A 121,896-nucleotide genomic window follows, 5' to 3' on the forward strand; every position below is an offset into this window, starting at 1 on the left:
TCGCTGTGTGCAGGATACAGCGTGAAGCTGATTTTATGAAATTGTCAGTATATGCAACTTATATAAAAGATATCTAAGTAACAGGGTACTTAAATTAATTAGCTGTCTTAGTAAATAAAGTACTATTAAATAAAAAATATAGGTATAGCAATTTTCTTATTCAGTAAAATAAAGTCGCATACTTTACGCAAACCCACTGTGCACAAAAATTACACATAAAATTGGTGAACAACCACCAAAGCGTGTAATCCACCATTGTTAAGTCTGTAACAATCAAACGTAATCACCGTCAACACAAGCTGAACAGAACAATAGAACTAATTGGAAAAAGCGCAAACTGGTGTGAACAAATCCTGTCAGCCCATCGATGGAGTGCTTCTATAGATGGGAATATGATCACAATACCCTTAAACGTTAGAATGGACAAATGCACTAACATATAGGAATTGGATGAAAAGCGCTACATTGGGCGTAAAAAGTCCAGACAGTTTTTAGTAAACAACGAATAGACTTTTTCTAGAACTTTCTTTAGACACAGCGCTAAATGTTTATTAAATAATATGTACTGAATGCGATTATTATTATATAAAATACATTGTGGAACTAATTAGCAACGTCATTTGGACAAAAGAAATAGTTAATAAAATATACTTATATATCTATATATTAGGTCAGTCATAATTAAGTAAAAGCTAATAAAATACAAAAGCAAATCTAATTAAAATATACTGATAAAAACATTTTATATTTTTATTTTACATTTTTCGTCCAGTCGTAAAGGCAACAGAAATATATTTTTCTGGTCTCTTTCACGACATTGTAAAGTATGTAGTAGTAGTAGATAAGAAATTGCAGTTAACGCTATATTGCAGAGTTGAAATTTTCAATATCACCATGCTTAGAAACCTATGCTCTGTGCAATATTTTCATTTAGCTTTAAGCTTGATCTGGCATACAGGGCAGGCAGAGAGGACCTAATGTCCATGGGTGTAGGAATAGGACAGGACGAGTGGCCCGTACCCTTCCCAGAAAAGTTTTGTGCCCACCCCACAAAACTTTAATAACAATAAATTTAACCTGAAAATTAAAAATAACTCTATAAGGTAGTAACTTCGTTAGGTTAGACATAACGAAATATCAGGAACAATATTTGATGATATTTCTATAAATACGTAATGATATTTTCATTTATATAAAACAGTTCAATTACAAATATCACATAATAAGAATATAATCATTAATTTCGATAAAAAAAAAGCTGATATAAAAAAATCTAAACGACTATTTAAATACACTCGATTACACGTAAAGGTCACTAGATTCTTCGAGTCGAATTAAAATAATGGCCAAAAGTCATTATATTCGTATTTTTATAATTTACTTAATTAACAACCGAGCGCAACTTGTATACATGATTATATATTATGCAAATACCATAAGTATAGTATGTAGAAAGAACCGACAAGAACTTTATGAATTTTCGGAAGTACTCCCGGACACCTGCGCAGAATGTGCATTTAAGATACCTACTTAGAGACCCGCTGACACCTCAAAGATATAAAGCATTTCGGTAGCGAATACGTTGTTAAATTTAAATCGTTAATCGCTTATGAATTTAAATATAAATATATTCCATTGTCCGAATAAAAACCATGATTAGGTCGTAGGTATGTCACGATAATGTCTATGAAGTTTCTGTCTTCTTCTTGACTTACTTATCTAAACACACGGCAGCGCGTCCAGCCAAGTTAAAATATAATAATAAAATAAAAGAATCGAAACGCACGAATTTCACACGAACCACTTCAAAATATTTTTCACACCCTCACAGCTCGTAAACTATTTTATCTGCTTACACGAAAGGTACTTTTATTTATGACTCAGAGCTTGTAAAGTATATATAATTTAATTAATATGAAAATTTAATTAATAGATATTAGTTTTACGCAATGTTAATGATATTTGACCTTGAGAAAAAACATGGACTATATTATATTCCCAGTCAAGCCAATTCCGATGATCTGACTGGCGAAGCCATACAATTTAAATTTACATTATGTACTACAAAACATTATATGATAAAAAAATGTACAGAAAAACCCACAATAACCATTTTTATTTTACATATTAAAAAAAAGTAAAGAACTATAACAAAAATACAAAACTAAACCATCAAATATTATTACTTTTCTAATTAAGTCCCTTAGAAACGTTTTGGATTTATTATAGATCATAATTCCGTTTAACAACATATAATTTTAGTTATTAATAAAATCGTTAAATAAACAGGTTTAAGAATTGTATATAAATATATAGCTACTGCATACGTATTTGTCAAGCTATGACGGAATTTCTGTATAGCTTATGTTTATTGGCAACATCTCTATAGGCACATTTTTGCATATTTTTTTTAAATATTCGCTACCCAAAGAAAGTTGCTTAAAATTATTATTTGGCAAGAGACAATAGAAGATTATTTATTAAATAAGTACTTTTAACATTCGTGAGGAGTTATTTTAAACTTAGCAAAGCCAAAAGCAAAAAAAAAACACTTTTTTAGAAAATGTATAAAATAATATTTGTCTGAGTGTGCAATCAATAAACAAAATGGATATAAAAAAGATGTCAGTGATTAGACCCGACACAATTTTTTTTTTGTCTTTTAAAGTTTGTTTACGCTAATCTCAGAAATGGCGATTTAATTGCAGTTTTCACTATTGTATTTTAGCTAGTTTCTCTTAACAGATAGTGTTTGTTTTATTTCAATCCTCATATAAATAAAAAAGTTATACCATTTTAAAGAATGTTCTTTGTTCTACAAAATTGCTATAAATAACTGTTTTATTGAATTGACTGAAACATTACTTTTCAATATAGTAATAGATATTGTTTTTAAAATTAAATTATTATTAGAAAACGAAAGTATTTGCGAGCTACAAAATAATACAATTCAAAATTATTATTTTTATTTCAATTTGCAATGTGTATTTTGTTTTATCAAGCACTATTTCTGTTTCTACTGAATACTTTTTTTGGATTTCTATATAGAAAGTATTTATTTATTTAACTTAGTGTAACTACGCGTTGTCAAATTATGGAATCGTAATATGACAAGGAAGTGACCTTCTCACTACAGATTGAGAGGTTCTACGTCAGTGACATATATTTCCACCAATTCCCATTCACTTTTTTGAAGGTTTTTTGAGACAAAATAGTGTTCTTTTATTTCTGACTTTAACAATCACTTTCCACTGTCGTCGTTTGTCATTGGTGCACGTTTGAATATCGTTTATATAGTGTACTTATTGAAAACTGCTGCAATGCTTTTATTTTTTAGGTTCTGTTCATACAAAATATTTTAAAAGACAACTTTTTTTAGGTTGCCTTGTATTTCAATATTGTTCAAGAGTTTAATGTTGACATTTAAGAAAGATAAATATACTTTAAAACATAAGAAAAACATTCAACAAAAACACTTTTCAAAGACCGTTCATGGACGGTAGTCTCTACCCACTAAACTAGTACCTAGGACAATTCCACTCACTCCGACTCACGTATATCCCCAAATATGGGGGTGGGAAGATCTGATAAGTGAGTCGGAGTTTCTATCAAATACGCAGTGGCTTTCTGCAGCGTCAATAGAAGAGCACGAATACAAGCAGAGCCTCAGCAAGTCCGAGCCATCCACGATCCCGTCGTCCACCCTGGGCCCCACTACAGCCACACCGCCGCTCGACTACCAATTTGTGCTGTAGTACAGAGAACTGTAGGACAGAGGTTAGCGCGTTCAACCAAACAAACTCTTCTCCTTTATAATATTAATGTAGTAGAAGTATACAGAGATATAAAAAAAAATATACGGAATATAAAAAAATATATAGAATTATCTATATATTTTTTATAAAAAATATATAGAATTATCTATATATTTTTTATACAAAAAAAAATACATAACTGAGGTATTACTACAAGGTGTCCGACCCTAGTTTGGACAAACAGATAACATGTTTCACAAGACTATCAGGTTCTGTCAGTATACGGCGTGTTGATAACTGATATCGTTGAACGAACGGAATATTATAGGGTTCGCTAAGGCTGATCTATTGGACCAATCGAATTATAGCATATAGCATTTGGCTTATAATACTACTGACTGACTGACTTTTGACTCATATTCTCTTCCCTATTTATATAGGGAATATAAAATCGCACTTTTAAAATTATAGAGACCTTTTAAAAATATCAAGTTTTGGGAAACGTCAAATAAAGATGTGTACAATTACGTTTTTGTACAAAAATTAGGCTTACAACATCAATTTAGATGATACACTAGTAAATGCTTCTTAAATTAATTGTTGATTTATTTATTTATATATCTTTTTTCTTTCTTAAAATTAAGGTTATTTTTGTATCAGGTCACTATAATTCTAAAGGTGCGAAATGTCCACATTCGAAAAAAATCCTCGCTTCTTCACAGTGCCATCGCGGTTACTTTCTGTTGATTTGTTTCATTTCCGTGGTATGAAAATACATTTTCATATAATATAAGAATGGGTTTTTTTGAAAAGAAATACGATGCTATTATGTCTCGTTATACTGCTCTATGAAGGATCCACCTATTTCACACTGATTAATATCACATCGATATTGGGTTCGAATTACTTTGTGTTTCACATGCCACACTAATATATGAAATGAGATATATCTATATATATAAAATCGAAAGGTCACTCACTCATCACGAAATCTCAGAAACTACATGTGCTAGGAATCTCAAATTTTGCATAGGAGTTACTTATAGGACGTAGGTGCTCGCTAAGACGGGAATTTGCAATATTCGACTTCTAAGGGGTTGTTTTTGGGGTTGAAAGTTTGTATGAAACTTCGTTACTACAAATGCTAGGAGTCTCAAATTTTGCATAGACGTCACTAGGTCATGTGTCAGAATGGTCAGGTCTGTCATGGAGACAGAAATTAATAATAACATAGTTCACGCGGGTGAAACCGCAAGCGGGCCGCTAGTTTATAATATTTATGTAATTATTCACGGTCTATTTCTAAGAATAAATTATTTAATAAAGAACGATCTTGAGGCTAGAAATTACAGTATTTTACATCACGCATTCACGATGTATCTCGCATTTAGCAGGGTAGACAGAGAAAAACTTAGTGACAAGACACTCGGCATATTCTAAACATTGCGTGATGAAGACTGGAAATTGACGCGACACATCCTTTTCGTTGAGTGGGTCTAATTTTGACAAGTTTTATAAGTTGCACATCCCGTTGACCTAAACAATCCTGAGAATGATACGGAACCCCTGGGGGTCTAGGTTGACTCGCACTTGACTGGTTTTTTAAATTATAAGCAGAGAACATTTTTTATCGTATGTATCCCGCATATTAGGCAGAGGGAACCTGGGAACGTAATGTTAAGACACTCCACTCCTCCAGCCGCACGCTGGACCTACGCCACGTCTGGCCTTAAATAAAATTATTATTTAACTAAAATTAAAATGATATTTCCGTAACAAATGATGTTTTTGACCCCCTCATTATTACCAATGAAAAATTATACCGAATATGATTCCATATTCGGTATAATTTTTTAACATTAAACATACATAATATAACATTTAACATTTATATTGTATAAAAAAAGGTAAAAAATGTTCTTTTTTATTTCTATTTTGTTTGCAAAATAGCGATCGTCCACATAATATACTATTAATAAATACATTTTTAAAAATGACCTATTATTACACGTTAAATAGTTCACCTGACGCAACCGCAAATCTGGTTGAACAGGGTGCTCAGTCAAACGGCAACCTCTATATAGAATGCGCGTGTCGCTTGCGCAGCTATGTAGGATAGATACGCCTATCTAAAACTAGATTCTAGAAAATATAAAAATTGTTATGTGTTAAAAATATTATTTAGAACATTTAGTTTGGAAAAAATGTCGACAGTGGAAAAAAACGTTCCGTTGGTACGTCGTGCGATCGCGGGAGCCGCTTTAGCCCATACTTCAACGAGTAACGAAGTTGAATCTTCACCTATAAATTCCAGCGAAGGAAGTCAGTGGACCCCTGCAGCTTTAGAAAGGGCTGGCTCCACTCTAAAAGCACTTAATCGTATGGCAAAACGACCCCCCGTTCATATTTTATTTGAAGATGTCGGATTTACTGTCAGCTCAAGTAAGGGTAAGTGAAACAACGGTTTTTTGTATTTAAATATTTATACTTAAAAAATACAGATAATAAATTAAAATATAAATTAAGATTTTTTATTATAATGTGTTTATTTTTATTGGAGTGTATTCAAAAAGTTTTGCTAAAAAATGACATTATTTACTTTGTAATTTTTGTTACATTAGTTAAGAGACTTTACTATTATTTCGTCCTTAAATAATTATCTAAGTCGGTTCTTTTTATATGTTGTTATTTGTTGTATTATTATCTAAACATAATTCCGGCTAAGATGATAAAAATATTTATTTGGAGCAATGACTTGCCAATGTACCTACATCGACACGTTTGCTTCGATAAATATTGTTATAAGAAAATGAGTTTAGTGGGTAGTTGTTTTTAATTATCTGTGGTAGTTTTGACTTGCACTATGATTTTTTTTATATTTAAAATATTTTTAAGGTCGTTATGGCACAGTGGCGTGTTATCTGTTGAACATATACATAAGATGACGGTTGTGGGTTTTATTTATACTCAAGGGAACTAATTATATAATATTTCCATGTCTCTGGTAACAAGACAAAACACTGTGTTGAGTATTTTAAGTTTAAAGAAAATAAAACCCTGTAATAATAAATTGTCATTCGTCTGCTAAGACCACTATTGTAATAATAAATAAACTAAATATTTCCCGTTATTGTGTATTGAATAAATCAGGCACTTATAATGTTCAAGCTTTATTATGCTTAAAAAGTTGTGAGATTTTTTATCTTCAACCTAATGTTATTAGTAAGGACTTAACAAGTCGTGGCCGCCCTGACGTTAGCTGTAGATGGCTGCGCAGATTTGTTTTTAAGATTTTTCTCTTGTTCCCGAGTGAACAATGCGCATACGCAACGGAGGTCCCCGAATGGGAATCGAATCCACAACCGTCGCTCTTAAAGTTTAACGCTGTGAAGCGTAGCGCGACCCGTTTTCTTTTTGTGTCAGATATAAAAAAAAATATCTAGTGATATCAATGTAATTATGATAATATTTCTAGGCCGACGTGCTTATATATTACTAGCGGACGCGCGCAGCTTCACTTGCGTATTTAGGGGGCGAATTCTAATAACCCATGAAACATGTATTCAATGAAATATTTTTAAGACTCTAAATTTCAAATTTTATAAAAATCGGTTGCGATTTAAAGATTTTTCCATACAAACTTTGAACCCCTATTTCACCCCTTTAGGGTTACAATTTTTCAAAATCCCTTCTTAGTGGATGTCCAGATTACGAAAGTAAACATCTGTCCAAATTTCACGTTTCTACCGTTAGCGGTTACGGCTGTGCGTGCGTCTTACCTCAGTCAGTGAGGACAAGTCCTTTTATATATATAGATTACTAGGGGCCCGCTCGCGGTTTCACCCGCGTCAACTATGTTATTATTAATTTCTGTCTCCATGACTACGTCCTAGCGACGTCTATGCAAAATTTGAGACTCCTAGCATTTGTAGTAACGAAGTTTCATACGAACTTTCAACCCCAAAAACAACCCTTTAGAAGTCGAATATTACAAATTCCCGTCTTAACGAGCACCTACGTCCTATAAATAACTCGTATGCAAAATTTGAGATTTCTAGCACATGTAGTTTCTGAGATTTCATGATGAGTGAGTGACCTTTCGATTTTATATATATAGATTATTGATATAATAAATAGAAGCAAAAGACATATTTTAATTACAATTATCACTATTAACAAAAAGGTATCATATCCATTCCTTTAAATTTATTTTATTAGGAAACGAGACATGTAGATTTTAATCATATGCTTTAATTACTATGTGTATAAATAATTTATGGGATTAAAAACGATAACGTCAAAATAGCTAATGAAGTACAATTGTTTCTAATGGTTAATAGGCATTTGTATTTAAATTTTATTTTTAATCCATATATTTTTACTTATTACCATAAAATATCTTAAATATAGACATGTTTATTAAAATATAATCTTCTATTAAAAAATATACATAAAGGATTTATAAAACAAGCACGAGTGTAATAAATTGAATATTGATTATTCTATTCTGTTTTAATGACCTCGACATGTCAAATCACTGATAATATAATGGTCAAGGTGTTCAAAGCTCATGGTGTTCGGCCATGGTTTATTAACAACCAAATGTTCAAAATTTCCATGTCTTAAAAACCAATCAGCTTCACGCTGTATCCTGATCGCACAGCAGGGTAGGCAAAGGGAACCTAGTGTAATGACGGCGTTAAGATCCGCCACTATACACGGTACACACAATCTTTCGAATTGGAAAGGAAGTCTTGACATTAGATTCTCACTTTTAATTTTAAGAAAACTTTTCGAATTGAATCATTTTACTATAAATAATAGCTATGGTATAATGGAACTATCATTGAAGATTCTTAACATTAAAAACAACATACATTTTTAAGCCAAATCTGAGTCTCATTTTGGTATTATACCTACAAGATCAGGTATATTCAAAGACAGCATTCCATTTGGTCTTGCAGGTTTTTTTTTATTATTTATTTATTTTAAGATAAAAGGTACACGTGTTTGTATTTTGTTCTCAAACAGAGAATGACCTAATAGATAAACGTCTTTGTATTTGTAGAAGAAGTTGGCATGACTTCTGCTGCTTGGCTTCTTCTCTCTTCTTCTTTGAGAGAGTTGAATTTCGGAGGCAACACTCTAAGCTTAAGCAGACTCGAAATTATTTTTACCCAGCAAAATAAAGAAAAATAATGGAATTGCCATTAAATGAGGTATCGCTTCTCGATCCAGTGCCATTGACCTTACTTAATTTTGTTTTTATATATTTTTTGTATATTTAGTCATATTTTATCATATACATGATATAGGTGTTTATTTTTAAAAATAATTTTATATCAATATTAAAATTATGTTTATAAAAATATTTTGTAAATAATTGGCGAATATTACGCATTACCTCGTAACGTTCGCCAATATTATATTTCTATTTATATAACCTCCTTTCTATATAATAACAAGCAATCTTCAAAAATAAATAAAAAATATTTAACACCCACCTTAGTTACCATAACTCCATTATAACTTACAAAGAAATATAAAATATAAATTTTTGGTACATAAACAATGCAGTATTAATACTTAACCGGTTTGCTAAGGAAAAACGTCATTCGATAATGATTAATACAAGTTATTCATTATCGAATTTATGTTATTTCCTAATAATTAAAAATAACATTGAACTTCACTATTAAATTCCTTTTCTTTAGTAGATAAGTTAGTAAAAATATGTAAGTACATCAGTATGTACATAATTGTACTTTTTTTATGTGTAGAACATACAATATTATTAAGTGATTCTGTGCGTTAGGGATTATTGGTGGTAAAGTGCTATAAATGGTGGAATTGGGGAAAAAGTGATATAAGTATCACTTTTTAATAAACTAACAAATAAAAAATAAATTATAATGATTATTTGATATAATGTTGAGAAAATCGATAAGGCCCAGTTTTAACAAACTTAAAATCTATATTTTACAGAAGAACCATTGTCCCTATCTGAGATCTTCGAGCCTGATATGTTTCATATTTGATATTCCAATGTCCAAGACCTATTTATTATTTAGAGATATTAATAATTAAACAGTTTCAAGTACATTTTTTATCTATACTTATCTGTGACGAAATCATATTAACTGAACTGAAGAATGTTATTTTTTCTTCATGTCACAGGTAACTATAGATAAAAAATTTACTTTAAACCCTTTAATTATTAATATCGCTAAATAATAAATAGGGTTTTAATATCATAACATTCTTCAGAATGCAATAACATTTTTAAGTTCAGTTTATACGATTTTGTATCAATTGAAGTTACTTAGAACAAAAAAATGTTACAATTTTCCCGGATTTCATTATCGATGGTAGTCAAACAAACAACTTATAACAAAAAAAACTTAAAATGGTCTTAGTTCATTAAGTTCTTAAAATATATTTTAATACTTTGAGAAATTAGCTTAGTCTGAGTATTTTGAAAAGTGCAGTTGAATTATCTTCACCCTATATGTACAATAACGTGTGTTTTAACACATTGTAGGGTAAACAAAGAGAATCTTTGGAATAATAGGTGCATTGGCCATCATGATGCAGAGGAACATGCTCTCAACGTGATGGTAAAAATAAAAACATTATTTTTTAATTCTGGTAAAATCGAGACGTTCCCGTAAAGTCCCGTCACTAAACTCGAAATTGGACGGCAGGCGGACAGTGAAAAGTTAACTGAGGTCACTTCTGCGTACTGCTATATGTAGGATACAGCAAGAAACTAAAAAAAAGATAAATGCTCGGAGAATAAATAGAATGCTTATCCTTGTTAAGTAATAAAATGTCAAATTTTATCACTGGCATTGAACATTAATAAAAGAAATATTAAAATTGAATAATAATCTTCGATCTGGTGTCGAGCACACACAATGCCTACAAATTTTGTCCGAAAGTGGGGAGCGGAGAGTCGAGAGTCTTAACACAAAGCTACCTACCCTGCTACATGCGTGATACAGCGTGAAAATAAAACGAGAAAAAAACCGCTATAAGAGCCAACACTCACTTTTAAACCAAATACTATTTTAAGTTCGCGAAGTGTTATAATTATAAGTTATTAGTACTGCTAGTATTACCCTTTTACAAATGGGCCCACCTTTTCCTTCTAACATAACTAATGAATAAAGTTTTCCTATCCAACCTTACCGTGCGAGCCGTATTGTTTGAGTTGGAACGGCTTAAAAACACATACAACCCGTTATTATTGTTTCTATGTATATATTTGTTTTGATAGCACCCTCTTTAAAGCAAATGATAAGACATGTTATAAACTTTCTAAGAAATCAATGTGTGTTAAATACCTATTTATTAAATTCATGTTTATGGAATTTTAATTATCGTTTTATATTTATATAATATTCTATTTACACTCTAATTATAGCACGGTAATATATCGCTCTGTTGTCTTATTTATGTCCATAGATATAAATAGAACCATATTTGATTTATATGTTATATGTTTTTTAATTAAAAAAAAATTAAAAAAAATTGAAATTCAAAGAAAAAAATGAATAAATGAAAATGAAATTGAAAGACAACGCTTGGCTAGTCTAATACAGCCAAAAATCTCTTACAGTGCTGCATAAACCCTACACTATTTTTTAATTTTATATCTATAGGTAATATAAAAATTTAAGGAATAAATAAAAGATAATAAATAAAATCAGAAAAATATAATATAAAATAAATTATAAAAAAATAAGATTTATTTAAAAATCAAAAAGCAGTACATATACATTTTTAATTGACGCTGTCGTGCATCAACACGTGACCTAATTCGACCTCGTTATTTCTTAATTTATTTTACGTAGATTCTAGTATATACTGTAACCTATAAATAAATCCTTCCAATTAATATTTACGACTATTACAAGAAATATTATGTTTTAATAATAATTATTATTTTTTATACAATTCATAACTATAGCAATGATTATTTTTTAAGTTATCGGTGTTGAGTTCCGCCAGTTAACACGTAATGCCTCCAAAATTCGGAAGAAAATGCGGAACGGAAGTATCTTAATAGGAACGGAGTGTCTTAACACTGAGATCTCTGCTATGCGCAAGATATAACGTCAAAATGTGTGAAAAAAAAAGAACAAAATATTAGAAAAAAATATATTTATATATAATAAATGTTCTCTAAAAGTATACTAAATTATATATAGAGTTCTTCATTTTACATTTAACACATTATCTTGGTAACCTAAACGAAATACATAGGTTAGGTATTATACGCAACGAAATAAAATGTCCACCTCTATCGCTATTTCCACACTCGCTTACCTTAGCTACCAGTTATTTGGAAATAGCGACATTTTTGCACATACCTAAGGTTTATCGCAACAAATTCAAGATTCTTATTTTTTTTTATGAGAATATATTTCATCTTTATGCAAGAATACGTTTCATAGAGTAAAATTTAGTAATACAGCTACTTGTGTCTGTCGGGACATCTCAGTTGAGCTAAAAAGAAATAATTTCGGCTTAAACAAATTATCGATTCTAGATTGTGCTTATTTGCATATTTTTTTAAATTTTTATATGTCATAATGTCAAATTTAAAAAGTAAGATACAGTAAACTCTTGTTGTATTTATAGTTACTTTAGTTTCCGGGTACACAAAGGGAACCTGGGAATTTGGTGACACACCATTCCCATTAAGAAACTTCCGTTGTCCACTTTCCGCCGAATTCCAGTATTGAATTGCAGGATTAAACGCCTTGCTGTTTTTACATAGTACTTACATACAGTCTCCTATAACGTCTTACAAAACTAACGTCATTACATATTTGTATATCATTCATTTGTTGATACTTAAATGATATAAAGTGACACATGCGGTGGCCTGTATTGTTATGATAAAAAAAAATAATCAAAACTAAAGTATGCTATCAATATTATTATAATATTATTTATTTACTGTATTGGTAAAAAATTATCAACAAATTTAATTATGTCACCTTCAAACGTAAAGTTTAGATATATAATCAAAGGTTATCACTGAAAAGGCAAAACAATTTAAAGTATATACTCCTACTATATTATACTTATAACTCTATAAGTGATTGTCTTTTTCCATAAAATAGCTAGACCATAGTGCCGCAGCGAGAGCGGCAGTGACTGACTGTTTACGCGAAGGTTGTGAGTTTGATTCACTCAGGGAGAGGAATTATTTTCATTTTCTTGATCTTCTGGTCACACTTACATTCAGTGAGTGAGTCAGTCACAGAAATGCCGGATTTAGACGTGAATATATCAATAACGTATCTTATTCATGTTATAACATTTCCTATTGCACAATCCAGATGACAATTTGTCCGAAATATGCCAAACATTATATTTAAAAATATATAAAACATTAGAATAAAAATATAATACTACTTAAACTAAAGCACGGTAAATAAAAGCACGATACACCTCTTCCGCATGTACTATCTGAAAATCTTTTTTTTTTTGTTGACATTAATTATACTCTTACAGACATAATTAATAACCTTATGCTTATTTGTCATACTGATATTAAAAATATTAATTTAACATACCTTATTTAGTTAATGTTAACGAAAAAAAGAAAGCATCAACACCTATATTAAAATAAAAAAGATATAGATAATATAATAATTGTCCTCTTGCCTTTTTAAGAAAATATATTTAAGTACCATCCGCATTTATATTGACATTTAAAACGTAGTTATTACATACAATTTCCGTATTTTTACCCGATTACGCGACGCAAAGGAGGGTAATGTATGTATGTATGTAGGTTGTTGTTTCTATGTGGCGTCGTAGAGACTGAACGAATTGACCGATTTTGATGATATTTATGTCAAACGTCAATAACGTAAAAAAAAGTGTGGGGCAAGTTTCTCATCTATTTGTAATATATCAATCATTACATAAAAGTATACAGGTTACTTCTAATATTATATTAATTTTAAAAGAAAACAATATTAATATTACATTAATAATTGAACTAAACATATATATAATTAATAATAAAAAATCGATCTTACCAGAACTTTTTTCTAAATATATCTTCAATTGCTTAATAATATGTTTTAACTGTAAACAATTGATTTAAATGAATGTTCATTCAGTTGGAGTGTAATCAAGTCGACATCGTCCCACAAAACCCATTCTCGAGGCCTGTTTCAGCGAATCCATTTGTACTCTTCAAAGTATTTTGAGATAAAACACGATTGTGCAATACTATTGTCTTGTTTCAAACAGTCTATGTTTCGTTTTATACTGGTTTACTGGTAGAATCACTCCGTACAATCACTACACAATTGAAATGTATGAATACAAACTGATAATTCTTATTTTATTATAATATTTCTTGAACAACCAAGAAATATTAAACCACAAAGAGTTACACAGAGACGATAAGAAGCTCTATAAGTTTCACTGTATTCATAATCAATGTGTCTGTGTATTCGTATATAATGTTCTGAAAATGATATGCTAGAATAATATATGAGTAATTTGATTTATTTGTGAACTTAAAGGTTTTATTGAGTAAGTATATAAATTTATTAAAATTTTACGATATATCTAAGTACGTACTTATCTAAGATGAAAAATATTATTCAGCTCGTGTCTACAAAAATGTTCTTTAACGTGTCCGTTCCCTGGGTGTCTCATATATTATAGAATCAATTTAAATTTAATCAGTAAACTCACAAATATACTAAATACAGGTATATATTAAATTAACATATATATATTAACTTAAAAAATACTGTTATCGTAATCGTAAGTATGGGAGAATCTAATTGGTAGCCTGAAGTAGCTATGTATAACACGCACGCCTTTTACGCAATTGTATGTCGTTTACCTAATATACTTTTTTAGTACATCACTAATGTCTAGTTGCAAATAGAGCATAGCTATTTCAACCTTCGTCAACAACTATTACGTCACTACTAAGTGCTTAACTCGTATAAGAATATTCTGGTTAAAATTAACAAAGGAATAAACATTTTTAAACTATATTTTAATATAATCTGTTATGTGTAGTAATATGTTTAAATGAAATAAAAACAAATATCGTTAATAAAGTAGGTGTGAATGTCATTAATAAATCGATATTAAAATCGTAAAGGGGTCGACGATGAAAGGCTTTCTCGCAGCCCCCGCCGGCCTTTCAAAGGCTGCAACATTCCATCCGATACGTCTACCATACGAGCGCGCACTGATAGGGTACAAATAGCTGCGTGAAATATAAGAGGAGGAATGGAACAGATCTTCTGATCTGACTGAGTCATCCGCGTTGCTTTCTGGGCCGCATAACACATGGTGATCGAGGAAGTCATATTGTAAGTGTGTTATTGTCCTCTGGATTGTGCAGCAGGAGAACATAAGGCGACAAGCTTGGGGCTGGTTTTGATCCTGTTTAAAATAACAAGATTAGAAATTCAAGATAACAAGAGGAAATCTTCCGGATTCGGTATTTCAATATTAGTATTACTAGCAGTAGTTCAATATTATTACCGTAGTGTTTGGCGCTCCGTTCTCTCTGACTACCTCGCTAGACATCATCCATTTTATTGAAATTTGCAAAAAAACTGATTCTTAAATAACACAATTAGGAAAATTAAATTATAAGCTACATGCTTTTTCCTAAACCTATATTTAAAGCACTTCATATGACCAATTGTCAAGACTTTATGTCTCAATTGGCAGAATTCAACGCCGCGCCTCGTGGGCCAGAGCGGGAAAGAGGAAATATTTTACTCATCCCCCCCATTTAGGATAGAATCCATAAATCCATCCATAGGTGGCCCCTTTTTTTTCATATTTGACTAATATATTAGTAGGTACTTGTTGAAAGTTAATAATTCATTAGACTGATATATACTGAAATATTAAATCAGCTTCAAACAATCATTTATTATGAACATCATTCAACATATTAAATTTCAATATTACGAGTTAAAAGTTGGGGGCAAGCAAAAGAAAAGTCATCCACGAAACACCAACTCCGCAAGAAACTAAACTCAAGTGATAATAAATGTTCTCGAATTCGCTCGAAACTAAAATGTTTCCAAGAGACGAGAAAGTTTTATAACGTTAACAATGCTTTCAGTGCGTAGACATTATCTTAATATATTCGCCAACTTTAACATTTATATTCTAAATAGATCTGTAAAAGAGCTTAAGGTTTGTGACATAAATAAAATAAAAGGCCGTTGCGGGTTCGATGCCCACTCGAGGGAATGAATTATTCTATCCTTTTGGCATCAAGGCAAAAGCCTCTCGTTAAGTTTCGGAATTGGGTTTCGTTATATATATTTTAATAAGAAAAATAATAATAAAAATCAAATCAAGTTTAATACCTTGCTATAGAAGTATTATTTAAATTTCCATTACGACCAATGTTTAATGTTCTAATTGTATTTATTTATGTAGGTCTTGTTTAATTATGTAGGTCATTCATTATGTTTACTTTGTTTTTCTCTGCGTCTAATAGTCTAATTACTAGACACTTAATTGTAGCTATAGTGACATAGCCTGACGTGCTATGAGTAAACATAGGTTGTGAGTTCAGTCCCCTTTCCGGTTAATAAATTATTTTCATATCGGAATATTCCTTTTTTACTTAATTTAATTTAATTTACTTAATTTTTTATTTAATTTACACAAGTGAGAATCGAACCCTCAACCTGTCACCGTCACAGTCACACGCTTGTGCCCCTGGGCCACGACTGGTCTCAATTAATTATTTAATATATTAATTTCAAAGAAAGTGGTAAACGTAGTGCCCTAACACTAAGTTCACCCTGCCTGTGAAATAAAAAAAATAAAAAAAACTTGGAGATTATAGTCTTTGTATATTAAAAAATTGAAAATTTTAATTACGAATACAAAAGATTTCACTAGCTACAATGAAAAGAGACGCCACACTCGCACCTCGTTAAATATGGAAAAGGAAAATTAACAGAACCAGTCCATGTACATTTCCAGCTGCGAGTATGCTCTAGGCACGGAGATAGCCAAAAATAAAAATTGGCAGTTTTAACTGCTTAAAAATTTTATTAAAATTTTAACTTACCTTAAAATTATATAAAGAAATTCACTATAAAATTAATTTATTGCTTAAAGACATAGAAGTGTTTAATATTTTTCTGTTCTATTCTATTCTTAATATATAGAGTTCCAAATCAATATTTTACGATTTATATCTATCTTGTATCTAGTAGCAACTTGTGACTTGCTACATGTTCATTATTATTCTGTTTATATTAATCTATTTTAAGACCGTTTTTTTCCTTTAGTAACTTTCAAGGTCATAGCCACAAAATTATCAATTTTTTTAAGTCTATTCTATAAATATGGTTGTTAGTTTAAAACTAAAGATAACCTTATAAGTTATGTACATATATTATACTTTCATCATGAATGGTATTTTTTTAGTTTACGGCGAAAATTTTTATGCTGTACTTGAATAATTTTTGTGCGCTGTTGAAATTCTGCCAGTCGACACTGAATGTCTCGGATTCGGTTGAAATGTGATGAACGGAGTGTCCAGGCACTTTCCATTTATGCTATGCAGTAAGGAAGGTATAATATCATGTATAATAATATTCATTATTTGTTAAATATGGGCATATTTATAACTTACAATATGAGTAAATATGTATGTATGTATGTATATATACTTGAATACTTATAAAATTTAATATTTATTTTGGCACGTCGAACGAATGAGTAAGAAAAAAATGGCAAAAAAGATTTATGATGGAAAAGCGCACCCCCGAAGAGCATGTATGAAGACCGTAGCGTTTGGCGCTCCGTTCTTTTTGACTATCTCCTAGGGATAAAGCATGAAGCTAGAAGTTACCAATTCTCTTACTAGATGGAAATAAAGCTATACAAAAAATCAGTAGATAAATTAATTTGGTTTTCATCCCATTCTGTCTTTTAAGCTATCTTCATTGGTATGCAATTTGGCAGTATCGTTGATGCAAAAGAACACACGATATTTGTGAGAGCTGTGCCAGTTGAAACTCGTGCATCCTATAAATTTTACATTCGGCAACGAGCCTGTGTATTTCGAGAATATTTTATATTCTGAAATCTATACAAAGCATTTTTACAGGTGTAATTTTGTTCGTTCATTTTGATTGTAGTATCCATGAGATAATTAGTACCTAAATGTACAAATATAATACCTTAATTAGGTTTGGTTATTAATAATTCAGTCGTGGGTTCGATCCCCAATCGAGGAAGTGAAATATTAATTTACGTTTATATTTCCATTTCTTCGCTCTGGTGTCGAGGTAAAGCGCGGCGTTGAGTTCTGCCACACGCAATGCCTCCAGCAAGGCCAGAAAGTGGGGAACGGAGTGTCTTAACACTAGGTTCCTTCTGCCTACCCTTACAACCCATGAAACGTGCTGATTTTTATTTACTAAATTAGGAATTATATATTATTATTGCTTAAAACAACCTTGTATGTTCAAAATAATGTTGTTTTTTATAATTTATTACATTTGAGGACTAATAAATATATCCTAATGACATTGTCCACGTCGTCTGTCGTTTATACTACTACGATGACAACGTCAACTCTCAAAATTTACATGTTGTGAAACTTATTTGATTTAATCCTTAAAGAATACAGTCACGGCAAATATAAGTATGAGACCAATTGGTACAGTGGGACTTTTGACTGTAAACGCCATTATTGTGAACTCGTTCATTTTTCAAGACAAACCGCAGCGTAGAGTTCCGCAACTCAACACGCAATGTCTCGAATCTCAAAAAAAAAAGGAAAACTTAGAAATATTTGTTCCACTATTATTATACTCGTACATATGGATAATCTACGTATATACTTTTTAAATGCTTAAAATACTTGACTTTCGACCTTTGTATAATATATTTATAATCAATGTGTAAATAAAAAATATATACATTCGTCATACGTTTGAAGTCAGCTACCTTTACGTCTCTTGCGTAATTTATATCAAAAATCATATGTAATTTTATAACAATAACGAATATAAAACAAGTAAAAAATATTTAAAACCATACAAAGATTTATGTGTGTTTATTTAACAATGAATGAACAAAACATATAAATCACATTATCGATTTTTCTTTATTAATTTCAATAATGTAAATATCATCTCTGCCTAAATAAAAACAAGAAGAACCAAAACCAAAAATAATCTATATATATGAAATCGAAAGGTCACTCACTCATCATGAAATATTAGAAACTACAAGTGCTAGGGGTCTTAAATTTTCCATAGAAGTTTTTTATAGGATGTAGGTGCTCGCTAAGAAGGGAATTTGCAATATTCGGCTCCTAAGGGGATGAAATAAGGGTTGAAAGTTTGTATGGAAATTTATTTAAATCGCCACCGATTTTTATAAGATTTGAAATTTAGACTCTTAAAAATATTTCAATAAACACGTGTTACATGGTTTATTAGGATTCACCATCTAAACTGACAATATTTTCATAAATATATTTTAAAAAAATAATAAATATTCGTATAGTTCAAGCGGGCGAAGCCGCCCAAGTCCACTAGTATAATATAAACATTTCCCTGATTGGGATTTGAACCTACTTCTATAATATAAATCAACAGGCTGACATTAATTATAATTATATTCTAATTATAAATATATTCTAAGTGTAATTAAATTTTTGCAACATTAGCTCATATCAATTACAATATATGGTATATAAATTAATTAACTTTTGAATTTATAATGGACTAGTGTCGTAAACATCTGACCTTCCTGTGCGTAAATATTTTATCTTAAATAATATCAAGCTATTCATCTGAGGTCATATCTAAAGCGAACTGCTCACTAGGCCACGAATATTTACTTAACGACGAATTCTTTACGTCTCACGATATCTATTTCTCAATACTAAATATTTTTTTAGCTTCTTGCGTAACTCAACGCCGCTCAAAACTCATACTAAATGGTCTATACTAAATATTACAGCGCTGAAGAGTTGATTTGGTAGAACGCACTAATCTCAGTAAGTAATGGTTCAAATTGATAATTTATTTTTATATTGAACTAGTGGACCCGAACGCGGCTACGCCCGCTTGAACTATACGAATATTTATTAAATATATTTATGAAATTATTTTCAGTTTTCAATAGAGAGATGCGTTAAGCAAGCTCATTTCGGGTGACGTTTTCTAACAACAAACTTTGCAAATCGTTGCTTATCAACGGTCGCTTAGCGACGGTTGTTATTAACATGGCGGAATAATGTAATATTTTAACATATTGGTATATATCGATAATAATAAAAAAGAAAAGAGACCCTCAAGTATCTCTACATGAGTATTTTATCACAAATAAATTAGCGGTTTGGCCCTGATTGCGTAAGACAGACAGACAGACAGACAGACAGACAGACAGTTACTTTCGAATTTATAATATAGGAATGGATTGAAGTACCTACATTAATTGAGGCCAAGCAGGGGTACAAGGTGTGACTATAATTACGATAGGTTGTGGGTTCGATTCACACTCGAGGAAATATTGAAATATTCAATATTATTAAAAAATATTGAAATATTATATATTTATTTCTTCGCTCTAGTGTCGAGGCAAACCGTGGCGTAAATGACGCCACTCAACACGCAATGCCTTCAGAATTTGGCGGAAATAATTAATCACGATTATTGTTTAGTTGAAATCCACACTACCTGCCATACAGTTCCTATTTATTTCCATTAAACAACGGCGGACGAAGCCGCAGACAAGACTTAATTTATTATATAAATACAGGGTGAGTCATATTGAACTTTCCGATTTCAATAAGGTGTGTATTAAAAACAAAGCGACATGCAGTAAAAATTATTTTATTGTTTGAAAGCACATAACATGCAGTTTTAATTTAGTTGGTTTTAAAAATGATATCCTGTAAATGTCTACCTCCATTGACCACACACTGCTGAAGCCTTTCCCGGAAGTTGTCCATTACTCGTCGAGTCATATTCAGCGGAATAGCATTGATTTCTTCCGTGATTGCAGCCTTCAGTTCATCGATGGTTCGGGGACGATGCGTGTACACCTTTTCCTTCAGGTAACCCCAGAGAAAGAAATCGCAGGGGGTTAAATCAGGTGATCTCGGCGGCCACCCAACGTCACCTCGCAAAGAAATGAGATGACCGGGAAACATTTGTCGCAGGATTTCCATTGAACGCCTGGATGTATGGGCTGTAGCACCATCTTGTTGGAACCAGATGTTATCGTTGTCATGATTCTGCGTTAATTCCTCCAATTTCGGTTTCAGAAAAGTTTCAAGCATGTCGCAATACCGAGCAGAGGTAACTTTGACGACTTGACCATCTTCTTCAAAAAAATAGGGACCCCACACACCAAACTCTGCAATAGCGCACCACACTGTCACTCGAGGGCTGTGAAGTGGTCGTTCGTGTAGGTTTCGTGGGTTATTCTCAGCCCAGTATCGAAAATTCTGTTTGTTGACAGTTCCGGCGAGGTGAAAATGTGCCTCATCACTGAAGATCAAAACAGCAGTGCGGGGGATCTGCTGAATGTCGCGGCATAAATTTGTTCGTGTGTCTAAGTCTCTAACTGTTAATTCTTGCACTACCTGAATCTTGTATGGGTGAAATTTAAGGTCTCTATGCAGTATTCTGCGGACACTACTGAAAGATAATCCTAGTGAAGCGGCATGTTTCCGAACAGAACGCCGAGGGGATTGTTGAATTGAAGCCCGCACTCTATCCACGTTTTCCGCTGACGTTGACGTCCTAATTCGGCCTTGTGGTCTTGTTTTTAATGCTGATGATGTTGCTCTAAAATTTGATACCCAATTTCTGATTGTTGGTCCAGTGGGAATGGGATCACGTCGACCAATAGCAAAATGTAAACGGAACGCACGCTGTGTTGTGATCACGGAGCCGCCATTTTTAATAAACTCTTCAACTACGAACGCACGATGTTGTCCCGACCAAGCCATTGCTCACACTAAAACTGCATGTCATGGCGCGTCTAATGACACCATCCCCACCCTTCTACTCCTTCCCTTCTTCGTGCAACGTCCTTCCAAAACCGGAAAGTTCAATATGACTCACCCTGTACTACCCAATGTACTAGCTCCTTAAGAATTATAATCAATTGTATGCATTCAGAATCCACTTAAACTAAATATTAATTTTAATATAAGTATTTTATTTGTTACGTACGTCGTTTAATATTATAATCACTTAAATCTATATGTATAAGTGAATCTATTTACTCACTAACTTCATACTTTAAATATTAAGGTAAAAAAATATTCTGTCATGCCTTTAAATAAATAATTTTGTCAAACTTAGACAAGATGTTTGTTTTCTTTGTTATATTAGAAAAAAGTATAAAAAAACAATCTTACTATTACCATATGTTATTTACTCCATTGTTTATGGAGACAGAGGTCATAAGTTAGATTCCTGGTCGACGTAAAAATATTTTTGTATTATAAAGTTTTAAATGTGAAAAATTTATTAAGAATTCATTTTATAATTTTAAATTTAAACATCCAATCCATCCATCCAAGTGAAATATATGCTAACTCCGGAAAATGGACATCCCAAGCCGGCAATGCCTAAACCAGCGTGAAAAGTGTGAAATTAAAAATAGAGTCGAATGGAAAATAAATTACTATTGAAGCTAATCTGTGTGCGAATAGACCAAGTCAATAAACTTTGTTTATTGTTTTAGAGTTTTGAAAACACATAAGCTTTTGTAATTTTAACTTACGAGTAATTTATATTATTAATTTACAAGACTGGACTTCAAGAGAATTGTTTAGAAAACATAATTAATTCATATATCTAAATGAAATATGATGTACTAAAAAAAATTAATTAATAGTAATTATTTTTAGCACAATTTTCGAGACATTGCGTGTCAGACAGTGACAGAACTCACTGTTCTAAAATTTTATCAAATATGAAAAAAACTGTATACCAATAAACACTTTGATTAATAAATTTCTCAAGTTACTTTTTATGTAGAACATTAACACTAAGTACTTATTATGACATATTCCAAATGTTTTACTTTAACTACCATTAATTATCTACATATAAATAAATTTTTATTATCTTATCATACCTTTTATGTTTATTAGACATATGTACATACTAGAGACATTCCTTGTTAAATGGCGGCCATCACGTTTACCATCAATCGCTGTATAACCACGCGTCGTTAGCCTGTTTACTTTTTAATAAAATATTATATACTTGCGGAAAAGCCAAAATGAGCGGTTCCTTTGTGTGTGCGACGTGCCTTCAAGCATTGCCTCGCATCACGAATTTAATTTATTAATATGTAATTTTAAAATATTTATTAATGTTTTTTTACTCTTATGAAACATTTTATTTTACCGATTAACGTGATGCACGAGTGGTATAGCCTTTCTCAACAAATGGACTATCTACCACAAAAGATATTTTTCTCCATAAAACGCATTTCGCTGGGCATTATGCCCCTAAGCTACTACGGCCACTACTTTATATTTATATTTTTATACAATAATATGAAAATATCAATTAAAATATTTTTTTGTTAATTATTTAGGATACACAAACATTTGCACTGATTCAATAATTAATATTGTTTATTGTTATTACCAGAGAGAACGGAGTGCCAAATGCTACGGTAATAATATTTATATCTCTAATGTTTCAAATGTTTATTTTGTTTATCCAAAAATGTGGGCATACACATATTACAGAATATGAGGAAAATAACATGAGGAAAACATTAAATTTGTTCATAGATTTGTTAATTGCTTAAAACAACATTATACTCTTATCTAATAAAATGATTAACAAAATCGTTTACTTCCCATTAGGCTCTTATTACATAGAGCAATAAAAAAAATCCTAAGTTTTTAAACATAAGTAATATATCTTAAAAAGTAGGTATATTATAAAAAAAAATAATTTGTCAGTACATATCCGGATGAATATATCAATGCCCATGATATTTAGAATTATTTGAAGAACATCTATAGAATTTTGTACTCCTGAAAGCCAAATCGCTAGGAAAAAGGAGACGTACATACATCATGGAAATGTTTATGAGTTTGCCAAAGTAATACATAATACGGTAGAGTCATGCTACGTAAATGCGAAGGGTGGGGACGAAATCGCAAAAACGTCGAAGAATGGAAATTGCTGTAATTTGTTGTGCCCAGTGCGGATCACCAATTTCCTGTGGACTATTTCTAATATCGATTCAGTTTGCCAACTCTTTTTGGCGAATCGTGTCAAATTTTTACCCAATTACGATTAGTAGTATGAAGGGAATGTTATATCTTTATTAAAAGCTTTTATTTAACTTGCAATGTATGTATGTGGGTTCGGGTGAAATCTTAGAGCTCAATTTTGAAGTAGATATCGTCAACCGATTGAGCTGAAATTTTGTATACACGTTTACTTTGGATGACAATGCACGATAAAATATGTGACGTCACTCTAAATGTAATATGGCGGACCAGGCAAGATGGCGGAATTGTTATTTTTAATGTACTTCTACAATATGGGTATCAAATGAAAGAGCTCGTTGAGAGCAACTTGAAAAATAATGTGATGTCATTCTAAATCCCATAAGGAGGATATCGAAGATAGCCGAGTATCTATTTGGTCTACTTCTACAATATAGATATTAAATGAAATGGGTCGTTGACCGTAACTCTAAAAATAATGTAACGTTATACTAAATCCAATATGGCGGAATATCTAAGATGGCGGAATAGTTATTATTTATGCACTTCTGCAATATGGGTATCAAATGAAAGATCTTGCCGAGAACTATTAGAAAAATAATGTGACATCACTTGAAATCCAATAGAATCGTGCCGATTCAAGTTTTTTGTGCTTTCATATAATGAAAGGTATGTTCGTACGATTGAGCTGAAATTTTGTATACACGATTGGTTTGGATGACAATGCACGATAAGGTTTGTGACTTCATTATAAATACAATATGGCGGACCATCCAGGATGGCGGAATAGTTATATTTCATGAACTTCTATAATATGGGTATCAAATGAAAGGGCTCATTGAGAGCAACTCGAAAAATAATCTAACGTCATTCTAAATCTAATATGGCGGACCATCCAAGATGGCGGAATAGTTATATTTAATGCACTTCTATAATATGGGTATCAAATGAAAGGGCTTCTTGAGAGCAACTTGGAAAATAATGTGACGTCATTCTAAATCCAATATGGGGGACCATCTAAGATGTACGAATAGTTATTATTTTTGCAATTCTGCAATATGGATATCAAATGAAAGGGCTCATTGAGAGCAACTCGAAAAATAAACTAACGTCATTCTAAATCCAATATGGCGGACCATCCAAGATAGCCAAATAGGTAATTTTAGTCTACTTGTACAATATGAATATCTATTGAAAGGGCTCGTTGAGAGTAACTCGAAAAATGTGACATTTTTCTAAATCCAATATGGCGGAACATCTAAGATGGCGGAATAGTTATTATTTATGCACATCTGCAATACGGGTATCAAATGAAAGAGCTTGCCGAGAATAATTAGAAAAATAATATGACATCTAGTGTGAGAAACCAGAAGGTTGAAGGTTGAAATGCCAGGAGGAAGAATCCTCTTGGCATTAATCCCGGCTATTGCCAGGGTCTGCCTTCCTACTCAACCTACTCCACTTTGCGCGGTCTTTAGCGTCCTCAGTGGTTAGACCATTGGCTCTCATATCCGGCATCACGACATCCAACCAGCGCTTCCTTGGGCGTCCAGGAGGTCTCACTCCAGGAACTGATATAGCAAGGCACTTGCATCCGACTTAGTTCTTAGACCGGCGCGTAACGTGGCAATATTATCTCAGGCGGCGCTCTTGGAGCTTATCCGCTACGTCACGGACCCCAAGACTACCTCGAACGAATGTGTTGCGTATGCGGTCAGACCGCGTTACGCCGCACATCCACCTCAGCATCTTCATTTCCGTGACGTGAAGCTCCTGAGTGTGCCGAGATAGTGCTGGCCAACATTCGCTGCCGTATAAAAGAACCGGTCGTATGATGCTCTTGTATATCAGTCCCTTGAGCTTGGCGGTTTTCTTCGGTCACAGACCACACCAGTGACCTCCCGCCATTTGGCCCAGGCAGCATTATCCGGCCATGGACATCGTGATCGATGCCTCCAGACTCGTGCATAACGGATCCAAGGTACCTGGACTTTTCTGACTTAACGGCTGGCTCAGGACCTATAAGGATCGTGCTCGAATCCGGGCTCCCGCAGGCCATGTACTCGGTCTTCGACACATTTAGTTTAAGACCGCGGTTCTCAAGCATACCCTTCCAGAGGTTCACTTTACGCTCCAGCGTCAGTCGGTTCTCGTCAATGAGTGCTATGTCGTCAGCATACATCATCAGCTATGGAGGCTGCACTACATTGAATAAGAACGGACTAAGAGTCGAGCCCTGGTGAACCCCCACTGTAATCAGGAAGGGTCTAGTGTCGCCAACAGCATTCCTAACCATAGAAGAGGAATCGTGGTACATGTCTCTAGTATGAGAAACCTAGCCAGTGGTAACTAAAAAGTAAAAAATAAATTATAAGCAAAAAATCATTTTTAGAAAAAGCTTTTATTTAAACGCTTTAAAAAGGAGAAAATAATTTTTTTCTTTTAAATTTTAACTATCAACTCATAACCTCATTGTACACAATTTATATGATCATAAAAGCTTGTCGCGTTAATCAATATTTAATTAAATTGAAACTTTAAAAATTGAAACTTAGCAGATTTTACATAATTAAATTAGCACTAGTTTAGTTACACAAGTAAATCGCGCGACAAGCTTTTATGATCATATAAATTGTGTACAATGAGGTTATGAGTTGATAGTTAAAATTTAAAAGAAAAAAATTATTTTCTCCTTTTTAAAGCGTTTAAATAAATGCTTTTTCTAAAAATGATTTTTTGCTTATAATTTATTAAACGCTATTTTTACCATTTGAAATGTTAGAAGAAAATAGAAGTAACTACTGCAATTTTGTCACTTGTTTTGGATTCGAACCTGTTGCCCTTACGCGTAAGTTCATATATCACGTTTCCTCTATGAAGATCATCAAATTAAGATAAGAAATACAGTCATGACTTTAACTTTAAAAACCATTTATCCAAGGTTATATATACCTTGAAAATCGTACGTGCATATGTATTTTTTTAAAAGCTTTTATTTAACTTGCAATGTATGTATGTGGGTTCGGGTGAAATCTTAGAGCTCAATTTTGAAGTAGATATCGTCAACCGATTGAGCTGAAATTTTGTATACACGTTTACTTTGGATGACAATGCACGATAAAATATGTGACGTCACTCTAAATGTAATATGGCGGACCAGGCAAGATGGCGGAATTGTTATTTTTAATGTACTTCTACAATATGGGTATCAAATGAAAGAGCTCGTTGAGAGCAACTTGAAAAATAATGTGATGTCATTCTAAATCCCATAAGGAGGATATCGAAGATAGCCGAGTATCTATTTGGTCTACTTCTACAATATAGATATTAAATGAAATGGGTCGTTGACCGTAACTCTAAAAATAATGTAACGTTATACTAAATCCAATATGGCGGAATATCTAAGATGGCGGAATAGTTATTATTTATGCACTTCTGCAATATGGGTATCAAATGAAAGATCTTGCCGAGAACTATTAGAAAAATAATGTGACATCACTTGAAATCCAATAGAATCGTGCCGATTCAAGTTTTTTGTGCTTTCATATAATGAAAGGTATGTTCGTACGATTGAGCTGAAATTTTGTATACACGATTGGTTTGGATGACAATGCACGATAAGGTTTGTGACTTCATTATAAATACAATATGGCGGACCATCCAGGATGGCGGAATAGTTATATTTCATGAACTTCTATAATATGGGTATCAAATGAAAGGGCTCATTGAGAGCAACTCGAAAAATAATCTAACGTCATTCTAAATCTAATATGGCGGACCATCCAAGATGGCGGAATAGTTATATTTAATGCACTTCTATAATATGGATATCAAATGAAAGGGCTTCTTGAGAGCAACTTGGAAAATAATGTGACGTCATTCTAAATCCAACATGGGGGACCATCTAAGATGTACGAATAGTTATTATTTTTGCAATTCTGCAATATGGATATCAAATGAAAGGGCTCATTGAGAGCAACTCGAAAAATAAACTAACGTCATTCTAAATCCAATATGGCGGACCATCCAAGATAGCCAAATAGGTAATTTTAGTCTACTTGTACAATATGAATATCTATTGAAAGGGCTCGTTGAGAGTAACTCGAAAAATGTGACATTTTTCTAAATCCAATATGGCGGAACATCTAAGATGGCGGAATAGTTATTATTTATGCACATCTGCAATACGGGTATCAAATGAAAGAGCTTGCCGAGAATAATTAGAAAAATAATATGACATCTAGTGTGAGAAACCAGAAGGTTGAAGGTTGAAATGCCAGGAGGAAGAATCCTCTTGGCATTAATCCCGGCTATTGCCAGGGTCTGCCTTCCTACTCAACCTACTCCACTTTGCGCGGTCTTTAGCGTCCTCAGTGGTTAGACCATTGGCTCTCATATCCGGCATCACGACATCCAACCAGCGCTTCCTTGGGCGTCCAGGAGGTCTCACTCCAGGAACTGATATAGCAAGGCACTTGCATCCGACTTAGTTCTTAGACCGGCGCGTAACGTGGCAATATTATCTCAGGCGGCGCTCTTGGAGCTTATCCGCTACGTCACGGACCCCAAGACTACCTCGAACGAATGTGTTGCGTATGCGGTCAGACCGCGTTACGCCGCACATCCACCTCAGCATCTTCATTTCCGTGACGTGAAGCTCCTGAGTGTGCCGAGATAGTGCTGGCCAACATTCGCTGCCGTATAAAAGAACCGGTCGTATGATGCTCTTGTATATCAGTTCCTTGAGCTTGGCGGTTTTCTTCGGTCACAGACCACACCAGTGACCTCCCGCCATTTGGCCCAGGCAGCATTATCCGGCCATGGACATCGTGATCGATGCCTCCAGACTCGTGCATAACGGATCCAAGGTACCTGGACTTTTCTGACTTAACGGCTGGCTCAGGACCTATAAGGATCGTGCTCGAATCCGGGCTCCCGCAGGCCATGTACTCGGTCTTCGACACATTTAGTTTAAGACCGCGGTTCTCAAGCATGCCCTTCCAGAGGTTCACTTTACGCTCCAGCGTCAGTCGGTTCTCGTTAATGAGTGCTATGTCGTCAGCATACATCATCAGCTATGGAGGCTGCACTACATTGAATAAGAACGGACTGAGAGTCGAGCCCTGGTGAACCCCCACTGTAATCAGGAAGGGTCTAGTGTCGCCAACAGCATTCCTAACCATAGAAGAGGAATCGTGGTACATGTCTCTAGTATGAGAAACCTAGCCAGTGGTAACTAAAAAGTAAAAAATAAATTATAAGCAAAAAATCATTTTTAGAAAAAGCTTTTATTTAAACGCTTTAAAAAGGAGAAAATAATTTTTTTCTTTTAAATTTTAACTATCAACTCATAACCTCATTGTACACAATTTATATGATCATAAAAGCTTGTCGCGTTAATCAATATTTAATTAAATTGAAACTTTAAAAATTGAAACTTAGCAGATTTTACATAATTAAATTAGCACTAGTTTAGTTACACAAGTAAATCGCGCGACAAGCTTTTATGATCATATAAATTGTGTACAATGAGGTTATGAGTTGATAGTTAAAATTTAAAAGAAAAAAATTATTTTCTCCTTTTTAAAGCGTTTAAATAAAAGCTTTTTCTAAAAATGATTTTTTGCTTATAATTTATTAAACGCTATTTTTACCATTTGAAATGTTAGAAGAAAATAGAAGTAACTACTGCAATTTTGTCACTTGTTTTGGATTCGAACCTGTTGCCCTTACGCGTAAGTTCATATATCACGTTTCCTCTATGAAGATCATCAAATTAAGATAAGAAATACAGTCGTGACTTTAACTTTAAAAACCATTTATCCAAGGTTATATATACCTTGAAAATCGTACGTGCATATGTATTTTTTTAAAAGCTTTTATTTAACTTGCAATGTATGTATGTGGGTTCGGGTGAAATCTTAGAGCTCAATTTTGAAGTAGATATCGTCAACCGATTGAGCTGAAATTTTGTATACACGTTTACTTTGGATGACAATGCACGATAAAATATGTGACGTCACTCTAAATGTAATATGGCGGACCAGGCAAGATGGCGGAATTGTTATTTTTAATGTACTTCTACAATATGGGTATCAAATGAAAGAGCTCGTTGAGAGCAACTTGAAAAATAATGTGATGTCATTCTAAATCCCATAAGGAGGATATCGAAGATAGCCGAGTATCTATTTGGTCTACTTCTACAATATAGATATTAAATGAAATGGGTCGTTGACCGTAACTCTAAAAATAATGTAACGTTATACTAAATCCAATATGGCGGAATATCTAAGATGGCGGAATAGTTATTATTTATGCACTTCTGCAATATGGGTATCAAATGAAAGATCTTGCCGAGAACTATTAGAAAAATAATGTGACATCACTTGAAATCCAATAGAATCGTGCCGATTCAAGTTTTTTGTGCTTTCATATAATGAAAGGTATGTTCGTACGATTGAGCTGAAATTTTGTATACACGATTGGTTTGGATGACAATGCACGATAAGGTTTGTGACTTCATTATAAATACAATATGGCGGACCATCCAGGATGGCGGAATAGTTATATTTCATGAACTTCTATAATATGGGTATCAAATGAAAGGGCTCATTGAGAGCAACTCGAAAAATAATCTAACGTCATTCTAAATCTAATATGGCGGACCATCCAAGATGGCGGAATAGTTATATTTAATGCACTTCTATAATATGGGTATCAAATGAAAGGGCTTCTTGAGAGCAACTTGGAAAATAATGTGACGTCATTCTAAATCCAACATGGGGGACCATCTAAGATGTACGAATAGTTATTATTTTTGCAATTCTGCAATATGGATATCAAATGAAAGGGCTCATTGAGAGCAACTCGAAAAATAAACTAACGTCATTCTAAATCCAATATGGCGGACCATCCAAGATAGCCAAATAGGTAATTTTAGTCTACTTGTACAATATGAATATCTATTGAAAGGGCTCGTTGAGAGTAACTCGAAAAATGTGACATTTTTCTAAATCCAATATGGCGGAACATCTAAGATGGCGGAATAGTTATTATTTATGCACATCTGCAATACGGGTATCAAATGAAAGAGCTTGCCGAGAATAATTAGAAAAATAATATGACATCTAGTGTGAGAAACCAGAAGGTTGAAGGTTGAAATGCCAGGAGGAAGAATCCTCTTGGCATTAATCCCGGCTATTGCCAGGGTCTGCCTTCCTACTCAACCTACTCCACTTTGCGCGGTCTTTAGCGTCCTCAGTGGTTAGACCATTGGCTCTCATATCCGGCATCACGACATCCAACCAGCGCTTCCTTGGGCGTCCAGGAGGTCTCACTCCAGGAACTGATATAGCAAGGCACTTGCATCCGACTTAGTTCTTAGACCGGCGCGTAACGTGGCAATATTATCTCAGGCGGCGCTCTTGGAGCTTATCCGCTACGTCACGGACCCCAAGACTACCTCGAACGAATGTGTTGCGTATGCGGTCAGACCGCGTTACGCCGCACATCCACCTCAGCATCTTCATTTCCGTGACGTGAAGCTCCTGAGTGTGCCGAGATAGTGCTGGCCAACATTCGCTGCCGTATAAAAGAACCGGTCGTATGATGCTCTTGTATATCAGTCCCTTGAGCTTGGCGGTTTTCTTCGGTCACAGACCACACCAGTGACCTCCCGCCATTTGGCCCAGGCAGCATTATCCGGCCATGGACATCGTGATCGATGCCTCCAGACTCGTGCATAACGGATCCAAGGTACCTGGACTTTTCTGACTTAACGGCTGGCTCAGGACCTATAAGGATCGTGCTCGAATCCGGGCTCCCGCAGGCCATGTACTCGGTCTTCGACACATTTAGTTTAAGACCGCGGTTCTCAAGCATACCCTTCCAGAGGTTCACTTTACGCTCCAGCGTCAGTCGGTTCTCGTCAATGAGTGCTATGTCGTCAGCATACATCATCAGCTATGGAGGCTGCACTACATTGAATAAGAACGGACTAAGAGTCGAGCCCTGGTGAACCCCCACTGTAATCAGGAAGGGTCTAGTGTCGCCAACAGCATTCCTAACCATAGAAGAGGAATCGTGGTACATGTCTCTAGTATGAGAAACCTAGCCAGTGGTAACTAAAAAGTAAAAAATAAATTATAAGCAAAAAATCATTTTTAGAAAAAGCTTTTATTTAAACGCTTTAAAAAGGAGAAAATAATTTTTTTCTTTTAAATTTTAACTATCAACTCATAACCTCATTGTACACAATTTATATGATCATAAAAGCTTGTCGCGTTAATCAATATTTAATTAAATTGAAACTTTAAAAATTGAAACTTAGCAGATTTTACATAATTAAATTAGCACTAGTTTAGTTACACAAGTAAATCGCGCGACAAGCTTTTATGATCATATAAATTGTGTACAATGAGGTTATGAGTTGATAGTTAAAATTTAAAAGAAAAAAATTATTTTCTCCTTTTTAAAGCGTTTAAATAAAAGCTTTTTCTAAAAATGATTTTTTGCTTATAATTTATTAAACGCTATTTTTACCATTTGAAATGTTAGAAGAAAATAGAAGTAACTACTGCAATTTTGTCACTTGTTTTGGATTCGAACCTGTTGCCCTTACGCGTAAGTTCATATATCACGTTTCCTCTATGAAGATCATCAAATTAAGATAAGAAATACAGTCGTGACTTTAACTTTAAAAACCATTTATCCAAGGTTATATATACCTTGAAAATCGTACGTGCATATGTATTTTTTTAAAAGCTTTTATTTAACTTGCAATGTATGTATGTGGGTTCGGGTGAAATCTTAGAGCTCAATTTTGAAGTAGATATCGTCAACCGATTGAGCTGAAATTTTGTATACACGTTTACTTTGGATGACAATGCACGATAAAATATGTGACGTCACTCTAAATGTAATATGGCGGACCAGGCAAGATGGCGGAATTGTTATTTTTAATGTACTTCTACAATATGGGTATCAAATGAAAGAGCTCGTTGAGAGCAACTTGAAAAATAATGTGATGTCATTCTAAATCCCATAAGGAGGATATCGAAGATAGCCGAGTATCTATTTGGTCTACTTCTACAATATAGATATTAAATGAAATGGGTCGTTGACCGTAACTCTAAAAATAATGTAACGTTATACTAAATCCAATATGGCGGAATATCTAAGATGGCGGAATAGTTATTATTTATGCACTTCTGCAATATGGGTATCAAATGAAAGATCTTGCCGAGAACTATTAGAAAAATAATGTGACATCACTTGAAATCCAATAGAATCGTGCCGATTCAAGTTTTTTGTGCTTTCATATAATGAAAGGTATGTTCGTACGATTGAGCTGAAATTTTGTATACACGATTGGTTTGGATGACAATGCACGATAAGGTTTGTGACTTCATTATAAATACAATATGGCGGACCATCCAGGATGGCGGAATAGTTATATTTCATGAACTTCTATAATATGGGTATCAAATGAAAGGGCTCATTGAGAGCAACTCGAAAAATAATCTAACGTCATTCTAAATCTAATATGGCGGACCATCCAAGATGGCGGAATAGTTATATTTAATGCACTTCTATAATATGGGTATCAAATGAAAGGGCTTCTTGAGAGCAACTTGGAAAATAATGTGACGTCATTCTAAATCCAACATGGGGGACCATCTAAGATGTACGAATAGTTATTATTTTTGCAATTCTGCAATATGGATATCAAATGAAAGGGCTCATTGAGAGCAACTCGAAAAATAAACTAACGTCATTCTAAATCCAATATGGCGGACCATCCAAGATAGCCAAATAGGTAATTTTAGTCTACTTGTACAATATGAATATCTATTGAAAGGGCTCGTTGAGAGTAACTCGAAAAATGTGACATTTTTCTAAATCCAATATGGCGGAACATCTAAGATGGCGGAATAGTTATTATTTATGCACATCTGCAATACGGGTATCAAATGAAAGAGCTTGCCGAGAATAATTAGAAAAATAATATGACATCTAGTGTGAGAAACCAGAAGGTTGAAGGTTGAAATGCCAGGAGGAAGAATCCTCTTGGCATTAATCCCGGCTATTGCCAGGGTCTGCCTTCCTACTCAACCTACTCCACTTTGCGCGGTCTTTAGCGTCCTCAGTGGTTAGACCATTGGCTCTCATATCCGGCATCACGACATCCAACCAGCGCTTCCTTGGGCGTCCAGGAGGTCTCACTCCAGGAACTGATATAGCAAGGCACTTGCATCCGACTTAGTTCTTAGACCGGCGCGTAACGTGGCAATATTATCTCAGGCGGCGCTCTTGGAGCTTATCCGCTACGTCACGGACCCCAAGACTACCTCGAACGAATGTGTTGCGTATGCGGTCAGACCGCGTTACGCCGCACATCCACCTCAGCATCTTCATTTCCGTGACGTGAAGCTCCTGAGTGTGCCGAGATAGTGCTGGCCAACATTCGCTGCCGTATAAAAGAACCGGTCGTATGATGCTCTTGTATATCAGTCCCTTGAGCTTGGCGGTTTTCTTCGGTCACAGACCACACCAGTGACCTCCCGCCATTTGGCCCAGGCAGCATTATCCGGCCATGGACATCGTGATCGATGCCTCCAGACTCGTGCATAACGGATCCAAGGTACCTGGACTTTTCTGACTTAACGGCTGGCTCAGGACCTATAAGGATCGTGCTCGAATCCGGGCTCCCGCAGGCCATGTACTCGGTCTTCGACACATTTAGTTTAAGACCGCGGTTCTCAAGCATGCCCTTCCAGAGGTTCACTTTACGCTCCAGCGTCAGTCGGTTCTCGTTAATGAGTGCTATGTCGTCAGCATACATCATCAGCTATGGAGGCTGCACTACATTGAATAAGAACGGACTAAGAGTCGAGCCCTGGTGAACCCCCACTGTAATCAGGAAGGGTCTAGTGTCGCCAACAGCATTCCTAACCATAGAAGAGGAATCGTGGTACATGTCTCTAGTATGAGAAACCTAGCCAGTGGTAACTAAAAAGTAAAAAATAAATTATAAGCAAAAAATCATTTTTAGAAAAAGCTTTTATTTAAACGCTTTAAAAAGGAGAAAATAATTTTTTTCTTTTAAATTTTAACTATCAACTCATAACCTCATTGTACACAATTTATATGATCATAAAAGCTTGTCGCGTTAATCAATATTTAATTAAATTGAAACTTTAAAAATTGAAACTTAGCAGATTTTACATAATTAAATTAGCACTAGTTTAGTTACACAAGTAAATCGCGCGACAAGCTTTTATGATCATATAAATTGTGTACAATGAGGTTATGAGTTGATAGTTAAAATTTAAAAGAAAAAAATTATTTTCTCCTTTTTAAAGCGTTTAAATAAAAGCTTTTTCTAAAAATGATTTTTTGCTTATAATTTATTAAACGCTATTTTTACCATTTGAAATGTTAGAAGAAAATAGAAGTAACTACTGCAATTTTGTCACTTGTTTTGGATTCGAACCTGTTGCCCTTACGCGTAAGTTCATATATCACGTTTCCTCTATGAAGATCATCAAATTAAGATAAGAAATACAGTCGTGACTTTAACTTTAAAAACCATTTATCCAAGGTTATATATACCTTGAAAATCGTACGTGCATATGTATTTTTTTAAAAGCTTTTATTTAACTTGCAATGTATGTATGTGGGTTCGGGTGAAATCTTAGAGCTCAATTTTGAAGTAGATATCGTCAACCGATTGAGCTGAAATTTTGTATACACGTTTACTTTGGATGACAATGCACGATAAAATATGTGACGTCACTCTAAATGTAATATGGCGGACCAGGCAAGATGGCGGAATTGTTATTTTTAATGTACTTCTACAATATGGGTATCAAATGAAAGAGCTCGTTGAGAGCAACTTGAAAAATAATGTGATGTCATTCTAAATCCCATAAGGAGGATATCGAAGATAGCCGAGTATCTATTTGGTCTACTTCTACAATATAGATATTAAATGAAATGGGTCGTTGACCGTAACTCTAAAAATAATGTAACGTTATACTAAATCCAATATGGCGGAATATCTAAGATGGCGGAATAGTTATTATTTATGCACTTCTGCAATATGGGTATCAAATGAAAGATCTTGCCGAGAACTATTAGAAAAATAATGTGACATCACTTGAAATCCAATAGAATCGTGCCGATTCAAGTTTTTTGTGCTTTCATATAATGAAAGGTATGTTCGTACGATTGAGCTGAAATTTTGTATACACGATTGGTTTGGATGACAATGCACGATAAGGTTTGTGACTTCATTATAAATACAATATGGCGGACCATCCAGGATGGCGGAATAGTTATATTTCATGAACTTCTATAATATGGGTATCAAATGAAAGGGCTCATTGAGAGCAACTCGAAAAATAATCTAACGTCATTCTAAATCTAATATGGCGGACCATCCAAGATGGCGGAATAGTTATATTTAATGCACTTCTATAATATGGGTATCAAATGAAAGGGCTTCTTGAGAGCAACTTGGAAAATAATGTGACGTCATTCTAAATCCAACATGGGGGACCATCTAAGATGTACGAATAGTTATTATTTTTGCAATTCTGCAATATAGATATCAAATGAAAGGGCTCATTGAGAGCAACTCGAAAAATAAACTAACGTCATTCTAAATCCAATATGGCGGACCATCCAAGATAGCCAAATAGGTAATTTTAGTCTACTTGTACAATATGAATATCTATTGAAAGGGCTCGTTGAGAGTAACTCGAAAAATGTGACATTTTTCTAAATCCAATATGGCGGAACATCTAAGATGGCGGAATAGTTATTATTTATGCACATCTGCAATACGGGTATCAAATGAAAGAGCTTGCCGAGAATAATTAGAAAAATAATATGACATCTAGTGTGAGAAACCAGAAGGTTGAAGGTTGAAATGCCAGGAGGAAGAATCCTCTTGGCATTAATCCCGGCTATTGCCAGGGTCTGCCTTCCTACTCAACCTACTCCACTTTGCGCGGTCTTTAGCGTCCTCAGTGGTTAGACCATTGGCTCTCATATCCGGCATCACGACATCCAACCAGCGCTTCCTTGGGCGTCCAGGAGGTCTCACTCCAGGAACTGATATAGCAAGGCACTTGCATCCGACTTAGTTCTTAGACCGGCGCGTAACGTGGCAATATTATCTCAGGCGGCGCTCTTGGAGCTTATCCGCTACGTCACGGACCCCAAGACTACCTCGAACGAATGTGTTGCGTATGCGGTCAGACCGCGTTACGCCGCACATCCACCTCAGCATCTTCATTTCCGTGACGTGAAGCTCCTGAGTGTGCCGAGATAGTGCTGGCCAACATTCGCTGCCGTATAAAAGAACCGGTCGTATGATGCTCTTGTATATCAGTCCCTTGAGCTTGGCGGTTTTCTTCGGTCACAGACCACACCAGTGACCTCCCGCCATTTGGCCCAGGCAGCATTATCCGGCCATGGACATCGTGATCGATGCCTCCAGACTCGTGCATAACGGATCCAAGGTACCTGGACTTTTCTGACTTAACGGCTGGCTCAGGACCTATAAGGATCGTGCTCGAATCCGGGCTCCCGCAGGCCATGTACTCGGTCTTCGACACATTTAGTTTAAGACCGCGGTTCTCAAGCATACCCTTCCAGAGGTTCACTTTACGCTCCAGCGTCAGTCGGTTCTCGTCAATGAGTGCTATGTCGTCAGCATACATCATCAGCTATGGAGGCTGCACTACATTGAATAAGAACGGACTAAGAGTCGAGCCCTGGTGAACCCCCACTGTAATCAGGAAGGGTCTAGTGTCGCCAACAGCATTCCTAACCATAGAAGAGGAATCGTGGTACATGTCTCTAGTATGAGAAACCTAGCCAGTGGTAACTAAAAAGTAAAAAATAAATTATAAGCAAAAAATCATTTTTAGAAAAAGCTTTTATTTAAACGCTTTAAAAAGGAGAAAATAATTTTTTTCTTTTAAATTTTAACTATCAACTCATAACCTCATTGTACACAATTTATATGATCATAAAAGCTTGTCGCGTTAATCAATATTTAATTAAATTGAAACTTTAAAAATTGAAACTTAGCAGATTTTACATAATTAAATTAGCACTAGTTTAGTTACACAAGTAAATCGCGCGACAAGCTTTTATGATCATATAAATTGTGTACAATGAGGTTATGAGTTGATAGTTAAAATTTAAAAGAAAAAAATTATTTTCTCCTTTTTAAAGCGTTTAAATAAAAGCTTTTTCTAAAAATGATTTTTTGCTTATAATTTATTAAACGCTATTTTTACCATTTGAAATGTTAGAAGAAAATAGAAGTAACTACTGCAATTTTGTCACTTGTTTTGGATTCGAACCTGTTGCCCTTACGCGTAAGTTCATATATCACGTTTCCTCTATGAAGATCATCAAATTAAGATAAGAAATACAGTCGTGACTTTAACTTTAAAAACCATTTATCCAAGGTTATATATACCTTGAAAATCGTACGTGCATATGTATTTTTTTAAAAGCTTTTATTTAACTTGCAATGTATGTATGTGGGTTCGGGTGAAATCTTAGAGCTCAATTTTGAAGTAGATATCGTCAACCGATTGAGCTGAAATTTTGTATACACGTTTACTTTGGATGACAATGCACGATAAAATATGTGACGTCACTCTAAATGTAATATGGCGGACCAGGCAAGATGGCGGAATTGTTATTTTTAATGTACTTCTACAATATGGGTATCAAATGAAAGAGCTCGTTGAGAGCAACTTGAAAAATAATGTGATGTCATTCTAAATCCCATAAGGAGGATATCGAAGATAGCCGAGTATCTATTTGGTCTACTTCTACAATATAGATATTAAATGAAATGGGTCGTTGACCGTAACTCTAAAAATAATGTATTTAATGCACTTCTATAATATGGGTATCAAATGAAAGGGCTTCTTGAGAGCAACTTGGAAAATAATGTGACGTCATTCTAAATCCAACATGGGGGACCATCTAAGATGTACGAATAGTTATTATTTTTGCAATTCTGCAATATAGATATCAAATGAAAGGGCTCATTGAGAGCAACTCGAAAAATAAACTAACGTCATTCTAAATCCAATATGGCGGACCATCCAAGATAGCCAAATAGGTAATTTTAGTCTACTTGTACAATATGAATATCTATTGAAAGGGCTCGTTGAGAGTAACTCGAAAAATGTGACATTTTTCTAAATCCAATATGGCGGAACATCTAAGATGGCGGAATAGTTATTATTTATGCACATCTGCAATACGGGTATCAAATGAAAGAGCTTGCCGAGAATAATTAGAAAAATAATATGACATCTAGTGTGAGAAACCAGAAGGTTGAAGGTTGAAATGCCAGGAGGAAGAATCCTCTTGGCATTAATCCCGGCTATTGCCAGGGTCTGCCTTCCTACTCAACCTACTCCACTTTGCGCGGTCTTTAGCGTCCTCAGTGGTTAGACCATTGGCTCTCATATCCGGCATCACGACATCCAACCAGCGCTTCCTTGGGCGTCCAGGAGGTCTCACTCCAGGAACTGATATAGCAAGGCACTTGCATCCGACTTAGTTCTTAGACCGGCGCGTAACGTGGCAATATTATCTCAGGCGGCGCTCTTGGAGCTTATCCGCTACGTCACGGACCCCAAGACTACCTCGAACGAATGTGTTGCGTATGCGGTCAGACCGCGTTACGCCGCACATCCACCTCAGCATCTTCATTTCCGTGACGTGAAGCTCCTGAGTGTGCCGAGATAGTGCTGGCCAACATTCGCTGCCGTATAAAAGAACCGGTCGTATGATGCTCTTGTATATCAGTCCCTTGAGCTTGGCGGTTTTCTTCGGTCACAGACCACACCAGTGACCTCCCGCCATTTGGCCCAGGCAGCATTATCCGGCCATGGACATCGTGATCGATGCCTCCAGACTCGTGCATAACGGATCCAAGGTACCTGGACTTTTCTGACTTAACGGCTGGCTCAGGACCTATAAGGATCGTGCTCGAATCCGGGCTCCCGCAGGCCATGTACTCGGTCTTCGACACATTTAGTTTAAGACCGCGGTTCTCAAGCATACCCTTCCAGAGGTTCACTTTACGCTCCAGCGTCAGTCGGTTCTCGTCAATGAGTGCTATGTCGTCAGCATACATCATCAGCTATGGAGGCTGCACTACATTGAATAAGAACGGACTAAGAGTCGAGCCCTGGTGAACCCCCACTGTAATCAGGAAGGGTCTAGTGTCGCCAACAGCATTCCTAACCATAGAAGAGGAATCGTGGTACATGTCTCTAGTATGAGAAACCTAGCCAGTGGTAACTAAAAAGTAAAAAATAAATTATAAGCAAAAAATCATTTTTAGAAAAAGCTTTTATTTAAACGCTTTAAAAAGGAGAAAATAATTTTTTTCTTTTAAATTTTAACTATCAACTCATAACCTCATTGTACACAATTTATATGATCATAAAAGCTTGTCGCGTTAATCAATATTTAATTAAATTGAAACTTTAAAAATTGAAACTTAGCAGATTTTACATAATTAAATTAGCACTAGTTTAGTTACACAAGTAAATCGCGCGACAAGCTTTTATGATCATATAAATTGTGTACAATGAGGTTATGAGTTGATAGTTAAAATTTAAAAGAAAAAAATTATTTTCTCCTTTTTAAAGCGTTTAAATAAAAGCTTTTTCTAAAAATGATTTTTTGCTTATAATTTATTAAACGCTATTTTTACCATTTGAAATGTTAGAAGAAAATAGAAGTAACTACTGCAATTTTGTCACTTGTTTTGGATTCGAACCTGTTGCCCTTACGCGTAAGTTCATATATCACGTTTCCTCTATGAAGATCATCAAATTAAGATAAGAAATACAGTCGTGACTTTAACTTTAAAAACCATTTATCCAAGGTTATATATACCTTGAAAATCGTACGTGCATATGTATTTTTTTAAAAGCTTTTATTTAACTTGCAATGTATGTATGTGGGTTCGGGTGAAATCTTAGAGCTCAATTTTGAAGTAGATATCGTCAACCGATTGAGCTGAAATTTTGTATACACGTTTACTTTGGATGACAATGCACGATAAAATATGTGACGTCACTCTAAATGTAATATGGCGGACCAGGCAAGATGGCGGAATTGTTATTTTTAATGTACTTCTACAATATGGGTATCAAATGAAAGAGCTCGTTGAGAGCAACTTGAAAAATAATGTGATGTCATTCTAAATCCCATAAGGAGGATATCGAAGATAGCCGAGTATCTATTTGGTCTACTTCTACAATATAGATATTAAATGAAATGGGTCGTTGACCGTAACTCTAAAAATAATGTAACGTTATACTAAATCCAATATGGCGGAATATCTAAGATGGCGGAATAGTTATTATTTATGCACTTCTGCAATATGGGTATCAAATGAAAGATCTTGCCGAGAACTATTAGAAAAATAATGTGACATCACTTGAAATCCAATAGAATCGTGCCGATTCAAGTTTTTTGTGCTTTCATATAATGAAAGGTATGTTCGTACGATTGAGCTGAAATTTTGTATACACGATTGGTTTGGATGACAATGCACGATAAGGTTTGTGACTTCATTATAAATACAATATGGCGGACCATCCAGGATGGCGGAATAGTTATATTTCATGGCCTTCTATAATATGGGTATCAAATGAAAGGGCTCATTGAGTGCAACTCGAAAAATAATCTAACGTCATTCTAAATCTAATATGGCGGACCATCCAAGATGGCGGAATAGTTATATTTAATGCACTTCTATAATATGGGTATCAAATGAAAGGGCTTCTTGAGAGCAACTTGGAAAATAATGTGACGTCATTCTAAATCCAATATGGGGGACCATCTAAGATGTACGAATAGTTATTATTTTTGCAATTCTGCAATATGGATATCAAATGAAAGGGCTCATTGAGAGCAACTCGAAAAATAAACTAACGTCATTCTAAATCCAATATGGCGGACCATCCAAGATAGCCAAATAGGTAATTTTAGTCTACTTGTACAATATGAATATCTATTGAAAGGGCTCGTTGAGAGTAACTCGAAAAATGTGACATTTTTCTAAATCCAATATGGCGGAACATCTAAGATGGCGGAATAGTTATTATTTATGCACATCTGCAATACGGGTATCAAATGAAAGAGCTTGCCGAGAATAATTAGAAAAATAATATGACATCTAGTGTGAGAAACCAGAAGGTTGAAGGTTGAAATGCCAGGAGGAAGAATCCTCTTGGCATTAATCCCGGCTATTGCCAGGGTCTGCCTTCCTACTCAACCTACTCCACTTTGCGCGGTCTTTAGCGTCCTCAGTGGTTAGACCATTGGCTCTCATATCCGGCATCACGACATCCAACCAGCGCTTCCTTGGGCGTCCAGGAGGTCTCACTCCAGGAACTGATATAGCAAGGCACTTGCATCCGACTTAGTTCTTAGACCGGCGCGTAACGTGGCAATATTATCTCAGGCGGCGCTCTTGGAGCTTATCCGCTACGTCACGGACCCCAAGACTACCTCGAACGAATGTGTTGCGTATGCGGTCAGACCGCGTTACGCCGCACATCCACCTCAGCATCTTCATTTCCGTGACGTGAAGCTCCTGAGTGTGCCGAGATAGTGCTGGCCAACATTCGCTGCCGTATAAAAGAACCGGTCGTATGATGCTCTTGTATATCAGTCCCTTGAGCTTGGCGGTTTTCTTCGGTCACAGACCACACCAGTGACCTCCCGCCATTTGGCCCAGGCAGCATTATCCGGCCATGGACATCGTGATCGATGCCTCCAGACTCGTGCATAACGGATCCAAGGTACCTGGACTTTTCTGACTTAACGGCTGGCTCAGGACCTATAAGGATCGTGCTCGAATCCGGGCTCCCGCAGGCCATGTACTCGGTCTTCGACACATTTAGTTTAAGACCGCGGTTCTCAAGCATACCCTTCCAGAGGTTCACTTTACGCTCCAGCGTCAGTCGGTTCTCGTCAATGAGTGCTATGTCGTCAGCATACATCATCAGCTATGGAGGCTGCACTACATTGAATAAGAACGGACTAAGAGTCGAGCCCTGGTGAACCCCCACTGTAATCAGGAAGGGTCTAGTGTCGCCAACAGCATTCCTAACCATAGAAGAGGAATCGTGGTACATGTCTCTAGTATGAGAAACCTAGCCAGTGGTAACTAAAAAGTAAAAAATAAATTATAAGCAAAAAATCATTTTTAGAAAAAGCTTTTATTTAAACGCTTTAAAAAGGAGAAAATAATTTTTTTCTTTTAAATTTTAACTATCAACTCATAACCTCATTGTACACAATTTATATGATCATAAAAGCTTGTCGCGTTAATCAATATTTAATTAAATTGAAACTTTAAAAATTGAAACTTAGCAGATTTTACATAATTAAATTAGCACTAGTTTAGTTACACAAGTAAATCGCGCGACAAGCTTTTATGATCATATAAATTGTGTACAATGAGGTTATGAGTTGATAGTTAAAATTTAAAAGAAAAAAATTATTTTCTCCTTTTTAAAGCGTTTAAATAAAAGCTTTTTCTAAAAATGATTTTTTGCTTATAATTTATTTTATAATAGGTTTTTTATAATTACTAAGAAAGTCCATAAAAATTGTCTAACAATAACAAGACTTAAAAAATATACACATTAATACAGACATCAACTAAATATTCTCAAACACTTAGAAATATTCATTTTTATACGTGACTAGCGGCCCGCTCGCGGTTTCACCCGCGTGAACTATGTTATTATTAATTTCCGTCTCCATGACTACGTCCTAGTGACGTCTATGCAAAATTTGAGACTCCTAGTATTTGTAGTAACGAAGTTTCATACAAACTTTCAATCCCAAAAACAACCCCTTATAAGTCGAATATTGCAAATTCCCGTCTTAGCGAGCACCTACGTCCTATAAGTAACTCCTATGCAAAATTTGAGATTCCTAGCACATGTTGTTTCTGAGATTTCGTGATGAGTGAGTGACCTTTCGATTTTATATATATAGATATACTAGTGGGCGCGCGCAGCTTCGCCCGCTTATTTGGACCCTTAGGGGTGAATTCTAATAAACCATGAAACACGTGTTCAATGAAATAATTTTAAGAGTCTCAATTTCAAATTTTATAAAAATCGGTGACGATTTAAAGATTTTTCCATACAAACTTTTAACCCCTTATTTGCACCCTTAGGGGGAGAATTCTAGAAAACGATGAAACACGTGTTCAATTAAATACTTTTAAAAATCTAAATTTCAAATTTTATAAAAATCGGTGCCGATTTTAATTTTTCACCCCTTTAGGGTTAAAACTTTTCAAAATCCCTTCTTAGTGGATATCCAGATTACGAAAGTAAACTTTTGTCCAAATTTAACGTTTCTACCATAAGCGATTACGGCTGTGCGTGCATCTTACCTCAGTCAGTGAGGACAAGTCCTTTTATATATATAGATTATTTGTCATAATTATGTTAGTATTAATTATACGTATTAATAGACAATGACAGTGTAGTGTTCATATAAGAGACATAGTAATAAAAGAACAGGATAAAGTGATTTGCCATTGAGTTTCTAGTCTCATATACGAATAATGAAACACATACAAATATATATATATATTTATTTGTATGTATTTAAAATATATATGTTTGTATGTATTTTATTGTTATTTCCCTGTATAAGCTAAATATCCTGATGGTATGAATTAATTATGATAAATATCTTGATAATTCTACGCTTCTCCAAGACACATTTACTAATGTCAACTCCTACATTAATCTTGAAATACAAGTTTTTTTGCGTCATAATTAAATAAAAGAACAATTGTATAATATTATGTACCTATATTTATATAATGGGCGAGGATTACAAGAAATTATTGAGCTATAAGAAATATAAACGCAAATAAGTGAAAAAAACAGTTCGAGGCGACTCGTGGCGGAGGGGCACAAATTGTGACTGAAATGCGACAGGTTGTGAGTTCGATTCCCATTCTAGGGAATGAAATATTTAATATTTTCATTTATTCGGTCACACAATCAACACACTATGAATTCAATGGATAATTGGGAACAGAGTGTCTTAACTCTTAACACTAGATTCTCTCTACCTACCCTGTGTGCGGGATAGAGCGTGAAGCTGAAAAAAAAAGTATTGTATATAAAAATTACGGTAACAAGTTCCAAAGTACACAAATCAATGGAATTGTTTGCGATAACACATCTATCGAGTTCATATAAGTTATGGATACGTATATAGCATTCACGGCAATAGAGGTTCCGCCTCTGGAATATACTGCTCGCATTACCGGCAACGTCTGGGAAGACACATGACCAGCCTACGGGAACCCTCTTTATCTCTTTTACTAGGCTACATACTGACTCCTTTTTTTCATTTTATTGTTAAAAAACATGTCGGTAAGTTGCTCATTCGTTTTATGTTCACTATATTTTAATTTTTAATCCAAATTTGGATTAATATTAAAATTTTAATTAGTAACAGTTATTAGCCCGCTTGAAATACATAATTCTGTCTGTATTTACTAATCTGAATTGCTTTCGTATTCTATTAAAATTATAATTTTGAAAATAGTACTATTATTTTAAAGCAATTTACTAGTATAATATAATTTATATTGTAGTAACTTTTTTATTGAGGCCAGTCGTGGAGCAGGGGCACATGCGTGCTACTGTAAACACGACAGATTGTGGGTTCAATGTAGTGGCGGAACTCAGCCCCGCGCTTTGTCTCGACACCAGAGCGAAGAAATGTAAATATTAAATATTTAATTATTATTTGTTTAAAGTAAAACAATAAAGCAATACACATTATTATCATCGATTCCTTTCAAACCAACCAATTTGGCTGACTTGTTAATAAGCCTGACTAGATACACCGCCTTATCTGTCGAATCTATCCCTAGAGTTCTCCGAAAGTCGAAACTAACCAAGAATTAGACCTCGAGGAGATCTTATAGCAACTTAGTATAATTCTGTAGCGTTGCTCAAGTCATTTTTGTTTATCCCAAGAGATGTTCTATTAGATTAATTTCTTAAATTTTAATAATTTAAAAAAAATATATGTATATTCCTAAAAATAAGTACTACACATTAATTTAAGTAAGAACTTAAAAATTGTATGAATAAATTCTACTATAATTTTTTTTGCAAAAATCTTTTTCTGCTATGTAGAAAACCTTCCGACCAAAATTCTGGATGTTCCAATGCAATTTATTGAAGTCTAAAGTCGTTGGGATTCCGCAGATATTAGCAAAAAAGTTAGGTATTTCGTAAAAGGGAGCCTGTCACAAATTCTCGACGGCCATTCGTGCCGATCCAATTCAAACCATACCCTTCCCTTTCCCAGTGGTCTTATTTAACAGAACTATATATGAAACTGCTGACAATTTACATTTGACGCCCAAAATTATTTTTTTTCTCGTTTATATAGTGGTAGAATGTAACGAATTTAACTTAAATTATAAAATTATTTAAATTAAATTCATTTTCGTTACATTAACTTAAATAAAAAAAAAACTTTTATTGTACTTGTTTAACGTATTTGGAATATAACGTGATAAAATTGTTGATAACGTTCCATCTTTAAAGGAAAGGCAGAAACAAAAGTAATACCAATTAAACTAAAGTCAAAATGGATATAGTTCAAGCTATTAATTATAAAATTACAATATTAAAATACAAAATAAATAAAAAAATATACATTGGCTTTTTACATTCAAAACAGTTAACAAGACAAGGAAGCCTGAACCTGCTCTTACTTCATGAGTTTATATTAATTAATTTATTATATTTTATTTATAATTTATTTATTGGTTTATATTATATTAAGGTTCTTTTAATTGCATTTACACAATTAAATAAAATTGTACCAATTAAAAAAAAATCATTACATTTTCTTTTTATATTATAAATTGTTTCTGTTTATCTAAATCCAGTCGTAGCGTAGCGGCACAAAATGTGACTGTAAAACCGGCTGGTTGTGTTCGATCCCCAATCGAGGAGATGAAATATTTATTTAAATTTATATTTCCATGTCTTCGCTCTGGTGTCGAGGCAATGCCTCCAGAATTCGGCAGAAAGTAGGGAACGGAGTGTTGTAATAGGTTCCCTCTGCCTACCCTGCTGTGTGCAGGATACAGCGTGAAGTTGATTTATTTATTTATTTTATTTATTTCTGTTTGGTATGTTTTAATCATCAGCCTACTTAGCATATAGGAACCAAGTCTTATAGCGAGCAACCGCGCACAGTTGTTACAAATTGTTCTTTTAAACGAGTGTCTCCTATCTCAAAAGTTAGTTAAGAACTTTCTTAGCTTCAATTAATATAAATTATGAATAAGCCTGAACTGTATCCCACAGCTCCTGTACATAAATTGTGCCTAAATTACAAAACATTTAAAATTTGTTTGCGAATATTTCAATTTAAATTTTGGATACAATTGTAAATAATGTTTTTTATACACTTCATTATTATTTCCATTTTATCAAATTCAAATTCAAAATATTTTTTATTCAAGCACTTTTGAATCGTCAAATGAACACAAAGCTACCACCGGCTCGTTCAATCTGGCTTTATTGATAATATATTTATTTTTGTTTAGGTTCTGTAAAATGCAATTCATTTCTATACCATTCAATATGCAATATGTTCAAACGGTACAACACTTAAAAAAAATAGGCAAAGACCTGTCTTATATACTTTAGATATATATCACATGCTGTCAGATACTTAAATGCTTCAAGAATTGAACCATGGTTTGTGAATACAATTAAACTATAAATATAATCATATTAGTATCTAACATGTAATATAATAATTATTATTGTGCTCCTACACTTGTCAAAGAAGGTTAAGCAACAGAAAACAGCCTAAAGCTACTTATCTAGTCGAGATAATAATAATAACTCTAACCCTTAAACCGTCACGTCCGAAAAAACATAAAAGATATTCCTAAAACATTCTTAAGAGTTCGCTATACAAAAAACCTCTAATTGGAGAAAGAAGGTCCGCCATAAATAAAATAAAATGCTTTCTTTTCGTGGGCTTTTAGTAGATTGAGTATTAAGTAAAACCGAAGATCCCTTGTCCCTAAAACTGGTGGTTATCTGAATGCAGAGAATCTGTAGAGAATCCTTGAATCTATATTTTGTTTCTTTTTGTATTTACTTTATCTTTATGCATCGTCTACAAATATCTAAATTAGGGACACGTTAGATATCGTACGTGAAATATTTTCATTTTCCCATTAAGACACTTCCGTTCCTCACTTTCTCGGTAGGCAGAGGGAATCTGGGAACCTAGTGTTACTTCCACTGAGCGCTGAATTCTAGAGGCACTGCGTGTTGAGTGGCGGAATTAAGCGACATTTCCCGCCTCTGCCTCGTTCCGCCAAGTTAAAATACAGGTCTCAAGTTACTATATCATTAGAGGCCAGTCGTAGCGCAGATGTAAGTACAAGTGTATTATAAACGCGTCAGGTTGTGGATTCGATTCTCATTCGAGATAATGAGATATTTAATATTATCAATTATCATTTCCTGGCTCTAGTAACAAAGTAAAGCGTGAGCATTGAGTTGCTCCACCCAACATATATTAACTCTTAACACTAGGTTCCCTCTGCATACCCCGCCGGATACAACGTAAACACATAAACACAAAAAACCAACTGAGAATCTCATTTTTTATTTTTTTTATTTCGTTTAAAAATATTTGCTTGTATCTCATACCTGCATATTTTTTACAATAACATATGTGTTGATTAGCATAACGAGTATGTTAATTAATGTTCGAAACTACTATACGTTTCCTATAAAAATGCATTTATATAAATCTTAATGTGAGAATGTTTATGCGATATCTCAGCAAATATTATTATGTGACAACTTATCTTCTTGCTATATTTGGCTAATTGATGTACAAGGATTTCCTAAATTTAATTATTGCTAAAATGCTATGTGTAGTGTATGTATCTATATAAAAATATCTATACATTAAAATGCGACAAAGAAATACGACACTAATAATTTTAAAATATAATATCTAAAAGTTTTTACTACATAAAAACTGGTAATGTCTGGTTTACGAACGATAATTTTACATAAGAAAATATTGCATGCATATTTTTTTGAACTAAATTGAATAATTATCACTGAATTATTTATTTTGCACAATAAAAAAATGAGTTAATTGTAAATTACAACATTTATTTGCACTCGTTAATACGTTGTGCAGCAGGTGTCATCGACTTATAAGTCGTTGTCACCTCAATAAAACAAGAACGACAATACAGAAAGGATCTCTTAGAATTAAAATAAAATACACAAACAAACTCAAACGTTGCTATAGTATTATATAATTGAATTAAGCAATAACATGAGGCAAGCAGTTAAGCACGAAATTAAAGAAAATTACTGTATATTTCAAAATAAAGAACTTCCTGTAATACATTCTAACAATGGCTTCTAAAGTGTAATCATTTTAATGCTAGGCTAACATTATTTGTCGTTAACATGTCTGTCACAAATGAATACTCGAATGTTTTTTTCAAATTTCGTTAGTCACGCTGACATAAAAACAATAGTCATTTTTATTAAACTTCTGATTGAAATCTATTCAAAACATTGTTCCTATTGAGAGAAAAGCGGTGTGACATTTTCCTGATAAAAGAAAATTATGAAAATAAATAAAACCTACAATTTTGTAAAAATAACTAAGAAAATTATATCGATGGCATCTAAATCAATGATAAATGATATTAATTGTTTTCTCTCCCATTATTATGGACTTAATAATGGTATTTTATTATTCTTATTAGTAAGCCATAGTTAAAGGCGAGAAATATTACCTTGTGACAGAAAAGACGACTGTCTGTTAATTTTCCAATTAACTGTGCATTCAATGATCATAAATCAAAGGTAGTTACTGCAAAATATATATTAAAATTTAAATGCTTAGGTTTCGTTTAGTATATAGAACGCACTTGACCTTCATTTTTGAATATAGACAGTAAACGAAAAAAATTTAAAATTCTTTAAATATATATTTTTTGGTCTGATCTAGAGATCGAAAGCGCGGTATTAGCTAAAACCAAATATGTTAAATACTCTAAAATGAGTAGAAAACTGACCAAGCGATGGCCTTGTTTTTTCTTCGTGTTTTCGTAAAAAGCAATATAATATAAATAAAATATATATAAAGGATTCATTATAAACGTACAAGGCAAAGACCACAAGAAAAATCTTGTATAAGCCTTAGTATAAAGGTTTATAAGGCTTAAATAAAGTCAAAGTCAAGTCAAAGTCAAAATATCTTTATTCCATAAAAATGCTTAACATTCACTTGGACATGTCATAAAAGATAAAAAAAAAATGCAAAACAAAATAACGAAAAAAAAAATGTGCAATTTTGACTTGAAAAAAGCCCGTTCAAATGGCCACTCTTTTTAAATGCCAACATTTGTTATAAATCACAATTAACAATTTTAACTTAGAAATAGAGCAACTCATTTCCAAACATCTTTATCGCGAACATAATCTTTAACAGAGTAATAAGCTTTTTGGCAGAGCCTGTGCTTTACCACTTTTTTAAATTTGTTCAGTGATAAATTAACCACGTCGTTTGGAAGTTTGTTATAAAAGTGTATACTTTGACCTACGAATGAGTGAGACACTTTATGGAGCCTAGAGAAGGGCACAGCAAGCTTATTTTTATTTCTTAAATTATATTGATGGAGGTCACTGTTTTTATTAAATTTATTAATATTCTTATGCACATATACTAAGTTGTCGTAAATATATTGGGAGTGTAGTGTGAGGATGTTAAAGTCTTTGAATTTATTCCTTAGTGACTCCCGTGGACCCATTTTATAGACTGCTCGGACTGCCCGTTTTTGGAGCACAAAAATGGTATCTATGTCAGCGGCACTACCCCAAAGTAATAGGCCGTAAGACATAATGCTATGAAAATAGCTTCTAAACGCGCGGTGTCAACATCGGTCAGTTGACCTCTTACGGACAGCATACGCTGCCGAACTAAGTCTACCAGATAAAGTTTCTATATGCGGACCCCATTGTAACTTAGCATCTAATGTTATACCTAAGAAAACAGTTTCATTAACTACTTTAAGTTCCTTATTGTTCATCAAAACCCTGGTTTCTACTTGTTGAACATTCTTAGTAAAGAACCTGATACATTTAGTTTTACTACTATTTAAAAGCAAGTTATTGGCACTAAACCAGTGTAATATCCTAGAAAGAGCATTGTTTACATCGTCAATTTCCAATTGCCGTCTATTAACCTTAAAAACTAAAGATGTATCATCTGCAAACAACACCATTTCACAGATATCTCTCATAAGACTTACCTCACGTAAGTCATTAATGTACAAAAGGAACAAAAACGGACCCAGAATAGAGCCTTGTGGCACCCCCAAATAACAAATATAACTTAATATCTTGTTTAATGTAAGCATTTTATACCTGATATTTAAAATAAATGTTCTAATACTGATTAATTAAATTAATAGTTACAGAATATATACAAAGATGAATGGATACGCATTCACACGCTCAAGATTTTAGATTAACGTTCAAACTTCCGGTGTTAAACTATGCCAAATAATTTACTTTAAAAATGTTAATTAATCAAAATTTTAATTTAATTAATTAATTAATTAACACCCACTATTTGATAATTAACCATTTGATAAAAATACTTATCTTAATACACAAGTAATGTACTTACGGTTCGCGAGGTACAACTGCTTGGTCCCATATATTTTTCCATTCTTGTACAATGATAGTGACCTCGTGGATTGTATGTGTGAACTTATGGAGAACAGATTTTAACACTACGTAAAAAGAGTCAAGCATTTTTTTAATAAATTAATATTAAAATATTTATTTAAATTTATATTTTCATTTCATTGCTCTAGTGTCAAGGCAAAGCGCGGTTTTCCAGAATTCCAGAACGTAGTGTCCTAACACTAGATTCCTTCTGTGTGCTTCTCTGTGTTCTTACCCTGCTGTGTGCGTGATACAGCGTGAAGCTGATTTTATTAATAAAAAAATATGTACATTTCTTTGGAATTTTAAAAAATAGTGTTGGATATAAATGCGGCATACTTTTTATGCTACGTTGCGGTAAAAAAATTCATTAGCGAACCACAAGGTTCAGAAATGCAAGAGTAATGTAAATCTAGCCTTAATTTCTACTTACATAAACAGTCTTTGAAGTGGTTTGCGGTATACATTTTTAGTCTTCATTTTTGCAGCTTTTATGACTAGCATCTATCTATCTATGGGCTAAAATTTGATTTTTATTTTAAGAAGATATATTAAATTATCATTTGCAAAGCGTTATACATAGATTTGTAATTTTTTTAATTTATAAATGAAATAGTTATAACATTGATTGTGTTGTATTGTATGAATATATGTTGGAAAGTTAAATATAATATTTAATTATTTATTAAAAAACGACTCTTTAAACGACTTTAAAATACAGTAGCTTATTATATAACTTTAGTTAAATTTTCTAACATTTTTTTACTTAAAATATAAATCAAAATTTAATAGACTAAATTTTACGATAAACGCTTAAAAAATAAAAACATGGGGACGATGTTAAAAAATCAATAACCCTCGTTCGGGTATTAACTGAAGTGCCCAATAAAAATAAAATGTAATGCTTTAATTTATTCTAAATTGTAGGTATAGGTATTGACCGATGCCTACCACCGGGCCGGACTGGACGGATCGTAAACATACGGAATATAGATGCATAAATAAATATTAAAATGAAATATTTTTATGCAGTAAAATTTTGTGTTTTTTTCATATATTTTTTTATTTATTTGTTAAGATTTATTATCTTCGTTAGCAGTATTATAAGATCGAAAATTTTGCAATAATATTTCCTTGATCCTAATATCGTGGGGAGTTGAACCCGCTTTTGAAGGTCATTGACAGTAGACTATAGCTGCTTTATACCTACGGAATAAGAGCAGACGAAATACTAAAGTACACCTGAAAAATAGCCAGAATTATTACCGTTATACGAGTATATTCGAAACTGAAACTTGCAATGACAGGAACCCAAGCCAACCATTCAAGGATACTCCAATTGACATAGTTCGAGGATTTTAATACTCATATTTTGACAATAAATATGGCATCCGGTTGTCAATATGGTGTATTTTTATTATTTAATTGTAATTTCTGTAGTGACGACTGCAAGGTCGGATTGGTTGACGTAAGAAACATAAAGTTTTATCAATTCGTTTGGTCTCTACAAAGCCTCATTCAAATAAGCATCTAGAGTGATAAACAGATGACAATCCACGATTATTACATATTTTAAATGAAACTATTTAACGGATAGACTACCCGTGACCACGGCAAAGTGTTCGGAACGTCGGATTTCTATAGTTCTAAAGTTAAGTTTCATTTAAAAAGATTACCCTCTTTTGCATAGCGCAGTCGGGTAAAAAATATTTAATTCGAAAATATTTTATGTAGCGTTTAGGTGGATAATGGAACAAATTAATGATAATTGATGATCATGACACCTATTACAATTCTATTGTATTAAGTAGAATATTAAGAAATATAACGTTGCACATTGATCACAACCATTTTATTTTATTGTTATAGCAGTATTCCACGTGTTTATAAGAGGTTGCACGCATCACACATAAATATAAATTATTTATGATTGTTATTTTATTAAAAAAAGATTATTCTAATAGTTTTTATATTTTATAAATACACTTTTTCCCGCAATCCCGCACACCTAATGTTAACAATTCTGGTAGCTTTGCGAGTATTGAATGGCGGAGAGCGAAGAAATGGAAACATTTCAATTCTCCGAGTGGGGATCGAACCCACAACCAGTGGCGTTGACAGACAGTTATACCTTGCGCCAAGACTGGCCTCGAAAAAATATATTTTAATGGTAAACTCGTCATACTACATACTATAATTTACTGCTTGAAATTATCTGACGTGCAAAACCGCACCTTAGAAACTATTAAGGAACTAAAAGTTATTATTAATAAAATGACTATGAATACGCAATAAAATTATCTACATATAAGTTGTATTCCTCTTAGATATCTAGTATAATTAATGACTTGTTTTGTTTATATGCATTACTAGCGGCCCCCGTGCGGCTTCGCCCGCTTGAGCTATACGAACATTTATTCAAATGTTGAGGCAGTCGTGGCGCAGAGGCACAAAGGTGTGAATGTAACGCGACGGTTGTGGATTCGATCCCCACTCGAGGAAATGAAACATTTATTTATATTTCCATTTCTTCGCTCTGGCAGCGGAAAGTGGTGCAATGCATTTAAAACACAATTAAGCGAATTCATTATTAACAGCTACCCACCCTAAAAAAAAAAAAACAAATCCATTGAATGAGTAAGCAAAAAAAAAATGTGTTACTTTAATTGATTAATGTACGACCGACTACATTTATTTATTATGTTAACCAATGTTTCCATGTAAGTGACCTATGTGTTTTTAATGGAAATAAATATCTTTAACCGTAAAGTGAGGAACGGAGTGTCTTAACTCTAGATTCCCTCTGCCTACCCAGCTGTGTGCGGGATACAGATGAAGCTGACTTATTTGTACACATTAATACTCAAATTTGTCGTCAATACGCTTAATATCGTATATTTTGTCCACAGGTGAACGTCGTATTTTGCACAATGTTTCTGGTGAATTCCGATCGGGCGAACTTACCTGTATCCTCGGACCTTCCGGTGCTGGAAAATCCACACTCCTCAATATACTAGCCGGATATACGTTAGTATGAAATACATGAGTTTTAATTTTAATAAATATATTATTTTCTATACCTATTTTACAAGACACTCCGTTCCCTATTACCTTTTTCCCTGTTTAGTCGCGGAACTCAACGCCGGACTTTGCCTTGGTACTAAAATAATGAAAGAAAGATTTTTATAATTTTAAAGTGTCAAGCTAATGCTACAACAACCAAATTACTTACTTACCTTAATAACAAGCTTATTGTTTGTTTTACTTGGCACCGACTTCAAAATTATAAAATCTTTATATAATTATATTTATTTAACAAAATCAAAGTCTGTTTCACTTTATGTTAAGTAAATTTATTTTTTAATTTATTTTTTATTTTACGATTTTAAGTGATTGGGTAGACCTTAAAAAGATGCTTCTCAAACGAGTAGCTAGTGGTTGTCCTATGTAAAACTTCAGTCTAAACTAGGTATTATTTTTGTCCAAGCTAACATTTTGTCACATTGACAAGACATAAAAAATATTCGGGTGAAATCGCCGTCTGTATTGAAGTCGGTCTGTCTCATTTTCAATGAGAACTCTTTTTTGATGTTGGTTGCAAAGAAATGCAACGATAAGGAATCTTGGTGGTTGATTCAATGGTTTTCCTCGTAACTATTACAGTACAATTTTTTATCAATAAAAACTAACTTGTTCAATTTCAACCGAATCCTATAATCAGAACCTAACCAAAGTATCCTTGAAGAATTATAGGAATCGGTTGGCGTGATATTGAGTTATTCGCCTAGTTGTTGCATTTTCTCACAAATTCTATTGTTAGAAATAGACCAAATTAAAATGGGACCACACGTGAAGCACTAGCTTTCAAAAGTTCTGAGGTGACAAACATTAAGAAAATGTGAATGCGTGGTGAAAAACAATCTCATAATAATTTTTTACGTTCTCCAGCTTCCGTCTATAATAAAAGCTTTATATATCATTTTTATTACAATTTCATTGCCTCAAGGTTATTAAACAAAGCAAAAAATTATAATAACAAGTGAGAATTATAATTCTCACTTGTTATTATAAAAAAAAAACTGAAAAGATTTTTTCTTTTTACATTCTTTTATATTTATTTACTTTACTTTACGTACAACTATTTGTTGCATTTTTTTAAAATGTATTTTTATATTAATAAAACCTAGAACAAAATCGTAAAAATATTTACTGTACTTTTTTTATTAATTATTTTATCAGATTCTCTACAGACATTCGATCCTGGCCCTTTTTCTCATATCATTACTATTATTATTTTATTTCTATAATTTTTTGATCAGCGTTGAGTGCCGTCATTCAACACACAAAAACTCGAAAACCGAGAGAGAAAGGAAACCAGTGGGATTCTTTGAGTCTTTATAGCGTGGAACTGAAAAAATACCTGAAAATAAACATGATTCCAGTCTCTACTTTTTATTGCTTTACATGTGTTTTAGACATACCGATAAAAAATAAAATAATTAAATATTGTTTAGATTTAAATATTTTTATTTGAAATACATGAAAACTCGAGAACACCGAATGGTAATAGAACCCACAATCAACGCGTAAAAGCAACGAAACTTCTGATCTACAAATTTTAATAAAAATAATAAATTTTGATATATTTAATTTTATTTATTAGATCTAACGGAGTTAACGGAAGAATCACAGTCAACGGACAAGCTCGAGATATGCGAGTTTTCAAAAAATTGAGTTGTTATATAATGCAAGATGATTTACTACAACCACGACTCACTGTCAGCGAGTCCATGATGATAGCTGCCGATCTCAAGCTTGGACATGAACTAGGAAAATCTGAAAAAAAACTTATTGTAAGTATTTTCGTAAATTATCAAAGAACCCCTCCTATTATAGCAGTGGACATTATTATACAAAATTATAAGAATTTGTCCATGTATATATTTTTTTCAATTTCACGCTGTATCCCGCAAAGGAAGAGTTTGCCTGCGTTAGTGCACATAATCATGTAATATTCCATTTGAAAGTATCTTGATATGTAAATGACACGTCAATGACATAAAACCTTGAACATAAAAACCACTATTTATGTAATTTTGTACAGCTAATTATACTAATTACATAGAATAACAGAAAATTTGGTTAAGCAACACTGCCTTCTTAATTGTTATTGGAGGTTTTTTTGCAGGTGCAAGTTAAACTTACCACAAGAAAATCTTTTGCATATATCAAGTATATTAATAGTTGCTATTTAAAATTTTATTATAGTGCAAAACCTTGCTTATCACCAACCCAAATATATTATAAAATGTGAAATTTATTTATGTGCAATAATATATGTACACACAGAATATACACAACAATATATGTTATGTATATTAAAGTTATGCATAATAAAGAGAATATAGCGTAAAAAAGAACAGGTTCTTTAAAAAGAGCATATAATTCACTGAAGTTCACAAAATAGAACACTTGCGAAACACCTAGTAAACACGGTATACGAACCAACGTGTAAACAAGTCAGAAGCGCTTGCCGCAAGCTTCCTTTGATTTGTATTCAAAAACCGTCACTGATCAGGATCGGCAACGAGCTCTTGCAAGCTCTCACAAGGCAAGCCAAACAGCCAGTTTACACCCTTGTGTACGTGGAAGCTGGCGGATACTGGCCGATGCTTGCCAAGCGTGTAAATCTATATATATAAAATCGAAAGGTCACTCACTCACTCATCATGAAATCTCAGAAACTACATGTGCTAGGAATCCCAAATTTTGCATGGGAGTTATTTATAGGACGTAGGTACTCATGGAGACAGAAATTAACAATAACGTAGTTCACGCAGGCGAAGCCGCGGGCGGGCCGTTAGTGTACCATAAAATAATATTTTCAAACAACGTTCTACTTACTTTCTGAATAACTCTGAAAGTCATTACTTATACATTTGAAACACATCCATGTATTATTCCATTCAGATAGAGATGTACCACAAGTACTTATAAATCATCTCACAACATCGATAGAAAAGAAGTATAAATAATACATTTTCAAACTCTGAAGTTTATTTAATAACGCAACATTATAGATAGATTTAGATAGATATTTACTTTTCAACTATTTATGGCATTTATTAACATAATAAAACCAAAGACAATGATTGAAAAAAAATGTTTGTCTGTTTGTCTGCGCAAAATGTTTTTGTTCGCGCCAATGTCATATCAGCCTAACCAATTTAATTGCATATCCCATCAAAACTATAAATGTTGAATCAGAGGCAAGTTCAATGGCTTCACGGAATATAATTCAATACCAAAATTTGACTTGGCTACTTTTTACCAAATTAACAATATCAGAAATTGGGATACCTTTATTTAACATTATCTCGTTTTTTCTTACAGGTAGAAGAAATTCTACAAACAATTGGTCTATGGGATCACAGAGACACCATGTCACAAAACCTCTCAGGAGGTCAATCAAAACGCCTTTCAGTAGCCCTGGAGCTGGTGAACAACCCACCTATCATTTTTATGGATGAACCAACAACGTAAGCTTTTTTGTAGCTGTTACTAATAAAATAAATCTGTAGCTATTCACATAATCAATATTAAAACTATTAATTTTATAGTATAAGGTTTTCACCTTTAACACAAAAGATTATAAGTTACACTATTAACTAAAACAAAATTGATAAGAGTTTCATTGAAATATATGTTATGAAACAGTATGCTTTCAAAAATTCCTTAACCAACCTAAAGCAACAGGGAAGAAAATTAATTTGTCGTCCTCAAGAATGTTGATAATTTAAGAAAGAAGCATGAAAATATCGATGATAATAAAAGAAACATGATTGTACGTGATCAATATAGATTGTATATTTATTTACAAAATTTAAAAAAACATTATGGAATTTGCGTAATGTTACCTAAGATATTCATTTTTTCTTATTAGAAATCACGATAAATGCACTGTAACAATAGAACACGGACGAGACAGTTTGTTGAATAAATAATTGTTTTGAAACTGGCGAAGCCTCAGTCGGGTCGCGAGTATCATGTTTTTATTTTATTTCTTTTATAAAAGCTGGAGAGCCGGTTGCTATATATTTAATTATTCATTACAATTTGTATCTATTTATAATGTAAACAAATTCATTCAAATATTATCATAACATTTATTTATTCCCTTAACAAAATGGAAAAAAGCTAATTTTATTTGCAAATCAAATATCTCATAACGAAGTAACATAATCTGTACTATTTTATTATCAAACCCAATGCATATGTTTACGAATACATATTACTGATTTGAATGTATTTGAATTGATATATGATTCGTTAAACCTGGATTAGCATATATGATTGATATAAATAAAATCAAAAATATTTGTATAAAATAAAGACATTTTCAGGACTCCGTACCTCAAAAGGTTAAAACGGATCCCTTGTAGTCTACAAAGGATCCTTTTTAACCTTTTGAGACACTGTTTTGTCCGTCTGTCAAGACCATTTATTTCGAGATCGTATCAAACTGAAATTAATATCAAATATCGAGATCTACGACTCTTTGGTGCACATAAAAAATCAAGGTTATAAGTAAAAAACGAAAAAGTTTTGTACAATAAATTGTTATTATTATTGACATGGAATAGTTGGTATATAAATAGAATGCACTGCATTTAAAGATTGTATATTAAAATTTTAAACTCCACATAAATATATATCAATTTAATGTTAACATTGTAAATATTTAAATTTAAATAAACACGTATTTCTACAAGGTCAGACAGTCAGTGATTTCAATTTAATTATATAAAAATTAACTCGTAAAATACGTTTCTTCGAAAGGATAAAAACTGATTTGACAACTACCATCACCATTTTTTTTACATACTATACTGGTAAAAATATAATTAATGATAAATTATTATTAATATTATTAATATATATACGTACAATTTTAAATGAAACATAGTGAAATAACAAATTATTATTTTTTTATTATAAAACTTATATTAATTATACTTACTCGTAAGTACAAATAGATAAGACCTTTAGTTGTATAAAACATTAATGTCATTATGACACACAATATAATACATATTTAAAGAGAAACAGCGTAAAATTAAACGTGCGGATGAATAGCAATTAAATGTTATAAGTTATTTTCTTGAAATTATAATACTATATGCCATTTATTAAACGTGACTGGCGGTAGAATGTCAAGTGACTATTTTTTTATGAATATGTATGTAATTAACTAACCACAACATCACATAGTAATGACTTCAAATTATAATAATGAGTTCAAATCCCAATCAGAGAACTACCTTCAGTTTCTCTTCAGAGAAAAAATCAAAACTAGGTGAAAGCCAAAAAAAATATTGGCCATGGACCAGTCTTTTGGATTAGAAAGGAGAAAAACACACGACAGGCAGGTGGTGGCGGTAGAGGATTATTCGAGGAATCCTGCAAAGAATCCCATTGTCAGAGTCACGTTAATAATAGCAACGATGAACCAGTTATGAACATCTGACCTGGTAGTGGTACTATATATATGCATATCAGCAGTGCCAAAAACTACTAAACAAGTGAATGTCCGGACTTGCTTGCAATGCTTGCCTTCCAACGATATTCGATCCTGGAGATCCAAAGCTTAGAGATTCAAAGCTGCCGAAGACCTATATAATTACATAAATGTAATTTTAAGTAATGTTTAAAAAAATATAAATAGTAAAAAAATGTATTCAAAATTCATGTGTAACAAATTATAATGTTAAAAAAAAGTTTTTCATGATTTTACAACAGGATATTGAGCTTAGATTTTTTTTTTAAAACACACACATATTACTTCAAAACACATTGAATACAAAAAAAAACACTTTAAATAAATAAGTTCAAACGTACATTGTAGGTATATAATTAATTGTACACGTATTTATCCAAACAAAAGATTTTATGGACAATAAAATTAAAAGGTATTCTTATTACCGATGGTTCTATGTGGGGTTACCTGTATCCGAATACAATAGTGGATACGTTCTTGCATTACATGAAATTACATTACATGTACACAATAAGAAGTAATTGGCTTAATCACTGCGCCCGTCGTTACTTTTTATTGCTCATAAAGCCGAACCGTGTTTGGAAAATTGTAACATGTCAAACTCCCAAGAGTAACAATCCATTTTGTACTACAGAATGTATTTTCATTAGAAGAAAAATATAGGTAACATATATGTGTACATGGGTGTAGGAAGGGAAGAGTTAGTCTGTGCCTATCCCTGAAAAGTCTGGGCCCACCCCTGAAATTTGACTAACAAAAAAATTAGCCGAATAATTAAAATAACAATATTTACACGAACGTATTATGTGTTCAAAGCTAAAGTCCAGGCTCCCCCAGAAAATATTTCTAGATACGCTAATGTATGTGTAGTCTTCAATAAAATTTAATTCAATTATACCTATAGAAAAGAAAAAAGATATTATTTTTATATAATATAACTAGCGGACGCACGCAGCTTCGCTTGCTTATTTGTACCCTTAGGAGTAAATTATAATAAACCATAAAACACGTGTTCAATGAAATATTTTTAAATCTAAATTTCAAATTTTATAAAAATCGGTGGTGATGTAAGGATTTTTCCATACAAACTTTCAAACCCTATTTCACCCCTTTAGGGTTAAAATTTTTCAAAATCCCTTCTTAGTGGATGTCCAGATTACGAAAGTAAACATCTGTCCAAATTTAACGTTTCTACGCACAGCGGTTACGGCTGTGCGTGCGTCTTACCTCAGTCAGTGAGGACAAGTCCTTTTATATATATATAGATAACTATGTGTATTATAACGTCGTTCACATTTATTTTCTTTAATTAATTTAATCAAGTGATCGAAGTCCTTGCAAATATTTTTATTGACGTATTCGTATATAATAAGTGGAGTTTAATAAAATATAATATTTTTATCTTTTCTGATATTGATTACCTGTAACCGTTGAGGTTATTGCTTTTATAAATAGCTATTAGAGTCGGTATTTACAATATTCTTTTTTTTTTAGTTTTATTAATTTAATATTCCTTTTCCAGTCTGTATTTTGCGACTGTTATTAATAAAAGAAAACAGTTTACACACGTCATATCGTTTTACAGATATTCTGACATTTTAAAATCTGATACTTTTTGTATAGTGTAGTTTTAATTGTTTTATTTTATTATAGGGTAGTTTAAGATCTTTAATTTTCGATGATATAGTAAACTAGTTTTTTGTTATGAATTTTAGCGTTATAATGAAATACTTGAGACTGCTGAATATCAAAGCAAACTTGTATCAACAACAAACAAGGGCGTAGGAATAGGAGGGGCTGACAGGTCTGTGCCCACCCCAGAAATTTTACTAACAAAAAATACTCTAAAAATTAAAAAACGAACATATATTTTCAAAGCCAGAAAATATATCTAGATAAGCCCATAGATAGAAACTGTCCCTAAAACTTGTGAAATCTGGCAAATATCGCTGATCTACATTATTTCAATAACGTAATAACGTTACTTTGTTACAAAGTAACGTAATTGACTAATTACGTTTACGATAGTAGATATAAGTAGATAACGTAAATACATTTATTTACACACTATAATGATTATTATTTATCACATATTATATATGTATTATATCACATATATTTATTGGAGAGGCCTATGTCCAGCAGTGGACGAGGACAGGATGATGATGATGATGATGATGATGATGATCACATATTTATTATACACGTACACGTTATCTTAATTACAAGTAAATTTTCAAATTGATTCCCTCATTTCAAATTACTTTTTAAATTGCGAACTGAATTGCCATTACAAAGTTTTACGCGCAAAATTGAAAAAAGTTTGGTGCGCCGAACTTTTATTCCGATTCCAATGTTTTGTTCTCTGTTATTAGCTTCATAAAAGGGTGTCTATTCAGTTGAAGCTGAATGCAGATTTTATATAACTTGTTGGTTAACTTTGTAAGAGCGCAAAATATTTGCAGAGTTTATATTTTTTTATTTAAAATATAAAGCCATACATGTATTGAGGCCAGTCTTGGCTCAGGATGCAAGCGTGTGGCTGTAAAGGCGACAGGTTATGCGTTTGATTCCCACTCGAGGATATGAAATATTTAATATTCTCATTTTCTTCGTTCTGGTGTCGAGATAAAGTGCGGCATTGAGTTTCGCCACTCAACACACAATGAATCCAGAATTCGGCGGAATATAGGAGATAGAACACTAGATTCACTAGGACTATCCTTCTGTAGGTGTGGGATACAGCGTGAAGTTAAAAAAATGTATTTTATCATGATACAGTAAGACGTTGTCTAATTACAAACGTTGGTGGTTGCTGGTTTGATCCCCACCGGCGAGATTTTTTTATTTTACGCTCTGGTAGTCGAAATACCTAGTGAAAGTTCCACTAGGTATTTCGACTACCAGATGGCTACACGGTGGCTTGACTCACAAATTACAAAGAGGTTACCTCACCCGAATCATTTCTTTTAACATCTCCCACATTCAAGAGCCTCTGGTAGAGATCTCTATTAGAGATAAGTTATCGATTGTACACATTTTTTCTATTGTCATAAGTTTTCTGTACTTTCTTTCTTGTGTGGTACATAAATAAATGGAGAAGTAAATGAAGAAGAAGTTATAAATTAAAGGCATTAGACTTGAAAAATAAAGACACATATATTTTGTTTCAGTGGCCTCGATATAGTATCCATTCGTCAGCTTGTAGTTCTACTGCGCTTGCTCTCCCGTCAAGGAAGATCTATCATATGCACCATACATCAGCCGTCAGCATCTCTATTTTCATTGTTTGATCGCGTGTATGTGTTGGCTAGAGGACTCTGTTGTTATCAGGTAAGGAATGTCAGGAACTTTAACTTGTATTAATAAATGTAGATAGGAAATTAATAAACAAATCGGACAAGTGCGAGTCGGACTCGCGCACGAAGGATTCCAATATATATAAAAATGGCAAGAATCATCATCTTTAATTATTTATTTTATGTAAATATTGTTTAGTATTTGTTTGTGAAAATTTCACCTGTCTAACTATTACGGTTCATGAGATACAGCCTGGTGACAGCGGGACAGACGAACGAACAGCGGAGTTTTTTACCTTTTGGGTACGGAACCCTAAAAATGGTAATTGATTAGGTACGTCTTAAAATAAATTAAATGAATATTATAATTAAAGATTATCTTTAGTAGTTATACATTTTCTTTAATTTATCACTTTTTATTAGTTATCGTCCTAATCTCAAGTGTAGGTAAATTAACGTATTTTTTATAACCACCTTCCGAATTCTCGAGATTTACAGAATATCAAAAAGCTAAATAAATTAGGTTTATTAACCGTTAAATGCGAAATGTCATTAAGAACGAACAATTAATTTATCTCTTAAGACATTAAATCCAGTTTATCAAAACACTATCATTTATGGAATAATATTCTGAATTATAAGTTATATTAATATAATTATATATTTATTTATTTTCCTAGCTTCAAGCTAAATAAACGCTCATAGTAGGGTTGGCAGAAGGAACCTGGGCAACTTGTGGTAAAACACTCTGTTCCCATTAAGACACTCCAGCACACACTTTCCGCCGTGTTCTTAAGGCATTGGGTGTTGAATGGCGAAACCTAACGCCGTGCTGCGCTTTTTTCTCGTTAGCAGAGCGAAGAAATTAACATAATAATAATATTACATTTCCTCGAGAGGGAATCGAACCCACACACAACCTGTCGCGTTTACGGTCGACTTGCGTCACGACTGGCATAATTACAAATAATAAATTTGATTTAATTATCGTGACGACTCTTTCTCTTGCTTTCTACTATCTATCATAGGCCTCCCCTAGAAGTTGCCACATAACATGATAAATTAAATAAAGTTTAAACTATTTATATTCCATTCTCTATAACAACATATAATAAATAAACTCATTTAAACTAATACTTATTTTTGGGTTCCATATACCTACATAATATATCAACTAAACAATAATTTGACTCCCTCTAAATGTTAATCTTATAATTTTAATATTATTTCAAGGACTGAATAAATTATTTGATTTGGGTTTAAAGTTTTCGTTTGGCACATTCGGTGCCGACTTCAGTTCAGTTAATTAACCGCCTCGTGCCAGACAATCAAAGTTCTTGACTCCCGAACGTTACACTCTATTAGTATATCTATAGGTTCCTATTGGATGACTTCGCCGAAAGTAAAATTCTTGAGTAAATTTGATCGAGTTTGCAGTTCTAAAAGCGGCCGCGATTGTTGTGATTAGATAAGATTGGAGAGGCGTGTGACGAAAACGATATTAACACGAAAAGATTGATGTTTATTTTGTTATTGGCCGTAATGGCGCAATGGCACAACGTTTGGCTTTAAACGCGATGGTCGTGGGTACTATTATATTAAATAAATGTAATACTTCAATAAATATATTTTTTATTCGATATGTAAGTAGTTCTATTGTTTTCTATTTATAAAGTAGAAAACAATAGAACTATTTACTTATTGAAGTAAGGTTATGGGTATTCACAAGGAAATTTCTTTATAATATTTACATATCCTTTAACAATTGCATAAAATATTTCTAATCAAGGCCCTTTAGCTGTTTTTCTTCTTTTGATATAAGGATAATCTTACTTTTAATGCTAACTTAAGGACAACAATATGAGTTTTATTTCATTACTTGGACAATTTTACGTGTTAGTTTGGAAATGTTTGAATGGGGAAAGGAGTGTATTAACACTAGGTTCCCTCTGCCTACCCTGCTGTATGCGGGATACAGCGTGATGCTGACTTTAGTATTCATAGCTTACAAGCGCGCCTGCCACGCGTAGATTGTACCGTCTAGGTATAGGTAGAAGGTCCTTACCTCCAGAATCTTACCAATGCCAGCCAAAATGTGTAAAAAATAAAAGAAATCACACATATTTATACACTATTCGCTATCATTGAAAACACATTTCATGTCAATGTTAGTATCAGTTACTTAAATTTTTAAATATTAGGAAACTGGGTCAAACTCCCGTCGGCCATGAATATTGTATAGTTCAGATTATTTCCCTTGAGGGGTGGGTAGATGGATAGACAGACAGAACAGATACTTTATTAAGTTCCAAAGTTTTGGGAATGAAGTCCATAATATTTCGATGATAAATCCAATCTCATTTACTAGAACAAATGATTGAGCCGCTAATGTTATACGATTCTAAATAGGTAACAGATATCACAATCATCATATAAATTTACATTTTCAATTTTATTATAATCTTATATTAGGCTAAAATTACTGGAAACACTGTTTGTTTCCCAACCTTGACAGTGCTCCCATATTTAACAGACCATAACACCCACTAAGTAGGGATTTTAAAAAAAAAATATCCTGAAGGGGATTGAAAGTTTGTATGGCAAAATCTTTAAATGGGACCGGATTTTTATAAAAATTCAGAATTCAGACTCTTAAAAATATTTCATTGAACACGTGTTTCATGGTTTATTAGAAGTCACTTCTAAGGGTGCAAATGAGCGGGCGAAGCTGCACGTGTCCGCTAGTATAATAATATTCTTTTTTATTTTAGGCCGAGAACGTGACCGTCACTGACATTATAGTGTAAATCTTTAATCATTGCCAAAAACGAAAAAAAAAATATGAAACAAAATGAATAATTATCATTATTCGTTAATAATTATACGTATTCGCAATTTACTTTAGCAATTTGCTTTGCTTCGTCAATTATGATTTTAAAATATTTATGCAATTATCGTTTAGAAGTTTTTTTTAAATTACACATCTCTGAGAAAAGTTGGTAAAATAAAACTACCGAGTGCCCACGAACTTCTTGCAATTTTCATATTTCTTTTCTCGTCATATATCTTGTTTGTGACTTTTATTATTGGGTCGGCAGTCCCGAAGTGTATAAAGCTTTCAAAACTTTTGTGAAATAGTAATCCGCACTTTCGATTACTTTAATTTTACTTCTATAGTAATAAACTTTAAACCTATGGTTTTTTTAACTCTAGTAACATTTATTTCACAGTTATTTAATAAAAAATGCACTTGTTTGTTTAATATAGACAAGTAACTTGTCTATATTATATTGTTGTGGGAATTATTCTCAATTTCGCGTTCTATAGGCATGGCTCGATTTAGTTCCGCCATTTAGACGCAATATTTCGAAAATAAGGCGACAAATGGGAAACGGAACATCTACGTCACGTACCTACGTTTGAGGTCAGTCGTGGAGCAGCACAGTGTGCTGCAAAATCGTCTGGTTGTGGGTTCGATCACCACTCGCTTGAGTTCCGCCACTAAACACGCAATGCCTCCAGAATTCGGATGAAAGTGGGGAACGGAGTCACTTAATACGAGGTATATACCAGAGCGAGGAAAATGAAAATGTTAAATATTTCATTCCAGAGCTTTTAAGCAAAGAGCTTTTAATTTTCCGTTTATCCATTCCGAAATCCATTTTCTTATGTATAAAAAAAATCGTTACGTGTAAAAATTGTAATCTTAAAACTCTTTAAGTTCACAGAAAGCGCAATTCTAATTCACGAAATTTGGAATATATTTCCAAACCCATTACCTTATCATTTTAGAATAATTAACTTATTTTTTACAGGGTGCAGCTCCTATGTTGGTACCATACTTATCTGAGATCGGCCATATATGTCCAACCACGCACAATCCCGCAGATTTTGTACTAGAAACTCTTCACGGCAACGCAGAAGCGAGTGCCCAAATGTCCGAATTATGTCAAAATGGAAAACTTTGTAGAAAACTTGATCGAATGACCGTAAGGGGCGGGCAGTGAGTTAACTTTTATTGTTATCATTTACAAAGTTCCCAAATAAACGTTTTCGCTCTTGTCCCGAAAACGCTTCGAATTGACCCACTTAAAACTTATTTGCTACGATTTCTTTTTCATTTTAAATAATTGACACAATTTGGTAAAAGTGTGAATCAAAAATGCTATTTATCATTCATTAAAAGTTATTTAGAAAGTCATCTTCTAATTTTCTCTTTGTATTGGAAACTTAGAATTTGTTCAATAATGCTTTATAATAGTTTTGTATATAAGATTGTTTCAATTAATGTCTTAAAAAAATCTATAATTTTTCTTATTGCTACTTTAGGAAACCAGTTCTACATTCAGATGAATCAATACAAAGGATATTCGTCGAACATGTAGCGAGAGAACATTTACAGAAAATGGATTTTCCTACCACATTCCTAACTCAATTTCTTATATTGAGCAATCGAATGTTCCTACAGACTAGAAGAAATTCAGTAAGTTCGTCAAATTTGTATATATTTTATAACCTTAAAAAAAATACATTGTATTTCCATTGTATTTTAATATATTTATATAAAGCAGGGAACCTAGCTAGTGTTTAAAAGATATTGCGTATTAAGTAGCATAACTAATTGCCATACTTTGCCTACTAGAGCGGAAAAATAAAAATAATTTCAATATAATCATTCTCCCGAGTAGAGGTCGAACCACTCCGCCATGACGGCCTCAACAAACAAACATCCATAATTATCCAACATAATAAAACAAATACTTTTGATATTTCAGCTAAATTTATGGATTCAATTACTCCACCATGTCAGTGCTGCCGTACTTCTAGGTGGGATTTTCTTTTTGATCGGCAACGACGGGAACTTGCCCATTGCTAACTTCAAGTTTTGTCTCAGTTGCATTGTGTTCTTTATGTACACTTATGTAATGATTCCTGTTTTAATATGTAAGTTCATTTTCTATTTTTATATTTTCAATTTCTTATAAAGAATATTTATGTAATTGGATGTAATATGTGACAATATTTAACTAATTAACTAACGAAAGTGTATTAATACTAGAGAATACTAGAGAACATCCTCTTTTTTGAAGTTCAAGTCAAGTTCACTTCTGACATCAATTTTAACAATGCTTTTAATACTGGGTTTTGTCAGCTACCCTGTTATATGCGGCATACAGCATGAAGCTGAAAAAAATAAATTAAATTAAATTATACACACAAAATTACAACTCGTTTTTTTTTTTGGGACTAATTTATTGAAACTGAGTACCATGCCATGTAAAACATATGTAAACATACATATATTTTATTTATTAGCACAGTATTTATAAGTCTCAAGTAAAAATATACATAAACAATCTAACATACAGGCCATCAAATTAAACTTTTAATATTACACCCCTAATAGAATCGTAAATTTAGTTCAGATTGCCTTTTTGTCTCTAGAGAAATAAGACTAGTTTTCATAAATACAAATCGGTATAAAATGTCATTAGAATCTTGAAGTGTAAATAGAAATTTAATATAGCTACGTTCCAAAATATTTTTAATATAAAATCACAATGGAATTAATCATCAACAAAATTCCTCCATTTTATTATTATTATAAGTGAGCTAAATTAGAACATTTTTGGCTCTCTTATAAATGATCAAGGAGGCGAAAATTTTATTTACTTAAAAGAATGAGACTTTCATCCTAATCTTTGTATTTAAGTGCTAAAGAATTTAAAGCGTAATTATTTGAAGTAGTAATTTAAATATTTATTAGTAAACTTCTTTTGTCTAGAAAAAGCAATACTTTTAAATAGGTAGATTTATACTCGAAGATGTATGTATTGCTTAGACTTAATTGATTGAAGTGCCTTTTATGTTACTTTCAGGAGAACATATTATAATGCTATAAGCACAAAAATGCACAAGCGTGTAACTGTAAACGTTGTGGGTTTGATTCCCATTCGAGGGAATTAAATATTTGATATTTTCATTTTCTTCGCTTCAACAGAATTAGGTGGAAGAATCTCGTTGCTTTCTCTGTCTACCGTACTTCATGCGGGATACAGCGTAGAGCTGAAAAAAATGTATTTATAGATCGTATTAATAAATTTTACAATCGCCATTGTATCGCGCTACACACATAGTATCTAAAGTTGATTAAAACTCTCTCTGTATTTACACCAAAAAAATATTTTTTCAAATGAAATGAAACCAACCATAGTTAATTATGGTTTTCAAAATATTTTTGGATAAAAAGGATGATGGTAAATTTTATACATTCCTATACAAAGACGCGGAAGTGTATGCCATGGTAAAATATACATGACAAAAACTTTGCGTCTATACATCCCGCCAAGTAATAACTCAGAAGCTTTGAACTCTATTTACATAGGAGGGTCAATAAGAAGCCTTTTATACCAATTTTCACAACTCATGTTATCCTAATGGATATCATTTTAGGAGTTACCCACTTTTATCGATAGATTTTCGTAACATTGAATGGACGGTTATTAGTGTAAAACATGTCGCTAAATATTAAATATAGCAATTTCCTTTAAAATTAGTTCCTAAATACATTCTGACCTGATTCTTTATTCCAAAGTATATTTGTTTATGTATGTATTAAACGAATCCACACTATGATTACAAAACTATATAAAATATCAAACCGTTCAATCAGGAAATTACTGTAGATACTCTGGACTTTTGCGCATAATAAAAAGAAGAAAACTTCTATAATCAAATCTTCGTGTCATTCTACAACCAATTTCAAGACGGTCACGACTAGTCAACCATACTATAAATCAATTTGGGCTTAATAGCACAAAATTGGAATAAGCATAGGGTTGGATAAAACTAAACACGTATACTTAGGTATAATTGCAGACATAAATTGTAAACAAATACCTAGACTATGAAATTTGTGTGTATTTATTTTTATTGTCTTATAAACTTAACGTATTGTTTCAGTTCCTTTGGAACTCCGGATGTTGAGAAGAGAATATTTCAATCATTGGTACAGTTTAAAGGCTTATTACGCAGCTCTCACACTATCCACGATGCCGATTATGGTATGTATAAGTGTATAACAAAGATTTTTTTAAGCTTCCCGCTGTATCCCGCCCATAGCAGGGTAGAGGCATCCTGGTAACCTAGTGTTAAGATAGTCAGTTCCCATTAAGACACTTTCGTTCCCTAGTTTCCGCCAAATTCCTCCACCGCCACCGCCAAATTCCGCGGCGGAAGTCAACGCCGCGCTTTGCCTAAATTAATAAATTTTATTTTAAATGTTTTCCATTTTCTATTGTAGTTGTTGACTTTTTAATAAATTGATTAATTTTATTAAATTATTTATTCAAAATAGTTTCATACAATACCACAAATAACGTTATACAAAATAAATATTACCTTTAAAAAGATCTATTATTAAAAAAACATATGACATAGCCTGCAGCGATACACCTTTATGCAATGCTGCACCGAATTTTTATTTAATATGGAAGTGGATTTTAATTGGACAGCTAGCAGTTACACTTTTTATGCAAATAATATTTAAATGTCGATGATTACAATTTTGGCATTATATTTTGGCAGGCACATAGTTTTGTATACATATTTGCTCATTTACGTGTTCAACTTGTTTGCTGCTAATTTTATTTTATTTTATTTCATGTTTTTCATAAACACTAGTAAAATAACTACACCGTACAGCACGGTCAATAAGTCTTGGCCGCCCTGAAGTTAGTTGTAGAAGGCTGCACATATTTGATTTTAGGTTCTTCTTACTTTTGATTTTTCTTTGGGATATTTCAATGATTGTTATCTGTTATTAATATAAAGATCATTTTTTATTATGGAATACGTTACTACTCGATACACAGAAGAATGGATGAAGCTTATGTTGTCGTCTTCCCTTTTGCAGTACAAAATGAGAAATATGTTTTTGTTGAACTTTCTAATAAATTACTTTTATAATAAGTGACGACCGAGGCGAGTCCCCTAGACATACCCGCTTCGCTATTTCGTACTCGAGGAAATGAAATGTTTAATATTTTCATTTCTTCGCTCTGGTGTCCACAATAAATAGTGTCTTAACTCTAGGTACCCTCTGCCTACCCTACAGTGTATAGGACACCGCCTGACGCTAGAAAAATAAATTTAAAATATCTCCTACGTATATACCTATAGTATCATGTTTATTATCTATATATATAAAAGGACTTGTCCTCACTGACTGAGGTAAGACGCACGCACAGCCGTAACCGCTGTGCGTAGAAACGTTAAATTTGGACAAAAGTTTGCTTTCGTTATCTGGACATCCACTAAGAAGTGATTTTGAAAAATTTTAACCCTAAAGGGGTGAAATAGGGGTTCAAAGTTTGTATGGAAAATAATTTAAATCGGCACCGATTTTTATAAAATTTGAAATTTAGATTTTTAAAAGTATTTAATTGAACACGTGTTTCATCGTTTTCTAGTATTCTCTCCCTAAGGGTGCAAATAAGGGGTTGAAAGTTTGTATAGGTTTTTTTTAAATCGTCACCAATTTTTATAAAATTTGAAATTCAGACTCTTAAACGTATATAATTAAACACATGTTTCATGGTTTTCTAGAATTCACACCCTAAGGGTGCAAATAAGGGGTTGAAAGTTTGTATGGGAAAATTCTTAAATCGCCACCGATTTTTATAAAATTTGATATTTATACTCTTAAAAATATTTAATTAAACATATGTTTCATGGTTTTCTAGAATTCATCCCCTACGGGTGCAAATGAGGGGTTGAAAGTTTGTATGGAAAAATTTTTAAATCGCCACCGATTTTTATAAAATTTGAAATTTAGACTCTTAAAAATATTTCATTGAACACATGTTTCATGGGTTATTAGAATTCACCCTTAAATACGCAAGCGAAGTATGTACATAAAAGTTTATTTTTACCGCTTCACACACTGTATCTCGCAAATAGCAGCGTCAGCTGAGGGAACATAGTGTTAAGACACTCCATTCTCCACTTTCCGCCATCCGTTCACTCACAACCGTCGCGTCTAGTCACACGCTTGTGCCACTGCGCCACGACGACCTCTGTTATGAAAGAAAGTTATAAATATACTTACGTATACGTATGTTTTTTTTTCAGTTTTGTTTGGGAACACTGTTTATAATCATCTGCTATACAATGTCTGGACAACTTCTAGAAATAGACAGATTTATTCTGTTCTCAGTTAGTGGAATTTTAACAGCCATATGTTCAGAAGGGCTTGGATTACTTGTGGGTTGCACATTTAATGTCACTGTAAGTTATTCTATGCATATATGAGTTAATTTATACAAATCTATTTGTCTCGAAGCTCTCAGAGCTTGGGAGAGATTCGTATAAAATATACAAACATAGCATTCGCATTGTAAAACGAATGTATTGTAATTTCATTTTATTCATAGGAAAATATATTATAATATATAAATAATAATAACATTAAATATAAGTTCAGTATTAAATAAAAATGGTACGCTTCTATTAGTATTATATTATATAACTTACTTGTATTAAATTTTTTCATGTTGAATTACAGAACGGATCCATCGTCGGCCCAGCAATAGTAGCGCCATTACTCGCATTATGCTGTTACGGAATGGGTTTTGGCGCCTTCATAGAAAAAATAATGCACTTTTTAATGTCAATATCGTACTTGCGCTACGGTTTAACAGGATTCTGCCTAGCGTTGTACCAAAAGAGACCACTTATGGAATGTAACAGTGACTTCTGTCTATATTCTGATACAAATATACTGTTAAGGGATATAGGAATGGCCAACGACACTTACGGCATTCAAGTCTTAGGTTTAATACTGTTTACAATATTACATAGGGTAGTTGCATACTTTGCTTTAAGATACCGTTTGACAACTGAATTTACTAGCAAATTTATGACTTATATCAGCAAATTCCTTAAATACAGATAAATTACATATATGTTTTTTATATATCAAATAATGAAAAATACATTACATTCAAATAATACCGTTTATTTTGAATATCATTAATTTATAATCTACGGGTACGGTAACATATTATTTTCTTATATTTTTTCCGTTGGCTGGCGTAAATTTAAAATACAAAACGTGAAAAAAAAAATTGTTAGAAAATGTCAGATAAAATAATTAAAAAAATAGCTGGATTTACCAAATTGTTTTATATACAAAATAAAAAGAAAAATATATATTTTTATTTTAGTTTATAGTTTAAAAGAGGTAAATAACGGATAGGTATTGAATAATTGTAATCTGTGATGTCGTTTTAGGTTTGTTTGAAAAAAAATACTTAAGATACACTATGTTATAAAAATGGATTTATATATTTTTTTAATTTACTTTTCTTAATTTTGTACACAGAAGCACCGCTATAGAGTAAATAATACTCGTATAATACAGTGATACCTATATTTTAATAACTTCTTCAAAATAAACTCACTATTGTAAGATACATAGCATTAACAATTTCCAAAAATTAAACAGCTAGAACTATGCTCGGCAATTATATTTTTTATTTTCGCAACTAAATCACTAGTCTTCTGTGCCTTGTATCAATGAAGCAAAGATTGTATTATATTTTTTATTTCTTAATAAAATTCTTTTTTTAATAATTCATAGCATGGGCTCCACAACATTTGATCGATAAATCCAATTTTATTTACTTATTATTAAAATAATTTTTGAATAGAAATAATAAAGGTGTTAGAAATGCAATAAGAGTTTTATTATAGCTTTTCAAAATAAAATATAATGTTGATACCCTATTACCTCATTACATATGGGCGTAGGAATAAGGGGGAGAAGGGGGTTGTTAGACTTTAGCTTTGAAGTAATTATATATAGTCAATTAAAGTATTCGAAATTGTATATAGTCAATTATAGTCATAGTCAATTATTTTTTTAAAAAATTCAGAGAAACAGACTCTGAAGACAGAGTTACCTATTGTTAAAAGTATAGTGGCGTTTTTCCATCAAAAAATATTACTATACACTACTGATTATTTATTTTTTTTTCTATGTCTCTACCTTTTTCTAAGTGTAGGTATTTAGAAAAAAGGTTTATAAATCGGTCTTCTGCGATAACATCTAGCAACGCTGCTACTCAGTGAATGTTACCAAAACACAGAATTTGAAACGTTTCATATTTAAAGATAATAATTACTAGAAATATTAGATTTTCGAAGTTAACTGAATGTTCGTTACACACCGTACTAATAGAAATATCTGGAGCCACGGTGTGGCCCCGCCACGACAACATCTAACGCGGCATTACCTACCTCTTATCCAGTGGCGTAGCTATTTGCTGGTAAGTGATATTTGCTGCCCGGTGCGGCTCGTGGGACTTGATGCCCTTTTCCTGTTGATGAGTTCTAAAAAAAAAAAAGGTAATCATCGACGATGACTTCTAAAAAAAAACAAACTTATCAACTTTGATCCCTCTTTTCTCTTGATGAGTTCTAAAAAAACAAAGTGATCATCAACGTTGACTTCTAAAAAAAAAAAAAACGTAATCGTCGACGTTCAGTTCTAAAAAGACTTTGATGCCCCTTTCCTTTTGATGCCCGGTGCGGCTTAGAGGACTTGATGCCCTTTAAAATGGTATAAGGTCTAAAAAACAAAGAAAAACACACTAATCGTCGACTTTGATGCCCTTTTCCTGTTGATGCCCGGTGCAACCGCCCCGCTCGCACCCCCCTAGCTACGCCACTGCTCTTTCATTCATTTTGAATTTGAATTTGTTTCATAGCTCTTATCAAAAAACTTATTTTACATTTAAAAAACCCCGACTTCGTTATGAGTGATTATTAAAAAAAATCATTCATATTCCAGCAATTTTTTTTAGTTTTTTTTAATTTTTTTTAAAAACTATGAACATTCTTTCATAAAACACTGAAAAAATTACCTTATTATGATTGAAATTGGCAATCTTCATAAAAATTGTACGTAGTTTTAATGTAACAATAGTTTTTATCAACATCAATAATTGCGACAGATTGATAAGTTTTTCCTCAAGTTGCATAATCCATTTGACAAATAATAGTCTCATGTAGATTTTAAAATACTCTTATCATTATTGTTTAGGGATTTTTTATTATAATTTTGTCAATAAATTAGGGATGTCACATACATGGTTTATGAGGCCGCTGTGGATACAGTGTGAAGTGAAAGATTAATATAAATAAACAAGCAATTTAAATAAAAATAGCTTAATAATAAAAACTATTTCTTTATTTTAGTATAAGAAAACAATACATCTGTGATATGATTTCTATTTGATCTATTGTGTTAATAAAGCTCAGTGCAAAATTACAAGTTTTTTTTCTGCATAACAATCAACAATTTATTGCCAGTAATATCAACATAATGTTATATATATCATATCCTATACATTTAATCTTTACAAACATCTAGAGCATCCTGTTTTTCTTCCAATAACTCCTTGCCAGTTACGTCTAATTTCTCTCGGGCAAAGTCTGAAATAGTCAGACCCTGTACAATTTGCCATTTTCCATTGCTAATTTTTACTGGGAATGAGTATACAATGTCTCTAGGTGTTCCGTATGATCCATCTGATACAACACCCATACTGACCCAGCGGTCACCCGAACCCAAGAACCAATCCCTCATATGGTCTGATGCAGCTTTAGCAGCCGACAAGGCGGAGGACATTTTCCTAGCGGCAATGACGGCAGCGCCTCTCTTTTGTACGGTAGACACAAATAATGATTTCAAATATTCATCATCATTAATTGCTGCAGGCACTGGTTTTTCAACTCCACTTATTTTGACTACAGCGTTAGATGCATCTGGAAACTGTGTGGACGAGTGGTTGCCCCAAATAATAACATTTTTTACGTCCTGTACCGGCACTCCGAGCTTTGCTGCTACCTGAGATTGTGCGCGATTTTGATCTAACCTAGTCATAGCTGAGAAGTTTTCTTTAGGAATTGAAGGTGCATATTTGGAGCAAATAAAAGCATTAGTATTAGCGGGATTACCAACAACTAGAACTTTCACATCCTTCCGTGCTACTTTGTCTAGAGCTTGGCCTTGCTCTTTGAATATGCGTACATTAGCAGACAGGAGGTCTTTCCGTTCCATGCCTTCTCTTCTTGGCATAGAACCCACAAGGAAAGCAGCAGCGACATCTTTAAAAGCTTCCTCGGGACTGGCGGTGGGTAAAACTCCAACAAGCAGTGGTAAAGCACAATCTGCCAATTCCATAACAACACCTTCTAATACTCCCATCATAGGAGTTATGTCGAGAAGGTGAAGGTACACTGGCTGCTCAGGTCCAAAAACTGCACCAGATGCAATTTGATACAAAAGTGAGTAAGCAATTTGGCCAGCGGCTCCAGTCACAACAACTTTGATAGGTGCAGCCTAAAATTATAAAATTTAACAAATTAAATATTTATTTTATAAGTGATTTTTTTTTTTCAAAATTTAATAAAGCAATAAAAAAAGGAACTTCTAATGTTGTATTTGCAATCTAGAACATTATTAATTCTACATAAACATTTAACAAATAAATAGTTCTCAATAATAGATAAACACTTAATATTAAATAAGAGAAGCAAACAAGTAAATATAATATCAATCCTCTTGTTAAGACTTTAGTTATTTAATTTTAAACTTTAAAAAAAGTTAATATATTCCAGTTCCAGTTTTTTTATATAAAGGTCAAATGAATGTCAAGAGCAAGTAATAAAATTGTTAAAACTTACCATTTTATGTGTTTTAGATAACTACGTTGATACCGTACTGTGATACTACGTTGGTTATAAGTAACCGGTGATTGTAAATTGGTGGGTCCCTGTCCCGATATATGTGAACCGGTGAACAAATGTGCACAACTGATTAAATATAATGCCTGGACCGGTTCTCCTTATTTTTCGCCCCCTCTTGTAGTCCAAAGTTCTACTTTATAGCCAATAGTGTAAAATTGCGGATCGCTGATACCTCGGCTCGCTGATACTACGTAACAGTAATACATACAAGTACAACACAAGTACCACACTTATTATAATGTTGCCGCTGATCTATAGAGAATATTTAAAGTTCCTTAAAGAAAAATCTACCTTATTAACAGCCTTTAAAGTCACATAATGCCTTGCAGCTTTTGTAAGATACATCAATGATAAAAGTTGCACACGACACAGGTTACGTAAAACGAAGATTTTTTATATGCATATGTCAGAAATAATCGAAATAATAAAACTTATACGGTATAAATATTTTGAAATTAACGTCTAGAAATAAATTTAGAGAAATAAAAAATGATACATAAACAAATATATATATTTATTATTATATACACGAGATATTCATCTTAATAATTGCTTTTTATTTTTTATAAAAATAAAATAAAAATAAGTATTAAAAAAATGCTATTTTTTTTTATTTTTACCTTATGTAAACATTATTTTTTATTTTATACTTTATAATACGAATTATAAACCATAGAGTGTTAAAAAGTCGTTTGTCCGGCACCGCCAGATATCTCGATATCGCTTCGTATAAATGGATTTTGGAATGACATAACAAGATAACCTCAAAAGTGTCTTTTTAAATGTTGTGTGAAAGTGAACTGTGATCAATATTTTAAGATATCAATGCAGTGAATTAACAATTTTAAAATTGAGTAAGGTTAATTCATGTTGTAGAAAAAAATCTGTTAAAAATGTCGTCTCTATTACGATCAACGAAATTTGTTCGATACTTTACTGGTGCGGCGAGAACTTTGATTTTAAATTCGGCCAAAACTACTGAAGCAACATTATTAGTTAATACTAAAGCTTTAACCGCAGCAAATTCGTAAGTAGTAAACATTACTAAATTTGTGATTGTGGTCATATGACTACACATTATATACATTAATACATTTATTGTATACTTCAAAGTTTCCAATTGATATAATTTACACCTCTGTTTCAGTGTACATCTTCGAGATTATGCTACTAAAAAGAGTGAAAACTTGGAACCATTACTACAAAAGTTAGATTCTGAAGTAAGACGATTTGGTAGAATTACAAAGAGGGATATAGATGAAGTATTTGATGAGCTTAGAGCCAAAAATGATATCACAAGTTCACAATCACTATTGGTTATCAGATGCTGTGGTATGTTTTATATATTTAAATCAATTTCTATTGCTTTTACTGCATGTAGGGTAGGACAAGGGAAAATAGTATTAAGACGCTCCATTCCCCATCTGCCCAAATTGCTTGCCTACTATTATTAATAATATAATTAAGTTCTCATAATGGATATTGAACCTACAACCATATTTTTTAATATCAGACTAGCCCAATGTGCATCAACTGCTTTATCACTGTTATTCACTTACATATATTTGTAATTTACTATACAAAGAATTTTGTTAATATTTTAGGGGAACTTGTACCGGAGGAATTACCTGAACAGAGAACTCTGTTGGTCCAAAAGATATGGAATGTATTAACAGAGAGAGGTGTCCCTATGGATGTGTCACATTATAATGCTTTGTTACGTGTTTATATTGAAAATGAACATTCCTTCTCACCGGCTCAGTTCCTTGAGGAAATGGAAAAAAAAGGATTACAACCGAATAGGTAAATATTTAAAGATTTTAAATTAAACTTCACACTGCATTCCACATACAGCTAGATATATTGCATATAATTCAACATCCGACTGTGTGGAAATGTAGAGCACAAGACCATTCTCCATTTAAAACATGTCCTAATTTGCAGCACTTATTGCCACACTTTGCTTTTCACACATTCACAAATTGTTTCTCAAAGCTTGTATTGAACTGACAAATATTCAATATACAATCAAATACTACCACACTGCCATTAGACACTATGGCATACTATTTTATATGTTTAATATTGATAGAATTTAGACATTTGTATAATAAAACATACAGTACTTTAATATTTCTATTATTTTTTAAAGATTCCATTTTTGGTAAATTTCTAGCTTAAGTAACCTTTTTAAACAAAAAAATACTTTCTAGAGTTACTTACCAAAGACTAATGTGGCGCTATTGCCAAGAGGGAGACGTAGACGGAGCTACTAAAGTACTTGAAAAAATGAGGGAACTAAGCATGCCTGTGTCGGAGCCTGTATTAAATGCGCTAATAATGGGCCATGCGTTCCACGGAGACACGGACGGAGCTAAGGCAGTATTAGATACTATGGCAAGTGCAGGTTTGAAACCTTCGAATCGAAGCTACGCTTTGTTAGCATGTGGCCACGCAAAGAAAGGTGATGTTGATAGTATTGAAAATATAATCAATACAGCAAAAGATCAGGACAATTACTTAACTGACAAAGTGAGTATAACATGTAATTCACAATAGTTTACAAAAAACATGTTAAATATTATAGATTTGATAAATAACTAACAAAAAATTTTAAATATAATTTATAGTATGGAAAAAGTGAATCATTCAATTATAAACATTTTTTATTAAATACTGCATAACAGAGCGAGCATACAGGAGCGTACAATGTACTCGTACTAAAAGGCATTATACAATTCGGAGCGCGCCATTGTGACAATGAGAGTAAAGGAATTCATATTTGCTACTGTTGTATCTCACGGGCAAGGAATTTAAATGAACTTTGCCCACCAACAATGACACCGCAGACTTTTATAACCATCTATCTATAGGATAGGAATCTATAGGAAAAATAAAACCTAATATGTTCTAAAGTATATGTTATGTACCTTTATTAATTTTTATATTACAGTTTATGAAAATAATTTTACTTTCGGCCACAATGCCTATTTCTTTTTTTTAATATTTCTTTTTATTTTAATATCTTTTTGTCTTCATTATTACTAATTATTATTTTGTGTATTATTCACATTTTTAACAAGATTTTCAATTGATTGGATTTTGTACAGTGCCACATTGTCCATTCATTTAAACATTTTCTTCTTCCTCATTAAATGCATTACTGAAACTTTAGAACAATTTTTAAAGGTTCCAGGCTTAATTGCTTCTTATGCGGCTTCAATGTGTAGAGTTAAGCACAGTCAAGGGTTATATTTTATCAAGTTAGGGATGTAATAGTTGTTTGTGTATTAAAAATAATGATGATCATATTAACATTAAGAACTGTATGAAAACTTGGGTTCTACTGTAAAGAAAATTTATAAGTTAATATTAAAATTAGAAAAGTTGGGAAGTGTATCTAACTTTTGCCTCTAATGTGTCTGGGACTTTAAAAACATGGTCGTGGATATTTGTAAAAATCTCTCTACAGAGATGCTATCTAGTTCTTTCGACTCCCATCACTAAGAAAGTTATGTTTCTAAAAAAATATTAATTAATAAAATAATTAATAAAACAAATAATTTTCAGGATTTGCTAGACATAATAGAACAATTAGCAGTCGGTGGCCATGGAGACAAAGTAGAACAATTGTTCCCCCATCTGAATAAAACAGCAGGCTACAATCAAGAGGTATGCAATCTCATACTAAGGCTGCTTAACAAAGGCCAAGAAGAAGTTGCCAAGAAAATGATGGCCACAATGCCAAAATCAAGCAATGTAGAGGACACAATGTTCAAAGGAGCTTTTTATATCAAACACTTAATAAAGTTAAACAAATCTGCTGAATCAATCATAAAGTCTTGCAGAGACTTACAAATGGAAGGGCTTATTAAAAATGCTATTTATATAGCAACTGATGCCGCACTAAGCCAAGGGAGGGCTGAATTGGCTGAAAAATTACTTGAAGAACTCAAAAAGGATGGTATGGAACTGCGTCAACACTACTATTGGCCCATTCTGGTCCAAAAAGGTAAAGAAAGGGATGAAGAAGGTCTTTTACAAGTGGTAAAAAATATGCATAGCAACGGGTTACCACCATCGGGTGAAGCTTTAAGGGACTACATCATACCGTACTTGTTGGGGCAAAACACGCCTCAAGATGTTATAGTTAAATTGCAGTTGTCAAATATACCGGCGATACACGCGGCAAGAAATGTTATACTCGAATTATTGGAAAATGGCGACATTCAGAAAGCAGCACAAATAGCTGTTACATATCGGCCGAGAGGTCAATACACGTTGTTTTCTAGACCATTAGTCAATGCGTTGGTCAAAACAAAAGATATTGATTCATTTGTGAAAATTTTACATGTCATCAGTTCCCCACAAGTTATTCAAGAGGACACAAATGAAGATGTACAGGCAGATGATGGGAGCGAGGCCGGTAGAATAGTTAAAATAGCTATCAAAAATATATGGAGAGATAATTTAACTGTGGAACTTTTATCAGCAGTTCTCGCCAAAGGAATTCGTATAAGCACAACATCTGCGCAAGCGATAGAACAACATCTAGGGAACAATATGACAACACAAATATCTGAATTGCTATCGAAATTAATCTCGTCTGACTTGGAAATGGCTCCTTTAGAATTTGTTCGACGCTCACAAGGCGTACGAAACGCAGCGGACATGGAAAACATTTTAAAACAGAACAAAACCCCTGAAAACAACAACCGCCTCAAAAAACAAGTTCTGTTGGCTTACGTAAAAGAAAATAATGTTGACAAAGTGAAAAGTTTGTCAGAAGAATTCAAAAATGATGGATTCGAGTTCAATGTGTCAACTTTAGCGCAGTTATTTGAGTTCTATTGTGAAAATGATAATATTGAACTGGCCAATGATATACAAAAAGAAATAAAGGCTAAATATCAAGATTTTGAATTGACTCCTTACAAGAAAATAACAATGGCTCACGCGTTAATCCGTGCGAGTAGACATGATGAGGCAATACAATATTTAAAAGAAAATACCCCAAGTGGTAATTATGAAAGCGACAGCTTCCCTGCTAATTCAAGGTCATGGCAAATGCTGAACATTTTGGCGGAACAGAAAGATGCTAATGGAGTAAGTTTTTTTTCTTCGTTCTGTATCCCGCATATCTGATATATGCGGTAGTAGGTAGTGAACCTGGGAAGTTAGTGTTAAGACACTCGTTCCCTTTATGACACTTTCGTTCCCCACTTTCTGCGGAATTATGAAAGCATTGTGTGTTAAGTGAGCAAGGAAATGAAAATATGAAATATGTTTTTCCCTCGAGTGGCAATCGAATAGAGTAAAAATAAAAACAGAGTAATAAAGGTAAATTTCAAACTCATTTATTTCAGTTGTATCCCACATATAGTGGGATATATTAGAGTGTTAAGACACTCTCTTTCTTGCTTTCTGCCCAATTTTCGTTTATTGTTTGCCAATGTTGAATGGCAGAACCTAACGCCGCTTTGTCTTATTCCCAGACTGAGCAAAAAAAAAATTCACCCATAATGACTGTCTCATTACGTTTATGAGCTAAGAATTTTATATGCACAATATTTTTTATTAATATTCATTACAATTAATAGGTAAAGGAAATAACGAAACTCTTAATAGAAAACAATTATATACAACCAAACAATGTTGTTCTCGGGCCGTCGATAAAAGTTCATTTGCTAAACGACGATGTAGATGGGGCGCTGACTGAATTTGAAAATTGTTGTAAACAATACCGCAGTACGCCATGGAAGGGGGAATTGATGAAAGTTCTCATATTGAAGGAAGATGCGACAAAATTACAATGGCTGGCCGATCTTAGTACACAGGTATGTTATATTTTAATTTAGCTTCACACTTCGTCTAACATAGTAGGCTGGAACTTACAACCTGTACAATGTTATATTATAAGGTGAAAAATATAGGTTGTTTTCATTTTCTAAATTCAATATATTTTATATTTTTAATAAATAAAATATACATATAATGCTTAAATGATTTCCAGATTCATGGGGAAGTGAATATTCTCCACGATTTAGTATTAGCGTTCGTGGAATGCGGCAAGCTTCGTCAGGCGCGTCGTATTTTAGAGACTCCTGGACTTCATACACGACAGAAACGATTACAGGACGCTTGCCAGCGATATGTTGCGGTAAAGTAATTTTAAACTATTAATTAAAGTTTATTTACCAATCTTTTCATATTAAAATAAAAATTTGCTTCACGTTGTATCCCGCACACAGTAGGGTAGGCAGAGGGAACCTATCATTAAAACACTTCCGTTCCAAACTTTCCACTATTATCTCGAGGCATAACGTGTTGAGTGGCGGAAGTCAACGCCGCGCTTTTGCCTCGACACCAGAGCGAAGAAATGGAAACAAATTAAAAAATATATTTCATCTCCTCAAGTGGAGATCGAACCCACAACCAGTCGATTTCACAGTCACACTGTCCGCCTGCGCCACGATTGATCTTCTCTTATCTTTTTTTATATTGATTGTTGTGTATATATATATACGTAAATGTTTGAATAAAAGTTCTAACAGGGTCACAATTTTTTAAATATATTTTTGTTAAGTATTAAAGTAGTAATAATAAAATATCTGTATTTACAGGATGGAAAATCCGAATACCTAGAGAGACTTCTAGAAGCTACAAAGGAATTATCCCACATAGATCGCTCAAACATTTTCTATCATTTACTAGTCAGTTATTGTAAATCTGATGATACTGACAAGGCATTAGGTCTTTGGACGTTACTACAAGAAGAAGGTGAAATACCAAGTGAAGAATTCTTATTACACCTTGGAAACCATCTTAAATCTAAAAATAGAAATGTGCCATTTGTGATGCCTGTGACGGAACCAATTCAAGAAGTCAAGAAGGAAACCCCGAAACGTGCCCAAACTAAAGCTAAAGAACAAGTTAAACCAACCAAAAAAGGTGTTTCGGATCAAATTGAAAAACTTACAAAGGAAGGAAATACTTCACAAGCAATGGACTATGCTTTAAATATGATCGAAAACGGAGTATTACCTAGATCTAATGTTTTAAAATATTTATTGAGAAACTTGGCTGACGACGGCAATATTGAGAAAATCCAACCCTTAGGAGATATGATCAATGAGACAATGAAACGTAATGTGACATATGACGACAAATTAACCTTAGCTATTTTTGTCAGGGGCGCGGGTAAAGAACATTTGGACAATATATTGAGTAAAATGGAGAATGCTAATAGTAATGAAGAAATTGAGGCGGCTTTAAGACAATACCCGAGAAGTAATGCGCTGGCTATGGCCTTACAAAATAATGAGCTCACTGATAAATGTAAGTTGAATTTATTTATTTTACTTATTTTATTAGATTCACGCTTATCCCGCATATACACATGGTCATGACTTCATCACTTAACTTTTCACACCACGACGGCCTGACACGGATTTTTATCACATTTTCGTATAGCAGGGTAGGCAGAGAGGCTATCTACAAATACTACACTCATGTCAAGACATTCTGTTCTGAGCGACGAGCGTAACTCAATGCGGCATTTTGATTTATCAGAGCAGTGAAATAAAAATAAATTATTTTCTCGAAAGTTTACATGAGAAATTAGTTGTATGTAATTATCCAATAAAGTAATTCTTAGGATTTTATTAAAAAAATAGACTATACTGTATATGTATTTGATTCATTTCTAGGTCACAAAATCGCTGAAATAGCCGCATCGAAAGGTATCCATTTACCAGCGAACTTACTTTGGATGGAATATTTACTGGCGGGTAAAGACAAAGAAGCGGACTCACTATGGCAACACTGCTTAATCAACTCCAGCGTTGTCGTATTCAGGAGGTTATTGCAAGAGTGCCATTTGAAAAATCAACCCGAAACAATAAATAAAATGATTGATATATTAAAAACAAATTTGTCCATTTCACACGCGTCGCTCGGCAATGCTTATTCGAGATTAATCAATTTGTATATTCTTAATAAAAATATTGACGAAGCAAAAGCGACTTTTGATAGAGCAATTGAAAGTGGCATTTCTAAGGAGCATTTAAATTTGACAAGTATTAAAAGGTTAAAAGAGAGCTTACAAGAAACTGGGAAGGAAGTAAACTTGTAATTTTTAATATATGTAAGTTTCTTAATATAATGTTCTTATTGTTATTTAATGTATGATGATTGGTTATTCTTTTAAAAATGACTTATAGAGTTGTGTTCTAATAAGTATTCTTTAACTTTGGTTTACCTTTTTAATAAACATTGTAAGGACACTACACAGATACAATGCATATATATTTACGTCTACAGATTAAATAAAGCTTCAAAATTCAATATTGTCAACAATTAATTTCCACCTTTTTTAACATTTAAGCGTATGTAGAATTGATACTTTAGTTTAAAATAAATTATTAGTTAATACAATATTTTTTTTATTTCACCTGTTTTATTATTCTTTAATATTTTTATTAGTCATTTAGAAATTGATTTTTAGTTGAAATAAATTTTATTATATTGGTATAAACATCCGAACATCATATAAGTTCTTGCTTCCTGCTCTTGCAGGAATCGAAGCTATAATCGTCGCGTTTACAATCACACGCTTGTGCCCCTGGGCCACGACGGCCATCATTTAATTGAAATGTATTTCACCTTGTAGATGCCCAAATTGTAATTAAAATTCCAGTATATATATTCTCTCTCCTATATTCTCCTTCAATGATTAATTTTAATGGATAATAATGATAAAAAAAATGTTAAGAGCCAACAACAATAATTTATTTATTCACACATAGTTACATCAAATATATTAAATACAAAAGGAATTCAAACTAGCACAGCACTTTTCGGAAGAATAAAAAATAACATACAAGTTAAACATGTAAAGTAAATATATCAGAAATTTTCTACATTTAATAATCTCGCCTAACAACAATTAGTAATTTATAAAATTTTATGACCAAAATGTTTATTCTTTTTAAACATATTATAATAGTGGAATAATTTGAACTGTAAGAATAAAATTAAACTTGCTTCTTAAAATATTATGTTTAATTATTATATTTTTTTAAATATTAATATTAAATGGTTTTGTCAAACATTTGTATATTAAGCAATGAAATCAGTTTAATTCTCCAAGCAGACTGTCACCATTAGGTATGTATTTCACTATCAACATTCTAATACATTCAAATATCTAAATAAATAATATCCATTACCCTAAAACTACTTGAAATCAAAACATTTAGATTAACTGCTAACCTAAACAACAATATACTTTAAAATCTATCGTTGAAAATAGGTGAAACGGGCTAAAGTAATATCAAATTCGTTCATTACCACTTTAAGTCGATATTATAAAGTGAAATGTAAAGCCGGGGACACTTTTCTAACTATATTATATTTAGAATTTAGATCACAAGTAGATCATAGGGTTTCTACTATAAATCTTTATTGATCGGATTCCGTTGTATATACCACATTTTGTTAGCCGACCTCACTATGGAAGCCATATGAAGAGTATGCTCCCCAGGTCAACAGTTCCTTATCAACACGCGAAGAGAAGTAAATGGGATAAGAATTGTTAGTAATGACACAATAGAGTGTGACTGTAAACGCTAGAGGCTGTGGGTTCCATTCCCACTCTATTATTTTAATCACTTCACTCTGTTCGAGGAAAAACGCGGCGTTGAGTTCAGCCATTCAACACGCATCTCCATAATTCGGCGAAAAGCGGGAAACGGAAGACTGAGAACGAAGTGTTTTAATACTAAGTTCCCATCTGCTTATCCCGCTATGTACGGGATAGAGTATGAAGCTAAAAAATATTAATTATGCTAATTGAAAATTAATTACAAATTAAAATTAACTAAACGCGCTGGTATGTAAACGTATTTCAATATTAATTTAATAGTTAATTAAAAAATATACCACTGTAATATCGAGCTGCAGTTTACTTGCTTGCTATAATTATACTTAAATAGGTAATGTACGAAATAACTATTTGTGCAAATAGATAAGTGCAAATAAACTATGTATGGCTTTGAAGTTAAATACTGACTGGTTGCGAATTAGTGATTAGAATACTGACAATAACGGACAAGGAATACGATCAATATACAAGGTTATATCTAGAAAACACTTATATCTAGATATAAATGTATATTTTTATTAATAAATAAGCGTAAAATTTATAAATAATAATAAATATAATTATAATATATCGGTGTGTGAGATTTTAACGACTGCTGTTGTTAGTAAATTAATATCAGAAGTGGACGTAAGTACCTATACGTCTAAAATATAAATAAAATGTTTATATAATGGAATTGAATCAACTATAAGTAAAAAAATATATAAATAAAAATACTTCGATTGCCGGAATATACATTTTTATCATCTGTATAAATGAATTTAATGTAAAATATTCATATGTTGTGTTCTTACTCATGATATTTATAACGCAATGAAAATGCAACGTTTACAATAATTCTAAACATACTCTTGTAATATTCATGGAAGTTATGCTACACTAAGCAGATGCGCCCGTAACACAAACAGTTTTACATCGTGAACTATTTTAGTCCACGCATTAAGTGAGCAGATGGTGGCAAATATACATAGCTAGTTTATAACTTAATTAGCAGCTCTTTGCTTTTCCACGCGTAGAAGGAATCTAGTGTTAAGATACTACGATCATTATTTTCCGCTCAGTTTCCGATACATTGCATCTTGCGGAACTCAACGCCGCCCTGTCTATCAGAGCAGTGTAACCGCAAGAGGGCGTCGTGACGCAACAGCACAGCGTCAGATTTTAAAAGCTACGTTTGTTGGTACGATCCCACTCGAAGGACCAATTTCTTATTTCTTCGCTCTGGTAAGAAGAGTGTCTTAACGGAATGTCTTAACACTAGGTTCCCTCTGTCTACCGTACTATATTCGGGATATAGAGCGAGCGCAACTTTATTTAATAATTATTATTATCATCTCAGTAGTTATTGATCGTGAACAGCGTCAGTTGTTATCTATATTGTTCTGTGCGGAACACTCAAGCCTTCAGTTCCCACGGGACTAGCAGCATATTATTATTATATCAATATTATATTACATATTATTATTTAACTGACAACTAAAATACCATTCCTTCACATAAGTATGTAAATTTTAAAATATCAATCTAATTATTACTAGTGTAATCTGACTGCAGTTTTTTTAAAATATAATGTCAAAATTATATATTGAAAATGTTTTGTACTTTTCTTTATAATATAATTGACTAAAACATTGGGTAACTTCATGCGGGAAGAGTGTATCTTTTACTTTAGAATATCATAACGCGATTAATAAAATATTGATTTTATTGAACACTAGACTTGCTCGCGGCTTCGCCCGCTTGGACTAAACAACTATTTGTTAACTAATTTGTATTACTTTCGTTTAAAAACAATATCCTTACATTGAAAACTAAACTTTCAGTATTTTGTACTAATTTTGTCGAATTTAATATTTAATATTAATATAATATTTTTTTAAAATTTATGAACCGATTTAAGTAAAACAAAAATTTACTGTTAATTTGCCAAAATATGTATGGTTAAGCCGTTTCTGAGATTAGCGTGTACAAACGCGCAGACAAAGAAATATTTCAAAAACCATTGTTTTGGATTCTATTACATTGATATATACTCCTAATAATATATATTTTCCATGTACAGACAGCGATCACTTACAATTTTATTATATGTATAGATTTACATCGGCCAGAGTAACACCGTAAAAAACATTTTATTTACACGAACAAGAGAAAAGAGAATTTTAACTTAAAAGCCAATAATATTATATAATAAAAATGCATAAATCTTATAGCTATACAGATAATAAGTAAGATAGGTACTTTAATGTTCTTAAAGTTATTGAGTTTATGATATTATCACCCACCATCCATTATGTTTTTATTCTCGAAAAAAGCTAAGTTTTAAGTTTTTTATCTTTAAATAAGTGTTTAAAAAAGGTTTAAATAGTAGTTTCTACACGCATAAATTACTTTTACAAGAGCTGATTTAGAAAGTAAGCGTGGTCAACTTTTAAAATTCCTTAAAACTACAACAAAATTACATTCATAACGAGATATACTGTATCAATATTTCCACAAACGTTGAATTTTCTTAGTTTAATTTAAATATTTTAAATGAACAAAAGGAACAAAAATGTAGTAGAATATCAAGAATATTAATCCTAAATACTAAAATTAATTTAAGTTATTGAAATAACGTCATGACAGTCAATGCTACATTTATATGTAATATGAATATACTTTAACGTTCTAATACAATGTAGGTATATAAGTATTATACATAAAAAGAAATCCAAAAATAGTAACATTCAGGATCTACGAAATATCTTGAACTATGAAACATATTGATATATCTCGAGAGATGATCTCTCAACAAAGAAAATTACTAAATTTTAACCGCAAAACCTTCTAATCGCATCATATAAACGTGTAATCTTGTTGATAGTTAAATATATAGAATTAAAAGTTTATACGAGTTATAAGCGTGTAGTCGTGTATATCAAATATTCTAACACCGAACAAGAGAATCCCAGCCTTACAAATGGATTAACAATACGTTTTACATGCTATAACGATTAGTTCAATCGAATTTAAATACATAACTTCAATATAGACAATACTATAGTAAATTAGTAAGGTACACAGTGACAATAAACTAACTGTTTACAGTACGCCCAACAAGTCGTGGCCTCCTGAAGTTAGGTTTTTCGAACTTATGCGCATTGTTCACTCGGAATGAAAATGTTCAAAGTAAGAAAAATCCTAAAATCTGCGACTTGTTGACGGTACTGTACGATTATAAACATCTTTTACATTTTTTTTTCTCTATTACACTAACATTAATACATATTATATGCCATGAAAAAATATAATTCTGATATAGTATAGACATTTGACTTGAAACGGACGAAAATATTAGTATTAAATATTTTATGTAAATAATTTTTTAATCGTAGTAAAGAAAAGGGAGATTCCTATATGTAATAATTAGTTTCTTACCTCATAAACACGAGATAAGTGAAAAATTTATCGACGTCCTCGTGACGAAATACCGCTGACTGGCGCCAACAGGCGCCGCGGGACGAGCAGACGCGCGTTGCCCCTCGCCGGTCGCACTGCTCCAGGTTGCTTCAGGTCGGCCAAGTGAGAAGCGTAACCATCACTCAGTGTTGTAGCCATATTGCTATACTTCTTACTTATTTTCCCTATAGCGTAGATTTGCTTCGCTGGCAATCCGCAATTGTGATATACGCTTATATCTTTACCAGAACCGTAGGCAGCATGAAAAATCACACCATGTTCTGTTATTAAATTATTCAAATGCGCCGCTTTATGTCCTAAAGGGTCTGTGGAAAATCCATCAGAAAAGAATACTAAACCATGTGGGAAATTGTGCTCGGCTAACCAGGACACCACTTTCCGTTGCTGCATATCAGGTCTTCCTGTTATATAAAGTATCAAAAATCCCAAGTCTTGCCAAAAGCGTACTACATCAACAGCACCGGCTCTAACTTTAGGATCTCGGCCAGTTACCGATACGCTGGCTGTGAATGACCCATCAATACTAAAAACAACACATTCTGTTTGTGGGGGGACGACCGCCAAATGGAAGTTACAACTTGTATGATCTCCTCGCACCACTACTCTAACTGGATATATCCCACAACCAACACTCTGCTTATCAGACAATGTATAAGCGATACGTCCCGTTTTGTCAGTAACCACCGTAGCTAATAAGGTCCATTCTCCAGCAGGTGGATCTTTAATCATGTGTACATCAACCTTTTCTCCTGTTAAAGTAATCATATCTAGTGGCCCATACATAAATCTTGCTGAAAATGTTTGTTGGCAGCCTTCCATCACTATAACGTCGTTGGCTCTATGGTTAGCTGCAACATTTTTTAACTTAACAGAAGTTCTTTTTCTCATCCATTTTTCCTTATCTTGACCTGGCTTAAACATTGCACTCTCCTTATCTTCTGACTGATTGTATAATGCTAAATCGAAATGCCCAACTTGTCGTAATATAAAAGCGATTACATCGGAACTTTCCCAATAACTGGCATGAAACAAGTGAGGAAGTGCATTTGTTGGAAAATTTGCTAATCCTTCAGGACAATAAAGGGCATAATCTAAGCGTTTTGTACCCCACCATTTTTGTTGAAGTGCGTTCATAGTAATTAATGGAATGTTATCAACTAGTCCACTAACTGTACTCTGTACTGAGGCTTCAGATAATCTTCTAAGGACTGGAGTGGGAGGCATTTGTAAATGATCTCCAAATAATGTTGGATGGGTTTGGATCAATTCCATTAAGTGATAGGGCTGGCCATTTCCCAAAGGGTATTTAGCATATCTGGCAACGTTTATCGGTGGAAGATTTGTGAATCGTGCCGACAATAGCGGTTCAAGCCGGGACGCCACGGGGTCAGTTGGATGAAATAAATTAAATATTTGCTGTACTGGTGGTTTTACAATATCCTTATATTTATCGTCTGATATTTTTCTTGAAGCCAAAATAAGCGACAGTGGACTTCCGAATGTAAAAAAATCACTAACGTCAAATTCTAATTTTGTTTGATTTTCACTAGTTGTAGAAGACCTTCTTCGGGGTGAAGGAGCTTGAAGGTGTGATTTGTTCAAATAATATTCCACCGGCTCATTCGGAATCATTATCTCCGTATCGAGAATACTATTTTCACTGTCATGTCGTGACTGGTATTGCATAGTTCGGCATAAGGCATCATAAGCAAGCACTGAACCCATACTATCTCCTACAATACAAACTTGTCCATTAAAACCTTTTCCATCTTCTGATCTAATAAATTCATTATAAACCATATTAGCAGATATTATTGTTTTTGTTACATGTTCATGATATTCAGGAGAAGATGTAGCTATAAGAGGAATGGCGCCAATTGGTATAAGATCATTAGTCAACGAAGGAGTTTCGACTGTAGAGGGTGAACAGTCAAAGCTATAAGGACTTAAAGTCGACAATACTCCAAGTGCCTCCGTACAAATTGACGGACACGAAACCAATTTTATTGTCACATGGCCAACTAATGTAGGATAGTGTTGTCGCATAACTGACTCAAAAGCTCCTTTGAATGTCGTAACATCAGATTTTTTTGCAGTCATATCTATATTTGCATCAAGTACACTACCCGCATGAAATACTAAAATTAAAACTGTTGTGGGGCAAGAGCTATGGACAGGAGTATCAGGACACCCATCTATACTTTGATGACTTTGAAGAGTCATTACTCGGCGCGAACCTCTTTCGGAGGTGACACGTTTTAAAAATGTTGGATTAAAAATGCTATCATCTTGAGTTTGATCACCGAGTGTAGGCGATATATCTATATCTGCTTCGTCGAGGGAACACATAGATGACCATTTATTAAAAGAGGACTCACAGTCATAAAATTCGTCTTCAGACCCAGTTTCTGTTTCTGATTCTCTAACTAATGTCTCCATACGCCAATTTGCAACTTGTGTCTGCAAACTCTTAAGGGAACCTGAAGATGATGACCTAAGGTTTGATTTTGCCGACTTAGCTTCTGAAGGAGGAGTACTTTCAGGGCTCAGTTGTTTTTGGATTCTCTTCTCAGCATTACTTTTCTTAGCAACTACAGGACTTGCTGTATCTTCATTCTTTTCTAAACTACTCATAGTAGCTGCAAGTGATTTAGAATTTTCTTCTGAAAGGTCTGTATCTTCACCAGCTTCACCAGCCATCTTTTTTTGCAAGGCTAACTGTGTCTGTCTTTCTATTTCTCTTATATCTTCCATGGTTAGACCGTGCCATTCATCTTGCCATGCCCAAGCCTGTCTATGGGCTCGTAACATTGTTTTTCTTAATGCCACATCATGTATAAATTTTTCTAATTTTGTTTGCATACCCCAGTACCTAAATTCTACTCGACAGAGCTTATATGCGCACATTAAAGACTTACCATTTGGTAACGGTTGTTGTTTGCCTTGTACTTCATGCCAATATTCCTCCAGCCAAGAATCAGTTAGAGGTCCTCTATTACATTTTTGAGAAACAAAAAGTTTTGGATCTTCCTCCTTAATATAGTCAGCTCCATAAAGTTGGTCTTTGACAACATCAATAATATCAACTATTCTATTTTTTAAATCGCTCCCAGTTAATTTGAAGACATTATCTTGATGGCCATTGTCAGCAAAGTAGTAGGTCTCAATTTCCAAAGAAAACTTTTCAACAAATGGACAAGTGTATCTAGTCTTTGTATAAGGATAAGCGTTCCATGCCTCTTCAGAAACTGTCAAAGCTGATTTTGGTAATAAACTCTTGAACCATCCAGGTAAATGGCTACCAACATGGTATATTTTTTGAGTATATTGACCTTGTCCTCCAGGTCCATTTTCATATGGTTCATTAACAATTATTTCCACACCGCTACCTTCCCCTGAACTTTCCTCTCTGCTTTTCTTTGCAATCATATAAAGTTGAGCTATGCGGTATTCTTCTACAGTCAGAGGCAAAGGTATTCTGTATTCTTTTATCAACATTTTGATTGTCTAAGTAGTGTTGTTTGGGTAATATGCTCTGAAACAATAAATCATATTTTTGTAGAACTAAAATCAATGTATAACGATTTTCTTTAGTATAGTTATAAATGTTTTATTACTGGTAATTACATGTAATAAATATTAAAATTAATGATTTTGATGAATTTTGCATATATATTAAATATATTTTTTAAATCTCTCCTCAATGAATTAAATTAATTTAAGTTAAAAATCCGCAGTTATGAAAATAACATTGTATATCATTCATTTTACCACATAAACAGTATTAGTTCATAATTTTATCAGTAATTATGCTATACACAAAATTCAATTTATATATGCGTTATCAATATTTTTCTCGTTTAACTTGTATTTTTTTAAAAACAAAAAATCAATTGCTTTAGCTTAATTGAAAAAAAACTACGCAACACAATTCTATAATTCAATATAATGTATGTCTTTCGTGCACTTCACCTTAGCTTAACTCTTACCTTAGCTTTGTTTCAAGTTTTTACAGCGGCATGGTTTTTCAATATGAATATTTTCACTCATTAACAAAGCATTTTATTAGAAACATAATTAAAATCGTTCACAAACCCATATCTACTCTACTATACAAATGAACTTTGACATTTAACATTTTCAATACCACACCGGTTCACGCACCATTCCATTTATATAAATTACATAAATTTATCACATCAAATATTATATATTGTATTTAAATATTTACAATATAATAAAATATTACTATTAATATAATTAAATTGTAAAAATAGCCAAGAAAATAAATAAAATAAAGTAATATTACTAGTGTAAAATAATATCCATCTTATACAGATTCGTGAATCGGAACGTTATTGATATCTTTTACAATATCGTATAGTAAGATGCCATATTCATAGTATGGGCTTTGTTTTATTCTATACTAAATAGATATATATTATAGTATTATTTTGTTGTTTCCAATTCAACACACTTTGCATGTGTTATATACCTAAATTAATGTATATTTTATTGTTTCTAAGTTTTTTTAATACATTCACTCATAGCTGAATAGGAATTATTTTTTATTTATATTTTTCAAACAAAGCTATTATTCGAATTATATCTTTTAAGCAAATTCATTCGCTATATAAGTATACGAATATTAAGACGAATATATTAAAATGTGTATCCAGACTATATAAACGTCTGCTTTAAATTGATTGGCCGGTCACAAAATAACTACTCACTTATAGGAATAAAATATCACAAATCCAAAGTTTTATGATAAATATTTAATAAGCGTTTTTAAATATCATATTACTAGAATAATAAAAATAGCCGCAATTTATTTAACCTTACAGTTGTTACTATGAATAGATGTCCTTTACAGGATGGACACAGGAAAATCGATATCAGTTGTCGCTGTTACTTGTTAAGTCTTCACTGATTCGCTAAATAGCTAATCTAGTTTTAGTTATATTAAATCATAAAAATATTTAGATTAAAATTAAATTACCTATATTAAAATTTTATATCTAATAGAAAATATTTGAAACCTTCATCTATTGTGATAATTCAAAGAGTTTTATGCAATATATTTAACGTATTTACAATACTATTGTACACATACTGTTTATTTAAATACTTAAGTCGTATTGACGGGTTTAGTCGAACAACACTGTAGAAAGTAAAATTCGTATAGATACTTATCTCAAAAACGATTATTTTGTATTAAAAATTACTCCGGCCGCCGATTGTGGGTTCGAGTCCATTGACTTTTCCATTTTTCAGGGGTTTTGGACTTTAGCTTTGCACAAATTTGTCCGTGTAAAGGTCTTTTTATCTTTTCATGGTACATTTTCTGTTACTATATTTACAAGACTATTTTGGAAATTTTACAATTTTTGTATAATGATAGTTCCAAAATATTATAAATTAAATTGATTATTACACAAAAGTGACAGTAGGTATCCTTCTAGGATCACTTTGTTATCCGAATAAAGACATTAATCTCAAGATCGCGTTGACGCTGAAATCTATATCAAATATTCAGGTCGCAATGGCAATCACTATATATTGTTTTTCTTCCATAAAAAATAGTGACTGCTCACTCCGCGCTTGTTTAGGTACATTGAATAGAGGGGCACACGTATTTTGATTTTCACCTTTTCATCAGAAATCTATCATGAGATTGTCTAATTTTCTTTTCTATATGTATCCTTAATAGGTACGTGTGTAAGTACTATGCTGAGAGAACTTAGTCCTAGTGTGTTCCAAAGTAATCCATAGGGGAAACTTATAATTATATCTTTATTAAATGCTATAATAAAATTATTAAAAAAATATATTAATAATCTTTTTGATTCGTAAATGAAAAGAAAAAAAATGTGTAAAAGTATGTTTATTATTATTAAAATGTAAACAATATAAATAGTTCATATAAAATATTCGTCTCAATTTACTAGTAATAATATAATATAATAATAGCACATTGTCTTAACAAAAATCTTAGTATGATCACTGGATATACTATAGTAACGTAAAAACGTTAAATAGCTCTTAAATATTGTTAAATGCTATTTGCAGTGAATCTATCAATAATTACTAGTCCCATATCCCACAACTAAAATTATTTAAGTCAATTTTCAATTTAAGGCACTATATTTATTTATATTTAAGCGTAATATGAAATGAAAGTACTTTTATGAAAGAAAAAAATCTTTTCTAAAAAAAATAAAATGCCCAACCTAACAGCCTTTACGGATACCTAGAGTATGTCATAATACTGTGATAATATCCGGAAAACATATATTCTTCTTATAAAATAGGTACGGTACGACAACATTATTTGATAAATACTAAAATTTACAAGTAGGAAATTAGATTTAACAATATATCTACCCTTTACAAGTAACAGACAAGTAGAATAACATTCATTTATGAAATATAACATTAATAAGAACATTATAACAAGTACAAAAAGCATGTAAATATCTTAATGATTTTATGTGATTTTATATTTTAAATACGATTTAAATAACATTTTTTTCTTAAGTTTATTAAATGCCTTTAGTATAAAAATACATTTTATAAAAAACGTAGGTATTTATTAATTAATTGTGGTCAAAAAATCGTGGCCGCATTGAAGTTAGGTTTTGTGAACTTATTGCGCATTGTTCGCTCGGGAAAAAAATATTCAAGTGAGAGTCGAATCTACGCAGGCATCTACAGCTAACTTCAGAGCGATCACGACTTGTTGACCGTACCGTAGCTGGCACTATAAAACAATTGAAAATTGAAATTTAAGTCTGTATAACAAAGAAACGGTTGTGGATTCCATTCTCACTCGAGAGCTGTGTAGTTAAAATACAAAATCAGTTCATATAACTTCATAAATAAAAAATGTTAACGTTACTACATATTATATCTTTAACCAGATAAAATATGTGTTATATCAACAAACGATTTGTGCAGGGCTTGAACAAACTCCTTACTGTTGTTGTGGGACTTGTAACTGGTGATGGCGGCGCCCAGTTTATCCGCAAACGCTGAATATCTGCATTGAAAATGTTTAATATTAATGATAGTATAGCATATTATTTATTAATAATATAGAAATACAATTTAAAGATAGAATGGTTCCTAAAAAAATATATAATTATAGAGCTAGCTTTGTGTCAAAATTTGATAGTTTACAAGTAGGTATAATTTTTCTATTATAGAAAAAAGTATTGCAGCGCGGCCTTGGTTCCGCCACTCACCACGCAATGCCCAATGCCTCAAGAATTCCGCAGAAAGTGGAGAATGGAGTATCTTAACACTAGTTTCTCTGCCTACCCTGCTATTCATGGGTTACAGCATGAACCTATATATTAATCAATGCTACCAATACCCACTCAATTATGAAGAACAAACAATATATACAAACAAATACATACCCAATACCAAAACCTTCTTTAGCAACTGGTCCAAAACCACCAGCCAACACACTAGGCGAGGACAGAGTGCTTGTACTCAACACAGACTTATTCAAATACTTATATTCATAAGAATCAAATAGTTCCGGTCTTTTAATGTTATTTTCTTCGGCCATTTTCATTAAAGCGAACAAATGGCGGTCGAAGCCTTGGCCCATTGCAGCTTGCTTCACTAATTCCGAATGTGTGGTGGAACATTCTTGCATTATAGATCGAAGTTCTTGTTTTGATGACTTGTTTGAGTGCAGCAAATCACAGAATAACTAAAACATAATTGGGTATTATTTTGGTGGGTGGGCGGAATTTAACCACCACTTAGCCCACATTACCCCGAGAATTCTAAAAGTGGGGAACAGAAAAAAAGAAAACACTAAAAAAAAATCATCTATCCATTATATCAATAGTGTTTATAGTAACATACCTTAGTTTTATCTGTGCATGGCCTCATGGTTTCGGTGCGGCCATGTTTAAAGGCGGATGTACTGCAAGATTCATATGTACCCACATAGTTGCCATGCAACAAATGATATGCAGCCTGAAATTTAACATATAAACTTTATTCCAACATTTTTTTAATATTTTATACGAGAGTTATTATGTATGTGAATTCACTATTAAGTTCTATAACGAATTAAAAAAAAAAACAGAAAATACAGTTTTTTGTATTATTCATCAGAAGTGTTATTCATCACTTTGTCTTATACCAAGAGAAAAAAATATTCCTATGATATAATATTGCGTTTATACTCAGATGCTGCCATACTACAAAATGGCTCCTATAAACATTGATATTTTTTGTATATTTATTCCAAGTTCCTTCAACTTCAACTTGTGATAAAAAAATACAAACCTGAAAACCGAGTTGCATTATACAATCGGGGCTCACTTTGAATTTTTTACAAGCCTCCTTTGTCAGTTCTTCATATAAAATGTAATCAATGCTAAGGGATTTACACCAATTGCTGTATTCTCTCTTGGCACTGTCAATGAAGTTTTTAGTTTTATCATCTATGTTAAACTCTAAAAAAAATATAATGATTAAATAAAAAATCTTAAGTACCTAAATAACTAATTTATTTTTGTATTATTTGTTTCATTTTTGTTTAACCCTTTTAGAATATAGCATGTAGGGTTTAGCTTTTAGGGTATTCAGAGACACCTAGTGCTAAGACACTCTGCCCCCATTAACACTCCGTTCCCCACTTTCCGGCGTATTCTCAAGGTGTATTGAATGGCAGAATACAATGCCCTACTTTTCCGTCGTTACCAGAGCGAAGATATATAAATACTAAATATTTCGTTCCTCCAAATGGGAATCGAACACACAACCATCACTGTACATTTAAAATTGTTTATTGTAATGTGATAAGAAAAAAACAAAATATTATAATCAAAATAGAAATTTAGAGGGTTGTTTTTTCAAAAAACCTCCTCATAGATTGCTTTCTAGCAATAAGATTTTAAATGATATCACACATATTTATACATAGTTTATTAATAAGAACACTTTCATACATTAATCTGAAAGTGTTGTACTTTTTTTACAAGAAACAGAAAATGAAAATAATTTATTCTCCTGAACGCCAAACTGAAGATCCGGAATCTCCCTAGTTTTAATACATACCTAGTTTTTGCACTGTTATATTACTTTCCGATGGTTGACTATCTGGATGTACAAATGGTCTTGTAGTTGTTTCTGCATATATATCTTGGAAAAACCTTAAAACAGCCACACCATCTCCCCAAGAATGCTCAAAATTAATACCAGAAACACCATCTTTAGTTACAATAAGGCTAAATGATTTGTCAAACCACCTGTTAAGTCAAAAAAATAAATTTAAATATTTCACATTAGTTTTAAGACATTTTTTAAAAAATTAAGAGACTTTTTTTTCAATTTGCTCTGCATGAACCGGAATACACAGAGAGTACCTAATTCAAGGCATTGCACAAGAATAAATTTATTTCATTCTCACAAGTAGGAATTCAATCTATGAACTTTGGGGAAACTCAAGGCTGCATTTGGCTTCTTTATCAGAGAGACGAATCACCTCTACTGTATACGCTCACTCTGCACCACAACAGCTTTGAACTAAAATAATAAACTTACCTATTTAAACCATCTGAGTGCAAATATTCCCCTAGTATTTTATGTTTATTATCATCAATAACAACATCATCTAAAACTAAATTAAATAGAGCCGAGTCAATTTTCTTTAATGCATCACGATTTTGTATTTCCAGATGTGCTCTTTGGTTTGCCCATACATCTCTATTCTGAGATGTTAATACTCCTAGAGGGTATTCCGCAGGTGGTGAATTATCGGTAAGTATTTTAGACAAGTTACCTAGTAATTCAGAGGGGGACAAGAGATTGCCTGAAATAAATGTAATTATTCCAGTTTATTATGTAAGTACTAAAATATAATATATAACTTAATAATAATATACTATATAATAAAAATAACATTTTTTTTTAATAAAAGAGATATCTAAATATAATAGATTCTTATAAGTTAATAATTATTAAGGCCACAGTGGTGCAGTGGTAAAATATCTAACATTTTATCTGTAAACTACTGTTTTCACTGTTTACTGGTTGTGGGTCCAATTCCTACACATTTTCTAGCTCTGGAAAGACAAGCATGACATTTAATTCCATTACTCAACAAAAAAGGGCAGAATGGAGTATGACTTGTGCGACAGAGGCATCTTAAGAAGCTAAAAAAATTTTATATTACCATTAGAATCTACTACATCAAAAATATAAAAATTGCCACCCTTTTGAACAACAACATGATTGCAAGTGGGATCTCGAAAGATTTTATCTTTGTTCAACAATGGTATTCTGGTTGCATTAAATAGACCATTGAACTGGCTCATGTCTAGTGGGAAGGCTTTAAACAAATAAGCACCATACCTGAAATAATAATAACCAATTTTTAATAAAAATTACATTAAGTAACTAGAACAATATTATACTTTTTAATACAGTTCATACCAAGACAAGCTTTCTGGCAATAGCTTTGTAACAGATCTAAATAATGGAGTGTTGCTCTTCTTAGGTTGTAAATGATATACTTCAGGTTCTAAGATTTCTTCTCTTAACGACATAATAAACCTGACTGCACTTACTAGTAAGTTTGTAGCTCTTAAAAGTTGGTTATTATATTCTGGCCTAACATCATTTTGAAAGACTAATAAAGGATTGTAATTAATGGGAAGAGGAGAACGCTCCCTCAGGTATAAGTCAAACCAATAATCCGATATATAACTAGTGTGTTTATTTGCTTTATCTTTTGCAATAAGTTTTGATTGTAAAAGTTTTCCATCAGTATTTACAAATGTATCTGTTCGTTTTACAGCGTCAGCGTATTTCTCTTGGCTTAACAACGGCCGTAAGGCATTTAAATATCTATCTCTTGTATTACTTAAGTCCGGAACTGGTAATCGTGGTAAGGATTTTTGAAAGTGCATTGTTGGCACTTTACTTCTTTGTAAATATTGATACTTTATATCTTTGACATTTTTCGCTCTACTTGTAATTTTTTTTAATTGCTTTGCATTGTATATTACTCTGAAATTATTCGGTTTATGTTCCAAAAACTTGTTCACAGAGAGCATCTTAAAAAAATACAATTATTTCTTTAAATATATGAAGAAATCACTTAGCGCGCTAAATTGCTTAATTGTTAGTTTTCGTAGCAAAAATATTTGACAGATCGAAGTTCACTTTGTTATTTATCTAAGCATATAATAGCTAGTTGATATAATAGCCTGTAGCTATAAAATATTAATTAAATTCAAAAATCATAAGTATATAACATGTCTTATTTGAAGTTTGAACTTTGAATCGAAGAAGAAGAGTTTGAATTTGTCAAATAAGAAATGTCATTTTCTGTTCCACTGGTACGTTCCAAGTCACCAAATCACACAAAGCCCAAATGGTTTATTTTTAAATAAAATAAAAATTCAAATGGTTTCGGAGATTAGGAAACTAAGCGCCATAATGAATTAAAACAATAAAACAAAATTTTCTGGTCCTAATATCTAACATATCCTCTGTTTAGATTCATAATGGTGAAACTTAGTGAAAAGTAAAAATCATACACAATTTAACAATTAATAAAGACCATTCAATCAAATAGTTCAAATACTGTTCAAATTTCATCCGCTTCATAAAGCTTTTCAACACCATGTTCAAAAGCATTGTGAAGTGAGCTGATATTATATTGAAATAATATTTCATTAATAAATTATACTGTTAGGAATAAAATAAATTATATTGCAAACACTACGTCGCATATGTAGTGCCGTTCCATTTCACGTTATATTTTATATTTTCAATTAGCTGTCAAGGTACAAAACAAAGTCAAATCAATTTGTATTTTGCAAATTGCGAGATATGCGGCTAACTAATCTATAGCAAACCTATTTATACATTTCGTCTTTAATCTGAATTCTTCAAGACTTCTACAAATCGAGGTTAAATAAAGATCTGTTTTTTGAATACTAAAGTTAAGCATTAAAATGAATGATCTTCCAGAAACAAGTGCAAATAATGTTACTACAGATCTTGAAACTTTGGATTATCTTCACGGTGTTAAATCGTCTACATGCTTGCTGTTGCCAATGACTCCTAGTCCAACACCATTAGATTTTAAGCATCCTCTATCTGAAGAAATGAATGAAGAGCCCTTTCTAACACTCAATAGAGACCAGAAAACAGAACTTGAAAATTCAGGTAAAGCAAGTTCAAGCTTTTCGCGGTAGGGGGTACGCAGAGAGAACCTATTGTTTAGAACTTCCATTCTCCTCTTTTTATTTGAAATAGTGGGAAAAACATATATATGCCCCAGTGGGAATTGAATCCACAACCACAACATTTAAAGTCAGATGTTTCACCACTACACCACATTGAACTCACGTTCAGGCATAAAATGATACAAATAGTGAAATTGCAGCTTTTTGCTTCTATTTTTCTTTATAAATATAACAATATATTGTTGTAGCTGAAACTTGTGGTGGAGACTCCAGTTCATCAGCAGATTCGAATTCCGTTGTTCAAGACCCTGTTAGTGCACAATTAATTAATAATATCAGCATGCTGGATTACCAAACTCTTAGTAAAAATGGGGACATTATATTAGGACAGGTATAAAATACATATTTTATTTAGAAAATGAACCTAGTGTTTAGACACTCCATTCTTTACTCTGCCTAATTCTCCAGACATTGGGTTAAGTGGTGGAACTTACTGCTGCACTTTGTCTTATTACCACAGCAAGGAAATGACAATAATTCCTTCCTCTGAGTGGGAATCAAGCTCATAAGTGTTGTTTCTTAGTCAGATACTGTCCCACTGCAGCACAATGATCATTATTATATTATTTCTTTTATTATTGACTTAAAATAAATATGTTTATTATAACTTTACAGCCTGAAGTAAGCAAATTAAATGGAAGTCTGAATGTCAACAATAGAAAATTACCAAGTTTTGTAAATTGGAATTGGTGTTTTATAAGAAAAGTTTTGTTATGGTTTGTGCTTTCTGCACTTGTCGCTTGTGTGGGTGCCATAATTGCTATGGTTATTAACATACCAAAAATATGCAACCCGGACTTACCTTGGTACCAGGGTAAAGTATTTTATGAAGTTTTTCCAGCCAGTTTCAAAGATTCAAATAATGATGGTATTGGAGATTTGAAAGGTCTTATAAAAAAACTTGATTATATTAAAGATTTGGGCGCTTCCTCCATTCGTCTTAATTATATTTTCCAAGCAATAGATTATCCTGAACATTATTATAATACAACTTCTCTACTGACGATTGATAGAAGTTTGGGTGTTTTGGAAGATTTTCAAGAATTAGTAGATGTTGCTCACAAAAAGGAAATGGGAATAATTTTGGATATACCCGTTAAAAGCATGGTTGAACCTCAAAATTCAAATATAAACAACACTTTTGTATTCTCTATAGATCCTCAGGAGAATACTTACGATCCAACCTCAGCAGCTATAGCCTATTGGTCTCGAGCCCAAAGTGTTGATGGATTCTATTTAAAAGATTTAGAAAATTATGTTAATGATGCATATTTTGGTAAATCTTTACAGATTTGGAAACAAATTATTGGAAATGGTAAAATTTTTATTGCCAGTGATGAGGCAATAAAGAAAGCCCAAGGTTCTAGTCTTACAGTATTGCTAAATAGAATTGATCTTATTGATGTCCATTTGGATTTGCAAAAAGGTGTAAATGGACTTAAAAATTATATTGATAACATAGTTTCTGGTGATCTATGGGGGAAACCAAATCACCCGTGGGTTCATTGGAACATAGGTAATATTAATAGCGAGCGGATATCAATAAAACATGAAAATAATACTTTAGCACTCACAGCACTTGAGCTTGTATTGCCAGGTACTGTTAGCTTGTTTTACGGTGATGAGTTGGGTTTTGGCGGTTTATCTAAGAATGAAATAGAAGGTGACTTCCATGAACATGCACATGTTCAAAACCTGGTGCCAATGGTGTTCTCTAATGATAATAAAACTGACACTTCTTCCATACTGCCATGGAATTCTAAATCCGATTTAGAACCTAGATATTATTACTTACAAATAATAAAAAGTTTAATAAAGTTAAAGTTGAACACACCAACAATATATTTAAGAGCAATTTACAAAGATGGTAATGTTCTTAAAAATATGGAAATACGTAAAACCGAAGAGAGTCTCATTGTAATTGAAAGATGGTATCCTCGCCGTAATACATGCGTGTATGTGGGGAATCTTGGATCTGAATCGATTACAACTGATTTGTCAACTATGTTTTATGGTGGAACAGTTGTTGCTAGTACAAACATGTCTTTGGTCGGTCAAGTTATGTACTTCGACAAAGTTACATTCCCACCGTTTTCGGCGATCATTTTAAAATTAGAGAAATAAAGATGTGAGTGAGGATCCATCTATAAATTTTCTTCATACGAATTTCACGATTATTTAACATTCTCATAGCTGGTCACCTTTTGGCGACCTACAACCTAACGTGACGTTAACGTGCAATTGGGAACTTAAAACAGAAGTTCTGAAATTAAATTTATATATAAATAAGTAGTTGCACAAATTTCCCCCTGCAGATTTTGTCTCACTTCATCAACCCTCCCTCCCCCAAAACGTGTGACGTCATCTATAGATGGATCAAATAGTCTTAACCAAATAATTATCTCATGTTTTTATTAATGCATATTTTTTTATTAATAATGACAAGTCACCCATTACTTAGAATTTAATCAGTAGTACTTAATTAAGAATCTCATATTTGCTCTCAAATCTTTAAATGATTTCCTACTTTCCGAGTTCCTACTTTCTATATTTTAAATTAATTTGTTTTTATATAAAGTAAATATTTTGATATTATCATTGTTATGTTTATTCAGTTTATTAATTTTAAAAGCTCTTTTTCAATCCAAAGGTTACTTTAGTTAAACTTTATACTAACATTATTTTTTAGTAATATTACTAATCTTTTATGAATGTTTTTATTATTGTCGCAATATTTATAAAATTTATTATATAATATGGATTATTCATAACTATACGTAGAGTTGTACTTCATACATATACTCCACACTACTTTCTCCGTTTTAAATGGAAGCTTGGTGTGTGGCATCCATAATGTTTCTAATTTAATATTTTAATAGTATTTTCAAGTTTCAGCCAAATTACTTACCTCCATTAGTTTATACTGATGCCTAATATACATATGTTTTTATTTTAAATATTAAGAAAGTGCATTGGGATTATAAAGTATTTCATATTATAATGATATTCAATTATGTATAAAAAAAGAAAAGTGCAAGAAAGATTAATGCAGTATTCATTAAAAGTATTCATATTTATTCAATTTGTTATTATTTTAACTATTACTTGATAGCAATGTTAACCTCCTTTCAATTCAATACAAAATAGACTTGTATTCTAAATAAATTCTTACTGTTGTTCTTAATGTAAGAGCTTACAAAGTGTAATTTGAAATACCTTCTTTGTACGGAATAATAGCTCAGTACTTAAAAACCGTATTCTACGTACGGTCGACGAGTCGTTAGTAAGGCTTTTTGAACTTTGGGCATTAGACACTCGGTAGATTTCAAGGAAAATAAACACAAATTAAGAAAAAACAATCTAAAATCATATGCGCAGCCATATGCAGGTGACTTCAGGGCGCCTGGACTCGCCGATCGTATTGTAGTTATTTGAATTTTTAAACGCTGTCTCTCGCACATTGCAGGGTAGGTCGAGGGAACCTAGTGCTAAGACACTCCGTTCCCATTAAGACACATCCGTTCCCCACTTTCTGTAGAATTCTAGAGGCATTGCGTGTTGGGCGGCACTCAATGCTTTCTGTTATCAGAGCGAGGAAAATGAAAATATTTCATTTCTTTGAGTGGGCATCGAATCAACTGGCCTTAAATTAAATATATTTTAAATAAATTTATAAGCACTAAAACTATGTCAATTACTTATGTGTTTTTTTGCGAAACTTTAAATATTAATTATTACTAAATCTTCCTTTTATATTATATTTATTATGATTAAATTAAAATTATATGAATTTAAAGTAAATATATTTGTGAAACACAAGCAAGCACATCACATCTATAAACATCAATAATATTTCGTGTGGAAAATAAAATAAAAAGCAAAAATCCTGTGAGAATATTTACTATACATTTGTACACAGAACAATATGACGTACTTAAACATTTAAATACCTGTATGTACATGATTGTGAACAAAATAAATAGAGGTGAATATTAAATTTATATACTAACTAACTAGGACTTAGCGATGACTTCAGATATTCCTACTATCGAGGGTTAAGTTTACCTCTGGTTAATAATAAAGTGAGTATTTAATTAGGGTTACAAAAATTCACTATTTAATAGAGAATTTACATTTAACGATATTTTTTTATAAATAAATTAAGTACTTTTGAACAATTTTAATTTGTGTTGAAAAATTGGAAATAGGTATATACATAAATAAAAAGTTTATGTTTGTTTTAATAATTAGTTTCTGAACCCATATTCCTAGAGCATAGGATTTATAATTCGATTTGTAGGTATCTGTATAATTGATGAAAATGTTGCTTCTATCGTTGATTTAATTGAAGGATCACTAGTTCAAAATTCTACTTTTATTACTTAATATCAGTGGGATTGTTTTACTATCTAATTTCAGTCTTTAGTTACATTATTAAGATTGGTGAATAATAAGTGTATGCTCGTAACATTGGAAGGTACAGTAAGTCCTAGAGCAACATCGTCAAATCACTAACTTGGTTGATTTTTTTTTAATTTAACTATATTTGGATGCATTACATATGTATTTGACAAAGCTCTAGGAGTGTGAGTTTCAGATCCGGGTAGTGCCGGAAGTTTATCTGTAGGATTTCGTACTAATATCTTTTTATGAGACCCTGACACAGTCTTCCTAGCATTCGGTTCTTGTTTATTCTTAAGATCTATATTATCGGTGGTGTTTTGAGAAAACTTGGCACTTTTTCTATCATTTTCACAGTCACTTCCTGTTTGTTTCGCCAGCTTTGTAGCACCAAAAGCTTTAGTTTGTTTTAACAACGATCGATCGTTGCATAATGCTGCAATTAAAGGCAAGTCGAGATTTTTACTTTTTTCCCTTAAAGTTATTATATCTAAATCACAATTAGAGGATTTAATTTTCGTAACACTAGAATCACTATTAAACATACTGCAATTTGGATTTTTTAAATCCTTCAAATGGGAAGGAATTTTCTTTTTGTGTTCGTACGGCGGTGGAGGGGGAGGTGGCATACGTCTTGTTATTGTATGAAGTGGCTCATTTGTGTTAAGTATGTTGCTATGGGACATTGCTCGGGGGAAGCTCGGTTCTGGAATGCGCGCTGGTACGACGGGACCCTCCAAATTTATAGAGTGGCTACTAGCTGATGTTCTACTTGTCATTGAATACCAACTACTTCGAGTGCCCGGTATTTGTATATAAGAGTCGGAGAGGTTCTGTATAGATCCATAAGTTGACGATGCGGAAAGAGTAGTTGAAAGATATGGAGTGCTTCTGTACTGTAAGCTATTTTTGTGCATGTTAGAGATTCTGGATTCTGTTAATTTGTGATCGAGATAATTCTGTTGTGATATAGAAGGATCCTGAAGAGGGTAATACACATAGTCTACGTCGCTGTATAATTGTTGATGAAACACGGGGTTATGAGGTGGCGGCGGTGGTGGCAACCGTGGACGACGAGGTGGGGGTGGAGGGGGAGGTAGCTTCATCATGGCCACCAGAACGTTGGAATCTGTATGGCTTGAAATTTCTCTTGACGGCGAAAGATTGTTACTAAAACCTTGTGCTAATTTTGATCTTTCTGCTCTTCGGCTGGATGCTTGATGTCTTTTCGATTTTTGAAAACGATGTTCCATGACCATCGGACTAGCGAATGTCCTTTCACCAGAAGTGTTAACTTCCCCTGCTTCCGCTTTTAGAATTGTAATCATTGGTTTTGTTGTTACAACTCTAGCCGCTACTTCTTCTTTTTCGAGTGTGTGTTTTGAAGGAACTGACGGGGCTGGTGATGTTCCGGGATACGCTGGCGGTGGTTTCGATAGAGTATTGTGACAAGATGAGAGAGTTAGATGTTTGTATTCGTACGGAGGTGGAGGTTTATCTGGATATCTTGGTATAGCGGGCACGTTTTCATCTAAATCAAGTATATTTGGCAAAGATAAATTCAGACCCTTGCGGCTGTCTATTCTTGTTGGCGGTGTCGGTGGTCTATCAAAATAAGAATTACTTAGATAGTTGTCATCCGAAGGAGCCGTATCTTCATGTCCTTGAAGGTAACTGTCACCAGAAAATGGTAAAGGTAATCTTACGTAGTCAGAGACGGAATCAAAAGTATCACTCACAGATTGATTTTTGGGATAAACGCCTCTTCCAACAATTAGGTCACTTAATTCGCTTGCACTTAACAAATTGTGTTTTTTATCAGTAGGATCACTTCCGTCACCATGAAATGAAGCAGCACTAATACTTGAATTTGTTCGCTCACGAAATAAATCCTCTTTAACATTATGTTCTTCAACACAAAATTGTGTTGAGCCATCAACGCAATCAGCAGTGCTTAAAGTTTCTATTAATCTCTTATCTTTAGGAGGGCGATTGAGTCGAGTGGACTCGTTTTTCAATATTGATGAAACACTATCGAAGTCAGCTAAGTCATTTTCCTTGGTTATTTTGTAATTACCATAATGTGAACCACTATAGTCAGTTCTACTGCCATCAGAGTGACTGTACAGTTTAGATCGTGATGTTAGTTCTGAACTACCCATTGTATAAACTCCGCTTGTTTCACTGGAAGCGGCTAGGGTTGCTGGTTGACCTAAACCGTCGTACAAAGCCGATGCTGTGTCCTGAATAAATTCTCCATCGATACCGACCATACTATTATCACTCATCATTGAGTTTTGAGCTGTATGACTGTAGCCTAATTCTAAACTGCTTGCGTTTGACGCTCTACTAAGAGTACTTAAACCCCCGCGTGCCATTATTACAGTGCTGCATGAAGATGAGCATTGCGACCCAGTACATTTCATTTTGTTAGAGCTTGGGCTGTCAGTCAGTTTGTCGCACACACTTTGATCTGCTATTGAAGTACTTTCTTCCGTTAGACTTGTGGAACAGTGAGCTATTTCTGGTGAAGAATCATTTTTGGAAATGTTATCACTTTCATCTTTACTTTTTTGAATTCGTAATTTACATTTCTGTAATTGTGAAGACGAATTTTTACTTAAGGAATTAACGTCCTGGGAAATGTTTCGGATTAAGTAAGAGTTTGAATAGTCTATTAAATGTGCTAATGCTAAACTTTCTGTCGATGGAGCTGGTGGTGAATCAATCATAATTTCGAGTTCATCTTCAGATTGAACTCTGTCACTAACAATTCCTGATGTAGTGTTTGAACTCGTAGATGATATGAGAGATATCCTTTGTTCGCTCTTATTTTGACAATACTGTGAGTTAAATGTTTTGGAATAACTAAAACAATTTTTGCGTTCATTCTCCTCTTCTCGTAAAATATCACTTAATTTAGGTGAAATTTTCATTGAAAACTGATGGGTTTCCTTGCATAAAGCAAATAAATATTTGCATTTTTCTTCACTAGATGAATATAGCGTAATTTTTCCTTCATCTGTGCGGATTTCAAATTTTTTCCTATCAAAACTTAATTTACCAATAGAACTCCATATAAAATTAGATACAGGACCGTTATCGGGTAAAACTTTAATACCTTTAGCCGTAACAAGAAGCCAAACCGTCCCTGGATCTAGTTCTGTCTTTGATTGTTTTAATCGATATCTATGAGAATTAATAGTATCTGGAAGAAGACAAACTTCTCGTATAAATCTAGTTTCAGCATCAGTTTTGGAAAGACCGTGATGTTCGCGATGGCATGCGCGTATAGCTGACGACACCCAATCACCTGTAAGTGATACTGGTGCGAAATCTTCCACTTTAAAATATTCTTGTCCTTCATAAATATCTTCATCCCCAAATTTCGCTTGTAATGCTAAACCAATCAATAATAAAACTATTTCTGCGGGCAGTGCATCTCGTGATCGCACATTTTCAAGTAGTTGAAGGAAATAAACATGACGACCAATATCATCATGTAGAAGAAGTGGGCTTTCGACATGAAATTGAATAACCAGGTGAAGCTCTAGCAGAGGTTTCCCATGTGCATCTAAACCCTGAAACAATATCAAAATAATATGTTAACGAGCTATTTCTGTTAAGTATAAAATTATTTTTTACTTAGTGAATTTAGAAAATTGATATTTTGACATACGTAATTAACTTACATGAGTATGCGAAGATCTCCAGCTCTTTGGCGCATATTTAGAAAGCTTACTTTCTAAGTCAACAAACAAATATTCGCCATCTGAAATAGTATTAATTAGTTAATTATTACAATCTTCATTACGTGTTTTTTTTTGTTAAATAAACATTTATAATAATGAAAAAGAAAAAATACACAGCTTCACGCTTTTTCCCAAATAGCAGGTTAGGCAGAGGGAACCTAATCCTAATAGACTTTATTCCCCAATTTCCGACCAATTTACGAGGCATTGTGTGTTCAATGACGGCACACAACGCCTTGTGTTGTCTACTAGAGCCAGAAAATACTAATAATTTAAATTTAATCATTCTTCGAGCGGGGATCGAACCCATAATCATTGCTTTTATAGTAAGACGCTGTACCTCTGTACCACGATAGCCTCAACAAAATATATTGATTATTAAACAAAATACATTATAAATAAACGGAATAATGTAGTAAAATAATAAATTACAATTACGATCTATATCAGTATATAATAACGATATGAACTAACTTTGCATAATAGCTAAACCGAAGAGCTCTGTATCGGTCATGCCTAGAAGTTGTGAATGGGCATGAGCCAAAGTCTTCAGCTCCTTGACTTTCGCTTTGGCCTCCACGACAAAGTGTATCGGCTGAGGGTGGCCGGGCATCCGCAGGGACAGGAGGCGTGCGCCCGCGCCGAGCGCACGCGCCTCCCCGCCCAACGCCCCGCGAACCGAACATAGAGCGCGCATATCGCATCTCGAGACACCTATTGCTTTCCCTGCAACAAGTTTTTAAAAATTTAAAAGCGTTATTCTACACTTAGAAAAGAAACTTATTTAGATACAATTTGAGCGTAGCGTAGCGGGATTTGAACCGGCGTCTCTTAGAAATCGTCCAAGAGGACCTTTTCAAGTGGATTCGAAATAAAGTTCAAGTTTTGTACGTTTTCTCTAATAAGTAAGTTATATGCTGTTTTAACATTGTTTTAAAATATTTAAGTAACTTTTTCATAAATCAAAGAAATATTTTTTTTAGAAACGTATAAAAAATGTGATTGATTTTCTCTTTCGCCTTTATCATTCTTGTGAATATTTCTTAAGTAATAGAAATTCATAAAAAATTAAAAATATTTACTTAGATGTAGAACGAATGGTGAGAAGGCTTGTACGGTTTTTATGAGGGACAGTTTTGAGGTATATAAAATAAATCTTTTTAAATATTTATGCACGTTTATGTTAAGTGTTATAGATATATATTATAAATGTATAAGTAATGAATCACCATGTATTTATACAAAGACATAAAATTTTAAATTCAAAATGTTAAGAATAATAATTTATTTAAACAAATCTATGGACATCTATGAAAACGTGCGGTTCATGCATTAGCTTTCGGATCTGCACCATCTGTGCATTCCATAATGTTTTTTTATCATACAATTGCCGTTTCGCTACCTGCTATGGAACCCACATCGTTGTTTCTACGTAAATATTATGTTGAAAATATTTTACATATAGATATTATATATGTAAAAAAATTCTGGCATGTTAAACTTATTACATGAAATACTTATTCTATAATTGATAATATGCTTTTAATTAAATCGGGAGGTGTAATAACAACAGTTATAGTTTCTAATATACAGCAAACTTGGTGTTAGGTAGTCTACGAAAATATATTCAAAGATCTAACTATAAAGCGCTACAACTTGCCTACACTAATTTTGAGCTCGTTCTGCAACATTCTTAGAACTTGATGTAACTTACTAATATAAATAATGTAATAAATCAAAAATGGATACGTCATGCAATTATATATACATATATATACGAGATATGCTAAATAAATGCATATACATAATATGGTAAAAATGAGAAGAGTAAAAATATCTTAATATTTGAAGAATCAATGTAGTCGAGGGTCATCGTTTGCGGTACTCTGAACTTTAATACGAATGTTACTCGGAATGCAGCACCACGACGGGTTCCTTTCAAAAAAACTAGACGCGAATAAATTTCATCGCATCCGGTACCTCCGCGGCTCAGCTCTTGATAGCCATAAGAACATGTATAATATATTTTTTTTGTTTTAATAAATGCGCGATAGTTTGTGATGGCGGTCAGGCGTTGCGGGGCGGGTGGCGGGTCGCGGGGGCGGACCGGTCTGCGCGGTGGTGCGGCGCGGGGCCGGGGGCGCTACGTAAGCGCGGTAGCAGCGGACGGCGACGCGAGGAATGCGGACGACCTTCAAATGCCGAGCGCCCCTCCCCCTACGCCGGCCGCATCTTGTGTCCTCGCATACCTATGGACGTCGCTGCCTCCACTTTTCGACATCTCGCTACCCATTTATGACACTCGCACATTGTTGTGTAGGACGGTAATGGAAGGAATTTTAAAGTAACCGCATGCACGCCACTTGTGGGTTACATCTCCTTAATACGTGTTGTACGACCGGCGACGTTCAGTTTGTCCAGAGAAAACAATTGTCACCTGTCACCCTGTCAGTATTACTTCGATTGAAGTATTATTAATTACTAGCGGCCCGCTCGCGGTTTCACCCGCGTGAACTATGTTATTATTAATTTCTGTCTCCATGACTACGTCCTAGTGACGTCTATGCAAAATTTGAGACTCCTAGCATTTGTAGTAACGAAGTTTCATACAAACTTTCAACCCCAAAAACAACCCCTTAGAAGTCGAATATTACAAATTCCCGTCTTAGCGAGCACCTACGTCCTATAAGTAACTCCTATGGAAAATTTCAGATTCCTAGCACATGTAGTTTCTGAGATTTCGTGATGAGTGAGTGACCTTTCGATTTTATGTATATAGATTATCTATTACTATTAAAATCTTAAACCGTATCACAAAGAAGAATTGTGGCTACAATGTTTTTTTATATTAGTTTATATTGATAATAAATAATAATTACTTAAGTAATATGTGCTCATGAATTTAAGTCAATAAGAAATGAACATCTAAAACAAGTATTTTCCTGACAACCTAAACAATTGATAAAATAACAATATTTCTATTTTAAGATGTATGGAAAGTGAGGAACGGAAGTGTCGTAATTGAGACAGTGTCTTAACACTATTTTCACGAGTTCCCTCTGACTGCTCTGCTGTGTGCGGGATACCGCGTGAAGCTAAAAAATAAGTGCAAGGTTACTAGGTAGGTACTAGTTTCGAACCAATGAGTACCTATGTTAATCTGCTTTATAGTATGTTATTATTATTTTAACAATTGAGATCCCTATGGCGCAGTGGTAAGGCATCCGACTTAAACTCAAAAGGTTGTGTGTTAAATACTCATCGAGGGTATGAACTATTTTCATTTCTCTGCTGCTGAATTCGGAACTTTGCGGGATAAAGCGTGAAACTACAGAATATATATATTTTTGTATTTAAAAATTTGCCACTTTATATTAAATAGTGACTTGCGTAAGACTTCAACATTAAAAATTGTATTACAAAATGGAGAAAGGGTTTTAAAAAGTTTTTGGGTTACAAATATTACTGTGAAGTAATGAAGTTTTTTTCTTATTTTGTAACTTTTGTAAATAGTTTGTAAACACCTGTACTTTTCTTATTAATCTATATTAAAATCAGAATATAAAAATGTATGTTTTAGGTATTGAAGTTCTCTGTAAATCATCGGTGCGTGAATGGTACATCGTATGTTCCACTATGTAGCTAGATTGGTATTATTTTAAGTTTATCTAGGTATTTTATGTTAAAAATAAATAAATATATATATTTACTACGATAAGTTATACTAAAAACTGTTTGCAGCTTTAATGAATGGTTTATTATAAACGTAGGACGCATAAAATTTGTGCCATAAATCGACACGACTATACAAAGGTATTTGGCTTTTAAATATTTCTTCTTAATTCTTATTCAATGTTCATAATTTATTTGCACGCATAATTTAAAGCTAAATAAGTAAACTTGTTATTACAATAAAAAATAATTAATGCAGTACATTACAAATTTAGTTACAAATCAACTAAAACAATGTGATAAAATACAATAAAATAATAATATTAATTATTATATTTTTGTATTTTATTAGGTACTTTAAGAAAAAAAACACATTTAGTTATTATATTTAAAATTATAATTGCAACTGTTGGTACTTTTTATAGGGTTCCGCAACTTAGAATAAAAAACGGAACCCTTATAGGGTTACTTTGTTGTCCGTCTGTCTATCAAGATTATTTTCTCAAAATCGTGTGGACATAGGTGTCAATCTAAAATTAATATCAAATAATCCTGTTTAAAGTACCTTGCAGCACAGAAAACATTTAATGTCTATGTCAACTCAATTAAAAGATATGACCATTTATGCATTTTGTGTGAAACTCGCCGCGCTATAAAAATCTGTAGAGTATTTCTCGTTGATCAACAACTATAAAGTTTGGTTAGAAGTAAGAACATACTACAAATACAGGAAATTAAATAATATTTTTTAGGTATATGTGATATATCATTACAAACATATATTTGTAGTTCATTTCATACAAAATGAGTGCATACGCCAACAAACTTAAGTTCAACTTAACTTAAGTGAAGTGTCAACTTTTTAAAATTATAAATTCCGTTGACCTACAACCATGAAATTGATACGGAACCCTCAGATAGCGGGTTAAACTCGCACTTGACCGGTTTTTCAATAAGTGAACGCACGTGGCAAAGAACTGTGCAGCAGACGTCATATTGACGTCAGCAAGTTAGAGCCTTCGCTAGATGATAATAAGGATTAATTATGTGTACAGCCCACGTTCGTTAAACATAAAAATATTTTAAATTCCTTTGAAAACATTATTTTTTTTATCAAGCCATAAAAGAATGCTTGAAATATTTATTTTATGAGATATGAAAATTGAAAACACGTTATGTACATAACTTTGAAATAACCTACTATTCTGTTTAGGTCATTTGATTTCTAAAATTGTATTTTAAGCATACCTACCTATCTATCTATTAACAGTATTAAAGCCGGTGTAGTCCTCCGCATTTTAAACGCCTTACATCAGACCGCATTCCACGGCAGAACTAGTCAGAAAAACCATACCAAGTCGAAACTTGTTTTGATAATAATTAGCTGATGTGCTGATATTTAATATCACAATGTTAATAAATATAACACTCGCTCGTATATCTTTTTAAATGTTACTTAAAATTAATTATTGATAGTTATTTGGTATATTAAGCAACAAAAAATATTATTTTTCCTTATTTTAAGTAAGGCAAAAGTAAATTTAATAGGCGGTGTATGGAGGGTCTTACTTAGCACTTGAGTTAAATTGCTCTTCTATATGCAACAATTAAAGTGTAAAATGTTCTTAACATTTTTATTGGCATTGCGTGTTGAATGGCGGAACTAAACGCCACGCTTTTTACCTCGACAACAGAAGGAAGAAATGAAAATATTACATAGTTCATTTCCTCAAATGGGAATCGAACTCACAACTTGTCGCGTCTTCGATTGCATATTAATTTTTAATGTAATGTAATGTATTGCTTTAAGACAGACATTGTGAATTGAGTTGCGGAATTTAACGCCGCACTTGGATCACCAGAACGGTTAAATAAAGCTCCACTGCGCCACGAGGGTTATTTCTAAGTATCGCGAGAATAAATAATCACTAAAGTATTACATATTACTTTGTTAAGTTTGAAATTCAAAACACTATACCAAAAGTTATATTATTAGATACTTTTAACAGCTACATTTCGTACAACTTAAAAAAATAAGTTAAAATAACTCTAATTTATAATTATAAATATTATGTATATTTTGAGAAACAATAATTAATTTAAGTACATTGAAGAACGAATTTATAAAATGTTGTTGTCTTAATGTAATTATTTGTCTAAAAAAAGAAGTAGAGCATCTTTGATTGTAGATAATTCTCCATCTGAGAGTAAAGATTTATGTAGTTTCATTGTGTTTGCACTTACATGCTGATATTTAATGAACATATCTTTCACATTCATATTTCTTCTTTTTAGGGTTCCTCCTTTAGGGTGCTATTTAGACACCGCTTTAGGGTGCAAACCAACAAATAAGCAGGGGAAGCAGCGCGCGTCCACTAGTCTATATATATAAAAGAAGATGTTCCCACTGACTGAGAGAAGACGCACGCACAGTCGTAACCGCTGTGCGTAGAAACGTAAAATTTGGACAAATGTTTATTTTTGTAATGTGGACACCCACTAAGACGAAATATTAAAAAATTTTAATCCTAAATGTATGAAATAGGGATTGAAAGTTTTTATGGGTATTTTTTAATCGGCACCGATTTTCATAGGTCTTTTTTTATGTTCAGAAAATTGTATTATCAACATTAATTTATCATATTCGTTATACATAATATAAAATAAATATAACTTGTATTTATTTGAGATCCAGTTAGGATATCGTTTTAATAACCGAAAAATTATTAACGTTGATTTTGATAGTAAAGTATAGTCGCTGGTAAAGTGATAATATGAGACTGTGACAGAAATACAATAGAATTCTTAATTGTACAAATACCATTGAATATTTTTATGAAAAAACCATTTTACACCGAAACATTCGACTATAAGGCGGTGTTATGGCTACAGTAAAAAAAAACCTACCTATAAAAAAGAAGTCAAGTAATTGTAAAGAGGTTTATGTTCCGATGTAGGAAAAAAGGTAACAATCAGAAAGATTAATTATTACTTGAAATGAAGCTTATCTATTTCTTTTCCAGAATTTAATTATAAAATTTAATCATTGTAAACTTACAATTAATAACAGTTTCACGCTCTATCCCTCATTTATCAGGGTAGATAGAGAGAGCCTAGTGTTGAGACACTTCGCTCCCTACTTTCCGCCGTATTCTGGAGGCATTACGTGTAGAGTGGCGGAACCCAAAGCCGCGCTTTACTTCGACATCAGAGGGAAGCAATGAAAATATTAAATATTTCAACACTTCGAGTTTCAATTCACACGCTTGTGCTTCTGCGCCACGACTAGTCTCAAATGCAATAATTTGTAAATTTCATTATTTATTTTTAATATTAAAGTACTGTAATAACTACCTATATATAGTTAGATAGTTATCGCTCGCAACTTTGTTTTTCGTCGCTATATAATTTCCATTAACCACTCGCTGTTATCGGAAATATTGTCGAAATTTTATTGCCTTCTCGACGTACAAGTGCCTATTCAAAACTTTTTTTTTGTCATATATATTATGAAATGAAATGTCTTAGTATCTGAACATGTTGTCCACCCTGCCGTATGCGGGATACAGCCTAAAGCTAAAAAAATACAGTTCTATATTTTTCAAGCACAATTCAAAAAGATACATGTAACAACAAAAAGTTTCGTTAAAATCAGTCTAGCACAGTGATTCCCAAAGTGGTCTATATCGACCCCTGGGGGTCTATGACAACCTGCAAAGGGGTCTGCGTCAGCGAAAAAAAAATTTGGGGGTCCATGAAATGAAAATGGGGGTCCACGATAGTGGAAATCAATATCAGGTAAGTAGGGGGTCTACCCAACACGGAAAAACATGGCAAAGGGTCTACGACACAAAAAAGTTTGGGGAACTCTGGTCTCAATCAGTCTCAAAGATTAGAGTGTACAAACAGACAAACTTTGTTTTTTTTTAATATTGATAGATATTAGGTATAGAGTAAATATACATATAGGTAATACTTCGTTTATTTTTTATTCATTCATAATTTTTGCAACTTAATCAAAGTCGACTCTACTTTATTTGTTATTTTACCTTTAAGTGTTGTTATTCTAGAGACAACATGCCACATGTTGATGTTGTCGTTGAATTTTTACTATATTAAAATGGAAATAACAATATTTTAATATATATAACAATTCGTTTTGCCTTTACTGTTTTATCCTTTTGTAGATAAGTTGACAGTTATTCTCTTATAGTTATCTTCAGCATCATATATACTGAAAATTCATTCTATAGCTATATTAATACCTTCGTGTATTCGTGTAATAAAATCATTTTTGTAGCAATATCTAAATTAATATAACTTCTCTATTTATGAACCGATTTAAATAAAACAAACACCAAATGCTAAGAGAAGATTGCTTTAATATAATAGTGTGAACTGCACTCAAATCGGTTAAGCCGATTCTGAGATTACCGCACAGACAATCAGGCAAAAATAAAAAAAAAAAACACCGATAAATGTCCCCAATAATACATTTTCTCATATATCTTCCACGTACCTACAGACAACGATCAGTTACAATTTTATTATATGTAGGTATATATCATACAACTGCAACTCAAATATATTTCAGTATATTACATATATATGTAGTTATATGTTGTACGTAAAGGTATTACTTGTAGGCTGTTACTTTATTTACACACTCAGTGCGCTATCGGAGGAATGCGGTCGTAGCCATTGCCTGTTTGGAGTTAATGAATCATTTACATTATCCATCATTCCAATGATGTGCCGTACTTGTGGCCCTTGTTACATTTATTTTTGTTAACTGACTTCTGTGAAGGTTATCAATTAGAATTTTTTTTTTTATGTTTGTTACCTTAGAACTTTGGTCTGGGTGAACTGATTTTGAGGATTTTTTTGTTCATTATGTTTACAATCGATATTGACAATGTTTTGTAAGTTTTGTAAGTATGTTTTCTTTTGTTGGTTTTACGCCTGTTATCATACGTGACGCTATTTGTTTTATTAGTTTTATTTAATTCGCTGGTTAAATGAGTTTGTATTAAATTTAAAAAAAACGTTTAATTCTATATTTTTATAGCTTTACGCTGTATCCCGCACAAAAAATTGTAGACAGGGGGAATCTGGGTACCTAGTGAAAAGCCACTCCGTTACCATTATAACACTTCCGGTCCCCACTTCCCGTCCTTTTATGTCTATATTATGTCATTGGACTTACGTATTATTTTTACTTAAATTAGTTAAATTCTAATGAAAAAGTATACTATTATTCTTCAACGTTGCTTGATAATTAAAATTATGTTCATTAATAAATAAATAATTCGGGTATGGGTACATATATATGGATAATAAAGTTATTATAAACACATATTATATCATATTTTAACCAGTCCTTCTAATATATCAACATTAAAAAGAACAAGTATTCTAGAATTTTTAAAACTATACAATTCTATAATAGCATAGAAGGAACATGAGTACGTAGTAATAATATATTGCACATATTGTAAACTAGCGACCCGCTCGTGACGTCGCCCGCTAGAACCACACGATTATTTATTTACTAATCTAAATTGCTTTCATATTCTTATAACATTTACATTTTAAAGACTAAAGTAATTTTTGTAGTAATACTGTCGAATAAAATAGTTTAATCTTGAAAAACTTTTGTATTTATGAACCCATTTCTAAATGTTAGGGGAAGCTCGCCAAAATACAGTAGTGAACACTGCATTTAAATTGGTTAAGCCGTTCCTGAGATAAGCATGCACAAACGTACAGACAACCGACAAAAAATCTATAGATCATTTGGGTACATTCATAAATGCCTACAGGAAAAAAATTATAGCTTTTCTCATATATCACCCATGTACAGACAGCGATCAGTTACAATTTTATTATATGTAATAGATAAAAGTAGTGACTTTTTGTAATTTTTTGTTGAACCCACGTTGTATCATACTAATTACTAATGTAGCACAGAAAACTATACGTTGAATTTGTTACTTTCTCTTAATTTCGAGTCAATTCACCTACTGGCTACCAACTAGAAGGTTTAGTTGGTCTCGCAATAATAATCAATCGAATGTTTACTGCACAGTGCACACCATGCGCTATTGCATTGAACGTTTCATCGGTGTTATATATAATAGTGTCTGTGCGTGCTGCGTGGTGGGCTGGTGGCACACAGTGGTGCAAGAGGAAGGGCGCGCGCGCAGGGTCAGCGGCCGCGCGGTGTCGGCGCTGGCGCGGAATTCGAGCTATGTGTACGAAAGGAAAGCGGCAGCATCGTGAAAGCCCATCCGCGAGGCTCGACGCCGTCCCGGCGGCGCCGTCGCCTCGCCCGGCCACACTCACCATCAATAAACAAATCCAATGGAGATCACAACATAATATTCCGTAGTAAACCGCATCCATACACTTCACTTCACTGTGCGCGCGCGATGTTTCAAGCGTGAGTGTGCGCTGTGTGAGCGCGCATAGCCTCCTCGGGTGCGCAAGAACGACTGCGGTGGCGCGTGGGTCGGCGGGCGGAGGCCGGAGGCACGCGCGGGGCGCTCCGTGGAATGCGGCAAGATAGTGGCGCAGCCGCACGGGTACAGGCACAGGGCCCCTAAGCATTGCGCCCAGCCCCGGTGTGCGCGCCGAAATCCGTAAACAATATGACCTATCGGATTTCCTATGTATTATTCAATTAATAAGTTTATTTTATATGTGTGTTGTTTAAAATAAGTTAATGTTCAATTGTTATTGATTTTACTAATGCATCATTTACTTAGATACTTCCTTATTTGATTTCAAAACATTTTAAATACTAGCGACTCGCTTGCGACTTCTCCTTCTTGATCAACACAGTAATTTGATTACTAATCTTAACTCACTTTCGCGTCCTCTAACATTATTATTTTTGGGTATAGAACCCAACACATACATGAACTAAATAATATAAACAAACAGTAGTCAGTTATAATTTTATTATATGTATATATATTAGGTTTTATTTGTATAGCTCTTATACTTTAGATTTTATAAATATCCAAAATTCATCATTTCATCATCATCTTTATTCATCACTGACCGGCTGAGTGATTGATGGTCAT

The 121,896-nt window shown here is 32.9% G+C and overlaps 7 protein-coding genes across 7 annotated transcripts; 3 read left to right on the top strand and 4 right to left on the bottom strand.

Annotated features, from left to right (window-relative positions):
• The first annotated feature begins 5,804 nt into the window (after positions 1-5,804).
• Positions 5,805-76,895, top strand: LOC146528643 (ATP-binding cassette sub-family G member 1-like). Its single transcript, XM_085203801.1, has 11 exons — positions 5,805-6,203; positions 54,809-54,926; positions 56,563-56,752; positions 58,293-58,438; positions 63,630-63,789; positions 67,571-67,758; positions 68,085-68,238; positions 68,531-68,699; positions 70,719-70,819; positions 72,888-73,043; positions 73,321-76,895. Exons 1-11 carry the CDS (start codon positions 5,960-5,962, stop codon positions 73,708-73,710), a joined length of 2,016 nt encoding a protein of 671 aa, XP_085059927.1. The 5' UTR covers positions 5,805-5,959; the 3' UTR covers positions 73,711-76,895.
• Mdh1 (malate dehydrogenase 1) lies at positions 75,991-77,846 on the bottom strand. Its single transcript, XM_085203802.1, has 2 exons — positions 77,508-77,846; positions 75,991-77,163 (listed from the first exon to the last, which is right to left on the bottom strand). The coding sequence occupies exons 1-2, from the start codon at positions 77,508-77,510 to the stop codon at positions 76,171-76,173; spliced, it is 996 nt and encodes a 331-aa protein (XP_085059928.1). The 5' UTR covers positions 77,511-77,846; the 3' UTR covers positions 75,991-76,170.
• A 440-nt stretch (positions 77,847-78,286) lies between these two features.
• On the top strand, positions 78,287-86,006 carry bsf (bicoid stability factor). Its single transcript, XM_085203803.1, has 9 exons — positions 78,287-78,597; positions 78,718-78,902; positions 79,175-79,373; positions 79,784-80,102; positions 81,141-82,676; positions 83,171-83,407; positions 83,584-83,730; positions 84,194-84,908; positions 85,280-86,006. Exons 1-9 carry the CDS (start codon positions 78,464-78,466, stop codon positions 85,702-85,704), a joined length of 3,897 nt encoding a protein of 1,298 aa, XP_085059929.1. The 5' UTR covers positions 78,287-78,463; the 3' UTR covers positions 85,705-86,006.
• Positions 86,007-86,338: 332 nt separating this feature from the next.
• rdgB (retinal degeneration B) lies at positions 86,339-94,815 on the bottom strand. The gene is made up of 2 exons (XM_085203804.1): positions 94,686-94,815; positions 86,339-94,231 (listed from the first exon to the last, which is right to left on the bottom strand). Exon 2 carries the CDS (start codon positions 94,192-94,194, stop codon positions 90,682-90,684), a length of 3,513 nt encoding a protein of 1,170 aa, XP_085059930.1. The 5' UTR covers positions 94,195-94,231; positions 94,686-94,815; the 3' UTR covers positions 86,339-90,681.
• A 1,752-nt stretch (positions 94,816-96,567) lies between these two features.
• CPT2 (Carnitine palmitoyltransferase 2) lies at positions 96,568-102,125 on the bottom strand. Its single transcript, XM_085203806.1, has 8 exons — positions 101,161-102,125; positions 100,901-101,079; positions 100,270-100,537; positions 99,784-99,974; positions 99,010-99,179; positions 98,581-98,694; positions 98,121-98,422; positions 96,568-97,738 (listed from the first exon to the last, which is right to left on the bottom strand). Exons 1-8 carry the CDS (start codon positions 101,781-101,783, stop codon positions 97,612-97,614), a joined length of 1,974 nt encoding a protein of 657 aa, XP_085059932.1. The 5' UTR covers positions 101,784-102,125; the 3' UTR covers positions 96,568-97,611.
• Positions 102,126-102,497: 372 nt separating this feature from the next.
• LOC146528648 (uncharacterized) lies at positions 102,498-106,060 on the top strand. Its single transcript, XM_085203808.1, has 3 exons — positions 102,498-102,903; positions 103,172-103,314; positions 103,599-106,060. The coding sequence occupies exons 1-3, from the start codon at positions 102,690-102,692 to the stop codon at positions 105,105-105,107; spliced, it is 1,866 nt and encodes a 621-aa protein (XP_085059934.1). The 5' UTR covers positions 102,498-102,689; the 3' UTR covers positions 105,108-106,060.
• Positions 106,061-106,867: 807 nt separating this feature from the next.
• On the bottom strand, positions 106,868-121,335 carry ex (FERM domain containing expanded). The gene is made up of 4 exons (XM_085203805.1): positions 121,154-121,335; positions 111,611-111,862; positions 111,077-111,156; positions 106,868-110,965 (listed from the first exon to the last, which is right to left on the bottom strand). Exons 2-4 carry the CDS (start codon positions 111,831-111,833, stop codon positions 107,495-107,497), a joined length of 3,774 nt encoding a protein of 1,257 aa, XP_085059931.1. The 5' UTR covers positions 111,834-111,862; positions 121,154-121,335; the 3' UTR covers positions 106,868-107,494.
• Between the last annotated feature and the right edge of the window lie 561 nt (positions 121,336-121,896).

This window comes from Heliconius melpomene, chromosome 19, assembly GCF_056956725.1.
Source record: "Heliconius melpomene rosina isolate 202511_hmr_F chromosome 19, ASM5695672v1, whole genome shotgun sequence".
Lineage (NCBI taxonomy): Eukaryota > Metazoa > Arthropoda > Insecta > Lepidoptera > Nymphalidae > Heliconius > Heliconius melpomene.

Bases quoted from the DNA above. Each gene is read 5' to 3' on its own strand.
- LOC146528643 (XM_085203801.1), top strand. From the start codon at position 5,960: ATGTCGACAGTGGAAAAAAACGTTCCGTTGGTACGTCGTGCGATCGCG. The intron at 58,439-63,629 runs GTAAGCTTTTTT...ATTTTGTTTCAG, and splicing joins TTTATGGATGAACCAACAAC to TGGCCTCGATATAGTATCCA. The intron at 68,239-68,530 runs GTAAGTTCGTCA...TTGATATTTCAG, and splicing joins TACAGACTAGAAGAAATTCA to CTAAATTTATGGATTCAATT.
- bsf (XM_085203803.1), top strand. From the start codon at position 78,464: ATGTCGTCTCTATTACGATCAACGAAATTTGTTCGATACTTTACTGGT. The intron at 78,598-78,717 runs GTAAGTAGTAAA...CCTCTGTTTCAG, and splicing joins GCTTTAACCGCAGCAAATTC to TGTACATCTTCGAGATTATG. The intron at 83,408-83,583 runs GTATGTTATATT...AATGATTTCCAG, and splicing joins TGGCCGATCTTAGTACACAG to ATTCATGGGGAAGTGAATAT.
- rdgB (XM_085203804.1), bottom strand. From the start codon at position 94,194: ATGTTGATAAAAGAATACAGAATACCTTTGCCTCTGACTGTAGAAGAA.
- CPT2 (XM_085203806.1), bottom strand. From the start codon at position 101,783: ATGCTCTCTGTGAACAAGTTTTTGGAACATAAACCGAATAATTTCAGA. The intron at 100,538-100,900 runs GTAATATAAAAT...CATTTATTTCAG, and splicing joins TGATGTAGTAGATTCTAATG to GCAATCTCTTGTCCCCCTCT. The intron at 98,695-99,009 runs GTTTGTATTTTT...GTTAAATTTCAG, and splicing joins TAATGCAACTCGGTTTTCAG to GCTGCATATCATTTGTTGCA.
- LOC146528648 (XM_085203808.1), top strand. From the start codon at position 102,690: ATGAATGATCTTCCAGAAACAAGTGCAAATAATGTTACTACAGATCTT. The intron at 102,904-103,171 runs GTAAAGCAAGTT...ATATTGTTGTAG, and splicing joins AACAGAACTTGAAAATTCAG to CTGAAACTTGTGGTGGAGAC. The intron at 103,315-103,598 runs GTATAAAATACA...ATAACTTTACAG, and splicing joins GGGACATTATATTAGGACAG to CCTGAAGTAAGCAAATTAAA.
- ex (XM_085203805.1), bottom strand. From the start codon at position 111,833: ATGCGCGCTCTATGTTCGGTTCGCGGGGCGTTGGGCGGGGAGGCGCGT. The intron at 111,157-111,610 runs GTTAGTTCATAT...ATACTATTTCAG, and splicing joins CGGTTTAGCTATTATGCAAA to ATGGCGAATATTTGTTTGTT. The intron at 110,966-111,076 runs GTAAGTTAATTA...ATATTGTTTCAG, and splicing joins GGAGATCTTCGCATACTCAT to GGTTTAGATGCACATGGGAA.